The sequence below is a fragment of the Rhineura floridana genome, chromosome 3 (genome assembly GCF_030035675.1).
Source record: "Rhineura floridana isolate rRhiFlo1 chromosome 3, rRhiFlo1.hap2, whole genome shotgun sequence".
NCBI lineage: Eukaryota > Metazoa > Chordata > Lepidosauria > Squamata > Rhineuridae > Rhineura > Rhineura floridana.
The window spans coordinates 212,275,945-212,418,160 of NC_084482.1; the positions used below are offsets into that span (position 1 = coordinate 212,275,945).

The window sequence follows — 142,216 nt, forward strand, 5'->3', positions numbered from 1 at the left end:
TTTATATTCTAAGCACGTATGTGGTTTCTTCCCAGGGTGAATCTTTGGATGGTGAAAAATTTCTTTTGTATTTTTGAAATCATGTTTTCCCAGTATACCTGGTTTGCACAAGAGAGTGGTAAAAAATAAATATGTGGGTTGCATCCCACCTTATGCTTACAGTAGATAAAAATTAATACACATGAAAAACATAGGCCCATTAATTGTAATGGTTCACAGATCTTTCTGGCACCACCTAAACTGAACAGAATGCAAACAGCAGCCGCCAGCCAGGGAGCCTACTGGATCAGGCCAAGCAGAGCTCGCAAGCAGGATCTGAGTGCAAGAGAACTCTCCCCTCCCTAGGTTTCTGGCAGCTGGTGTTCAAAGCAATACTGTGTCAAGAAATGGAACCACCATTGATCAAATCGGCCTGATCCGTCACATGGAGGACAGGTTTTCTAGACTCCTCTCTCTCTTACATTTCTATGGTTTCTCCCCAGTATGAATTCTTTGATGGGAACTGAGAAAGGAATTTCTACTGAAGCTCTTTCCACATGCTAAGCATTTATACGGTTTCTCCCCAGCATGAATTCTTTGATGGTAAGCGAGTCCTTCCTTGCAGCTAAATCTCTTTCCACATTTCAAACATTGATATCGTTTCTCCCCAGTGTGAATTCTTTGATGGAGGTTAAGAAAGTTCTTGTACCCGAAGCTTTCTCCACATTCTAAGCACTTATATGGATTCTCCCCGGTGTGAATTCCTTGATGGGCAGTGAGAGTTTCCTTGTAACTAAAACTTTTCCCGCATCCTAAGCACTTGTATGGTTTCTCCCCAGTATGAACTCTTTGATGGGAAGTGAAAGAAAAATTTCTACTGAAGTGCTTTCCGCATTCCAAACATTGATATGGTTTCTCCCCGGTGTGAATTCTTTGATGATCAATGAGATATATCTTCTGACTGAAGCTCTTTCCACGTTCTAAGCACTGATATGGTTTCTCCCCAGTATGAACTCTTTGATGGGAAGTGAGAGAAAAATTTCTACTGAAGTGCTTTCTGCATTCCAAACATTGATATGGTTTCTCCCCTTTGTGTTTTTTGCAGTGGGGTTTGCATCTGCTTTTAGAATTGAGACTTTTCCAATAGGTAAAACAGCTACTTGACCTGGAAACTGCCATTAGTGCAGAATGCAGCAAGCAGACTGCTGACGCGGACGAGACCTTGTCAGCATCTAACAACTCTGCTCAGAGATCTGCACTGGCTGCCAACTTGTTACCAGGTTAAGTTCAAGGCATTGCTACTAGTATACAAAGGCTTCGGCAGCTTGAGACCAGTTTCCTTGCAAGACCGCCTTGCCCCCTATGTGCCCAGTGAAGCACTTCGCTCCGCAGAAGAGGCACTGTGGCAGGTGCCATATAATACTAGTTCCGCACTCGCAAGGAATCGTTCTTCTAGTGTGGCAGCACCTACTCTTTGGAACTCCCTGCCTATTGACATCAGGCAGGTGCCTTTGCTGTATTCCTTTCGGCAACTGCCTTAAGACTTTTCTGTTTAGGAAGGTTGTTTCCAGACACATAGATGTTGATCTGTTTTAAACTTTTTTAGTTAGTAGGTATTTTTAATTGTATTAAATGTATTTTTAATTATTTCTTTTCTTCCTTTTTTACGATAATTTTTTTTTTTGTAAACAGGTTAGATTTTTAACATTGCAGCGGTATATAAATATTGTCAAATAAATAAATAAATATTTTATTGGGGGGGAAGAGAAAAATGAAAAGCAGAGTCAGAGGATCTTTGAAATCCTGTTCAGATGTTTCCAGGAAGGCGAAAGCCTCACATATTTGTGGGAATTTGAGCCCAATAAAAGCCAGCCTCTTTTTTGAGATGGATTGTTGATTGGCCCAATGAAAAAGTTCCCTCCATCTCCAATTTCTGTTGACCAAGAAAATGACTAAGAAGTTTGTTCAAACAATCTGGCCAGCTTAAACCAGCTGGGCCATTATCTAGAAGGGCATATCTGGAGGATGTGTGTTCAGAGAGAATAAAAGTAGATTGCTGTCCATTCAAGGCTAACCGCAGAGGGATAATAATCACAGATGAAGTAGGTGGAACTACCTCAGAAGACTCAGGGTCATCACATGATAGGAATTTGAGTTTCAAAACAGATATTAGGATCCAATAGTGGGCCTTACCAAGACAGGACTGAGTCCCACAAATCTCCTCCATGACTTCCTTATGCAGAGCTCTCTGGTCAGGATCCAGCAGATCCCGCTCCTCTTCCGTGAAATACACAGCCATGTCCTCCAAGGACACGGGAGCCTGAAAGGCAAGAAAACATTTGCTCCTCATAGAGAACATGAAGATGATCTACTACGTGCATTCACAAGTTACTTAAGGTGAGGTGCCTGGTCATTATTCCCAGGACTGAAACCTTCTTGAATGGCATTCACAGCTTTTGTTGAGGGCAGCTTTGACAGAAGAGAAGGAGGGAAATCCATTAAGACCCATTGAGGTGAGCAGAGGACAGAGAGGCACCCAGGCTGGCCCCAGCCTATCCCCCTTCTGAGTCTTCCTCCTACCTGATCCAGGGTGACGGCAGCAGCTTCTCCACCAGAAAGGGGAGATGGCTTAGTAGGTCTTGCCAACATCATTCCATCACCTGTGAGAAACAAAATGGGCCCAGAAGCCATTAGTATATGTTATTCTCAGAGGCTAAAACAACATAGGTCTAACTACACGTGTTGAGTGAGTTTCAGGCATTTATTCACAGTTTATATTTCCGTTGTGTAATAAAACATCTCTCCTCCTTTGAGTTCTTAGCCACAAAACAAAGTGCTTGTTCCCAGGTACAAAAGTGTGATCATAGGAGCAATCCTGAGCCTTAGAAAAGACTGGAGACAAGATTAAAGGAGTCAAAGTCAACAGTCAGGAACCAAATGGAGATACGCCCCATTCATCCTTACCCAGCAGCCTCTGCCTGGGGTCTGATCGAGTCCTCTTTGCCTCAGAGAAATCAGTTCTTATTTCTGCACAGACACCCTTTTCCTGAAACGGCACAAGAACTCAAGTCATATTACGGGGAGCAGGATTAGAAAAGGACTGACAGAGGCAAAACCCAGATGGGAATTGGATATCAAGGTGGTGCCCTCCAGAGGTTGCTGGACTCCAGCTAATATGAGGAATGGTCAGGGATGATGGGAGTTTTACTTCAGCAATATCTGGAGGGCACCACGTTGGCAGTCCCTGGTATAAATTAAACCCTCTCACCTGCTGCTTTTCCTGCTTCTTGTCTTCTGTCCGACTCAGGAAGAAACTTTCTGCCAGGGCCACCGCCTGGCAACTGGTCTCCGCTCCACACTCCCTCACCCAGCTGTCCACCTCTGATGGAAGGACAGCCAGGAACTGCTCCAGGACCACCTTGTCCAGGATCTGGTTCTTTGTGTGTCACTCCGGCTTCAGCCACTCACGGCAATGAAGGTGGAGTCGGCTGCAAGCCTCTTGGGGCCCCTCAGCCTCCTGGTAGCAGAAACGCCTGAACTGCTGGCGCTGCACATGTGAGCTGAGGGGGTTCTCCCCCAAGATCTTCTGCACATTTCCCCTGCAGAATTCTGCCACACAGGTCCAAGTCTTGATGGCATCAGGGCCAAGTCCTGCTTCAGAGCTAGCCGGGTCTTGCTGTTCCATATTTGATCTCTTGGCCTTTCACAGGGTCCTCATCCCTTCTCTGCTTCTGGGAATGGTTTTCAGCATTCTGAGGCCACGTTCAGAAGGAACAGGTCCACTTATTCTATGAGCGAAGCCAAACAGGGATCACTATACCTAGCCGAAAGGCTTGCAGAGGCAGCTGAGTCTTGCTGTTCCATCTTTGATCTGTGGATAAGAAGATGCAGCATCTGTCCTGCAGATCTGTCCTTTGCAACTCTTTCCCCTCTGTGCACACTCCCTCCCTTGGCCTTTCATTGTGCCTTTGTCCCTTCTGTTAGCTATGTCCTTTTTGGAATTATTTTTCTAGGTTCTGAGGCCCTGTACAGAAGGAGATGAGCCACTTATTGTATGAGCCAAGCCAAATGGGGATCATTATCACTAGGCCAAAGGCTGGCAGAGCCGGAAAAGTGCTGGCTAAGCATCCCTGAATACGAGGGTTATTCTTCCTGCCACATAACCTTTGGCACAAACCCAGTGAGGGGGCCCATGTCTCCCTTTGCAGATGGGTGTCTGGATGGCTGACAGATCTCTGACAGCAGCTCCAAAGGTCCCAGGGACCAGCGTCATCCCCATTACCCCCATATTCTTATTTAAAAAGAAGCTAAAGCTTTTCGGGGACGGGCCGTAGTTCAGTGGTAGAGCAGCTGCTTTGTACACAGAAGGTCCCCCTTTCAATCCCCAGCATCTCCAGGTAGGGCTGGGAAAGACTCCATGCCTGGAATCCTGGACTCTGCCAGTCAGTGTGGACAATACTGAGCGAGATGGATCAATGGTCTGACTCATTACAAGGCTGCTTTCTCTATTCCCTAACTTATGTCGGTGAACCTAAATTCGGCTTGAACACAATTTTTTTTGTTTAATTCTGAATGCAATATCTTTTTACTTTGCTCCATTGATGTTTTCTTATTTCACCTGCCTCTGATTTCAGAGTTAAGAAGTATCAATATTTTTAAGAAATTAAACTGGAACACCACAGTTCCTGCCATTTAGGACCTGGTTGTGATCAGGAAGCTGAAGGATCCTCGGGTATAATGTGGAGGAAGAGAGCAAAGAATCCAAACTCTTGGGATTGTCATCATCAATTAATGAAGGACTAACTGTCCCTTCACCCCAGCCGGCATGAGTGACGGGGCTACAGACATGGGTGGTGGCTGAGACGCCCTGTAAGCATTTGGATGGCTCCCTTTACCTATTAACCCTTTCAATATAACAGGGGTGTTCATTTTCAGCCAGGGCCTTCCGATTCCTTTCATGAAAAGATTGCCAGTTTTCAGTAGCACTTTCTATTCAATCTTAAAAGGTCCCTTCTGTGTTCCAATGAGAGCCAGTGTGGTGCAGTGGTTGAGGTGCTAGACTATGACCTGGGAGACCAGGGTTCGAATCCCCACACAGCCATGAAGCTCACTGGGTGACCCTGGGCCAGTCACTGCCTCTCAGCCTCAGAGGAAGGCAACGGTAAACCCCCTCTAAATACCGCTTACCATGAAAACCCTATTCGTAGGGTCACCATAAGTCGGGATCAACTTCAAGGCAGTCCATTTCCATTTTTTCTGTGGCCCAAGGGTTGCCTTCCTGGATGGGCACACACATGCTAGCCAGGAGGTCTGATGATGCCAGAGGTGAATAATGATGGCATTTATAGACCTACTTTCAATCCCTCCTCCCTCAATTCAAAACAGTGTCCTGGCCTTGTGGGAGGAGGAGAAGTTCTGCTTCCTGAGTTGGATTGATCAACTGAACAGATCTCCCACGCGCCCTCGCCTGTGGCCCTGGGAAAACCCTTCAAGCACATGGGCTCCTGCTGAGAGGAAGGGTGGGATATAAATCAAATAAATAAATAATGTGCAAAGCCGAAGGAGGCTCACCAGATTTCAGAGGGGGCAGCCCATGCCGTGCCTGGCGAGGAAATAGCAGCTACTTTCCGCCAAGTGAGAAGCCTGGCAGGAAGGCACTCAGGACAGAGGTGCTTTTGCCCTGGGGGACACAGCCCCCTCCTTCCCCCAAAATTCCCTTCCCCTATAGGTATCACGGTCAGGTCATTTAACCCACTGAGGTCTGGTACGCCACTTCTGCACATGAAAACTCCACTCCCCACCCAAAACTACTCCTGTCCAGAAGGAATCTGCTTTAACCTTACTAAAAATGCCCATGTTTCACTTGGGATACTAAAGACCTTCGTAATGCACTGTGTTGCTTGCATAGTTGGCACTCAAATCTGATTTTCAATGTGATCCCTGCCCCCAATATTTCACTCATTTTATAAGAAGGCCTTCTCTGTCTTCTTTCTTCCGTTTTATGTGCTTTTCCCGTCTATTATTAAGCAGACTTCACTAACTAGGATTGGGTTTTAAGAGAGGGGGGGAAGGAGGCTCTGCTCCCTCGTGGTGGATGTTGTGATGGGGGATCCTGACACGGTCAGCTGAAAAGAGGCCACCTCCTTACAGGCTGAGGGTCTCCCTTGCTATGGCTCCAGCCTTTTCTCTCCCTTCAGTGGCTGGGGCTGCAATATAGGGCTGCAATCTGGGGCATCTCCCTACCCACACAAAGGGGTCTCCTAATCCCCCTCCTCACTCCAATGCCTTGCAGTCCCTCTCCTGCATGCTCCCCAGCCATCCTGGGACTCCACCCCAATGCACAACGGGGAAAGGGGGCTCACCACACCCCAGAAGGAGCCACCAATGCTGTTTTACATAAAAGCCTACTATAGCCCGGAATGGGTATTGGAACGTGGTTTGCACAGAGGTTTTGTGTCTTATTGCATGCATCCCATGTAGTCATGTGGGACTGGTGAATTTGGGAGGTCTGGCTCGCTGGGAAGTCGCTGTTCCGGGCTGTTTCATTCCGTTCTGGAGAACATTTTGGTTGTTAAAGTGTTAATAAAATCCTATTGGAATGGTTTTTGTTCCTAAATGTTGTTCTCAAGTGTCTCTAACACATCCCAGTATTTTTGGCATCAATTTCTTTTATAAAGGGCCCGTTCTGGCCTGTTCCATTCCGGCTTTTACACCGTCCCCAAGGCAGATTCCCATGGAGCAAAGTTCTGTATTTAATGTCCATATTTCATTAATCACATCCTTTTTGCAGGCTACACCACCAGACAGAACAGCCTGCAAGCCTGAAAGAGAGTCTGATAAAAGCAGAACATTTTCTGGTCTAACATCCTTAATCCACTCAAGAGCCAAAAGAATGGCCATCAACTCTGCCGTCAATATTGAGATCCAATTGGATAGCCGAAAAGCCTTTTTAATCCCAAAATAAGGGATACAATAAGGGGGAATCCATAACCAACCATGGCAATTAGAAATAATTTTCCTAGGAATAAAACTATTAACTATGCTATATTTCTTTACCAAACATCTAACTCAAACCACATAGGGAATATGACCAGGGAGCCACTCATCTGCAAGAAAAGAGCCAGGCAGGAAGTGATGTCAGAGGGAGATGAGCAGCATTTTCCTTGAAGGCTCCCCCACCTCCTCTCTTTCCTCTCTAGGAATCTGGTTTTGTATATTTTAACCCTCAAGAAGCCAAACAGCCCAATGATCTCTCAGAGCGGAAGCCAAGGAGTAAAGAGGCATTGCGCAGAACAGAGGAATACATGGAGCTCCTCTGTATACTGAGTCAGAGCACTGGGCTCCACATACCTCAGTGCTGTCTACACTGGCTGGCAGCACCTCTCTAGGGTTTCCAGCAGGGAGTCTCTGCCAGCCCTCCCTGGAGATGCCATTGGGGACTGAACCTGGGACCTCCTGCATGCAAAGCAGGTGCTCTACCCACTGAGCCACCTGCAGCCCCTCCCTGGGGGTTCAGCCTCTCAGGGGGCTCAAGACTCCCAACCCCTAAAAAGTATGAAGGAGCTGGCAGAGAAGGCTCTAAAGCTGGATTTGCTTGCGTGAGGAGGGAAGACGTGATGGTATCTCTGAATACGCCTGGAAGATGAATGGAATCTGAAGGCCAAGTCAGTTCAGCTACTTTTATCAGTTAGAGGTTAAACTCAGTTAAAACAGAAAGAAAGAAAAAAGGCCTCCACAGGAGTGCAAGACTCATGCCCAGCATACGGCTTTGCTATGAAAGCTATATCAGAAGCTCAACTGGAGTGCATACCGCAGATCAGAAAAGGTACCGCCAGGGCCAAGAAAATGCCAGCATGGTTAACGAGCAAAGTCAAGGAAGCTCTTAGAGGCAAAAACCCTTCCTTCAGAAAATGGAAGTCTTGTCTGAATGAAGAAAATAAAAAGGAACACAAACTCTGGCAAAAGAAGTCAAAGGTGTACTAAAGAACGATAAGGAGATTGCAGAGAAGCTAAATGAATTCTTTGCATCTGTCTTCACAGTGGAAGATATAGGGCAGATCCCTGAACCTGAACTAACATTTGCAGTAAGGGATTCTGAGGAACTGAGACAAATAGTGGTAACGAGAGAGGAAGTTCTAGGCTTAATGGACAATATAAAAACTGACAAATCACCGGGCCCAGATGGCATCCACCCGAGAGTTCTCAAAGAACTCAGATGTGAAATTGCTGATCTGCTAACTAAAATATGAGTGTTGTTCTCTCCCCTTCATTAGTACTTCTTCCCTGACCACCATAAGGTCTTGAAACTTGAGGTCCATTGTGGGCATAAATTTATTTTTTTTAAAAATACAAGTTTTTCCAATGTATCAGAGTTGCACAAAAGGGTAGTAAAAATAATATGTGGGTTGCACCCAATTTTCAGCTCAGAGTAGATCCAGTGAAATTAATGGACATGACAAACTCAGCCCCCTTCATATTAATAGTTCACAGCTCTTTCTGGTTCCACCTCAGCTAAAGAGAATGCAACCAGCAGCACCAATCAGAGAGCAGTGGATTGAATTTGTATTTTTATTTTAGGATTTTCCCAAGATTGGGAAAATCAGAATTCACTCTACAAAGAAAGGGGGGATCGGTTCTGGGTGAGGGCAGTGTTGTGTGAAAAGAGAAGGGAGGCCAGGATCACACAGGGGAAGGTCAGGATCTCTTCTCTAACATCCCACAGTGCAGGGGCATTGGGGACGCTACTGAACGTCTTCACAGGCCTCCAAAACACTCACAGGCAACAGGTCGGCAACCTCCTGTTCAACACTGATAAACAAAAAGGACTTATGCTATTTCTGAAGCTCTTTCCACATTCCAAGCAGTTCTATGGTTTCTCCCTTGTGTGAATTGTTTGATGGGAAGTCAGATGTGCCTTCCGACGGAAGCTCTTTCCACATTCTAAGCACTTATATGGTTTCTCTCCTGAGTGAATACTCTGATGCAAATTGAGAGAGGAATTTGTAGTGAAGCCCTTTCCACATTCCAGACATTTATATGGCTTCTCCCCATTGTGAATTGTTTGATGGGAAGTCAGATGTGCCTTCCAACGGAAGCTCTTTCCACATTCTAAGCACTTATAAGGTTTCTCCCCAGTGTGAATTCTTTGATGGGCAGTGAGTTTGTTTTTCCAGCTGAAGCTCTTTCCACATTCCAAGCACTTATATGGTTTCTCTCCCATGTGAATACTTTGATGGGAAGTCAGATATGTCTTCTGATGGAAGGTCTTTCCACATTCTAAGCACTTATAAGGTTTCTCCCCGGTGTGAATTCTTTGATGAGCAGTGACTTGGTGTTTCCAGCTGAAGCTCTTTCCACATTCTAAGCACTTATAAGGTTTCTCCCCGGTGTGAATTCTTTGATGGGCAGTGAGATTTTTCTTGTAGCTGAAGCCCTTTCCGCATTCCAGGCATTTATAAGGTTTCCCTCCCGTGTGAATACTTTGATGGGAAGTCAGATGTGACTTCTGACGGAAGCTCTTTCCACATTCTAAGCACTTATAAGGTTTCTCCCCGGTGTGAATTCTTTGATGGGCAGTGAGTTTGTTTTTCCAGCTGAAGCTCTTTCCACATTCCAAGCACTTATAAGGTTTCTCTCCCGTGTGAATACTTTGATGGGAAGTCAGATGTATCATCTGATGGAAGCTCTTTCCACATTCTAAGCACTTATAAGATTTCTCCCTGGTGTGAATTCTTTGATGGACAGTGAGTTGCTGTTTCCAGGTGAAGCTCTTTCCACATTCTAAGCACTTATAAGGTTTCTCCCTGGTGTGAATTCTTTGATGGACAGTGAGTTGCTGTTTCCAGGTGACGCTCTTTCCACATTCTAAGCACTTATAAGGTTTCTCCCCAGTGTGAATTCTTTGATGGGCAGTGAGTTTGTTTTTCCAGCTGAAGCTCTTTCCACATTCCAAGCACTTATATGGTTTCTCTCCCATGTGAATGCTTTGATGGGAAGTCAGATATGTCTTCTGATGGAAGCTCTTTCCACATTCTAAGCACTTATAAGGTTTCTCCCCGGTGTGAATTCTTTGATGGGCAGAGAGTCTGTGTTTCCAGCTGAAGCTCTTTCCACATTCCAAGCACTTATAAGGTTTCTCCGCAGTGTGAATTATTTGATGGGCAGTGAGTTTGTTTTTCCAGCTGAAGCTCTTTCCACATTCCAAGCACTTATATGGTTTCTCTCCCATGTGAATACTTTGATGGGAAGTCAGATATGTCTTCTGATGGAAGCTCTTTCCACATTCTAAGCACTTATAAGGTTTCTCCCCAGTGTGAATTCTTTGATGGGCAGTGAGTCGGTGTTTCCAGCTGAAGCTCTTTCCACATTCCAAGCACTTATAAGGTTTCTCCCCAGTGTGAATTCTTTGGTGGGCAGTGAGATTTTTCTTGTAGCTGAAGCTCTTTCCACATTCCAAGCACTTATAAGGTTTCTCCCTTTTCTGGTTTTTGTTGTGGGCTTTACATTTTCTTTTAGAAATGAGACTTTTCCAACAATGAAAATATTTCTTTCTTTTCCTTCTTTGATCTGTTTTTTCTCGGATCACAGTTTTATGGTAGCCACTGCCCTGAGAAGCGCAAGATTTATTCCTCCTTTTCTCTTCTGCTTCAGGATTCCTTCTCTGCTCTTCCCTCTTTTCAGATCTGTCTCTTTCCCGTCTCTCTTGCCCACATAGTTCTCCCTTCCTCTTGGCTTTCCATTCATCACCTTCTGCAAGGAAGAGAGCAACTGATAAGACCATGAGGGAAGAAATGGATCCTCAAATCACTGAACAATCCCAAATAACTTTGTAATAAAGGAAGAACTGACAGGAATTAGATGGGAGATGGATCTTACTCCAGGTTGAACAGTCTCTGTTGTCTGGTATTCAATGACAATTGGAGTGATACAGATTGTTGGATTTGGACCACAGTGATCTGGGTTCAGCTCCCAGTCAGAGGTTAATCCCAATGGGTGGTCCTGGGCCAATCACTCTCATTCGGCCTAGCCTACACAGTTGTACAGGTAAATAAAACAGCCGCAGCTATTCTCTTCGAAACTCTTTGGAGCAACTGAAGAGAGAAAATGAAAAGGGAAGGCTCCATCCTTCAGTGGCAGAGCAAGTTGACAGCAAGTAGAAGATCGCAAGGCGAATCCCCCACTTCAGCAGTTAAAGGACCTCAAAAGAGCCCTCAGATGTGCTGCCAGTCAGAGCAAATACTCCTGGACTGGTTGGGCAATGACTATGGCAGGGCTGCTGTGTCAGTCAACCACTCAAAGATGGCTCTCATCTGTATTTGTATTTCTTGCAACTCTTAAAAGTTTCCTCGTGCTGATTAGTATACTGTTGTTTTGATTATGTTGTGATTTTAACATCTTGTACTGATCTCTAACACAAAAATTTTACTCCTTGTGAATTTTTGTTTACAATAAAATGGAGATGTACATGTTTTAAATCAATAAAAATAGACAAATTGTCTTATTCGAAAAGAACAGAAGGCATAAAAAAGGAGGTGGAGTCGCGCTATATGTTAAAAATATATATCCCTGCACAGGAATACAGGGAGATGAGCTTGGTAGCTCCACCGAGAGTATCTGCATTAAAATTAATGGGGCAAGTAATAAAAGGAACGTGGTACTTGGAGTCTACTACCGACCACCCAATCAAGGAGAAGACGAGAATGTAACTTTTGAAAAGCAAATTGCCAATCGTCTGACTTGTGTTGGAGATAAAAAAGGAAATTCTAATAGCTCAATGGCAAGCAATTCTAACAAGGAAAAAAGGGGGGAAACAGAAGAAGCCAATGTGGTGGCACAGCTACTCAATGAGGATAGCAAAATGATAACAGATGACAAAGAAAAGGCAGAAGTGCTCAATTCCTACACTGGCTCAGTCTTCTCCCAAAAAAGGGTCTATGACCCTCCTGGGAAACATGAAGTGGAAGGGGCGGATTGGAGCTTGAGATTGATAAATGGTCAAGGAATACCTAATCATGTTGAACGACTTTAAATCTCCAGGGCCTGATAAACTGCATAATAATAATAAAATTTTATTTTTGAGTCGCCTATCTGGCCGAATGAACGGCCACTCTAGGCGACGTACAAATAGCATAAAATACAATATGAAAACAAGGACCGTAATCAATAATTAATGAAAACACAATGAATAACAACAATTAAAAGACTAACCCACCCCAGAAGTCCCATAGGCCTGCCTGAACAGCCAGGTCTTCAAACTGCGGCGGAAACTTGTCAGGGAGGGGGCATGGCGAAGATCAAACGGGAGGGAGTTCCAGAGGGTGGGGGCCACGATCGAAAATGCCCCCTCTCTAGTCCGCACCAGCCTAGCTAGTTTAACTGGTGGGACCGAGAGAAGGTCTTGCGTGGCTGATCTTGTCAGGCGGCATAATTGGTGATGTTGGAGGCGCTCCTTCAGATAAACTGGGCCGAAACCGTTTAGGGCTTTAAAGGTCAATACCAACACCTTGAATTGGGCCCGGTAAACAACTGGTAGCTAGTGCAGATCTATTAGCACTGGAGTGATATGATCACGGTGACAGCTGTTCTTACTCAGACGTGCCGCCGCGTTCTGTACCAGTTGTAATTTCCGGACCGTTTTCAAGGGTAACCCCACGTAGAGCACATTACAGTAGTCTAAGCGGGAGGAGACCAGGGCATGTATTACCCGTGGGAGCAGATGGACAGGAAGGTAGGGTTGCAGCCATCGTATCAGATGCAATTGATACCAAGCTGCCCGGCTCACTGCCGAAACCTGAGCCTCCATGGACAGCTGGGAGTCAAGAATGACCCCAAGGCTGCAGACCTGGTCTTTCAGGGGTAATTTTACACCATTGAATACCAGGTCTATATCTCCCAACCTTCCCTTGTCTCCCACGAGCAACACCTCGGTCTTGTCAGGGTTTAGTTTCAGCCTATTCCTTCCCATCCATTCACTTACTGATTTCAGGCACTTGGACATGGTCTCCACAGCCAACTCTGGTGAGGACTTAAACGAGAGATAGAGCTGAGTGTCATCCGCATATTGGTGACACTGCAACCCAAATCTCCTGATGATGGCACCCAGCGGCTTTACATAGATGTTGAATAGCATGGGGGAGAGGATAGAACCCTGTGACACTCCACAATTGAGAGGCCAAGGGTCTGAAACCTCATCCCCCAATGTCACCCGTTGACACCTGTCTGAGAGATAGGAACAGAGCCACTGTAAAACAGTGCCCCCTATTCCTATTCCTCTCAGGCGATCTAAAAGGATACCGTGGTCAACGGTATCAAAAGCCGCTGAGAGATCCAGGAGGACAAGGAAGGTATATTCTCCCCTATCCAATGCCCTCCTCATATCATCTACCAGAGCGACCAAGGCCGTTTCAGTTCCATGTCCAGTCCTGAAGCCCGATTGGAATGGATCCAAATAATCTGCTTCATCCAAGTGTGTCTGTAACTGTTTGGCCACCACTCGCTCAATCACCTTGCCCAAGAATGGTAAATTAGAGACTGGACGAAAGTTGTTCAATTCTTGAGGATCCAAGGAGGGCTTTTTCAAGATGGGCTTTATTATTGCCTCCTTAAGGGCTAATGGCATTGCACCCTCTTCCAAGGATGCATTTACCAATGCCTGGATCCATTTGTTCAGCTTCTCTTTGCAGCTCATAATGAGCCATGAAGGGCAAGGATCCAGCAGACAGGTGGTTGGCTTCACAGTAGAGAGCACCTTGTCCACTTCCTCAGAAGGAAGAGGCTGAAATCGATCCCACCGGACCGGAATGCCATTGATCGCCTCCAGCTCACTTCCTGTGTCCACGGCGTATGGGATCGTGCTCTGCAGACGTTCGATTTTATCAGCAAAGTGTTTAGCTTTGCATCCTAGAGTATTGAAGGAACTGGCTGAAGAACTCTCAGAACCACTGTCTATTATCTTTGTGAAATCGTGGAGGACTGGTGAAGTGCCGGATGACTGGAGGAGAGCTAATGTAGTCCCTATCTTCAAAAAGGGCAAAAAGGAAGAACTGGGGAACTACAGACCAGTCAGCCTAACATCAATCCTTGGAAAAACTCTGGAGCAGATTATAAAGCAGTCAATCCGTAAGCACCTTGAAAACAGAGAACAAATCCTGCCAAACTAATCTTATCTCATTTTTTGATCGGGTAACCTCCCTTATAGACTGTGGGAATGCTGTGGACATAATATATCTCGAATTCAGCAAAGCTTTTGACAAAGTGCCCCATGATATTCTGATTAACAAGCTAGTTAAATATGGGCTGGATGGAACAACTATCAGGTGGATCCAGAGTTGGCTCCAGAATCATACTCAAAGAGTGCTTATCAATGGTTCCTTCTCAAACTGGGCAGAAGTAACAAGTGGGAGCTCGGTCCAGCGCCCAGTGCTCTTCAACATTTTTATTAACGACTTGGATGAGGAGGTACAGAGCATGCTTATCAAATTTGCAGATGATACAAAATTGGAGGGCACAGCTAATACCACGGAAGACAGAAACAAAATTCAAAGGGACCTTGATAGGCTGGAGCATTGGGCTGAAAACAACAGAATGAAATTCAACAGGGATAAATGCAAAGTTCTACACTTAGGAAAAAGAAACCAAATGCACAGTTATAAGATGGGGGATACTTGGCTCAGCAATACGACATGTGAGAATGATCTTGGAATTGTCATTGATCACAAACTGAATATGAGCCAACAGTGCTATGTGGCTGCAAAAAAGGCAAATGCTGTATTAGGCTGCATTAACAGAAGTATAGTTTCCAAATCGCGTGAAGTATTAGTTCCCCTCTATTCAGCATTGTGTTAGGCCTCATCTTGAGTACTGTGTCCAATTCGTGTCTCTGCACTTCAAGAAGGATGGAGTCAAACTGGAATAGGTTCAGAGGAGGGCAACAAGAACAATCAGGGGACTGGAAACCAAGCCCTATGAGGAGAGACTGAAAGAATTGGGCATGTGTAGCCTGGAGAAGAGAAGACTGAGGGGAGATATGATAGCACTCTTCAAGTACATGAAAGGTTGCCACACAGAGAAGGGCTCAAGTTGCAGGAAGCCAGCTTTCAACTGGACATCAGGAAAAACTTCCTAATGGTTAGAGCAGTATGACAATGGAACCCATGACCTAGAGAGGTAGTGGGCTCTCTGACACTGGAGGCATTCAAGAGGCAGCTGGGAGGGGTGGCTCTGGTCTGGCCAAGTCCCTTTTCCTACAAGGGTTCCTCCTCCCCCTCAAAAAAAAAAGAAAAAAGAGAGAGCAAATCTTGTACTAGCCTGGAAGAAATGGACTTCACGTGTTGAAATATAGGAAATGTGCAGATATAGGGAAGGCTTTTCTTACCTAACTGTTAGAGCCGTATGCCATCTCTGTTGGGAATGCTTTGATTTGGATTCCTGCATTGAGCAGGCGGTTGGGCTTGATGGCCTTATTCTATAATTCTATGATAGGGAAGGCTTTTCTTACCGTCTGAGTCCCATTCCCTATAACAACGTGGTGCTCTCCAGAGCTTGTGGGAATCCCATTCCCATCAGCCCCAGTTAGCGTGGACAATGGTCACCGCTTATGGGAATGAGACTCCAGCAATCTGCAGAGCACACCATGATGGCTACCCCAGTCTTAAAACGGTCTTCCTCTCCCCCAAATACACTGCCAACACTCTGCTCCAGATCTAGGAAAAAGGATAAACTAAGAGGGAAGCTTTGGACGTGTCTTCCCAAAGCCCGGAATGCCAAATGTTGCACCCAGTGGGCTTTATTAGAAATTTAAATGGAGCTCAGCTATGCTGTGTTAGCACTTGGAGAAACATTTTAGTGAAAAATTCAGATGAATTGGACCATTGTTTAGAATGGCACGACTAGAGCTCTGTGTTCAGAGAATAGATGGCTGTCCATACAAGGTTATCTGCAGAAGATTAAGAATCAAAGCTGAAATAGGTGGCAGTACATCAGAACATTCGGGTTCATTAAATATAGAAATATGGAATTTGAAAACAGATATTTATGACTGATACCATGGACCATGAAAAAGACAAATAATTGGGTGTTAGAACAAATTAAACCAGAACTATCACTAAAAGCTAAAATGGTGAAGCTGAGGTTATCATACTTTGGACACATCATGAGAAGACATGATTCACTAGAAAAGACAATAATGCTGGGGAAAACAGAAGGGAGTAGAAAAAGAGGAAGACCAAGCAAGAGATGGATTGATTCCATAAAGGAAGCCACAGATCTGAACTTACAAGATCTGAACAGGGTGGTTCATGACGGATGCTGTTGGAGGTCACTGATTCATCGGGTCACCATAAGTTGTGATCGACTTGATGGAACATAACAAATTATGACTAAACAGGGGGCCTTACCAAGACAGGACAGAGTCCTACAAATCTCCTCCATGACTTCGTTATGCAGAGCTCTCTGGTCAGGATTCAGCAAAGCCCACTCCTCTTCCGTGAAAACCACAGCCACATCCTCCAAAGACACTGGATCCTAAAAGAGAAACAATACATTTTGTCATCATAGAATGCATAAAGATTATCTACTACCTACGTGCAAAATGTAGTTTAAGGTGAGGTGACTGGTCATTGTTCTAAGGACAGAAACCTTCTTAAATGGCATTCACAGCTTTTGTTGAGGTGGCTTTGGGAGACGCAAAGAGGAGGGGGAAAATTCATTCAGACCCATGGACAGAGAGGCACCCAGGCTGCCCCCAGCCTCTCCCACTTCTGAGTCTTTCCCCTACCTGATCTGGGGAGACAGCAACAGTTTCTCCTCCACCAGAAAGGGGAGATGACTTATTAGGTCTCGCTGACATCATTCCATCACCTGTGAAAAAGAAAATAGGCCCAAAAGCCTATAGTACGTAGTACGCTATTCTCAGAGATTAAACCATAGAGGTGTAACTGCACAAGGGTTCTTATTAGCTAAGTGAGTTTCAGGTGTTGATTCACAGTTTACGTTTCGTGTGTGTGATAAAACATCTCTCCTCATTTGAGCTCTAGGCCAGAAACCAAAGTGATGGTTCCCACGTACAAAATCATAATGTAAGTAGGAGCATTTCTGAGCCGTGGAAAAGGCTGGAGACATGAGTGGAAAATGGAAATAGACTGCCTTCAAGTCATTAACGACTTATGGCAACCCTATGAATAGGGTTTTTATGGTAAGCGGTATTCAGAGGAGGTTTACGATTGCCTTCCTCTGGGGCTGAGAGGGAGTGACTGGCCCAAGGTCACCCAGTGAGCTTCATGGTGGTGTGGGGATTTGAACCCTGGTCTCCCAGGTTATAGTCCAACACCTTAAGCACTGCACCACACTGGTTCTTGGAGACAAGACCAAAGGAGTCAAAATCAAGAGAGAAAGACCAAATGGATATACGACCCATTAATCCTTACCCAGAAGCCTCTGCCTGCGGTCTGATGGAGTCCTCTCTGCCTCAGGGAAATCAGTTCCTATTTCTGCATAGAGACCCTTTTCCTGAAACAGCATAATAAGAACTCAAGTCACATAATGGGGATGAGGATTAAAAGAGGACTGAGAGAGGGAAAACTCAGAGAAGTATTTGATATAGAAAAGGAAGGATAGATGCAAACCCCTTAGAGATACTTGATATCGGGGTAGCCAACACTGTGCCCTTCAGATGGAAATGGACTCCAATTCAAATCAGCCCCAGCAAATACAATGAACGGCCAGCCATTATAGGACTTTTACTTGAACATCTGGAAGGCACAACGATGGCTGACCCTGGTCTGGATGAAGCCATCTCACCTGCTGCTCTGCCTGCTTCTCGTCCTCTGCCAGGCTCAGGAGGAAACCTTCGCACAGGGCCACCGCCTGGGAACTGGTCTCCGCTCCACACTCCCTCACCCAGCTCTCCATCTCTGGGGGCAGGACAGCCAGGAACTGCTCCAGGATCACCAGGTCCAGGATCTGGTTCTTTGAGTGTGGCTTCAGCCACTCATGGCAAAGAAGGTGGAGTCGGCTGCAAACCTCTCGGGGCCCCTCAGCCTCCTGGTAGCGGAAACGCCGGAACTGCTGGCGCTGCACATCTGAGCTGAGGGGGTTCTCCCCCAAGATCTTCTGCACGTTTCCCCCCAAGAATTCCTCCCCATGGGTCTCAGGCTTGATGGCATCAGGGCCAAGTCCTGCTTCAGAGGTAGGTGAGTCTTGCTGTTCCATATTTGATCTCTTGGTCTTTCACGGGGTCCTCATCCCTTCTCTGCTTCAGGGAATAGTTTTCTGCCTTCTGAGGCCACGTTCAGAAGGAGCAGGTCCACTTATTCTGTGAGCAAAGCCAAATAGGGATCACTATGCCCAGGCCGAAGGCTTGCAGAGCAGGAAAGGTGCTGGGTAAGAATAGTCAGATGTGAAGATTATTCTTTCTACCATATAACCTTTGATAAAAACTCAGTGATGGAGCCTACATCTTACTTTGAAGATGGGTGTCTGGATGGTTGACAGATCTCTGATAGCAGCTCCAAAGGGCCCCAGGGACCAGCATCATCCTCATTACCATCTTATTCTTAATTAAAAACTAGCTAAACAAGCTTTTAGGGGACGGGCTGTAGCTCAAGTGGTGGAGCAGCTGCTTTGTACACAGAACGTCCCACTTTGAATCTCCAGGCAGGGCTGGGAAAGACTCCCTGCCTGTAATCCTGGAGAGACGCTGCCAGTCAGTGCAGACAATACTGAGCCAGATGGAACAATTGTCTAATTTAGTATAAGATCCTATACTCCCTAACTTATCTCTGAACTTTTCCAAGCCTCTCCTGGAATACAGAATTTTGGTTTAATTGTGAATGAAATATGTTATTCTTTTCATCTCTTGATAGATTTGCTTATCTTTTGAACTGTCCTCTTTCAGAGTTAAACGTGAGCTCTGTTGTTGCATATTAAATTAAATTGGAACGCTGCGGTTCCTGGAGTTTATGACCTGGTTGTGATAAGGAAATGGAAGGATGTTTGAGTGTAATGTGGTGGAAGAAGAAAGCAAAGAATCTACATTTTGGGGATTGACATCATAAATTAAGGAAGGACTGACTTTACCCTCACCTCAGCCAGCATTGAGTGATGGGATATGGATGCGGGTGGGGGCTGCCCTGCCCTGTAGGCATTTAGATTGCTCTCTTCACCTATTTACCCTTTTAATAAAACACGGTTGCTCACTTTCAGTCAGGGTCCGCCAAGTTTGATTCCTTTGATGCCAATTTTCAGTAGCACTTTCTATTCACTCTTAAAAGGTCCCTTCTGTATCCCAGGGGTTACCTGTCTGGATGGGCACATGTGTGATAACACCAGTCAGTGTGTGAATAATGGGGGCATTAATAGGCACACTTTCAATCACCCCTTAATTCAAAGTGGTGTCCTGGCCTTGGTGGGGAGGGAGAGGTAGCTCTCCTCTCTGATTTGGATGGATCAGCTGAACAGGCCTCCTGTGCGCCCTGCCCTGTGGCCCTGGGAAAACCCTTCCACCAAATGTGCAAAGGTGGAGGGGGCTCACAAGATATCCGAGGGGGCGACCCATGCAGTGCTTCGGGGGAAACCACAGGTACTTACTGCCAAGTGAGAATTAAAGGGACTTTGAACGGAGCCCCCCCAGATTCCCTTCCTGTCTAGCCATCAAATTGAAGTCATTTAACACATTATGACTGGTATACTGCTTCTGCATAAGGAAGCTCCACTTTCCACTCATTGTACCAAGGCTCTGCCTATCTTTTTTCTTCCATTTTATTTGCTTTGTACATCTGTTATTATGCAGACTTGGTGGATGTTCTGATGGGGGATCGTGAAGGGACAACTTAACAGAGGCCACCTCCTTATGGGGTGAGGGTCCCCTTGGTATTGCTCCAGCCTTCACCGGCTGACGCTGCAATCTGCTCTTCCCCCCCACACTCACTCAGGGGTCTCCCAGCTTCCTCCTCGCTCCCCTGCTTTGCACAGTCTCCTCTCCGCCCTCCCCAGCGGCCCTGGGACTCCCCTTCGCCCAACGGGGGACAAGGGGCTTACCAGACCCCAAGAGGGCCAAAGACACTGCAGCGCCGCTGCTGCTTCTGCTGCAGTTTAAAGGCGAACGAAACTGCCGCACTTCTCCAGGGAGCCGCTTATCTCCAAGAGGAGCCAGGCAGGAAGTGACGTCAGAGGGGGAGGAGCCGCATTTTCTTTGATGGCTCCAGTACCTCCTCTTCCTCTTTCCCCTCTAGCAATCTCGTTTCGTATATTTTAACCCTCGCTCAAAACGGGAGCTAAGGAGGAAAGAGGCATTGCTCAGAACACAGGAAGACTCCTGCCCTATACTGAGTTGAATCATTGGGACCCATCTAGCTCAGTGCTGTCTGTTCTGGCTGGCAGCAGCTCTCAACTGTTTCAGACAAGGAGATGCTTGGGGGCTCAAGGTGGGACCTTCTGCATGCACAGCAGCCGCTCTACCCGCTGAGCTGTGGCCGCTCCCTGGGGGTTTGGCCTGGAGGGGCTCAAGACTCCCAAGCCTGAAAAGTATGAGGGAGCTGGCAGAGAAGGCTCTACAGGTGGGGTTGCTTGCGTGAGGAGGGAAGACGTGATGGTGTCTGTGACTCTGCCTGGAAGGTGAATGGCGTCTGAAGGCCAAGTCAGTTCAGCTACTTTTGGCAGTTACAGAAAATTAAGTTCAGACAGAACGGGGGGAAAACCAGCCCTCCCTGGGAGAACATGGAACTCATGCCCAGCATATGGCTTTGCTACAAAGCCTGAAAAACTGTATACTTTGTAGATATGACCTGCCAACAGATCTCCATTTGAGGCAACGGTCATCCTGTGAACAGGAATTAAGGAAAAGGGAGCAAACACACATTTCATTTGGTCCTTTTTGTTTTCTCCACCTCCCTGAGCCACGGAATGTCAAACAACTAACAATCAAAATAGAATCAATGACAAGTACCAAGAAAAGGAGCTACATTCTCTCTCCCTCCCTCCATACACACAAACGAAGTATATATCTTCCTAGGAAACAAACAGTAATAATCAGTCCAACGTAAGGAACAATCCATTCTGATGACTTCTTATCTTTTTCTGTCTTGTGTGTTAATTTCCTCAGCCGTCAAGGGAGGAAAGATAACAATTCTGTCTGGAAGAAATAAATCGTTGTTGCTCTTCTCAAGAATGAACAGAATTCTTTTACATGCTGGCAGAGAAGGCTTCAAACTGGTTTGGCTTGCGTGAGAAGGGGAAATATGTTGCTGTATCTGGCAGATGAATGGAACCGGAAAGCCAAGCCAGTAACCCTCCGGAGACCCTCCCCACCTGGCTTCCCACGTGAATGGGAGGAGCCTCCGTCTTTCCCAGGCGCTGCGTCCTTCGGTGAGTCCCCCCCTCCCTCTTGGGGCATTTGGGTTTCGGGGCGTCCGGAGGCCGCAGGGGAGGAGGGTGCAGAGACTGACAAAAGTCTGCTTGGCTTTCGGATCCCGCCCGTCTCCCGGATGTGGTGACACAGATACCAGCACCTCTTCCCTTCTCAGGGCAGCAGAACCAGCGCGGAGCCTTCTCTGCCCGATTTCCGTATTTGGTGGGGGGTGGGAGGAGTCTTGAGCCCCCAGGAGAGGCCAAACCCCCAGGGAGGGGCTGCAGGTGGCTCAGTGGGTAGAACAGCTGCTTTGCCTGCAGAAGGTCCCAGGTTCAGTCTCAAAGGCATCTCTAGGTTAGGCTGTGGGAGACTCCCTGCTGGAAACCCTGGAGAGCAGCTGCTGCCAGTCAGTGCAAACAGCACTGAGGTAGATGGACCCCCATGCTCTGACTCGGTATAGGGAAGGAGCTCCGTGTCTTCCTCTGCTCTGTGCAATGCCTCTTTCCTCCTTGGCTCCCGCTTTGAGAGATCATCCTGGTGCTTGACTTTCTAAGGGTTAGAATGAACAGAATAAAATTCCTAGAGAGGAAAGAGATAGGAGGGGGGGCTTCCAAGGAAATGTGTCTCCTCCCGCTCCGTCCCTCCCTGCCTGGAGTTTCCCTTGCAGAAAAGCAGCTTCTCTCCCCCAAGTGCTGCTGCGTGGGTGGTCCCTTCTGGGGTCTGGTAAGCCCCCTCCTCTGTTGTGCATTTGGGCCCCTGGGGAGGCTGCAGAGGAGGAATGGCAAGGCAGGGGACCGAGGAGGGGGCTAGGAGACCCATGTGGGGGGGAAGCTGCCCCAGATTGCAGCCTCAGCTGGTGAAGGGAGAGAAAACACTGGAGGGCCCACGACAGAAAGGGAGATCCTCACCCTTTAAGGAGGTGGCCTGTCTTCAACTGACCCTTTCAGGATCCCCCATCATAACATCCACCACCAGGGAGCAGAGCTTCCTTTTCCCCTCCTCTTAAAAGCTAGTCCTAGTTAGTGAGACGTGCAAACAATGGGGGTAGACTGCTGGTGGAGGGAGAGGTGGTGTGTTTTTCTCAGGCTGACAAGTCTGCATAATAACATGTGGAAAAGCAAGAAAAGAGAAGAAAAACTACTGGAGATGCAACTACTGTGATGCAGGAATCTTTTGAGATTGAATAGAAAGTGCTACTGAAACTGGCAGTCAGAGGAACCAAACTCAGGAGACCCTGACTGAAAGAAAACAAACTTCTTGTATTAAAAGGTAAATTGGTGAAGAAATCAATTAAAAGGCCAATCAGTCAGTGGCACCGTTGTGTCCGTAGTCCCATCACTCAGGCCGGCTGGGGTGAAGGGAAAATTAGTCCTTCATTAACTGACGATAACAATACCAGAACTTTGGATTTTTTGTTCTCTTTCTCCACGTCATACTCTAAGATCCTTCATTTCCTTATCTCTACCAGGTTCTAATTTAATACGCCACAACATAGCTCGCTCTGAACTCTGAAAGGGGCCAGTACAAAACCAAAAGATTACCAAATATGTCAACAGATCACATTAATAAGATATTTCATTCACAGTTAAACAAAAAGTCTGTGTTGTAGCAAACTCATTGAAAAAGTCACAGAAATAAGTTAGGGAATATAGGAAGTTGCCTTATTCTGCTTCAGACTATTGCTCCACCTAGCTCAGTATTGCCTACACTGACTGGCAGAGTCTGTCCAGGATATCTTCTTACCCACAGATCAAAGATGGAACAGAAAGACTCAGCTGCCCCTGAAGCAGGACTTGGCCCTGATGCCATCAAGACTGGTACCTGTGTGGAGGAATTCTGTGGGGGAAATGTGCAGAAGATCTTGAGGGAGAACCCCCTCAGCTCAGATGTGCAGCGCCAGCAGTTCCGGCGTTTCCGCTACCAGGAGGCTGAGGGGCCCCGAGAGGCTTGCAGCCGACTCCACCTTCTTTGCCGTGAGTGGCTGAAGCCGGAGCGACACTCAAAGAACCAGATCCTGGACCTGGTGATCCTGGAGCAGTTCCTGGCTATCCTGCCCCCAGAGATGGAGAGCTGGGTGAGGGAGTGTGGAGCGGAGACCAGTTCCCAGGCGGTGGCCCTGGCAGAAGGTTTCCTCCTGAGCCGGGCAGAGGACGAGAAGCAGGAAGAGCAGCAGGTGAGAGGGTTTCATGTAGATCAGGGACAGCCAACGTGGTGCCCTCCAGATGTTATTGAAGTAAAACTCCCATCATCACTGACCATTCATCACACTGGCTGGGGCTGATGCAGGCTGGAGTCCAGCAACCTGTGGAGGGCATCACCTTGGCTACCCTTGATATCCAATACTCCTCTGGGGTTTGCCTCTGTTAGTCCTTTTATTTATTTATCTACACACCCACATGTATATATATATAGGGAGTGGTACTGAAGGGACTAAAGAGGTAATAATTAATCTAATTAAATTTCTAATTAATTAAATTTCTAATCCTGCTCCTTGTTATATGACTTGAGCTCTTATTATGCTCTTTCAGGAAAAGGATCTCTTTGCGGAAATAGGAACTGATTTCCCTGAGGCAGAGAAGACTCCATTGGACCCCAGGCAGAGGCTGCTGGGTAAGGATGAATGTGGAGTATCTCCATTTGGTCTCTCTCTGTTGACTTTGACTCCTTTAATCTTGTCTCCAGCCTTTTCTAAGGCTCAGAAATGCTCCTACTTACATCACATCACGATTTTGTACATGGGAATCACCACTTTGATTTTTGGCCAAGAGTCCAAATGGGAAGAGATGTTTTATCACGCAACTGAAACATAAGCTGTGAATAAACACCTGAAACTCACTCAGCTGCTAAGACCGCTCTGCAGTTAGACCTCTGAGAATAGCCTATACTAATGGCTTCTGCGCCCATTTTGTTTCTCACAGGTGATGGAACGATGTCAGCAAGACCTATTAAGCCATCTCTTGTTTGTGTTGGAGGAGAAGCTGTTGCTGTCGCTCTGGATCAGGTAGGAGGAAGACTCAGAAGGGGGAGAGTCTGGGGGCAGCCTGGGTGCCTCTCTGTCCTCTGCTCACCTCCGTGGGTCTTAATGGATTTCTTTGCTTCTCTCAAAGCTGCCCTCAACAAAAGCTGTGAATACCATTCAAGAAGGTTTCAGTCCTGGGAATAATGACCAGCCACCTCACCTTAACTAACTTTTGCATGTAGGTAGCAGATCATATTCATGTTCTCTATGCTTTCTTGCCTTTCAGGGTCCCGTGTCCTTGGAGGATGTGGCTGTTTATTTCACGGAAGAGGAGTGGGCTCTGCTGGATCCTGACCAGAGATCTTTGCATAAGGCTCTCATGGAGGAGATTTGTGGGACTCTGTTATGTCTTGGTAAGGCCCACTGTTGGATCCTAATATCTGTTTTGAAACTCAATATTCCTTCATGGAGCGAACCTAAATGTTCTGACGTAGTGCCACCTACTTCATCTGGTATTCTCACCCCTCTGCAATTAACCTGGCAACAAGGGAGAGGACCTTCTCAGTGGTGGCCCCCTAATTTTTGAATTATCTCCCTGACGAGGTGCACCTGGCGCCAACACTGTTATCTTTTTGGCGCCTGGTCAAGACTTTCCTCCTCTTCCAGGCATTTTCATGTATTTTAAATTGTTTTTATATTGTTTTAAATTTTTAAATTGTTTTAAATTGTTTTTAAAATATGTGTTTTAAATTGTATATTTGTTTTAATGTTTTTGATTGCTGTAAACCGCCAAGAGAGCTTCAGCTATAGGGCGGTATACAAGGACAATAAATAAATAAACCTTCAATACACAGCTATCTATTTTATTCTCTCTGAACAGCATCCTCTAATGGCCTTCAAGACATTCTTCATTCCTGGTGAGGTTTAGATTTACTGCCCCAATCCTCCCCCGAGGGGTGGTGGACAAATTAAGATGGTCTGACCGCGGAGGCTAATGGAACCCACTGGATTCCTGAATGCCCTGGGAGAGTTTCTAGTAGATAGGGCAGGTGACCTTGTTGAACTCCTTGTCATGCTGTGGAACAATGAGATATGTCGGGCTCTTGACACGGTTGCCCCTGAGCACCCTCTCCGGCATTGTGGAGCCTGGCTTTTACCGTGGTACACCTGTGAACTCAGGGCAATGAGACAGGCTGAACGATGGCTAGAGTGCAAGTGCTGTCCCAGGAGACTGTTCCAAGTGGTCCGGAGCCTGGTCGGTCCAGTTGCTCCGGAACCAATGGAACATGCTAAGGCCTCCTGTGACGAGTTTGCTAAACACTTTGCGGAGAAAATCGATCGTATTAAGAGTGCTATTCCGTGCGCTGTGGACACAGTGAGCGAGCCAGAGGTGACCAGTGGTGCTCTGGTGGTGTGGGATCAGTTCCAGCTTCTTCCATCTGATGAAGTGGACAAAGTGCTTTCAACCTTAAAGCCAACCACTTGCTTACTCGATCCTTGCCCATCGTGGCTCATTATGAGCTGCAAAGATAGACTGGGTGAGGGGATCAAGATGGTGGTAAATACATCTCTCGAAGAGGGAGTAATGCCATCAGCGCTCAAGGAGGCAGTAATAAAACCAATCTTAAAGAAGCCCTCCTTGGATCCCCAAGATCTGAACAACTTTCGCCCAGTCTCAAATTTGCCATTCTTAGGCAAGGCGGTTGAGTGGGTGGTGGCGAAGCATTTGCAAGCGCACTTGGAGGAAGCGGATTATCTGGATCCATTTCAATTGGGCTTCAGGCCTGGACATGGGACTGAAACAGTCTTGGTCGCCTTGGTAGATGATATGAGGAGGGTGTGGGATAGGGGCGAATGCACCTTCCTTGTCCTCCTTGATCTCTCATCGGCTTTTGATACCGTTGACCACGTTATCCTCCTGGACCGCCTGAAGAGGTTAGGCATGGGGGGCACTGTATTGCAGTGGTTCCATTCCTTCCCCTCTGGTAGGTACCAAAGAGTGGCATTGGAGGATGAGGTTTCGGATCCTTGGCCTCTCACTTGTGGGGTGCCACAGGGTTCCATCCTCTCCCCAATGCTGTTCAACATCTATATAAAGCTGCTGGGGGCAATCATCAGGAGATTTGGGCTGCAATGTCATCAGTATGCGGATGACACGCAGCTCTATCTCTCATCTAAATCTTCACCGAGGTTGGCTGTAGAAACCCTGTCCAAGTGCCTGGAGTCGGTGAGTGGCTGGATGGGAAGGAATAAGCTGAAGCTGAACCCTGACAAAACCGAAGTACTGTTTGTGGGAGACAAGGGAAGGCTGGGGGATGTGGACCTGGTGCTCAATGGGGTACGATTGCCCCTGAAAGACCAGGTCCACAGTCTGGAGGTCATTCTTGACTTCCAGCTGTCCATGGAGGCTCAAGTCTCGGCTGTGAGCCGGGCGGCGCTGTATCAACTCCATCTGATACGGAGGCTGCGCCCCTACCTTCCCAACCATCTGCTCCCACCAGTAGTACATGCCCTGGTCACCTCTCGCCTAGACTACTGTAATGCGCTCTACGTGGGGTTACTCTTGAAAATGGTCCGGAAGCTGCAACTGGTACAGAATGCGGCGGCTCGTCTGATTAAAGGCAGCCGCCGGCAAGATCACATCACTCCAGTGCTGAAGGAGTTGCACTGACTACCGGTTGTTTACTGGGCCCAATTCAAGGTGTTGGTTTTGACCTTTAAAACCCTATACGGTTTTCACTTCCCAGGAGGATCCCTACGCCTGTGCAGCCTCCGAGACAAGCTCCGTCTTGGATGAAACTTATCCAGGTTAAATTCAGTCAGAAGGCTCTTTTCTGACTGGGAATAATTTCTTCCGGTTAAAGAAGAAACGTGAGATTTCCCACATAGCTTTGTTTTGATTGTTGGAGTCTGGAATTCGTCAGAATTGTCTGTCTTCCAGCAGCTCAGCCAGAGCGAGGATTTTTATGCTAGCTCAGCTGGATAAGTGACCCGTTTTTTTATACGGATTAACAGGCAAACATCCTCCTGTCTACATTCATCATTTTCTTATCTATACAGCTAAAGAGATTTGTCAAAGTAACAGCAATTGAGATAACCTAGGTGAGGTAAGACTTTCCTTTTTTTTATTCACGGAACTAAGGGGGAAGAAAATATAAATAGCTTATCTTTTTTTTTATTGCAAAAAGCTGACATGGAAAATAGCTTTTTAAAGATTACAACAGACGAGAGATTTTTGATTGGGAGAGATAAGAAATCTTTTTGATCTACGGCTGGGACTATTTTTCCTGGTCTACTTTTTTTTTTTTTTTTGACGAATCTGCTCATTCTCTCTGCTATTAGCTATTTCGACGCTGTGAACTAAAGCTGTTCTTACACTTCCGGGCAGATAAGAGATAAGGGCTGTCTAGCGTGTGACGTTAGTTTGTTGGAAAGATTAACTCCTTTGTAACTGGTTAAAGAAATAAGCTGCTCTTTGTTTGGGACATTGAAAATTGAAGGAGTTTTGTTCCTTTGGCTTTAAGAATGACAATTAAGAAGATCATGGACATACAAGAAGGGACTTTATCTCTAGACATGTTTCAGAAAATAATGAATGGGATTAAGTCAATAAAACAAGAACTGAGAAATAATAGACAAGCGTGGAGAATTGAATTTCACGAAATGAGACAGGAGCTGAAAGAAACTCAGGATTCTATGAGAAAGGAGAATAAAGATAGATCTGGAAAACAAAAAAAGGATGAAAGAGAAATTAAAGGCAAGGTTCAAACTATGGAGATTGGTTTAATTATGGACATGAAAAAAGATTTGGATTTCCTGGCTGTGATGGATCCTGGAGACAAATATTACAATTTGGAATTCAGCGCTGTCTCTGAAGGAATTGAAGAGATTGGAGATAAAGATATTATCGGTTCAAAAAAATTCTTGGACTGGAAGGATTTGATGGAACTTGAAATGGAGAAAGTTAACAGAATTAATCCCTGTTTTGTGTCAATGGAAAAACCTTCAAGAGATGTACTAGTGTATCATGTGGAAAAGAGGAACAGAGATGCGGCTTTGCAACAATACTTCAGTGATACGTTTGGATTTGGTGGCAAGAAAATATCTGTGATGGAGGAAATTCCTATCAGACTTTTATTATATGACTATGACAGCAAGATTTTTGGGTGCGTAAAGATGGAAGATGCAAGATGGACCCAATATGGATAATGACAGAAGAGCGATTTAAAATTACTGGACTTAGTAGATTTGATCAGTTGGATTAATTGGCATGTATATTCAGAAAAAAAAATGGATTGACATATATCTCAAGGATTGGAAACTTCTCTTTGACTTTTTGTGGAAGATTAAAATGATATGATATTAATGAGATTTGAAACCAACTAAGATAACCGTTGGAGGAAGGTGATTTTATAATCTATTAAGAGATGGGTTTGTTATATATTATAGATTTATAGCTGAACTATGACAAATCGGAAGTCAATATTCTTTCTTTTTTATATATATATATATATATATTTGTTTTTGTATTGTACTAGTTATTGATTTGTGTTGTTTTCTTTTTGTATTGTTTTGGTTTTGAAAATTGGAATAAAAATTAATTGAAAAAAAATAAAAATAAAACCCTATAAGGTTTTAGCCCAGTCTATCTGAAGGAGCGCCTCCAGCATCATCAGGGATGCCACTCAACAAGATCAGCCTCAGAAGACCTTCTCTCGATCCCACCGGTTAAAACAGCTAGACTGGTGAGGACTAGAGAGAGGGCTTTTTCAATAGTGGCCCCCACCCTGTGGAACTCCCAAATGCTGTCCGCCATGCCCTTTCCATGATGAGTTTCCGCCAGGCCTTGAAGACCTGGCTCTTCAGGCAGGCTTTTGGGGTTGGCTAGATTTTATCTTCATTGTTTTTAGATTTTTAATTCCTACGTATTGTATGTCTATTTTGTACGTCGCCCAGAGTGGCTGGACAGCCAGCCAGATGGGTGACTAATAAATTCAATAATATTAATAATCATGAGAAGACATGATTCACTAGAGAAGACAATAATGCTGGGGAAAACTGGCTCTTCAGGCAGGCTTTTGGGGTGGGTTAGGTTTTTTACTGTTATGGTTTTAAACTTTAACGTTTTAATGTATTGTTTTTTATCTTGTACGTCGCCCAGAGTGGCTGGACAACCAGCCAGATGGGCGACTAATAAATTTAATAATAAATAAATAAATAAATAAGTGGTGAAAGGCGTGCGGTGAGCTTGATCAAGCACAAAACACATAACTGTGTCTACTGTGTGGTGGTGAGAGCGGTGAAGGAAGCCCACTTCTCTGCCCCCATTGCATCCTCAAGTAGTGGTTCATGGAGCTTTTTCGTATTGTCAGGGGTCTGTTGACGTCAACACCAGGAAATGTAGTTTTAGATCCTTTGGAGGGCCACTGTGAATCGTTTGGAAGGCACTTTGAGGGTAAAGTAGCTTGCCTGCGTAGCGACTGCTCACTAGGGCAGGGTATCGCCAAGAAGTCACTCTGATGCTGAAAGAATTGCACTGGCTGCCTATTAGCTACTGAGCTGAATTCAAGGTTCTGGTTTTGGTGTACAAAGCCCTATGCAGGTTGGAACCATGATACCTGAAAGATCACCTTCGCCCTTATACACCCAGTTGATCACTGAGCTGTGCAGATGAGGGCCTCCTGCAGATACCAACTTACCAGGAGGTCCCTTTTACATAACATAGGATGCGGACCTTTAGTGTTGTGACACTTATCTTTTGGAATTCCCTCCCCTAAAACATTAGACAGGCACTATCTCTGTTATCTTTTTGGTGCCTAGTGAAGACCTTCCTCTTTAAACAAGCCTTTTAAGTAGAGACCATATCTCTGTCTGTGTTGGAATTCCTTTTAAGAAGTCTTAAAGCTCTTTTTTTGTTTTTGAAGATGTTTTTAAGAATGTTTTGTTTTAATGTTTTTGAAGATGTTTAGTTTTTAAAGGTATTTTAAAATCTTTCATTTTTAACATGTTTTAAGAGTGTTTTTAGTGTTTTTGTTTGCCACCCTGGGCTTATTCTGGAATGAAGGGCGGGATATAAATTTAATAATAAAATCAATAAAAATAGACAATGGCTGGACTGGTTTAAACTGCCCTGGGATGATTGAGAACGGAACACAGAACATGAAATAATGGGCTCCATTTACAGGAAGCCAGATTTCAGCTGACCCTCTAACTAGCAGAGCAGTACAACAGTGGAACCAATGACCTAGGGAGGTGATAGGCTCTCCAACACTGGAAGCATTCAAGGGATGGGGTCTCCCCTCTTTATTTTCTCACATTTCTGTACTTCCCTTGCTCCAAAGAGTTCAGCAAACAATATCTTTGGTTGTTCTATTTATCTGTACAACCTTGTAGGCTAGACTGAAAGAGAGTAATTGGCCCAGGACCACCCAATGAAATTAACCTCCGAGTGGGAGCTGAACCCAGAACACCATGGTCCAAATCCAACAGTCTACAGCACTTCAGTTGTCAGTGAATGCCAGACAACAGAAGCTGTTCAACCTAGGGTAGATCTCTCACCCGCCCAAGTCATTTCAGTTTTCTTTTATCACAACTGTTACCTGAGGTTGTTCAATTATTTGAGGGTCCATTTCTTCCCTCATGCTCTATCCGTTTCTCTCTTTATTGCAGAAGGTGAGAGGTCGGAAGTGAAGAAGAAGGAAGAATCACGTGGGAAAGAGACACAGGAGAGATCTAAGAAGAGGGAACAGCAGAGAAGGAGAACTGAAGCAGAAGAAAAGAGGAGGAATGAATCTTCTGCTTGTCAGGGCAGTGGCCATACAACTGCAGTCTAAGGAAAAACACATAGCAGAAACAAAAGTAGTAAATATGTTGGTTATTGGAAATGTCTCAATTCTAAGAGCAAATGCAAAGCCCACTGCAAGATCCACAAAGGGGAAAAACCATATGAATGTGTGGAATGTAGAAAGAGCTCTAGCAAAAAATCCTCTCTTACTTTGCATCAGCGAATTTACACTGAGGACAAAGCATATAAATGCTTAGAATGTGAAAAGAGCTTCTACTATAAGAAAAATTTCAATGCCCATAAAAGTATTCACACTGGAGAGAAACCACATAAATGCTTGGAATGTGGAAAGACCTTTAAATACAAGTGTAAACTCACTGCCCATCAAAGAATTCACACTGGGGAGAAACCATATAAATGCTTGGAATGTGGAAAGGGCTTCTGCTATAAGAAAATTCTCACTGCCCATCAAAGAATTCACACTGGTGAGAAAACATATAAGTGCTTGCAATGTGGAAAGGGCTTTAACCAAAAGTGTCAGCTCACTGCCCATCAAAGAATTCATACTGGAGAGAAACCATATAAATGCTTGGAATGCGGAAAGAGCTTTAGCCACAAGCATAGTCTCACTGCCCATCAAAGAATTCATACTGGGGAGAAACCACATAAATGCTTGGAATGTGGAAAGGGCTTTACACAAAAATGTCAGCTGACTACCCATCAAAGAATTCACACCGGAGAGAAAACATATAAATGCTTGGAATGTGGAAAAGGCTTTAACCAAAAGTGTCAACTAACGGCCCATCAAAGAATTCACACTGGAGAGAAACCATATAAATGCTTGGAATGTGGAAAGGGCTTTAGACAAAAGTATAGTCTCACTGTTCATCAAAGAATTCACACTGGGGAGAAACCATATAAATGCTTGGAATGTGGAAACGGCTTTAATCAAAAGTGTCAACTAACGGCCCATCAAAGAATTCACACCAGAGAGAAACCATATGAATGCTTCGAATGTGGAAAGAATTTTCCTTCCAGTTATAAACTTACTATACATCAAAGAATTCACACCGACGAAAACCATATAACTGCTTGAAATGTGAGAAGAGATTTAGCTGCAAGAGAATTCTCACTGCCCATCAAAGAATTCACACCAGAGAGAAAATATATAAATGCTTGGAATGTGGAAAGGGCTTTAAACAAAAGTGTCAGCTCACTGCCCATCAAAGAATTCACACTGGGGAGGAACCATATACATGCTGGGAACGTTGAAAGAGCTTTCCTTCCAGTTCTAATCTTATTATTCATCAAAGAATTCACACTGGGGAGAAACCCTATAAATGCTTGGAATATGGAATGAGCTTCAGAAGTAGGACAACCCTCTGCTGTTGTGAAAAAAATCACAAATGGAGAAACCATATTAATATTTCAGTGTATAACAGGTAGGGTTGCCAGGTTAGAAGCATCCCAAACCCTGAGATTTCAGGAGCGGGCCCTAGTAATGTCACGGGGTAGGGCCCTAATGATGTCATTCAGCATGATCTGTTAAGCCTCAACCACAGTTGTTTGGAGCATACCACTCAAACAAAAAAATCTCCAATTGGAAATTAAGATAGAAATCTTGGCTAAATGTGGGTGTTCCCAGGTCCAGCTGAAGTGACGGGATCATTCCCATATGTTTAGAGAACCTGGGTAGGGAACATCTAATCTAGCCTACTTGCTTCTGGCAAGAAGGGTTTAAGTATACCAGCCAGCCCAGTCACCAGAAGGCCATTGTAGGAAGAAAGGAGCCTAGTGTTGTGTAGATGTTAGATGGGAGCACTCAGGAGTAAAGCTGGATGCCTTTGAATGCTTCAATTATAAGCACATTTCCTAAGGAAAGCCCCATAGAACTCAACAGGTCTTACTTCTGAGTAGATATGGAGAAATTAAGATGAGATGGGGGTGCTTTAATAGTGAGAAATGATGTAACAAAAGCAATTAGGAGCTACAACTCAAGGTCTGAGTGAGTGATATCAATGAGATTAAATGGGAAACCTATCAACATAACCATCACCCAAGTCTATGCTCCAACGCCAAACACAGAAGAAGAGGAATTAGAGAGATTTTACACAGAAGTACAGGAAGAAATTGATCACGCACCAAAACAAGATATGATGATAATCATAGGGGATTGGAATGCAGAAGCAGTGAACAAAGAAGAACTAGAAATTGTGGGGAAATGGGGCTTAGGAGATAGAAACGAAACAGGAGAAAGAGGTATTGAATTCTGTGAAGCCAATACTTTGTTTATTGCAAAAAAACCTAGCAGCCAGTCAGGCAAGGTCACAGAAATCCCCATGCAGTAACAACCTCCCCTGGTGGCTGCAGTTAGTACAGAATGCTGCAGCACAATTGCTGACATGAGTGAGACCCTGTCAGCACATAATATGTCTGCTCTGAAATCTGCACTGATTGTTGATTTGCTCCCAGGCCAAGTTCAAGGTGTGCTTTCCATGTTATGGATGCCACATAGTACTTGTTCTGCTCTCTTATAAGTCCATTCTATGCTTCGGAAGTCCCTGCTTATTGACATTAGGCAGGCGCCTTCATTGTACACTTCGACACCTGCTGAAAACATTTTTTTGTTTAGGCAAGTCTATCCAGGCACATAGAAGCTGTTATGCTTTTTATCTGTTCTTAACTCATTGTTGGTTTTATTATTTTGAATGTTTTTAATTATCTTTCTTTAACTCTTTTTGCAAATAATTTTATTGTTTTAATTCCGTCTTTAAACAGCTTTGAGGTTTTTTACAATAAAGTGGTATATAAATGTTGTAAATAAAAATACATAAATAAATTTCGGAGTCACTGTGGCCCTTGGGTCTCTTTCCTCTTTTAGGAACAAAGGAATCTGCCTTATACTGACTCAGGCCATTTCGTACCATCTAGCTCAGTACTGATGACATGGACTAGCATTGGCTCTCCAGGATTCCAGGCGATAGTCTTTTCCAGAGATTGGATTTTGGACCTTTGCATGCAAAGCATGTGCCCTACCACTGAGCTACAGCCCTTCCCCTGTTTAAAAATTATATTTTAAATTTCCTCTTTTCAATTCACTAATGAATGCATAATATACCTAAGGCACACCATGTATTTAAAGCACATTCAACATACATTTGAAGCACATGAATCCCACCACAGAATCCTCGGAACTGTTGTTTGTTAAGGGTGGTGGGAACCATAACTGTGAGGGGGAAACTACACTTCCCAGGATTCTTTGGGGGAGGTCATGCACTTTTAATCCTTACTATGTCTACTCAAAAGTAAGCCCTACTGAATTCATTGGGGTTTACTCCTATGCATGTGGGATTAGCATTGTAGCTTTACTGCCAGAGAGGGTAATGGATTAAAATTTCATATTGGGAAGGTTTTCAAAACAGGCTATGAATTAGACAAAAAACTGCCCTCTTCAACAGCCCAGTAAAATTTAACCTTGTTTGATTCCTTATAATTTGAAAAGTATAATATACAGTCACTCAACTGCTGTTGTGCAGACAAACAGGAAAATGAAACTTTTCAAGATTTGCAGTGAGTTCTAGCTATTGCCTGCAGGTCACCATATCTCTTGTCAATCACAATCCTGACTTCACTTATTGGCTAAAAACCTGAAAGGGCAAGGATTAGAGCAGTGAACCTCTAACAGAAGTTGTGGGAAGGGGGGGGCTGACATTTTGGTGTTTATCTCTTGACCCAGACCACCTAGAATAGAAACTTTAAAAAAATGAAAGCTAAGAGTCCAGAGATTAAGGTAACTCACCCAGAGACTTTTTTGGCCAAGAGCTCACATGTGGAGAGATATTTTATCACACAATGGAAATAAAAACTGAATAAACACCTGAAACTCGCTCACCTGATACTTGTGCAGTTAGACCTATATGGTTTAACCTCTGAGAATAGCATATACTAATGGTGTTTGGGCCCATTTTCTTTCTCACAGGTGGCTGAACGATGTCAGCAAGCTCTACTAAACCATCTCCTGTTTGTGGTGGAGCAGAAGCTGATCAGGTAGAGGGAGAGGCTGGGCCCAGGATGCGTGCCCCTCTGGCCCCTGCTCACCTCCCCCAGCCTGACCAAATTTCCTTCTCTTTGCTTCTCTCAAAGCTGCCCTCAACAAAAGCTGTGAATGCCACTCAAGAAGGTTTCAGTCCTGAAAATAATGACCAGCCACCTCACCTTAACTAACTTTTGCATGTAGGTAGCAGATCATCTTCATGTTTTTCTATGAGGAGGAAATATTTTCTTGCCTTTCAAGATCCAGTGTCCTTGGAGGACAAGGTTTGGCTTTGCTGGATCCTGACCAGAGAGCTCTACACAGTGAAATCATGGAGGAGAATTGTGGGACTCTGTCCTATCTTGGTAAAGCCCACTGTTGGATCCTAATCTGTTTTGAAACTCAGTATTCTTTCATGTAGTGAACCTAAATGTTCTGACGTAGTGCCACCTAACTCATCTGGGATTTTTACCCCTCTGCAATTAACCTTGAATTCACAGCAATCTATTCTCTCTGAACAGCGTCATCCAGTTATGCCCTAATTTGCCACAGTAGGAAGAGGGTGGTGGGCAAACAGGACTCTTGAGGCTACAATCAAATTGGAATACAACTTATTAAATGCATCATCAAAAGGCCAATGAATTCACTTTAGTTTTTGAAAGGTGTAAGCATAACAAAATCAAAGAGAAGTCAATTGCAAGTTGTGCAACAGGTGTGAGGAACCTTTGGCCCTCCAGGTGTTGCTGAACTACAATTCCCATCAGCTCCAGCAAGCACAGCTAGTGGTCAAATATGATGGGAGGCACAGTTCAGCAATATCTGGGCAACCAAAGGTTCCCCAGGTCTGTTATACAGAAATGAATCTTGGGAAATGTATGAATATAAAGAACAAGATATTAGCTGTTAGCTGCAAGGCAGGAGGCTGCACATCACTGGAAAGACTGGGCAGGTTTGTCCAAGAAACTGATGAGAATTGCTTTGCTGGAAAAATCAATGGTGTGTACTGTCTCTTCATGATCATTAGAGCCCCTCCCCTTCCCTCTCTTTTTGCCGCTGGGTTGAGAATGAGATCCTTGTTAATGCCTTCTCCCACAACAACAGACATCCCTAGGAGCCAGTAAGCATGAAAGAGAAGAGTGTTTCCTACTGAAAAGAGTCTTCTCAGTGGCCAATTCACCTCCTTTCACTCTGGCTCTAGTCAGCAGGAAAGGACAAGGAAGCATGTTAGAAGACTCTTGTCAGTGGCTAACACATTCCCCTTTTGTTCTGATTGGCTTGTAGGGTGCTGGAGACACTGGGACCCTGTTCCCAAAAAAGTAAGGGGTCAAAGACCTGAGACCCCACACAACTACACCCCAGGGTAAAAAACCAACACAAAAATTGAAACTAGCATCTGGTAAAAAGAAGATACTTTTACAGAGACTTGGATGATGTTTGTTTCATTTCTGTTTGGAGAGACAGCAGCTGTGGACTGATCCCAAAGCCCTTTACCAAATTTTGGACAACTTAACCATCATGGAACTGGTATCTATAAGTTTCCCAGAAGCTCTTCTTAAGGGTATCATCTTTAGTAGATTTGGATGTGGGATGTCCCTCGCATGAGGAGGGGGGGCGTTGGGGTTACAGTTGTGGCTGATTGTTTTGTTGTCATTATGAGAAAAATTCAATAAGTTAATATATTTTAATCATGAAATAAGAAAGCGGAACACGAAACAGTTTATCACAATTGTTTATGAGCCAAAGCTTCAGTCTCAGAGGTGTAGTTTAGAGGGAAATGGGCACAGCTTTAAAAGTGAAGAAGGCCGCACAGGTTCAACGCAAGGAATCCTTCCTTCTCTCAAACGGAAGGCAAAGGCCTCAGAACAAACAAAACTCCATTAGAAAAATTAGGAGCTAAGCAGAAAAGAAAACAATAAAGAAGAAACGAGTGCCAACGATGAGTGCTAGCTTCCAGGTTCTTCCAAACTGGATTCCATTGGCGATCACTCGTGGCCGAGTAAGATTGTCTTCCACAATAAGGGCTTTAACAGTGGGTCCATAAGTGACTGTGGAGGCCAATTCTGGATCCACACAGCCTCCCACAGTGAGGACATAGGTTTCCAGATGGAAGATGGTTGCAATGAGGATTTGTTTGACGTGCCTTCTGCTTAGGTCATTTGTCCCTTTTGCCCTGTATTTGTGCTTCTTCAAAGTCCACAGCACCTTTGATAATAGCCAACCTCCATTTGGGACATTCATGGGCCAAGACTCCCCAGTTCTCGATGCTCATGTTACTTTTTTTTTAGGTTATTTTTAAGAACATCTTTAAACCTCTTTTGCTGTCCACGGATGTTCCGTTTTCCATCCTTAAGTTGGGAGTAAAGTAGCTGCTTTGGAAGACAGTGATTAGGCATTCAAACAACATGCCCGGTCCAGCGAAGTTGATGTTGAAGGATCATTGTTTCAACACTGGTAGTCTTTGCTTCCAAACTGGATTACGAAGACTCAACCTTTGTTTCCTTGGCTGATCCTCCCTGTGCTGCTCAAAGGTTTCACTCAGTCTTTCATATCCTCCATTGTCCCATGGGGGCAAACGACTTCTTGGTGGCCAGTCCTAATCTCTGTTCCTCTTTCGTGAGGATCTCTTTCGTGAGGATCTCTGTCGTCCTCCAAGCTGGAACAGGCAGAGTAGCTTACAGGTGCCAGAGCTTAAGCTTTTTCAATGATTCCTGTCTTCCCATTCTCCACTTGAACACACCCTGCTCTGACCTCCATGCAGGCAAGCAAGAGGCATGATCAGAGTTCAAGGACACATTCTGACCAGGCGAAAACACTCAAGGAGGGGGCCAAGCTGGTATGGAGGGCAGGTGTGATCTGGAGGGAGTCCTGAGGGCCAGGTAAAGAAGCCTGGAGGGCTTAGCCCCCACTCCTGAGTTTCCCCCACAGCTGTTCCAATTCTGCAGGGGGGGGTAGGGTTAAGCATGCGTCTCCTTGCTGCTTCTCAGCTCCAAATCGCCCTCTCCCAAGCTGCTTTTCCAAACAGCAGCCATCCGGATTTTATTTCTTTCCTCATATTTATATCACACTCTTTCTCCCGATGGGATAACATTACAGGACACGTTTGATCCAGCTAAGGGCTTGTCCACGCTGCACATTTCTGTGCGTTTCGGGCTTTTTAAATCCAACATTTCTGGGCATCCTCGACCAGAACCCATCTCCCTCCTTGTTTTGCAGAGTGAATTTTGATTTTCCCAATCCTAGGAAAATCCAAAAATAAAAATAGAGACACAGTGTGCGGTTTCCTGGCTGGCTGCTGCTGTTTGCGTTCTCTTCAGCTGAGGCAGCGGTCAGCAAGAACTGTGAACCATTAAAATTAATGGGCCTCAGTTTCTCATGTCCATTAATTTCAATGGGACTGTTCCGAGCATGCCTAGTAAGACTGAAATGAAATGAAATGAAATTTATTGTTACAGTCATTTGACCATTTCAGACAGACAAGATACAAAGACATATGTCAATAGAATAAAATGGGTACAAATAATTTCAATATTTAGTTTGACAATAAAATAGTTAATAATTGATTCACATTAGGAACTAGTATGCAGCTATATGTTTCACCATTGCTTTCCTACGTTGAATAGCAGCAGCACTAAATTTGGCGACTGCAAATGTCACCTCAGGTGAGTAGTCTCCTAGTAAATAATCAAGATAAAATGATTCAGGTCTGCCTGGGTAAGGCAATAAAATAGGTAAAATCAATTGCTGTCTTAAATCACAATAATAAGTACATCTAAAAAAGACATGTTCATTGGACTCAATTTCTTCACCGGCACGTAGTAAGACTGAAGGCAATCCACATTTTTTTATATACTGTTCTCAACCCGCATAAATATTTGCAAGCGCTTATCGCTTTCCTTTCACGGCCTCCAGGGCGAAATCCGCCCAGCAGCTCCGGCAAGGAATCCGCACGCCGTTTTTCTATTGGCAGAGTATTTTCTCTCTCGGCCAATCCCGGCTCTTGCGGGGTTGTTTATTTCTCCACTTGGGAAGACTTTGCAGGCGACGTGATCGGAGTGAGGAATCCGGGTTGTTGGAGTCCAATGGGACTGCCCCAGTGGTCCGTCCTGCTCCTGGCGGAGGTTGCTGTCTTCCTGCTGGGGGGCTGTTCTGGTGAGTATTTCTGGGGGCTAAACTGCCCCAGCTATTGCGGAGTCTTCATTGCAGCGGGAGAGGCGGACTAATCCGAATTCAGTCCCCTTTTTCACCCCGACCGCTCCGTATTGTTCTGGAGTCCTGCCTCCCCCTCCCCCCCAGCCAAAGTCTGTCTGGAATTGCGGGGTGGCTAAACAAAAGAGGGGGTGTCCCTTTTCCTGAATTATCTTGGGCCGCTGGGTAAAGTGGGCAGCCGTTTCCCACTTCCAGATGCGAGTCAAGTCTATCTGCTTGCCTTCAGATGCAATGGGTTATTATACCCGACTACGGCTGCAATCCAATGTACACTTACCCGGGAGTAAGTCCTCCTGAAGCCAATGGCACCTTTTCTGAGTAGACGCGTATTGGATTGCAGCCTGAGTTTTGATCAGAGCAATGTATAAAATTATGCATGGCATTGAGCAATTGGATAGAGAAAAGTTCTTTTCCCTCTCTCGTAATACTAGAACTCGTGGACATTCAAAGAAGCTGAATGTTGGAAGATTCAGGACAGACAAAAGGAAGTACTTCTTTACTCAGTGCATAGTCAAACTATGGAATTTGCTCCCACAAGATGCAGTAATGGCCACCAGCTTGGATGGCTTTAAAAGAAGATTAGACAAATTCATGGAGGACAGGGCTATCAATGGCTACTAGCCGTGATGGCTGTGCTGTGCCACCCTAGTCAGAGGCCGCATGCTTCTGAAAACCAGTTGCCGGAAGCCTCAGGAGGGGAGAGTGTTCTTGCACTCGGGTCCTGCTTGCGGGCTTCCCCCAGGCACCTGGTTGGCCACTGTGAGAACAGGATGCTGGACTAGATAGGCCACTGGCCTGATCCAGCAGGCTCTTATGTTCTTATGTTCTTAAACGCTACTGATGAACCTCAGTTAACCGTATATTCGTTAATTTCAGCGGGCCTACTCTGAGCAGGACTTCTCTGAGTTTGATACAGCCCAAATAAACCCCACCCCCAGAGCTTTGATGCTTCCTAGAAAAGTAGGTTTGTGAAGAGGAGGGAGATCTCCGCTGGGTGTGTTTATTTATTTTTGCCCAGCGCCTGACACACCCCGAGAGGCATCTTGAATGGTGGTAGAAATAAGGATTGAAGGAAGCCAGAAAATTCCTGGAAAACAAGGCATGCCCCAGGCTTCCTCCTTTGCAGACCTCTTCAGCAGGAGTGTTGTCGTCTAGGGAGTGGCATCTTTGACCCCTTAATTTTTTGGGAGCAGGGTTCCAGCAGGGTCCCAATGTCTCCAACATTCTGTGAGCCAATCGGCATGAAAGGGGAGTGTGTCAGCCACCAAGAAGAGTCTTCTAAATGCTTCCTTGCCCTTTCCTGCTGATTGGAGCCAATTGGAATGAAAGGAGATGAGTCAGCAATGGAGACGACTCTTCTCAGTAGCTAACACTCTACGCTTCCATGCTTATTGGCTCCTAGGGATATCTGCTGTTGTCACCCCCCCCATCCATGAGAATATAAGGAAGTAAAGTGGTTGGTTGCGAGGAGAGTGTGAGTGTCGAATGATTGTGTATGGGGGACGTATGTGTTGAGATTAGCTTTGGGTAGTGTGAGTGGTTTTGGTGACTTTGTTGTGCAGTTTTTTTCATACTGTAATTTGATTTTATGATGATATGCGCTGTAACCATGTTACAATTTGTTGTTGTGTCTTGATCTGTTTTGATGCTTTTCATACGATGTACTTGTGGGGGTTCTTATTTGTTTTGCTTGTGCACATATTTCAGAGATATTTAATGTTTAATTATGTTGTTTAAAATGTGGAATTGATGGTAACAGAAATAGCTGGTTTTGAAAGTAGATTTGCATTGTATTTCTTGTACTGACTCCTTTTGCTGGGGTACGTAAGCTGCTTGGAGATTTCTGGTGAAATGTAAGCGGTATATATCTCAAATTAATCATCATCATCAGTAGATTGGACTGTGGGGCTGGGCATTGTTTGGCCTTTCAAGGAACAGCTGCCCCCCTCCTCAATTCCCAAGATCTGGTGACTTACAGTGATGAACAGCATGAGATTCAGGAGCAAAAAAAAGCTACCTTATCCTGAGTCATACCACTGGTCTATCTACTTCATGTTGACATTGACTAGCAGAGGCTCTCCAGGGTTTTATGGGAGGGAGACTTTCCCATCCCTACTCGGAGCTGCTGGGGTTTGAACCTTGGACCTTTTCCGCGTGAAGTAGATGCTCTGTTCCAGGGGTTCCCAAACTGTGGTCTGCGGCATGTCTGTAAAAGTGCAATTAAAAATCTTGTGGCATCTAAGAGAGCAGCACATGACAGTTGCTACGACAGGCGGAAAAGGTTGAATTTATGTACTGATTTATATTAGTTTGTGGGTTTTTTATGTCTGGAAGATAGTTTGTTCAGTTGTTTACTGCATTTACTAGGAATGTTTCCTGTATTTTTATCGCTGTTTTTTGTGTCCAGTGTTCATTTTGATACTAAAGAGGATGGTCTGTTTCGTTGTTAATTGTTTTCTTGACTATGGAAATTCTTGGCACTTCTTGGATTTGCTGTTTAAGATGTTTTAACTTATGTTGTAAACTGCTTGGAGTTTTGTTTAAATATAAGCGGTACACAAATTGTCCAAATAAATAAGTAAATAAATGTCATAAAGTGGCCCTCCAAGACCCTAAGAAATTTTCAAATGTTCCATCGGGGGGGGGTCCTCTTTCTTTCTCCCTATAACTATGGCCCTGTTATTTCTAGAACCCCCTCACACACACGCACGACTGATCTGGCTGGGCTCTGCAGGCAATGATGAAGGAATTCAAGGTTTTAAATTATGCAGAAGCTCAGGCCACACAACTTTTAAATGATATACTAGGACAACACAGGGCCAGCGCCAGGAGGTGGCCAGGTTGAGTCCTGGCTGAGAGCCCCTGTGGCCTAGAGGGGCCCCTTAGGGTTCCTCCTTAGGGTGGGAAGGTAGCACTCCTGTCTGCGATCTGCAATGGAGTTGGCTTCCGACCCTGCTGTGGATTGCAGAGAGGGAGCTCCCAGGCTCCCCCCCCCAATATAGTCATTGTGGGCCATACATGCCCACCTCCCTCTATCGCTCCTGTAAATAATGTGTGTGCTCCATCAACTAAGATGGAGGCAGAGGCTTCCTTAAGGGGCTGATACCCCCACCACCATCTTGGTTGATGGCAGGCATGTGCCCACAGCACGCACGTCATTTACAGGAGCGATACAGGCGGGCGGGTTTATTAGCCCTGTTCTGGCCTGTATGGAGGGATTGCACTCCGGTGCCACAGTCCTGGGACAGGCTGGTGCCCAGGGGCCCAGTCATGCCTGGCATTGGACCCCTGTAGAGGGGCGGTCCAATATTGTCTTTCCTTCCCTTCACCATCCCTCATACACAATCTGGACCTCCTAATTGGGTGCTGCTCTATGGCAACAGGATTGTGGAAAGCCCTCAGCTGCAGGATCCCTAAGAATGATCCCCCGTCCCTCTTTTCCTTTCCAGGCACCTCCTTGCACTCCCTGCACTATTTCTACACGGCGTTTTCAGAGCCCGGCCAGGAGCTGCCCCTGTTTGTTCAGGCGGGCTACGTGGACGGCCAGCCTATTACGCGCTATGACAGCATCACGAGGGTGAAGACGCCTGTGGTGCCCTGGATGAAGAAGGTGCAGAGCTACGAAGCCACGTACTGGGACAGGGGGACGCGGAACTTGCGGAATTATGACCCGGTGTTGAGAGACAACCTGGTCGTCACAAGAAATCGGTACAACCTGACCGGAGGTGAGTGGAGGGTGGGTGAGGCACAGATTTCCCCACCCCCTCAAAAGATATCCATCTATTCCAGAAGTGGACGATTGGGAGAGGTGGCTGCTGGGAGGAAAGGAAATGGAGGGTGGCGGCAGGGGGGCTCCATATAGGATAGAAGCTTCTTCATCTCCCCTTTTACTTGTCTTTATTGCATTTATATCCCACCTTTTTCTCCAAGGAAGGTGGCCTATGTGGTTTCCCCCTCTCCTCATTTAATCCCCACAACAACCCTATGAGGTAGGTTAGGCTAAGAGGCAGTGACTGGCCCAAATACTCCCTTCTTAGGGAAGGGGGTGGAGAGAGTCATGGTCGGGCAGCTGCAGGCATTCTTGGATGACGTGGATTATTTAGATCCTTTCCAATCTGGGTTCAGACCCGGCCATGAGACTGAGTCAGCCTTGGTTGCCCTGATGGATGACCTTGACAGAGAGTGGGACAAGGGGAGTGTGGCCTCGGCTCTGCTTCTCGATCCCTCTGTGGCTTTTGATACAGCTGACCATGGTATCTTCCTGGACCGACTCCGTGGAATGGGAATTGGGGGCACCATGGAATGGTGGTTCCAGCCCCACCTACAGGCCCAAGTCCAGAGAGTAGCTTTGGGTGATTATTTTTCACACACACCCCGGAGGTTGTGCTATGGAGTGCCGCAGGATACCATCTTATCCCTGATGCTGTTTAATATCTATATGAAGCCACTGGGTGTGGTCATTAGGACTTCTGGGGCGAGGTGTCATCTGTATGCTGATGACACGCAGCTCTACTTCTCCATAACATCTGAATCAGGAGAGGCTGTGTCGACCCTGGACTGGTGCCTGGACCCAGTGGTGGGATGGATGAAGGAAAATAAGCTGAGCCTGAATACTGGCAAAACAGAGGCACTGTGGGTGAGTGGTTCCCATGTCTGAGAAATTGGTCGATTGCCTGTCCTGGGTGGGGCTGCACTCCCCCTGAAAGAGAGGTGCACCGCCTGGGGGTGCTTCTGGATCCAGCTCTGTCATTACAGGCCCAGGTAGTCTCTGTGGCCAGAAAGGCCTTTCCTCTGCTGCACCTGGTAGGATAGCTACAACCATTCCGGAGAGCTTGGCCACAGTAGTTCATGCACTGGAGACTTCAAGACTGGATTACTGCAGTGCACTCTCTGTGGGGCTTCCCTTGCAGTTGACCTGGCAACTGCATTTAGTGCAGAATGCTGCAGCCAGATTGCTAGCACCCCTGCTCAGAGATCTGCACTGGTTGCCAATTTGCTAGCAGGCTAAATTGCTAAGTGTTGCTGTTGGGATATAAAGCCCTTAATAGCTTGAGACCAGTTTACTTGCAAGACTGCTTTCCTTCATATGTGCCCACGGGAGCACTTCGCTCTGTGGAACAGGCACTGCCACAGGTGCCACATAACACTCGTTCCGCACTCGCAAGAAATCATTATTTTAGTGTGGCAGCACCTACTCTTTGGAACTCCCTGCCTGTTGACATCAGGCAGGTGCCTTTGTTGTATTCTTTTTGGCACCTGCTTAAATTTTTTTTTTGTCTAGGCAAGCCTATCCAGACACACAGCTGTTGATCTCTTTTAATTCTTTTAAATATGTTTAAATTCCCAGAGCTCCCTGAGGGGAGAGATTGAGCATTAAGCTAATGTGAGAATTGCAGCTCTGTGATGGGGAACAGGGTCCCCTAAGAAATATGGAAAACTAAACAATGGCCCACAGACTGGAAGCGTTCCATATTCATCCCAATTCCAAAGAAAGGGGATACCAGGGAATGCAGTAATTATCGAACTATTGCCTTAATATCCCATGCAAGTAAAGTAATGCTCAAGATTCTACAACAAAGGCTCTTACCATATTTGGAGCGAGAAATGCCAGACGTCCAAGCTGGATTTAGAAAGGGAAGAGGCGCCAGAGATCATATGTCAAACATACGTTGGATAATGGAACGGAGCAAGGAATTTCAGAAGAAAATCACCATGTGCTTTATAGATTACAGCGAAGCCCTTGACTGTGTAGATCAGCGTTACCCAACCTTTTACAACCCAACGCCCCTTTGCAAAAAAATTTTGTGCCCAACGCCCCCCTCAGATTAAGTATATGCCAATGCTTCCTATTCTTCCCTTAAAATATGAGTAATGCATAAAAGGTATTTTCAATTATTATTACCAGGGCTGTGGAGTCGGTATGCCAAACCTTCGACTCCGACTCCTCTATTTTTCTACTGTCTTGACTCCTTCATAAATGGCAAATGTATATTAACTAGTATAGTAGGGCCCCACTCATACAGCGGGTTATGTTCCAGACCCGCAGTAAAGCGAAAACCGCTGTAAAGCGGAACGCATTGACTAACATTGACCAAAATGGTGCCCGACGGCCAAAAAATGCCGTAAAAGCAGAACAAGCGCTGTAGGAGTGGGGCCTTCCTGCAATTGACAACGGCTGTATTAGCGGAACGCTGTAAAGCAAAGCGCTGTAAAGCGGGGCCCTACTGTAATAACAAATTTACTGTAGTAAAACGGTAGCACAAGGTATTTCATCGCCATCACGTGAATCCAGAGCTTGGAAAAGTTACTTTTTTAAACTACAACTCCCATCAGCCCCAGGGATTGGGCTCATGGGAGTTGTAGTTCAAAAAAGACTACAATGCCTGCAGGACCCAGTGCCTGCAGGAAGAGGAGAACATCGCCGCCCAGGGAAGGAGAGCCTGCTGCTGCTGTTGGATCACCACCTCCACCACCCTTCCCTGTGGGACTTCTGCCTGGCAGACGTGCATCTTGCAGGACCAGGCCCCAGGTACCCAGCCAGCTGTGACTGATTTCCACCACCTGTCCCTCTTTGGAGGGATACATAAGCCGGCTGGCTGAGATGGCCTGGGAGACCCAGTGCCTGCAGGAAGAGGAGAACATCACCGCCCAGGGAAGGAGAGCCTGCTCCTCCTGCTCCTGCTGGATCACCACCTCCACCACCCTTCCCTGTGGGACTTCTGCCTGGCAGACGTGCATCTTGCAGGACCAGGCCCCAGGTACCCAGCCAGCTGTGACTGATTTCCACCTCCTGTCCCTCTTTGGAGGGATACATAAGCCGGCTGGCTGAGGTGGCCTGGGAGACCCAGTGCCTGCAGGAAGAGGAGAACATCACCGCCCAGGGAAGGAGAGGCGGCTGCTGCTGCTGCTGCTGCTGCTGCTGCTGCTGCTGCTGCTGCTGCTGCTGCTGCTGCTGGATCACCACCTCCACCACCCTTCCCTGTGGGACTTCTGCCTGGCAGATGTGCATCTTGCAGGACCAGGCCCCAGGTACCCAGCCAGCTGTGACTGATTTCCATCACCTGTCCCTCTTTGGAGGGATACATAAGCCGGCTGGCTGAGGTGGCCTGGGAGACCCAGTGCCTGCAGGAAGAGGAGAACATCACCGCCCAGGGAAGGAGAGCCTGCTCCTCCTGCTCCTGCTCCTCCTGCTCCTGCTGGATCACCACCTCCACCACCCTTCCCTGTGGGACTTCTGCCTGGCAGACGTGCATCTTGCAGGACCAGGCCCCAGGTACCCAGCCAGCTGTGACTGATTTCCACCTCCTGTCCCTCTTTGGAGGGATACATAAGCCGGCTGGCTGAGGTGGCCTGGGAGACCCAGTGCCTGCAGGAAGAGGAGAACATCACCGCCCAGGGAAGGAGAGCCTGCTCCTCCTGCTCCTCCTGCTCCTCCTGCTCCTCCTGCTCCTCCTGCTCCTCCTGCTCCTGCTGGATCACCACCTCCACCACCCTTCCCTGTGGGACTTCTGCCTGGCAGACGTGCATCTTGCAGGACCAGGCCCCAGGTACCCAGCCAGCTGTGACTGATTTCCACCACCTGTCCCTCTTTGGAGGGATACATAAGCTGAGGCTGAGGTGGCCTGGGGTTTTTTTTGTGTGCTGGTTGTGGGTCATCCTTTTTTTTTTTTTTTTTTAATTTAACATTTTAATGTATTGTTTTTATCTTGTACGTCGCCCAGAGTGGCTGGACAACCAGCCAGATGGGCAACTAATAAATTTAATTAATCAATCAATAAATAAAATTGTGCTACCATTTTACTACAGTAAATTTGTTATTACTAGTTAATATACATTTGCCATTTATGAGGGAGTTGGAGTCGAAGTCAGAGTCGGTACATTTCTACTGACTCCGACTCCACCCAAAATTGCTCCCGACTCCAACTCTGACTCCACGACTCCGACTCCACAGCCCTGATTATTACTGATCATTTTTAGCATGCCTTTTTATTGCACTTAGATTACACATTGAATTCTTAGTATGATTTATTAATATACATAGATGTTACAGAAAAGTAAATAAAATGAGATTTTAATCAGAACTGTCACTAGAAGCTAAAATGATGAAACCGAGGTTATCATACTTTGGACACATCATGAGAAGACATGATTCACTAGAAAAAACAATAATGCTGGGAAAAACAGCAGGGAGTAGAAAAAGAGGAAGGCCAAACAAGAGATGGATTGATTCCATAAAGGAAGCCACAGACCTGAACTTACAAGATCTGAACAGGGTGGTTCACGACAGATGCTCTTGGAGGTTGCTGATTCATAGGGTCGCCATAAGTCGTAATCAACCTGAAGGCACATAACAACAACAACAATGACTGTTTAAAGTGGTATAATGCTGCTTTTAATGTATGGTGTGGATGGGGCCTTTGTCTGAGCCTCTTTTGTGGAGCTTGACGTACGTGTGTGTCTGTCTGTCTGGAATTCTCCACCCCCGCCCCCTTCTTGTGGATCTGCTTTTCAGGGTTTCACACCTGGCAGAAAATGTACGGCTGTGAGCTGAGCCCAGAGGGGCGCAAAAGCGGGTGTCGACAGCACGCCTACGACGGGAAGGACTTCCTTAGCTTTGACCTGGAGACCCTCACCTGGACGGCGGTCGATACAGCGGCCCAAGCGACCAAGAGGAAGTGGGATGCTGACTCATCCCATAAAATATCCTTGAAGGCCTACCTGGAAGAAATTTGCATTGAATGGCTGCAGAGATACCTGGATTATGGGAAAGAAGTTTTGCTGAAGACAGGTGAGGGCCGGTGGGGAAGAACTCAGGTGGGATGCATCTGAGCACCAGCAAGACTGCTCCACCTGAGAGTATCACCTTTTCCTCTTGTAAAAAATGGATTCTGTGTAAAGGAACAGGGACCTTTTACCTGTCTTTTCTTTTCAAATGGCTTCACATCCCCCTGAAGTTCTTTCTGGGCCTGTTGGCAAAACTTAAGTTGTCTCCGCTCCATGTTGTAGTATGCTGTCATAATTTGAGCATTATCAGTGCTTATCGAAATGCCAAGGGAGGCTGAGAAATCCCATTGACTGGAGCTTTTTTTTGCAATTTATTTACTATTTATTGGTTTGATTTATATACCGCTTATATTTCAACAGAAATCTCTAAGCAGTTTACATACACCAGTAGATCAATATAAGAATACAAATATACATCTAAAACCAAGCAACACTCCTATTTCTATTACTTTTAGTTTCCACATTTAAATAACATAATTAAACATAAATCTCAGACAATATACATCAGTAAGCAACTAAGGATCACAAGGCAAATACTGTAAAAATCATCAAAATACATTGATGCAACAAATAACATAACTACAATATGGAAATGGAAATGGACTGCCTTCAAATCGATCCCGACTCATGGCGACCCTATCAGTAGGGTTTTCATGTTAAGCGGCATTCGGAGGGGGTTGACCATTTCCTCCCTCTGAGGCTGAGAGGCAGTGACTGGCCCAAGGTCACCCAGTGAGCTTTGTATCATCATAAAAATTACGCAAAAATTACTCACATTACGCAATCACACTATCCAAACTTATCTAAAGATACACCTCAGCTCCCCCATACAGTCATTCAACAGTCACACTCTCCTTACAGCCAGCCACCTTACTTCATCCACTCAATGCTCATGTCACAAAACAAATCAAATATTCAACTGATCACTGATCAATTACAAAAAACAACAAGCCCAAATCCATGGAATAAAACAATTCAAGAGTAACAGAGGAGAATGAAACGGCATTCATTTCACCATGTCACTCACCCGGGACCTTGCAACCATCCTCTCCCCATCTCTCCCCAAGGGAGATTAAGCCCCTCCAACCAAACGGCTCTCACTGGGTAGGGAGTTGGGCCACCAGCACACCTGACACTCATAACCTCACAAGGAGCATCCCAGGTGGTCAAACAAAGATCACAAAAAACCTCCGTTATAAAAATACACATAGTAGTACGAAGGTACATAACTCTAGTGTCATGGGGGGGGGAAAGGACAGAAATGGGACAAAAAGACATTGCAGCCCAGAGGCTACAATAGGGAGATTGATGGACACACACACTCTCTCTCTCCCCTCTCTTGAGCTCTGGCCTGCAGTATTAGTTGCAGCTTCATCCTGTGACCGCAGCCTCCTTACTACAAATCGCAGTCATCTTAACTTTGTGAGATGTATAAAAAGAACTTTATATACGCCCTTTGGCCAGTGCCTTGAGCTTCTGCTGCTAAATATCCTCCTTTTGCTGTGCCACACCTCTGAGAGCTGCAGGTGGAAACCATTCAGCCTGCAAGCAGACTGGCAGGCAGGCAGGTGCTCACAGGGTGCAGCAGATGGTTTCCAGGGTCCCTGGAATTAAATCTCTTTCGGACGCTGCAGGTGTGGGATGCTGAATCTCTGGGGAAGGACTACATGGCCACTTGGGGTATCTTTCCTGCTCTTAAAATACAGCTGCCTACCTCTGGGGATGTCTTTGTGGTTAACTCCAGAGTTGCTTTTTTGTGGCAGAGCCTCCAGTGGTGAAGGTGATGAGGAAAGCGGACTACGGCATGGAGACCCTCGTCTGCTGGGCCCACGGCTTCCACCACAGGGAGATCGACGCCAACTGGAAGAAGGACGGGGAAGTCTGGGAGGAGGGCACCTTCCGCAGGGACGTCGCTCCCAACTCAGACGGGACCTACCACGCCTGGCTCAGCATCAAGATCGATCCCAAGGACAGAGACCGCTACCGCTGCCATGTGGAGCATGACAGCCTGCCAGAGACCCTAGATCTGGCCTGGGAGGAACCTGGTGAGAAACTGCGGGGAGGGGAATGAGCAAAAACAGGGGCTTCTCCTGGGCAGGGTTTGGGTGGGAGATTCTGGGAGGTGCTTTTTTACCCAGGAAATGTGGATCCTGTGTGTACATGTAGAGTGCAAAGCAATTTATCCGGGTTGTGCCATTTTTAACAGTGATGTAGCCTTTTAATTTTTTTGCAAGTACTTATTGTCTTGCTGGCCATAAACTCACGTCATAGGCAAAAGCTGGGTGCCATCCTTTTTGCCTGTAAGCTTGTGTGGTTGCGTTGCCACGGAATGTTCATATATATTTTACTTGCTCAAGGTGAATGTGTCAGCACAATATGATGAGCAAACATTTTTTACAGGGCATTCCCCTGTGGGAGGAGATTCTACACTCGCTCCCTCTCCCTCTCTCTCCTTCTCCCAGGACTCTTGTAAATCTGGAGAGGAGATGATGAGGGTGGGTGGGGACTTCTTGGATAAACCCCTCTGAATGTTGTGAGCTCCAAAGACCTTTGTGCGCCCCTCACCCCCGCATAACAGAAACATATTGTGCTGGATTTTCCTGAAATTATTTTTCCCTGTTTAACCACAGAATCCAACATGGGAGTGATTGTCGGGTGCATTGTGGGGGCCTTCCTCTTCCTGGTGATGGTGGCTGGGATCGCTGGGGCCGTGATGTACATCAGTAAGTAAACTATGAATGCATGTGTTGGGGGGGGTTGGAGGCTCCATTCTGTTGTAGGAGGGACTATCCCATTTTGGGGAGGGATCCACCGGGGCCACCATAAAAAAAGCCCCCCTCCCTGTTACCGTGAGCCCATAATCAGCAGGCCCTGGCAAAACTAACCGGAAAAGCGACGTCCTGGTAGTTCTTGGTATAGTCTTCTCTCTCTCTCTCTCTCTCTCTCACACTCGCACGCACACTCGCACGCACACTCGCACGCACACTCGCACGCACACTCGCACGCACACTCGCACTCTCTCTCGCACTCTCTCTCGCACTCTCTCTCGCACACACTCTCGCACTCTCTCTCGCACACACTCTCGCACTCTCTCTCGCACACACTCTCGCACTCTCTCTCGCACACACTCTCGCACACACTCTCACTCTCTCTCGCACACACTCTCACTCTCTCTCGCACACACTCTCACTCTCTCTCGCACACACTCTCACTCTCTCTCGCGCACACTCTCACTCTCTCTCGCGCACACTCTCTCTCTCTCTCGCGCACACTCTCTCTCTCTCTCGCGCACTACTCTCTCTCTCTCTCGCGCACACACTCTCTCTCTCTCTCGCGCACACTCTCTCTCTCGCGCGTGCGCACACACTCTCTCTCTCTCGCGCGCGCGCACACACTCTCTCTCTCTCTCGCGCGCACACACTCTCTCTCTCGCGCGCGCACACACTCTCTCTCTCGCGCGCGCACACACTCTCTCTCTCGCGCGCGCACACACTCTCTCTCGCGCGCGCGCGCACTCTCTCTCTCGCGCGCGCGCGCACTCTCTCTCTCGCGCTGCAGCGCGCACACTCTCTCTCTCTCGCGCGCGCCGCACACTCTCTCTCGCGCGCGCGCGCACACTCTCTCTCGCGCTGCGCAGCGCACACTCTCTCCTCTCGCGCGCGCGCACACTCTCTCTCTCGCGCGCGCGCACACTCTCTCTCGCGCGCGCGCGCACACTCTCGCGCGCGCGCGCACACTCTCTCTCGCGCGCGCAGCGCACACTCTCTCTCGCTGGCGCCGCGCACACTCTCGCGCGCGCGCGCACACTCTCTCTCGCGCGCGCGCGCACACTCTCTCTCGCGCGCTGCGCGCACACTCTCTCTCGCGCGCGCGCGCACACTCTCTCTCGCGCTGCGCGCGCACACTCTCTCTCGCGCGCGCGCGCACACTCTCTCTCGCGCGCGCGCAGCGCACACTCTCTCTCGCGCGCGCGCGCACTCTCTCTCTCGCGCGCGCGCGCACTCTCTCTCTCTCGCGCGCGCGCACTCTCTCTCTCGCGCGCGCGCACACTCTCTCTCGCGCGCGCGCTCTCTCTCTCTCGCGCGCGCGGCCTCTCTCTCTCTCGCGCGCTCTCTCTCGCGCGCGCGCTCTCTCTCGCGCGCGCGCTCTCTCTCGCGCGCAGCGCTCTCTCTCTCGCGCGCGCGCTCTCTCTCTCGCGCGCGCGCTCTCTCTCTCGCGCGCGCGCTCTCTCTCTCGCGCGCGCGCTCTCTCTCTCGCGCGCGCGCTCTCTCTCTCTCTCGCGCGCGCGCTCTCTCTCTCTCGCGCGCGCGCTCTCTCTCTCGCGCGCGCGCGCTCTCTCTCTCGCGCGCGCGCGCTCTCTCTCTCGCGCGCGCGCGCTCTCTCTCTCGCGCAGGCGCGCTCTCTCTCTCGCGCGCGCGCGCTCTCTCTCTCGCGCGCGCGCGCTCTCTCTCTCGCGCGCAGCGCGCTCTCTCTCTCGCGGCGCGCTCTCTCTCTCTCGCGCGCTCTCTCTCTCTCGCGCGCTCTCTCTCTCTCGCGCGCGCGCTCTCTCTCTCTCGCGCGCGCGCCTCTCTCTCTCTCGCGCGCGCGCTCTCTCTCTCTCGCGCGCGCGCTCTCTCTCTCTCGCGCGCGCGCTCTCTCTCTCTCGCGCGCGCGCTCTCTCTCTCTCGCGCGCGCGCTCTCTCTCTCTCTCGCGCGCGCACACTCTCTCTCTCGCGCGCGCACACTCTCTCTCTCACGTGCACACTCTCTCTCTCTCTCTCTCTCTTTCTCTCACACACACACACACACACACACACACACACCTACCTACCTACCTACCTACCTACCTACCTACCTTCTGGCTGTGATACATTCTTTTTTTCTGATAGCGCCATTTCCCACACCTTATCCAGCCATCATGCGACGGGAAGGTTTGCTGATTTCTGCTGGGCAGAGACCTCCCTACGTGTCGCTGTTCACAACAGCCAAATCTGTTTGTATCACTGACATCTTTAAGTGCTCTGGCTAATTCACTTCTTAATGAACGTGAGCTTTCTCGGTGAATCACATGGCCTCCTCGTGCAACCTCTCTCTCTCTCTCTCTCTCTCTCTCTCTCTCTCTCTCTCTCTCTCTCTCTCTCTCTCTCTCTCACACTCACACACTCACACACTCACACACACACACACACACACACACACCTCTGCAGCTGCCGAAAGATGCGCCTGAGATGGGCAAAGGTTACACTGCCTCCATCTGAGGCATTCGGCTGTGGGGAGAAGTTGCCCATCCATTGGTGGTGGAGGAGGCCGCTGAGAGACAGAGTGGGTTAAGCCAGTCCAAGTGCTACTCACAGTAGGCCCATTGAAGTCAATGGATGTGGCTGACTTAGGCTTGTTCATTGTTAGCAGGAGAACAAAACGCCAACAGTAGCTGAGCGGTGTATGTGAATCCTGGTTTGAAGGAGCACATTCTACCTTAGATATAATCATTCTGAGACTCTGGGCTTCAGAAAACAAGAAAGCATCCATTTATTGTGGGAAATACATGTTGTTGTTATGTGCCTTCAAGTCAATTATGACTTATGGCGACCTTATGACTCGGTGACCTCCAAGAGCATCTCTCATGAACCACCCTGTTCAGATCTTGTAAGTTCAGGTCTGTGGCTTCCTTGATGGAATCGATCCATCTCTTGTTTGGCCTTCCTCTTTTTCTACTCCCTTCTGTTTTTTTCCAGCATTATTGACTTTTCTAGTGAATCAGGTCTTCTCATTGTGGGTCCAAAGTATGATAACCTCAGCTTCATCATTTTAGCTTCTAGTGATAGTTCTGGTTTAATTTGTTCTAACACCCAACTATTGGTCTTTTTTGCGGTCCATGGTATCCACAGAACTCTCTTCCAACATCACATCTCAAAGGAGTTGATTTTTCTCTTATCCGCCTTTTTGTCTAACTTTCACATCCATACATAGAGATCGGACTACCATGGTCTGAATGATCCTGACTTTAGTGTTCAGTGATACATCTTTGCATTTGAGGACCTTTTCTAGTTCTCTCACAGCTGCCCTCCCACTCCTACCCTTCTTCTGGTTTCTTGACTATTGTCTCCATCTTGGTCAATGACTGTATTTTATTTTTGCAGTTTGGATGAAATGCCACATAATCCAATTAATTGCAAGATAAGGAATAAAAAGAAGGAATTAAAATGCAATTAAAAGGCATAGGGCATCAAGCACATTACAATTGCTACAATAGGCAGAAGAAATCATGAAGTGGTCCGCCAAGGCCATCTGCAATTTGTCAGTAGTCTGCAGGGAGGAAACACGTTTGGGAACCCCTGGTTCTAGCATCCCTGAAGGAAGGGTCAGCGCAAGTCAGTCCAGAAAGACAGGCCAGGGCGTGTGGAGTTTCCCCTCTCTCTATCCACTTTATCCCTGTGCAACAACCCTCAGCCAGCTGAGTTGCATCCCAGCACCTCCAACATTCATTTCAGGGGCTCTGCTCTGAGTAAGACTTCATTGGGTACACAACCCAATGTCTGCACCCGAGTGCCTGAGATGGAGCCACACATCTCAAGGATCCTTCCCCCAGGTGCTTGACGTACCCCAACAGGAAGGAGAGGTGGAAGCTGCCATGGATGGGTGGCCTTTACCAGCCTTCATTTCCTTTGTGACCGACAGCCACATGGTGTGGATGAGGAACAGAGCTCAAGGATGTTCACAGAAGAAGTAGGATCCCAAGATCTCTCTCGAGACCTGGAGGTGCTTGCAGGGGCTTCCTTGTATTGGCTCCGCTCCAACCTCACCTTTTTTCCCCCTCTCTGCAGCACCGGCTGAAGCTGAGCAAACGCCTCTGAGCTGGCAAGCCTCCCCCAGTGTAAAAAGTGGGTCCTGGTCCTTCTGCCCCACCATGGAGATGTCTTCATGCGCTGCGCACTGCTGGGACTGCCCTAAGCTTGGGATCTCTTTGGACTGCAGGAGCTGAGATGGACTTTCGGCTGCCTTTTTTCTTCCTCTAATTCCTGGGTCGCCCTGTGAGTTGCGTGGGAAGGAGTTGGACTCTCTGTCCTGTATCAGGCCTCCTTTACGGTGAGGCCAGGGCTACGACAGGGTGGTGTAATGAGAGAGTGCCAGACTAGGATGACACAGGTTCAGATCCTCACTTGGCCCTGCAGCTCACTGGGTGACCCCTGGTCTATTGTTGTCTCTCAGCCTAACCTACCTCACAGGGCTGTTGTGAGGATGGAATGCTTGCCTCTGGGTCAGGACAGGGATGTCCTGCTGGAATAATGGTGGGCAGGGCAGCCCAGATGAGCAGGAGAGGGAGGCAAGTGAAGCCACCAGGCGCCTGCTTCTCTTCCAGGTGGCCTGTCCCCTCTCCTGCCATGGGGCCCTCTTAACACCAATTGTCCCCCGGCCGAAAGAGCTTCATACCCAAGCATGTGCTCTAGAAACCCTGGTTGCTTTTGTGTGATGGGTGTGCTGCTTGGGGTGTCTTTTGTGTGTTAACATGCCCTGTGAGCTATTTTGTGGAAGTGGAATATAGATCTGCTTGATAACTAAAGAGGGACAGTGTGGCATAGTGGTTAGAGTGTCAGACTCAGACCTGGGAGACCAGGGTTCAAATCCCCACCTGCCCATGAAGCTCACTGGGTGACCTTGGGCCAGTGACACACTCTCAGCCTAACCTACCTCACAGGGTTGTTGTGAGGATAGAATCGGGAGGAAGGGAACTGTGTTCATATGCCACCTTGAGCTCTTTGGAGTAAAAATGGGATATAAATGTAATCGGTGCAGTCGTCTGGGGTCTCGGGGTCTTAGACCCTTTACTTTTTTGGGAGCCAGGTCCCAGTAGGGTCCCTCTGTCTCCTCCAGCATCCGAGCCAAGCGTGAAAGGGGAGTGTGTTAGCCACTGAGAAGAGTCATCTTGTCATGAACTTGTATATTTCTACGAATTGTTAAATCTAATTTCTAATACCATGGCTCAGTACAAAGGATTCTGGGAGTTACATCTTGTCAGAAGACAGGCCTCTGGAAAGGCAAAAATGTTAAGTTTCGTTTCCAGCTGAAGGCAGTTAGGGAGGCCTGAATAGAAACACCTGGTTATCTGTGCTAATCAGTGAGAGCCTGGTACTCAAGGACATGCAGGCCTGTGAAGGTTGAGAACACCGTTGGGAGGGGGGGCCTGCAAGGTGTGAAAAAGTGAAGAAGCATGGAGAAGGGATTACATCAGAAAGCCCCTGATTGGTTAATTAATTCTGGACCGTTGGGTTCCTTTTCCCTTAAGTATAGGGCTTGAGACCCATAGCCTTTGTTCCCCTGGAGAGGTTTCCCTTGAGAGGTTCCTTTTGAGAGGTTCCCTCTGGAAGGTCGCCCTGGATGATGCCTATAGGTGTCCATCTTGCTGGTGGTCGCCTAAATGGGGTTCCATTGTTTCTTACCTGATGCTATTCTCTCTGAGGAGAGATGAGATTGCAACCAACTACCTCCTAAGTAAGTAGACAGGCTAGACAGGTTGTTATTTTCTTGTTGTGTGTGTGAATGCTCTTATGTATACCTAAACCCCTGATTGGGTGTGTGGTTTTGAGGAATTGTTTTGCTGCTATATCTTGATGTGCACTTACATTTTGAATAAAGCTACTTCTGTTTAACCTGGTGTGTTCATTGAGGGTAGGGGTGGTTCTGAATCCAGCACCTTGACCATTCGACTACAAAACTACTGAGGATAAGGAAGTTAACCCTAAATCTATTTTGGGGGTTTTACCAGAGGTTTCTTGACAAGGAGTGTAAGTTTGGCTCTTTTCTTATTGAACCTTGGTTTACCTGTTTTCTGGGCTCTGAGTTCCCCTAGCTCTGAGTTGAACCAGTGAAGGGGTGGTGGCAGCCTATCTTCTACCTTGCAGGGATGGTGTTGGTTTGCACAATCTTGGCAAGGGGAATTTGGTGATTGGGTTCCAGAACAATTGCCCTAAGGGTGGGAATTGGGTCTGAAGCTTGGTCTCCGTGCCCTGAGGGGGCGGTGGACCATGACACTTCTAACATGCTTCCTTGTCCTTTCCTGCTGATTGGAGTCAATTGGAGTTAAAAGAGGTAAGTCGGCCACTGAGCAGACTCTCTCCAGTAGCTAACATACTCCCCTTTCATGCTTATTTGCTCTTAGGGATGTCTATTGTTGCAGGAGAAGGCATTAACAAGGATCTCATTCTCAACCCACAGCAACAAAAAGGGGGGGACCTGGCTATGACTGTTATGGAGAGACCCTGCAGTTCTGAATTTGCCGCTACACTACTGAATGAAATAAATAAAGCTAATCATCAAAAAGGCCAAAGAACAGAGGAAGCTACATTATACCAGATCAGGGAATTTGTCCATCTAGCCCAGCTTTGTCTACTAGAACTAGCAATGGATCTCCAGGATCTCAGGCAGGGCAAGACCTTTCCCAGCACCTCCTACTTGATCATTTCACCCCTCTCGGAGCTGCCAGGGATTGAACCTAGGACCTTCTACATGCGAAGCACGTGTTCTCCCTCTAAGCTGCAGTCCCTCCCCAAATATCCAGGGCCCAGGCACCCATTTCCATAATAGCATCCCTGCAGTGGAAGGTTAAATAGCACAGCTGCTAAATTCATACCTTCAACATTTATCAGTCAAGGGGGGAGAATATATTTACCCAGAGAGGCCACCGTCTCATAATTCTCCATGACTTCCCTGTGCAGAGCTCTTTGGCCAGGATCCAGCAGGGCCCATTCCTCCTCCGTGAAATACACAGCCACCTCCTCAAAGGTCACCAGATCCTGGAAGGGCAACAGATGCTGGAAAAGGAAGAAGAGGCAGTTTCTCCAACATGCACCATTCACCCAGCCTAAAACTTGAATAGGTTTCAAAGAGGATTGGACAAATCCATGAAGGATAAGGACATCAGTGGCTACTAGGCACAATGGCAATGCGTTGCCTCCACTGCCAGAGGCAGTACGCTGGGAATTGTAACATAGCAGGACACTTGGCAGCTTCACTGGCAAGGATTTAGTCAACTGCTGGGTTAGAGCACAGTAGCTCTGAGTTATTGACCATTTATTTATTATTTGATTTATATCCCGCGGTTCCTACCAGCAGGAGCCCAGATGGGCAGAACGGACCTCCTGATAAGATGGTATCTGCAGGAGGCCCTCACCTGCAGAGCACAGTGATCGACTGGGTATATAAGGGATAAGATGGTATTTCAGATATCCTGGTCCCGAGCTGTGTAGGGCTTTGTACATCAAAACTAGAACCTTGAACTTGGCCCGGTAGCAAATGGGCACCCTGATAATAAAAAAGATCCAGTCCAGCCCATGAAGAAACCAGAAGATTTATGTAACTTTAAAGCTGACAATGAGGACATGGAACTTGTCAAGAATTATCGATACTTTGCACAGTCATTAACCAAAATGGGAGACAATAGTCAAGAAATCAGAAGAAGGCTAGGACTGGGGACGGCAGCTGTGAGAGAACTAGAAAAGGTCCTCAAATGCAAAGATGTATCACTGAACACTGAAGTCAGGATCATTTCTGATCCATGGTATTCCCGATCTCTATGTATGGATGTGAGAGTTGGACGGTGAAAAAAGCGGGTTAGAGAAGAATCAACTCCTTTGAAATGTGCTGTTGGAGGAGAGCGTTACATATACCATGGACCGTGAAAAAGACAAACAATTAAAATAAGGCCAATGCAGCTACAGAGACAGCAGCAACTGTTCATTTTTCCTTAGCATCCTGGTTTGAATGGTTTGCTCAGCGGCCAGTGGCTGCAAATTGAAGCAAGCACCAGTACAGCAGTAATTGTCCATAAATGGTTTGCAGGTCTCTTTTACCACAGTGAGAACTTCAAGAGGCGCAAGAAGAAATGCTGTTAATGACATTTTTGGAAGTAACAGCAATGCTGGGAAACGGAACAGTCACTAGTAAACAGACATTTACTGTGAGGATGTTGTACACTTAAAGATTGTTCTCGATTATAAACCGAGCAATAGCAGCTCTAACAGCATTCCCCCTGCATGTATTCATGTTGCCATTTCTGCGGAACTGCTCCTCGTACGCAGGAAGGTCCAATTGGTCCGACACGTCAAATCGCTCCTGGAGAATATGTCCTCTGCTCTCACAAATGTTGTGTAATACAACACGAGAAGTAACAACACTAACAAGATTTTCCTCCGCAACAGGGAGGCGAGCAGTGAGATGTCTCCAGCTTGAATTTAAACGCCCAAAACTTCTTTCCACCACATTTCTGCAGCGGTTAAACACTCGGTTAAAACCCATCTGGAAGTTGTCAAGATGTCCGTGTGACGCCCTTCCCTGGCTCTCCCTGTCAGGTTCCTACCTGCTCATGGTTACTGCCTGTCACTAGGCACCACCAGGGACTCCACCAGTCCAGACTGTCCTTTTTTATGGTTTCTCTGCCCGCTCTAGCACAGATCTCAACAGATCCCCCTGCTAGGCAGCACCACCAGTCACGTCCTATAACCAGTAGTCCCAGAGACTCGGCCTGAGTCTCCCTCAATTAGGTTACCTCTGTGACTGCGTGCTTAAGCTGTCCCAATCCCTTTGATTTACTCAGTCTGCTTGTGGTGTTATTCTTCCCTTCCCCGCTGCCACCATTTGTTACCCTTCAGCCTTGGTATTTACCTTACCCTCCCTTCTGGTCTGTGAAACCCCAGCCAAGGATCAGGCCTTTGGTAAACCAAAAGTATTTATTGAATAACAAAGATAACAAGATTTCTTTAAAAGGCACATAAGCATAGGGTTACATCTATTCCTGAGGTACTGGTCTTAGTATTAATCCAAACTCCACCCTCTCCTCACATCCACCAACTCTCCACACAATCTCCTCTCAAAACCCACCAAAACAACCCTCTCAAGTCCACCAACGTCCACCCAGATTTACCTGTCATTCTTCCTTTTATACTGTCAGCCATTTTAAACATTCAGCCAATCATCCAGCATTCTACTGCCCATTCACTCCCCCTTCCTCTTTCATTCTACTTACCATGTATCTCCTATACAAACAGCACTTACCCTATTTACACTAATACAGGAACATCACAGTCCGCCATAGGGCTTCATCAGCCAACGGTGCATTGGGTAGGCGGCAATGGCAAGGATGAGTGGAGGCACCTGAACCCCCCTGATAGTTATGGTGGGGTTACCGGGAATGAAATCCCCGGCATCCATTGCCTGAAAGATTGTGGAATTGCGAAAAACGACGGGATCGTGATTTCGCCCACTCCAACCAACCTCAGTGTTAATGAAAAGACCAGTATGGTCACAAGTCCCTTGCAGTAAAATTGAATAAAACCCCTTGCGGTTGATGTATTCCTTGCCCTGTCCTGCCGGAGCCATTATGGGGATGTGGCATCCATGAACAACCCCCATCACCGGAGGGAATCCCATTCTCAGGAAGCCATCCATTATCCGAAAAAAAGAAATGCACACTTTATTGCAGTGGTGCTTTTTCGCTCTTGCGCTAAGAAGACATAATCATAACAGTAACCATTATAATACCGATAATGTTAATACTAACAATAAATTTTTTAACGTTACTTCCTGAGGATTGCCAATATTAACAGTTCTTGATAGAAGAACATACTCCATGGCCAGGCATACCTCCACAACAATGTCTCCCACGGTTGACTTTCTGAGTCCGAAGTTCACCGCTACCTCCCGGTAACACTCCATTGTTGTCAGCCACCAAACAGTAACAGCGAGCCTCTTCTCTGCAGGAATGGCATCTCGCATATTGGTTCCTTGTCTTTCGAGATGGGGTCGAAGAAGATCTGCTGTTTCATATAACGTTGCCCAAGTCATACGAAAGTTGGCCAGCCATAGATCATCATCCCAGTGTTGCAGGACTTCAGTCTCCCACCAGGATCTTGCATGATCTCGAACCAAAACACTGCAAGGGATGTTTCTTGGCAAAGTGCTATGGGCCATGACAGCCAACTTCATGAAAGGTGAGGACCTACGTTTTTTGCAGTTCTGCAGTTGCTTGCGGCTTTTCTTCCATATCAAAGTAACCTGGTCATCCTCCTCCTCCCTTTCTTGTTCTGCCAACATGAACTGAAGGGAAACATCCCTCAGCTGCACAAGGCAGAAATTAAGCAGCTCTAAGTGGAGGCGAACAAGAGCCAAAAACTCCAATAACTCCATTGAAGCCGCTACTACAGAAGTATCAGGAAATTCAAACTTTCGCGCTCTTACGTTCAAGCGCATGAGCGTTGCTGATCGTGGGTGAAAGGGGGAGAGGAGCACACATCATATTTTGCACACCAATTGGCTGATAGTGGGTTGTGTCAGAGGCGGAGCTGGGAAAAGGCGAAAAGAATGTGGGGGTCTTCCCACTGCGCATGCAGGCGCAAAAAAGGCGTGTTTTTAACATCGGGAAAGAACAAAACAACGGGCAAGTGAGGACTGTCAGATGACACAGTGGATATGGAAAACCTGGTTTATCCAGGTAAGTTTGGACGAGCCCTACATTTACCTGGGAGGAAGCCCTTTTTCATTGCCTTCCTCTTCTCAGAAAGACAGGTTAAAAACACTTCATAGCCGCTTAGGAGACAAAATGGAGATACACTGCTCTGAAACAGGATTTTTTTCATTTGCTAACCCCCCCCGAATGACCCAAATTGAGTGTATGTCACTTGTGTTCTTCCAGTGCCTCTGTGTTCTTTATCCTTTTAGGTAATAACAATACTGAACAAATTAAAAGAAATGATACTTTTTTTGTTGAAAGCAATCAAATTTTCTGAACAAAAGGTGGTAATTTGCACTGCGAGGACATAAGCAAGACACGTGTGATATGCTAATTGCATGCCCCCAAGAGATAATGTGACATATTTTTCCCTGGATGTGCAGCATAGACTTTCCAGCTGTTCCCACCCTACATGCAGTTGTCTGAGAGGCAACTTCCTGTTTCCCCCCCATGCTATTTCTACTCATAGGAAGCAATGGAGGCATCCAGCATTTTAGCGTACCATTGATTATGCAGTAGCCTGTCCACTCAGGCAAAAAAAGGGTAGTGCCACAAGAGTTCAAGTTCTTTATAACTCAAGTCTTGCTGCAGGTGAAAACGATAACGCATATACAGGCATCAAAAGGTTTTTTTAAAATCCCTACTAATACCAATGCCCATCCCCATAGACTGATTCAGTGTATATGTGGCAGAGCGAAATAGTGGCTTACAACAGCCCTGCAATGTTGTCCACTGTGTTGACATTGCAGGTTAGAGGCGGGGCTGAGGCTGCTTTGGATTTGCAGCCCAAAATTCCCCATTTTGGGTTGCACCAAATGTCGTTAAATTGCCCCTCGAGCCTTCCAGCCCAGAACCAGTTCTCGGTTGCATACAGCAGCGACGCTCCAGTGGCTTGCATGCCGAAGTGCTGAGGCTTTAAACTGATTTCAGTTCTCTGCCCCAAAATGACCTGAGTTAAAACAGAAGGCACACACACGTCGTCGGGAGGAAATGAAACCTGAAACATTTTCCTTGCCAATTGCGCCCTCCCATGGTCTCCAGCCTTAGTGTGCAATCAGAGAAAGGAAACAGCAATACTAACCTTTCAAGAGGAACGCCATGTGAACTGAAAGTTAAAAAAAACATATTGGAAGCTGGGGAGTGTGAACCTAGCAAATCTGTCGCAATGGCAAAAGGTACGTATTTACTTTAAGTTAAGCTCCCCTGTGAACAGGCCCTTGGTTTGCAAAAAGCAACTCAGAGAAGACAGAGCAGTAAGAAAGTCTCTTTTAAAACTAGTGTCTGATACAGAGCAAAGGGGGAAACAAACAAACATACTAAAAAAAATAAAACCCTGAAAAATCTGCTTTATTTATTTATTATTTATTTGTTACATTTGTATACCGCCCCACAGCTGAAGCTCTCTGGGTGGTTTACAACAATTAAAAACATTAAAAACAAATATACAAATTTAAAAACACATTGTTAAACACAATTTAAAAAACACATGCTAAAATGCCAGGCAGAAGAAAGGTTTAATTCTCAGTTTACTCTGGGCCACAGAACCTGTTTGGTTTAAATGAAAAGAGGAACAATATGTAGTCCTATTTCTTAGTAAAGTATGTATGCAACAGTGGAATTAAAATAAACCAGTCCCACACCTTCCTCCCACGCACACTAGTTAATCAAAGAAGTCACAGAGACAATCTTCTTAGGTAAAAAGAATAAAGAGTATTTACTCACGACTGTCATATGTTTAAGACAACATAGGCTCTAGTTTAGATAGAAAATAATCTGTAGTCTCAGTCCATTTTCAGTCATTGGTGAGGATGCCCCTGGAAGGAACGTCTGCCTGTTCCCTCTGCTAGAGGTTAATGCAGAATATGCAAAAAGGATCAATATCCCCTAACAAAGGAGGAGGAAGAAAAAAAAACACCACCCTTTGAGGAAGTTACGTCATGGTAAACAAACATATAGAGATATCCCCAATACTGGTTAGAGGGAACATCTCCCTATCAAAGGGGGGGCATGCAAGCTTGCTTAAATCCAACAAGAATTGCTTCCATCTATAATGTGAGTAACTGTTGGATATGCTCTCTACTCCCTGTCCACGGGGAGGGAGGCGTTCCCCTTGTACCAATCCCTTTGACTGGAGAGGACATCACTGACACTGCCCCCATTTTTATTTATTTATTTGATTTATATCCCGCCATTCCTCCCAGAACGAGCCCAGGGCAGCAAACAAAAGCACCAAAAACTCTAAAACATCATAAAACAGACTTAAAATACATTATAACAAAACATCTTTAGAAACGTTTCAGCTGTGAGTCTGGCTTTTAGAACACTGACAGCTGGTTCTTACTGAGCATGCCCGACATTATCATTCAGTTCAATGTAAAATTTCTTAAATTAATTAAAAATCAGCCAGGCATTTTATTTTTAAAACTGCAGAAGATGAAGTTCAGAGAATGGGGCAAGGTCAATAATAGGATTACAGATACTCTGTGAACATGGCTGATTTTTAATTAATGTCATCAAATTATGAGATTTCTGACAGAAAAAAGTCCAGGTCTGTTATTTCCCTCATTTTACATTTTGAACTCTCGATTCTCTGACTGTTTTGTGTATTGCCATGAAAACTTAAAGGGTTGTTAAGCAAGCATTTCTGAGTTCAGGACTATAAGTTATGTAAGGTTTTGTTTTGAAATGAACTTATGGAAAGCATCAGAATGACATGGGGGGTATTTTAAATTTATGATTGCGGAACGCGAAAAATCCATGCTGGCTATAGTATACAGCCACTCTCATGGCTATATAATAATGTGGCAGGCGGATTAATACCTGCCTTTTTATAGTATAGAATTATGGGGAAAGCTTCACCTGTTGATATTCTTCCTGTTGGATATCTTATTATTAGTGTTGAAATGGAAATGGACTGCCTTCAAGTTGATCCCAACTTATGGCGACCCCATGAATAGGGTTTTCATGATAAGCGGTATTTAGAGAGGGTTTACCATTGCCTCCCTCTGAGGATAGTCCTCCCCACTGCACAAGCCAGCCCCTTCCTTGTCCACAACTGCCAGCTGGAGGGCAACTGGGCTCCGTGGGACTATGCAGCTTGCCCACGGCTACACAGGTGGCAGGGCACATAACCCCTGAGCCACACAATGTGGGGTGATCTTTAGCTGTCCCTTGACACCCAGGAGACACAAACGGGGATTTGAACTCACAGACTCTGGACTCCCAGCCAGGCTCTCCTCCCCGCTATGCTATACCAGCTGTTATTTGAGTGTTCCCACTGGATTATTTGTGTCTTTGAGGAGTGCAGCAGAGGGCCCAATCTGCATAGAGTACTGAGAGTACAGAGCCCAGAAAATCCTGTTGGTAGCCTTGCTTCCCTGTGTGGATTCTTTGATGCACAGAAAGAGCTGAACTCTGCTTAAGCTCCTTCCACACTCCAAGCATTTTAAGGTTTGTCTCCTGTGTGAGTTTTGTGATGCGAAGTAAGGGTGTCACTCCGACTGAACCTCTTTCCACACTCCAAGCATATATAAGGTTTGTCCCCTGTGTGAGTTCTTTCATGTACCGTAAGGGCGCTACTCCACTTGAAGCTCTTTCCACACTCGAAACATTTATAAGGTTTGTCCCCTGTGTGAGTTCTTTGATGCGAAGTAAGGTAGCCACTCTGACTGAAGCTCTTTCCACACTCCAAGCATGTATAAGGTTTGTCCCCTGTGTGAGTTCTTTGATGCACCGTAAGGGTGCCACTCTTACTGAAGCTCTTTCCACACTCGAAACATTTATAAGGTTTGTCCCCTGTGTGAGTTCTTTGATGCGAAGTAAGGTGGCCACTCTGACTGAAGCTCTTTCCACACTCCAAGCATGTATAAGATTTGTCCCCTGTGTGAGTTCTTTGATGCGAAGTAAGGTTGCCACTGTGACTGAAGCTCTTTCCACACTCCAAGCATGTATAAGGTTTGTCCCCTGTGTGAGTTCTTTGATGCGAAGTAAGGTGGCCACTCTGACTGAAGCTCTTTCCACACTCCAAGCATGTATAAGGTTTGTCCCCTGTGTGAGTTCTGTGGTGCAAAGTAAGGTGGCTACTCCGACTGAAGGTCTTTCCACACTTCAAGCATTTATAAGCTTTGTCCCCTGTATGAGTTCTTTCATGTGTACTAAGGGTGCTACTCCAACTGAAGCTCTTTCCACACTCCAAGCATGTATAAGGTTTGTCCCCTGTGTGAGTTCTTTGGTGCAAAGTAAGGTGGCTATTCTGATTGAAGGTCTTTCCACACTCCAAGCATTTATAAGGTTTGTCCCCTGTGTGAGTTCTTTGATGCACCCTAAGGGCACTACTCCAGCTGAAGCTCTTTCCACACTCCAAGCATTTATAAGGTTTGTCCCCTGTGTGAGTCCTTTGATGCGAAGTAAGGGTGCCACTCTGACTGAAGCTCTTTCCACACTCCAAGCATTTATGGGGTTTGTCCCCTGTGTGAGTTTGTCTCTCCTCTTGTCTCTTTGCTCTATCTTGCCTCCTCAGTTTCTGCTCCTGCACCTGCTCCTCAGCTTTTTCCAGTGATACTTCAGATGGTTCTCCCTCAGCCTTGACCCCCCAGATGTATCCTGATGGAATGAAAAGGAAAGGTGATAAAATGCTGTGGAGAAATCCTGTGAATATATTATGATTTGTACTTTGAAAACATATTTCTGGGAGCTCTGTTGATACCAAACTGTCAAAGCTCCAAGCCTTGTACAGAGTTATTTTAGCAGTAGGTACTTGGTCAGAGGTTGTGAAAAGAGATGCAGAGAGAGAGAATTGTAACAAAAAACTGCTCTCTTGTTCCTCAATTTAAGGTGAACAGCCAAGTACTTATGCACAGCTGGAATCTACAAACCTAGGATGGATCCTGTCTGACAGGAACATGGTCCTTTCCACTGCCCAGAGGGCACCTCGCATCCCCTCCCTCCCTCCCAAAATGTTACCTGAAACATGAGATAGTGCTGGAAGATGAGACCCCCAGGACAGATGGCACTCGGCAAGCTACTGGGGAAGAACAAAGGACAAGTACGAGTAGCGCTGTGACTAATCACGCAGCTGGGTCAAAGCCAAAAGGAAGCCCAGAGGCTGATGTGCACAGATGCAAAAGGAGAGTCCGGAGTTGTACGACGCACACAATAGGAGCATGGAATGTGAGAAGCATGAACCAGGGAAAGTTAGAAATTGTCAAACAAGAAATGGAACCTATCAACATTACAATACGGCGTGAGTGAATTCAAATGGATGGGAATGGGACATTTTCAGGCAACTACAAAATACTTTATGCAGGAAATGACAAATTAAGAAGAAACGGGGTTGCTCTAATAGTGAGAAGTGACGTAGCAAAAGCAATTAGGAGCTATAATGCAAAGTCTGAGTGAGTGATAGCAATGAGATTAAATGGGAAACCTGTGTGTGTGTGTGTGTGTGTGTGTGTGTGAGTGTGTGTGTGTGTGAGAAAGAGAGAGAGAGAGAGAGAGAGAGAGAGAGACTGTGTTTTGGAAGCCGCCTTCTGGTCCTCACTGTCTAGCTGCACATGAGTGACTCACATGATGAGTCCAGAGAGGACACACATGACTGTTAAAATACACTCTTGGAGAGGTGGGATCTTTTTCGAAAGTCAGTCACGTAACACTTCAGTGGAGAATATATATCTATTGTGACAGTGGGGTTAAGTCAGCAACAATATACATAATATTTCTTTGGGTTGAGGGCATTAGCTAAATAATTATAACCACAACCAAGCTAATCAGCAGTGTGCAAGACTGAGCACGCACAGAAGGCACAAGGTGAGATGGAGGGGGGTTGAGTACAGCTAACCTGTTGTTCCTCTCTGGACTGACACACATACACACACACATTTAGCACAGGGAGAGAGAGAGAGAGAGAAAGCCCTTGGTTAGGACAGCAGCAACAAAAGAGGAGCTGGGGTGGGATGGGGCGAGGCGGGAAACGTGGGTCAGTCTCATCATCGCAATGTTTCCCACGCAAAAGATTCAGAATGCTCTGAGATATCTTGTTTGAAACACGTGACATTGCAGGATTTCACAATTAACATGGAAGACATATATAGCCCAATTTCATCAAGTGCCCCCCTCTATAGATAATTTAATCGATTTCCCCATTAGACAATCCAAAGATCTAGGCATAACCCATGCAGGTTTCTGCCTTATAAATATGATTATTAGATTGAATCTAATTCTACTTAATGGGAGAACCAATGGCAATACAGAAGGAGAATTTACCTTCCTTTCAACTAGAGGTGCATCAGTGATTGATCTTGGGATTGTTTCCCAAGAATTATACCATTCAATCAGCTCTTTTAAATGCACCGAAAGACCAGAAAGTGATCATTCGCCTATTGCATTGGACATTGTCTGGGACTCTTCTTTACATATTACTCCCCAGACTTTTGATAATACAGCTTATGAATTTCATCCTAAAAGGGTAAAGTGGATACCTATCCTTGAGAGGGAGCTTAATGCCAGACTTTCTGCCCCGGATATCCTTGAATTAAAACACCAGATAATTACATCTTCTAATCCCTTAACTTCTTACCAATATTTTCAACAGCTACTAATTATGCTACGTTCATTATTATTAACCACTTCGAAAACTAAGAGACACGGAAACACTCTTAACTCTAAGTCATGGTTCGACAAGGAATGCGTAGAAGGGAAAAAGTCATTAATAATTAAATTTAAGACCTATAAGGTGACTTGCAACCCAGATACGCTCCAAGCATATTGTAAGGAGAAGAAATTCTATAAACATTTGTTAAAACAAAAAAAGATAACAAGCCTTCACGAAATTTGGCACCGCCTCTCAAACGCGTCACGATTGAAGAATTCTAAACTGTTCTGGGAAATAATTGCAAATAATTGGCCAAAACCTTATTTTAGTATGGGCTGCTATGTGCAACCCAGAGCCTGGGAGGAACACTTCCTTAAGCTATTTGGTCAGGAGGTAAATTCTGTAGCCCCTAAAGATCTGCCAACGGATATTCCTGAATGGGATCCGGTTGGCCCCAATGAAATCATTGAACTTATAGCCAAACTGAAATCTAATAAGGCCCCAGGCTCTGACAGTATCCCAGCCGAAGTGTTCAAATCGAATGTTCAATGGTGGGCCCCTTTATTGGCGACATTATTCTCACACATTGACCATTCAATGCTAATACCTAGAGATTGGGGAACAGCTATAATTATCCCAATTCATAAAAAGGGCCCGCTCCATGATCCTGCCAATTTTAGACCCATCAGTTTACTGAATATTGTCAGTAAACTTTACTCTGCACACCTTTATCAGAAATTGAGTGCTTGGGTCGAATCAAATGATATCTTAGCCCCTGAACAAGCAGGCTTCCATGCGGGTCGTTCAACCCTGGACCACGCATTAATCCTCCAACATTTCGTGAATAAATACAAGGGTAGAAATGGAAAATCTTTGTATACTGCATTCATTGACTTAAAAACAGCTTTCGATACCATCTCAAGGGAAAGACTCTGGCATAAATTTGCTAGCCTTAATATTGACATCCGTTTATTGACGCTAATTCGGGGCCTTTACGACAATACTTACTTTCGTGTTCATTGCAACCATATGGGTCAGTTGAGTAATCCCATTCCTACCTACAAGGGGGTAAAACAGGGTTGCATCTTGGCCCCTTTATTGTTTAATATCTACATTAATTCTGTTGTCCATCAGATGTATCCGATTGTTTCACACTCCCCTAAATTGGCAGAAATTTCAAGACCTATTCTGTTATATGCCGATGACATTCTGCTTATGTCTAGAACTTCGGTAGGATTGAGACAATTGTTGGCTGGGGTGGCTACTTTTTGTTCTGCTGAATCTTTAACGATCAACCATGGGAAAACTAAGATAATGATATTTACTAACAAAAGAGTTAACCATGCTTGGAGAATCAATGGTTATTCCATTGACCAGGTTAAAGCATTCAAATATTTAGGAATGACTTTTCAATCCAGCGGCTCATGGTCTCTACACAAAGTCCGCCATTCTAAATGCAAAAAGAACCACGAAAGCATTACTATCTATTTACTATACTAAAGGGGGACAGCTCCCTATACCAGCTATCAATATTTTGAGAGTTAAAATAATTCCTCAATTACTGTATGGTTCTCAAGTCACAACCTCTACGAACTTTGAACAATTGGAAGCTGTTCAAAATTCTTTTCTCAGATCAATATTTGCAGTTCCTACCTGTGTCCCTAGCTTCATTCTGCGAATGGAAGTGGGACTATCGTCACTAGAAGCCCGAATCTGGTGTTTGAGAATTAGTACTTGGCTTAAACTGATATTTAACACCATAGGACTTACATCCTCTATCCTGCAGGACCATTTTCCCTCATCATGGCAATCAATGATTATGAATAAAATAACAGCCTTGGGATACTCTGTTCCTGCTATTTTAGCCATGGGCTTTGTAAAAGCCAAAGAACAAATTCTCCAGAGAGTCAAAGATGTGGATCTCCAACAGCATTTTGCTTTGATTAGAAAACAAATATTTAACACCAATCCCCAACAACCAATATCGTATCTTTCTAATTTATCCATACCTAAATATCGGAAGGCTTTTGTGTGGGCAAGGTTAAATTGCCTACCAAATGCGGTATTGATAGGCAGATATAATAAAACACCCTATAGTGAACGAACATGCCCTTGCAATGCTGGAGAGGTTGAATCACTAATCCATGTCTTCTTGTACTGTCCTTTTTATCATGACTGTAGACACCGTCTGATTAAGCCTCTGATTACTTCCTTCTCAGGAAGAAGTGAGGACTTTTATGTAAAATATCTCCTTGCTGACCATTCTGTCCATATTACTCAATCTGTAGCAAAATTCTGTGCTACAAGTATTTCCATTAGGAGAAATTTAACCATGTCCATTTAAGTGGAAAGAAATCTGAATGTCCTCTTTCCGTACCTAACGTTATTTAATACTCCAAAATTAAATACCTCTGACCATCGTCTAAATGGCTAATGCATAAGGTTACTAAATTTGTGATGTATTATTTTTATATCAAGTCTTACTCTTCCATTTTATTGACACATATATTTTAACTATTCTATGTATGTATGTATCATAACTGTTTTATTGGTCTATGACCGTAATAAATATATCCATCCTTGCTAATGGCGTTCTTGCAGCTATTTGCATGTCAGGCTGTTTAAAGCTTTAAATGCCAAAGTAAGCATCTTGAATTGGGCTCAGAAAACAACTGGCTGAGGCAAGCACAGTGGTGCGCACCTTGATTCTCCAAACTGCCACTGCTGTTCCTCCTGCTTCAAAGACAAAACCCGACATTTGGGCAGAGAAAGGAAGAGGGAGGAGGCAGTGGGTGCTCCCAGGCTCCTGGGAGCATCTTTTCCCACTGGGGGTTTACAGTACAAGTCACAGCGTGTCAATTATCTGCTGAGGATGCAGGAAATGATGCTCTGCTGGGGTTTGGGAGCTCCTGCCCTCTCCTTCACCGGATGCAAGGTAAGATTTTTCATCCTGGGGCATCGGAAGGTGGCAGGGAGGGGCACTTTTCACATTCAATCATCCAAAAGGCCAAAGAACAGAGGAAGCTACATTATACCAGATCAGGGAATTTGTCCATCTAGCCCAGCATCGCCTACTAGAACTAGCAATGGATCTCCAGGATCTCAGGCAGGGCAAGACCTTTCCCAGCACCTCCTACTTGATCATTTCACCCCTCTCGGAGCTGCCACGGATTGAACCTAGGACCTTCTACATGCGAAGCAGGTGTTCTCCCTCTAAGCTGCAGTCCCTCCCCAAATATCCAGGGCCCAGGCACCCATTTCCATAATAGCATCCCTGCAGTGGAAGGTTAAATAGCACAGCTGCTAAATTCATACCTTCAACATTTATCAGTCAAGGGGGCAGAATATATTTACCCAGAGAGGCCACCGTCTCATAATTCTCCTCCATGACTTCCCTGTGCAGAGCTCTTTGGCCAGGATCCAGCAGGGCCCATTCCTCCTCTGTGAAATACACGGCCACCTCCTCAAAGGTCACCAGATCCTGGAAGGGCAACAGATGCTGGAAAAAGAAGAAGAGGCAGTTTCTCCAACATGCACCATTCGCCCAGCCTAAAGCTTGAACAGCTTTCAAAGAGGACTGGACAAATTATAGAATCCTAGAATAGTAGAGTTGGAAGCGGCCTACAAAGCCATCGAGTCCAACCCCCTGCTCAATGCAGGAATCAAATCACAGCATTCCCGACAGATGGCTGTCCAGCTGCCTCTTGAATGCCTCCAGTGTCGGAGAGCCCACTACCTCTCTAGGTCATTGGTTCCATGGTCGTATGGCTCTAACAGTTAGGAAGTTTTTCTGATGTCCAGTCGAAATCTGGCTTCCTGCAACTTGAGCCCATTATTTCGTGTCCTGCACTCTGGACGATGGAGAAGAGATCTCGGCCCTCCTCTATTTATTTATTTATTTAAAACATTTATATAACCCGCTCTATCTCCGGAGACTCAGAGTGGCGAACAAAAAACAAAGAGCAGAGAACAATCACATATAAAAATTAAAATTAGCATGATAAAAACAATATTAACTAAGCATATCAGCAGCAAGAGCCTGTCAAGCAATAAAAATATCCTATATATCGCTCAAATTAAATGCTTGACGAAAAAGAAACGTCTTGACCTGGCGACGAAATATAACAAGAGAAGGAGATGACTGCACCTCTATCGGTAAAGAATTCCAAAGTCTGGGGGCAATAACCTTTAAAGTACCTTTAAAGTACTTGAAGAGTGCTATCATATCTCCCCTCCATCTTCTCTTCTCCAGGAAGGATGACATCAGTGGCTACTAGGCACAATGACAATGCATTGCCTCCACTGCCAGAGGCAGTATGCTGGGAATTGTAACATAGCAGGACACTTGGCAGCTTCACTTTGGTCCATATTGGACTAATAGCCTGACCAGTGGGGCACGCTGGGATGACTCCCTTCTTGACCCCCTCTCGTTGCACGACAGGAGTTCAATCCCAGAAACGGCTTGACTTTGGTTTCACACCACGGAACCAGCTCCACCCTCTTTCTCTTTGCATTTCCTTAGTACAGTTACTCTTTTTTTAGCTTTTGTGGGGTGTGTGTGTGAGCATTTCTGGGTTTTAGACTGCTCAGACACAATTGCAGGGCAGAGCTTGACTGATGACCATAAAAGATCCCACCTCTCCAAGAGTGTATTGTAACAGCCACGTGTGTTCAAGCGAGTTCTGCCAGATATGTGTCACCGAATCACAAGTGGGGAGAGTGCGCTTGTATTCAGGTTCTGCTAGCGGCTTCCCACAGGCCTCTGGTCGGCCACTGCAAGAACCGGGTGCTGGAACAGACGGGCTATTGGCCTGATCCGGCAGGCTCTCCTTATGCAGCCTCAGAACTAGTGTTCTCCCAGAGCCCTCCCCACCACGCTCAGGGAGACGCAGCCGCGCTGTCCCCTCTGTCTTCCCCCAATGATCCTTCCCTTACCTCATGGGGCTGCCCAGCTGCTCTTTCCACTCTATCCCAGAGAAGAGACAATCCGGACGGTGCCTCTGAGGCCATGGTGCAGCCCCTGAGGGAAGAGGAGTAAACCAGGCCAGCTCTGGGACTCCCACAGCTTTTGCCACGAGGCACGTCTCGTAGGGAGCAGCTCTCAAGGGCCTGCAGGGGAGAGACGGGGATGGGAGGAATTTCATCCTTTATACCAATATGGATTTCAGATGTTTGTATATTATAAGCAGCCTCAATCTAAATAAATAAATGGCACGTCCTTTTCCTGGGTTGTTTTCCCTCACAATGCTTGATCTGCAAAAGGCCTTAAAGGCCCCAAATGTCTTTCAGACCAACCCCCCGTTTCTTCCAGACTCTTCTCCATGCTTGGGCACCTCTTGTGTCTTTAGCCACCCCCAGGAGTTTCACCCATCTCCGACCCCTCCCCTCTCATCTCTGCTTCTGCTTCCGCAAAGCCTTTAATTCCTGCTCACCACAGAGTTTCTTCTCCAAGTTGTGAACCATTTCAGGCTTCATTATAGGGCCCTTTTCACCATGCATATAATTAAAAACTTAATCTGCACAGAGATTAATTTCATGTCATGTCCCTGACAGTTGGCAAACAAAATAGGTTTTGCACACATTGCAAAGAAATGGGGAGGCTGAATTTGGTCTAATGACTCCATCTTGGAGCTCCCTGGGGATGCAAAACTCCTCCACTCTTTCCATCAGAAATACGGGCAGAGGACCACTGACCTGCATTCAGTCTGGTCCAGCTCACTGGGCAATGAAAAGCATATGAGGAACTACTTGTAATACATCCATGTCAAAATCAGCAGGACACATTGTTGGTACCATCCACTCGTATAATCCAAGTTGACCTTCAGATGTTTTTGAACCACAACTCCCATCAGCCCCAGCAAGTATGATCAAAGGACAAGGATGATGGGAGTTGTAGTTCAACAACATCTGGAAGACCAAAAGTTCCTCACCACACAGGGTCGAGCGACTGAGGCAATAAGTTGATTTACTTATTATTATTTGTATCCATACATTTTATTCTTATGTTTATATTTCTACACAGGCCTGCCTCTAATGAGCTCACAGTCGGAAACATATTTTGTCCCCCTCTACTTTGGTCTTCAGAACAACCCTGTCTCTGGGCCCAGGACACTACCTGAATCTAGACCGCTTAGTTTTTTGGGAGCAGGATCTCAGCATGGTCTCCAACATCCTGTGAGCCAATCAGGATGAAAGGAGAGTGTGTTAGCCACTGAGAAGAGTCTTCTAACATACTTCCTTGTTCTTTCCTGCTAATTAGGGTGAATCAGAGTGAAAGGAGGTGAGTCAGCCACTGAGAAGACGCAGTAGGCAACACTCTGCCCTTTCATGCTTATTGGCTCCTAGCTGTGGGAGAAGGCATTAACAAGGATCTAATTCTCAACCCAGCAGGAAAAAAAGAGGATGGAAGGGGGCATGGCTATCATGAAGGGACCCTGCACTTCTCAATTTGCCACTAAACTACTGTAGAGATGTGAAGGCCTATAACAAAAGTGGACAATGTTGGGGGGAAAGCAGTTTTTTTCTTGTCCCCCCCCCAGCACTCTGACCCCGCAGGGGGGAGGGTGGCCGCGCCAGGAGAGAAAGACCCTCAGCAACCCCTCAGATGGACCAATCCTGCAAGAGCAGCTGGGATCCACCGCAAGCGGGCTTTGATCTCCCCCCCCACAAACTCCCCTTCCCCTCGAGTCCAGCTGAGGAGGAGGAGGCATTTATTCACCCATTCCCTCCATCCGCTGCCTTGAAAGCTTTGAGAAGCGCATTCAGAGCCTGGTCAGTTTCAGATTCCTCTCTCCATTTTCCTTGCCTGGCAGGAGGGAAACTGACCAGACCCTCTTCCAGTGGAGGAAATCCAACAGGGGCGCTCCCTCCAGCTCTGGGGCAGAAGAGCAGCACAGCAAACCCCTCCCCTCCAATGTGCCCCCCAACAAGGCTGTTTCTTTCCCCTGCATCAAGAGGGGCCTCCCTTTCCCCCCTGCCTTGGCTGCATCTCATCCCTGGGGAGTCTGGGGTGACCTGTAAGGGGGGGGGCAGCTTCAGCGCAGTTTTGTCCACGCTTTGCAGATGGACTGCGTGGTCCACCCTCTCCCCACACCCCCTTTGTATGGATCCCCGAAAGAAAACCCTCCTCCTCTTCCCCCCAGCCCCCAAACACGTCGCACCTCTTTGCTCTCTCTTCCTCCTCTTCCCGGATGATGAAACCCCTCCCCCCCTTTCCCCATATATTATTCTGTCCTCCCACTTCCTTCCTCTCTAGGAACCAGAACTCGGTTCCTTTACCCACTGGAGGACCGAGTCTCCCTTCTTCGCCACTCTCCTCTTCCTCTACCCGCCCCCCTGCTGTTGCGTTGGGGCTGCAGTTGCTCCAAGGGATGGGAGGCACTTTCCACGGGAGGCACAGCCTGAAGGGCCTTTGCTCACAGCTTCAAGAGCTTGGAAAAGTTACTTTGTTTGAACTACAGCTCCCATCAGCCCAATCCAATCGCCATGCTGGCTGGGGCTGATGGGAGTTGTAGTTCAAAAAAAGTAGCTTTTCAAAGCTCCTTCGTTTCTCAGCGTTCTGACGTCACCCTGTTTCGACACAAATGGGAACTAAGTTCCTGCTCCCTGTGATGTAAGACAACAGCGCTGTCATTTTTGTTGGATTTTGTTGAATTCAGCAAAGTTTTAAGTTCTTTTGGCTTCAGTGAAAAATCTCATCCTGGGTGTAAACGTTTGCTTCAACATCTTTTTAATTTTTTATTATTATTAAAGAACAAAATTAAGAAAAACTTGGCATTGCATCTGGTATGATACAAAGTGTAATTGGAGCATGAATGATGACATGGAGTCATGCTCCCCATATGACCATTTCCCCACCAGCACCACCTGGGAGACCACAGGACTGGACAATATTACGATCCAAGTATGCAGAAAGGAACAAACATTTAATTCAACCATATCTATGTTTTGCTGCTGCTGACAGTTGTCCATGCAAGTCATGTTCCAAAGGATATATGATAAATCCTCATTTTTCCATCCCTTGAGTAAGGAGATTTTCCAAACATTTCTCAGCCAAGTCAAGATGTTCAAGTCGTTTAGTTCTTTGCACCATGTTGAACCATGTTGTAAACTGCCCAGAGAGCTTCGGCTATGGGGCGGTATACAAACCCAATAAAAGATAAACCACGGTCTGGCACCAAAAGCAGGAATGATACAAAGTCTTTAAATTTAACGTCCTCATTCTGACCTTTGTATGCTGAGAGCAAAAATAGTTCAGTGGCACAAGCAAATACTAATAACCCATGAAATCTGGAGGAGTTGTCTGTGTACCTCCCCCCCCCGGCAAAAAAAACCCTGAATTCGGGGACAGGTCCACCAGAGAGGAAAATATTGGATCCCCCCATTGAGCACCTGACTGCAAGCCATTTCTTAAAAGTCATTTTGTATTTTCTATGCTTATTTGTAGTGTTCTGAGTTTATCTATTCTTACATTTTTTTAAAATGATATTTGCATCACGTTTTTAAGAGGACGGCTTGCTGCTCCAGTCATGCTAACAGTTATTTCCAATTTATTTATTTATTTACTAAATTCATATCCCACCTTCCTCCCAGTAGGAGCCCAGGGTGGCAAACAAAAACACTAAAAACACTCTAAAACTTCATAAAAACAGACTTTAAAATATATTAAAACAAAACATCTTTAAAAACATATTAAAACAAAACACCTTTAAAATATCTTTTTTTAAAAAAGCTTTGAAATGAGCTTCTATGCATATATTGTTGTTGTTGTTGTTGTTATTATTGTTATTTGTTGCATTTGTATACTGCCCCATAGCCAAAGCTCTCTGGGTGGTTTACAACAATTTATTTATTTATTATTTGATTTATATCCCGCCCTTCCTCCCAGCAGGAGCCCAGGGCAGCAAACATTTAAAAAATAAAATAAATAAAAACATTAAAAACAAATATACAAAAACACATTTTTAAAAAGCAATTTAAAAACACATGCTGAAATTCCTGGGAGAAGAGGAAAGTCTTGACCTGGCACTGAAAAGATAACAGTGTTGGCACCAGACACACCTCATCAGGGAGATCATTCCATAATTTGGGGGCCACCACTGAGAAGGCCCTCTCCCTTGTTGCCACACTCCCAGCTTCCCTTGGAGTACGCACCTGGAGGAGGGCCTTGGATGTTGAGCGTATTGTTCGGGTGGGGTCGTGTTGGGAGAGGCGTTCCATCAGGTATTGTGGTCCCAAGCCGTGTAAGGCTTTATAGGTTAAAACCAGCACCTTGAATCGGGCTCTGAAACATACAGGCAGCCAATGCAAGCGGGCCAGAATTGGTTTTATGTGTTCAAAGTGGCTAGTCCCTGTTACCAATCTGGCCGCTGCATTTTGCACAAGCTGCAGTTTCCAAACCGTTTTCAAAGGCAGCCCCACGTAGAGCGCATTGCAGTAATCTAACTTGGAGGTTACCAGAGCATGGACAACTGAAGCCAGGTTATCCCTGTCCAGATAGGGGCGTAGCTGAGCCACCAGTAGAAATTGGCATAAGACATTCCGTGCCACCGAGGCTACCTGAGCCTTAAGTGACAGAGATGGTTTCTAGGAGAACCCCCAAGCTATGAACCTGCTCCTTCAACGGGAGTGCAAACCCATCCAGGACAGATTGGGCATCCACCATCCGGTCAGAAGAACCACCCACTAACAGCATCTTCATCTTGTCTGGGTTGAGCCTCAGTTTATTAGCCCTCATCCAGTCCATTGTCACAGCCAGGCACTGGTTCATTGACAGCCTCACCTGAAGAAGATGAAAAGGAGAAATAGAGCTGTGTGTCATCAGCATACTAAGAACATAAGAACATAAGAAGAGCCTGCTGGATCAGGCCAGTGGCCTGTTCTCACAGTGGCCAACCAGGTGCCTGGGGGAAGCCCGCAAGCAGGACCCGAGTGCAAGAACACTCTCCCCTCCTGAGGCTTCCGGCAATTGGTTTTCAGAAGCATGCTGCCTCTGACTAGGGTGGCAGAGCACAGCCATCATGGCTAGTAGCCATTGATAGCCCTGTCCTCCATGAATTTGTCTAATCTTCTTTTAAAGCCATCCAAGCTGGTGGCCATTACTGCATCTTGTAGGAGCAAATTCCATAGTTTGACTATGCACCGAGTAAAGAAGTACTTCCTTTTGTCTGTCCTGAATCTTCCAACATTCAGCTTCTTTGAATGTCCACGAGTTCTAGTACTATGAGAGAGGGAGAAGAACATTTCTCTATCCGCTTGCTCAATGCCATGCATAATTTTATACACTTCTATCATGTCTCCTCTGACCCGCCTTTTTTCTAAACTAAAAAGCCCCAAATGCTGCAACCTTTCCTCGTAAGGGAGTCGCTCCATCCCCTTGATCATTCTGGTTGCCCTCCTCTGAACCTTTTCCAACTCTATAATATCCATTTTGAGCTGAGGCGACCAGAACTGTACACAGTATTCCAAATGCGGCCGCACCATAGATTTACACAACGGCATTATGATATCGACTGTTTTATTTTCAATACCTTTCCTAATTATCGCTAGCATGGAATTTGCCTTTTTCACAGCTGCCACACACTGGGTCGACATTTTCATTGTGCTGTCCACTACAACCCCGCGGTCTCTTTCCTGGTCAGTCACCGCCAGTTCAGACCCCATGAGCATATATGTGAAATTCAGATTTTTTCCTCCAATATGCATAATTTTACACTTGTTTATATTGAATTGCATTTGCCATTTTTCTGTCCATTCACTCACTGATGGCAACGCACTCCAAAGCTCCGGATGACGGCACCCAACAGTTTCATATAGATGTTGAACAGCATGGGGGACAGAACTGACCCCTGCGGAACCCCATACTGGAGAGTCCAGGGTGCCAAGCAATGTTCCCCAAGCACCACCTTCTGGAGCCGACCTGCCAAGTAGGAGCGGAACCACCGCCATGCAGTCCCTCCCACTCCCAACTCAGCCAGTCTCCCCAGAAGGATACCATGGTCGATGGTATCGAAAGCCTGTGAGACGTCAAGGAGAATCAACAGAGTCACACTCCCCCTGTCTCTCTCCCGACAAAGGTCATAATACAGGGCAACCAAGGCTGTTTCCATGCCAAAACCAGGCCTGAAACCCGACTGAAATGGATCCAGATAATCGGTCTCATCCAAGAGTGTCTGGAGCTGGCCTGCCACCACTCATTCAAGGACCTTGCCCAGGAATGGAACATTTGCCACCAGCCAATAGTTATTAAATTTTTCTGGGTCCAGGGAGGGTCTCTTCAGGAGTGGTCTCACTACTGCCTCTTTCAAGCAGCCAGGGACTAGCCCCTCTCTCAGGCATTAATCACTTCCCTGGCCCAGCCGGCTGTTCCATCCCTGCTAGCTTTTATTAGCCAAGAAGGGCAAGGATATAAATTAGTATTCACAATGTTTATGCAAATATCTGTTATCTTTTATACACTTTTTTGCTGATACATAACTTGGCACTTGGGAGCAAGTATGGTGTAGTGGTTAAGGTGCTGGACCAGGATTCGAATCCCCACACAGCCATGAGCTCCCTGGGGGACCTTGGGCCAGTCACTGCCTCTCAGCCTCAGAGGAAGGCAATGGTCAACCCTCTCTGAATGCCGCTTACCATGAAAACCCTGTTCATAGGGTCGCCATGAGTCAGGATCGATTTGAAGGCAGTCCATTTCCATTTCAACTGGGCACTGTCATTTCTCAGGAGGGAGGAGGGGGAGGGTTGTCAGGTTCGGCCTGAATGGAGCTGGACTCATGCCTGACTGAATGAACTGGACTGACGCGTCAGTTAAGCAGCAGAACATATTCTGCACATTTTGTTGTGAAACTGGATATTGTTGACTTTCGCCCCCAACTGTGCATATTCACTGTCAAAGGGTACCCCGTCCATCCTCCTCATCTAAACCCAAGGATCCCCTGCTGTTGTGTGTTCCCTCCCCACTACCCTTACTGCAACAATCCTATTTACAGGCTGAAGACCTTTGTGGCCAAGAAGGCCAACACTGCAGGGATAGTTTTTCCCAAGTCAGAAGAGACGGCGACTGAGAAGATGACGCTGAAGGCTGTTGGTTGCAGAAGGCGGGTCACTTCCCTTGGCCATCCGATGAAGAGGAAGGAGGACCAAAAGGGAAGCAGGCGGGAGTGTTCTGCTGGTGAGCGTGGGTGTATAGATGTGTTTGAATGGCTCTGACTGGTATGAAGCCCCCAGAAGGTGATCCACGAGGGAATCCGGCGGCCCTCCGGCTGCAAAATGTCCCCCACCCCCGCCTTCGGCTCTGGACCTTCTGGCCATTGCCCCATGCGTGGCAAACCACCTCAAGCCCACCTACCTTCAAGGCCACTGTCTGAGGAAGAGCTGTGTGGCAGGAGGACACAGGAGCACTTCCAGTCAGGGGGGAAATGGATGGGTGGGTGGGAGCGAGTGGAAGGCGGTGCCACTTCTCATCAGGGTCTCTCCATCACGCTGACACAGGAGGATAAAGAGACAAATCAACACAGTGGCAAACTGGGAATAAGGTGGAAGTGGGCCGATGGGATCCTGAGAGAACTGGAAAAGGTCCTCAAATGCAAAAGATCTCTCTGAACACTCAAGTCAGGATCATTCAGACCATGGTATTCCCCAGCTCTGCGTATGGATGTGAACGTTGGACAGTGAAAAAGCAGATAAGAGAAAAATCAACTCCTTTGAAATGTGGTGCTGGAGGAGAGCTTTGCAGATACCATGGACTGTGAAAAAGACCAATAATCAGGTGTTAAACCAGAACTATCATTACAAGCTAAAATGATGAAACTGAGGTGATCATACTTTGGACACATCATGAGAAGACATGATTCACCATAAAAGACAATAATGCTGGGAAAAAGAGAAGGGAGTAGAAAAAGAGGAAGGCCAAACAAGAGATGGATTGATTCCATAAAGGAAGCCACAGACCAGAACCTACAAGATCTGAGCAGGGTGGGTTACAACAGATGCAACTGGAGGTCGGTGATTCATAGGTTCGCCATAAGTCATAGTTAACTTGAAGGCACATAACAACAAAGCGTGACTAATGCTCTCCGTGCACCTCTGAGCTGGTAGGCCTCTTCCCCAGCGTAAGAAGTGGGTCTTTCTGCATCATAAATTCTACTGTCCCCTGCGGGGATGTCTTCAATCCCTTTGCATTGCCCGGTATACTCGGGATCACTTTGGACTGTAGAGAGCCAAATTCCTGGGTTATCCAGTGAGTTGCGTGGGAAGGGGTAGGACTCTCTCTCCTGCATCTGGTTTCCTTGATGGTGAGGCCAGGCCTACGACAGGGTGGTGTAGTCATTTGGAAAGTGTCAACTAGGACTAGGGAGACCCTGGTTCAAATCTCTACTCGCCCATGAAGCTCATTGGATGACCCCGGGTATATCACTGTCCCTTAGCCTAACCTACCTCACAGGGCTGTTGTGAGGAGAGAATACTTGTTTCCAGGGGTGACAGAAATATCTTGCTGGAGAAGTGGTGGGCAGGGCAGTCCTGGAGCGCGAGAGAAAGGGGAACCTGTGTCTCTTGAGGCTGAACTGTCTCCCTCTACCTCCAAGAGCTTCAGATGTGATTTCCTTCAGCTCTAGGCGGCCTTCTTGCTTTCGGGTGAAGCGTGTGCTGCGTGGCGCATCTGTTGTGTGTTTATATGTGCTGCGAGCCACTTTGAGGACCGTAGTTGAAAAGCAGGGCCTAAATCTGCTCCAGAAAGAAAGTGCAGGAAGAGACGTCTCATGTTGGGAAAGAGCAACGGGAGGGGAAACTGGTGGGAGATGGAGGAGGAGGAGGGAGGGAAGCAGAAAAATAAGACGTCAGGAAGAAGAAAATGAGGAGGAAGAAGAAACACGTTTCTCAGCAGAAGCTGAGTGTGCGCTTGAGTGCCACCATAAAGAGAAAATCCTGATGTTTCTTCTAGAAAATGACACTTTCAAACTTGTATTTATTATTTTCAACAGTGTCATTGATAGACCAGCATTCTAGAGAAAACAACAATATAATATAGACTCCATATATATATAAATGTAATGGTACAAACCATTTTACTTTAAATGTTAGTAATAGGCCTTACAAAAAAACCTTTTGGTATCAAAGTGGAGGACTCACAGGAGCAGTAAATTATTTTTTAAAAATAGGGCAATGGTGGAGGCAAAAGACCCTTTGTGGGCTGGATGCAGGAGGGCCCCGCTCATACAGCGGGTTACGTTCCGGACCCCCGCTGTAAAGCGGATCCCATTGACTTACATTGACCAAAATGGGGCCCGGTGGCAAAAAACCGCCATAAAAGCGGAACAAGCGCTGTACAGCGGGGCCTTTCTACAATTCACAACTGCTGTATTAGCGGAACGCTGTAAAGCGAAGCGCTGTAAAGCGGGGCCCTACTGTACAGGCTCTTGGTTAGCCATCCTTCCTTAAAGGATGAGACCAGCCCTTTGAATTGGTCCTGGGAAGGAATATGCTGGCAACACCACAATTAAGTGAGACTCAATTCAGCATTAACATTTTGATTTGCTGAGGAGATCTCACCTGAGGGTAAATGGCTGGAGAATTTAGTTTCTGGTGAGCCCAGGAGAGAAGAAGCAAGAATGAGCCACAAGTTGGATATACATGCAGGATATTCTGCAACAGGATATTTTAAAATGCTGTCTATCCCCCCCTATACCACCCCCAGGGTGTATAACTATCCTCACATGGTGGGTTGGTGGCCACGAGTCACCTATTCTATCCCACTGTCTGCAGGCCAAAGGTGGACCCTCTGTTAAGGGTTAATTTCTTTAGCAGTATAGCACCTCCATGAGGGCTATCTACTTTAATATTTAGCATCTCCATTTACAATGGATGTCCTGAATCTGCCATCTCAGCAATGTAAGCTGATCATGCTCTCAGGAAGTGACCAGGCCAAGGCCGGGGACTGACCAGAAGCATGACTCAGGGAATGATCTGGGAGAAACCGGATGTGTGCCATGCCTGCAAAACTGTAGTATTACCTTATTTGGAGTTCCTACTGTAAGCTTCCTGTAAGTTGTTTACCAATGGGTATAAAAGCCAGTGAACAAAGGCAGAGGTTTGGTCGACCCACAGATCCAGCATAGTGCTGAGGTGTTGAGTGCACTATTTCTTTTTGTAATAAAACTATTTTTTAGTTTTCCTTCTAAACTGCTGTCCAGTGTTTTTCATTGACCAGAGCGAGAGACGGACAAGTGTCCCTTAACACCTCCATGCCCCAAATGTCCAAAGAGATGCAAAGGGAGGCCCGGTTGAGTCTCACTCATGCATACGCGCACCAACGAGCCCATTGGCAGGTGAGGCAAGGAGGCCCCAAAGGGTTTCTCCCTCCCCCCACTGCACCCCTTTCTTTCTTGAACCAAGAAACAGATTATCTTCTCGATCATCCCAGAGTGCAGGACACGGAATCATGGGCTCAAGTTGCAGGAAGCCAGATTTCGGCTGAACATCAGGAAAAACTTCCTCACTGTTAGAGCTGTACGACAATGGAGCCAATGACTGAGGGAGGTGGTGGAGTCTCTGACACTGGAGGCCTTCAAGAGGCAGCTGGACAAGTACCTGTCGGGAATGCAGGGGGTTGGACTCGATAGCCTTATAGGCCCCTTCCAACTCTACTATTCTATGATTCTATCACTAAAAGGAGAGAGACAGTTGCAGAGCAGACCTCTTAAGAAACAGGATGGGAGGGACGGGTGTGTGCTGGGACAAGCAATGGCAAGAATCTACCCGGGAAATGCACAGAGAAGGAAAGTCACGTGTGCTAAAGAAGGATGACAAAAAGATGGCTTTTTCAGCACAACTGCTCTGTTTATCAATTCCTATACAGTCAAACAAGCAGCCTGATGGTTTGAAATACCTTTGTTAGTTTGAAATCCAAGTGAAATGTAAGATTATTGTAGTTAAGTAAAGATTGTTTGCAGCACCATTTTTCTGATATGCAAAAATGAGGACAAAAGATTGTAAAGAAAGCAGAGCAAGGTTGGGCCCCATTGTGGGAACACAAGGAAAAAGGAAGCCGCCTTATGAGTCAGACTATTGGGCCTCTCCAATGGGGATTAAACCTGATAACTTCTGCGTGCAAGTCGGATGCTCTGCCACTGAGCTGCGGTACCTTGAGACTTCCTCACCGCTTCACACAGAGGTTGACTGGGGCAGAGGCTAATGGGGAAACTGTCTATGGTGGGACCAAGAACCACAGCAAGGATGGCTATTATGCCATAATGAATTTTAGTCTTTCAGGGGCCACAAAACTCTTTTGTGTTTCTACATGATATCAGTATCAAAAGACGAATTGCTGGAGGGCCTGGATTCACTGGGAGATGGCGACACTTACCGGGAGCCGATGTGGTGGGATAAAGGCCAGATTCACATTGTACATTTATTCCACTATTAGTCTACTTTAAACAGTCATGGTTCCTGTGACTAATATTAAGGGACTCTGCACTTCTGAATTTGCCACTGCACTACTGGTCTCAAGGCAAGGAACAAAAGGCAGTAAAAGCAGCTGAAAAGCAGTTAAAAACAGCACAGAAAATAACAGCGGATTCATTTAAAAACAATAAGCAGGGCAGAGACTTGCTCATCAAGCTGGAAGACCTTGTTGGTGTGGTTGCCATAGCGGTGAATTCCAGCGTTCCCTGCCTACCTGGCTGTACCCAGGTGTTAATGCCAGCCAGTAGGAAGAGAGAGACACTCAGACACAGGCCGAGACAGGTTTACAGACATGAACTTCTCTCTTAGCTTCTCCAATACAACCCCCACACTCTTGCTTTCGCTTTCAAGGTTTATGTACATGTTCACTGCCCTTGCCAGCCACATCTCCTGTGCGCTGACCTTGACAGTCCTGGACACAGTTTAACCTCTTAAGTGTCAGTTCTTACTGTCTTTCTGGAAAAGTCCACACTTAGTCTCCTGAGCAGCCTACAGTTCCCACCTTTTCCATAAAGACATCACTTACATTTCAATTTCACTTTTCAACAATGTTTCATACATTACATTGTTTCACCACATGTACATTTCTTGTTACATTGCATTTCATGTCATTGCCTCATGTCAGCATGGGGAACAAGATGGTACCCTGTAGCACCCCACAGCACAACTGCCAGGGGACCGAAAGACAATCATCCAATTCCATTCTCTGAGAGTGACCCTGGAGATAGAATCGGAACCACTGTAAAACAGTGCCTCCAATACCCACCTCACCAAGTCATCCCAGAAGGATACCATGGTCAATGGTATCAAAAGCTGCTGAGAGATCAAGCAAGAGTAACAGGGTCGCACTCCTCCTGTCCTTCTCCCGATAAAAGTCATTCATCAGGGCAACCAAGGCCGATTCAGTCCCATAACCAGGCCTGAACCCAGACTGGAATGGGTCAAGATAATCTGTTTCATCCAAGAGTACTTGCAATTGCTGCGCCACAACCCTCTCAATCACCTTCCCTAAAAAGGGGGTATTTGCAACCGGTCGGTAGTTGTCATAAACCAATGGGTCCAGGGTGGGCTTTTTCAGGAGTGGTCAAATCAATGCCTCTTTTAAGGTGGCTTGAACTACTCCCTCCTGCAATGATGCGTTGACCACACCCTGGATCCACTCGGTCAAACCCCCTCAGCAAGCTTTCATAAGCCAAGAAGGGCAAGGGTCAAGAGGAAGTTGCTGGCTGCATCATCACAAGCACCTTGACTATGTCATCAGGCCGCATCAACTGAAACCGTTCCCAAGAAGTTGTAGCAGATGTTGCACTGGACACCTCATTGGGGACTACAGTAGATGTGGAGGGGGCATCAAGACTGCTATGGAGACGAGCAACTTTACCCTTAAAGTGCCTTGCAAACAATGCGCAGTGGGCCTCCAAAGGGTCTAAAACTCCATTTCCTGGAGTTGATGTCAACAGACCCCTGACAATACGGAAAAGCTCCACCAGACAGCTCCTTGAGGATGCGATGGAGGCAGAGAAGTGGGCCTTCTTTGCTGCCCTCACCGCCACACAGTAGGCACAGTTATGATGTTTTCCTCATGCCCGATCAGCCTCACGGCACGTCTTTCGCCACTTGGGCTCTAGCCGTCGTCCAGCCTGTTACATTGTCCTTAGCTCACTGGTGTACCAAGGTGCAAGCTGGGCTCCACAATGCCGGAGAGGGCACTCAGGGGCAACCGTGTCAAGAGCCCAACGTGCCTTGCTGTTCCAAAGTGTGACAAGGGTTTCAAGAGGGTCACCTGCTTTATCTACTGGGAACTCCCCCAGGGCATTCAGGAATCCAATGGATTCCATTAGGCTCCGAGGGCGGACCATCTTAATCTGTCCACCACCCCTGCAGGGAAGGATCGGAGCTACAAGTCTGAACTTCACCAGGAAGTGGTCTGACCATGACAATGGAGTGACATGCACCCCCCAATCTTCTACTTTAATGCTTTCACAGACTGAAAAGGATGGGGGGGGTTAAACCATCCTTTCCTGTCATTTGCAAAGATCTTTGAAAAAAAGCACTTCAAATGAAGACTTCAATTCTCCACCAGGATTTTCTACTCACATATCATTGGTACACCAACCCCAGTAATGTCTACACTGACTGGCAGCAGATGTCCAGAGCTTCAGGCAGGAGTCTCTCCCAGAAGGTCTCTCAGGTTCACTCCCTGGTGGCATCTCTCCTACCTGGAGATGCCATTCAGGACTGAACCTGGGGGACCTTCCACATGCAAGGCAGATGCTGCCATGGCCCTTTCCCTGCACTCACAACTTACTCAACTGTGCTGAGATATTAGGAGGCATTTCAGAATTAACCTTGAAACTTTTTATTGCCACATAGCACTGTTATATCAGAGCACCAGGGCAAGCCAAGGACAGAACAGTAGATTAAAGACTGGGGAAAAGGGTCTTTCCAGGGACAAACTATTCATTTCTAAACATGCCATGTTACCAAATTAAAGAGACACATGATAAGTAGGACCTCCTGCCAGACTTGGTGTCAAATCCCTGCTCAGCCATGAAGCTTGCTGGGTAGCCTTGGGCAAGTACCTGTATCTCAGTCTAGCCTACCTCACAGGGGTGTTGAGAGCATACAACGGGGAGGGGAAGAACCATCTTTGAGCTCCTTTTAGAAAAAGCAAGGTATCAATGAGAATAATACTAGGAGGTTCCCAGCTACAACTGTGGTGGTGGCGGGGAGAGAGGGAATTCATATACAAAAGCTCCAGGACAGACCTGAACAATGGAAATTTGAATGTAAGAGGAGAGGGAAGCTCTGAACACTCTCTCTTCTCACTCTGACTGGTGGGGCAAAGGGAATGAAGGGGTGGGGAGGCAACAGTTGTTGTGTAATTAAGGCTGCAATCCCATGAATTTACCGAGGAGTAAGTCCAATAGAACCCAATGGAGTTTACTTCTGAGTAGAAGTTATTAGGCTGCAGCCTAAACAATTCAGGACAGCCATCTCACCTTTCTTCCTAGCCCCACAGCCCATTAGGCTCCAATTCTAACTAAATTTAGCTGGGAGGAAGCCCTTTTTCATTGCCTTCCTCTTCTCAGAAAGACAGGTTGAAAGCACTTCATAGCTGCGTAGGAGACATAATGGAGACACACTGCTCTGCAACATGATTTTTTTCTTTTGGTAACCCCCCGCCCCAACCACCCAAATTGAGTGTATGTCACTTGTGTTCTTCCAGTGCCTCTGTGTTCTTTATCCTTTTAGGTAATAATGATACTGAACAAATTAATGTGCATGCATGCAATAAGACACAAAACTTCCACATAAGCCACGTTCCATGCAATAATACATCTTTCTGAACAGAGCCCAGAACAACATCTGAGCCAGCCAAGTCAATCAAATGCACCAGTCATGCATCACTGTATGAGTCAATGCTCTGGGCCACAAGCTTTCACAGCAACCACTTTCACTTGCATACACACAAGCAAAGATTGGTGCTATGCGCTCCAATTGTTTTCAATGGTATATAGCCAAATATAACTTCAATTAATTTAACAAGAGACACATTTAATTTGATGTTGTTGTATTGAATTTATTACTTCTGTGATATAAGGTGATATCGGTTTATTTCCCCATGACCTGACCTCTCACCCTCCAGTGGCTCTCTTAATAAAAGCCTGATCAAACTGGAAATTGCAGTCTTTCCCCCACTTGTATTCACATATCCATGTCAAGTATCCTGCTTGTTTCTACTACAAAGGGCTGCATATGTGGCTATAGGCCTTGACATGTAGACTCTAACAAATGTAAAAGATGCAACTTAAGTGTTATTCTTTCTTCTAAAGATTCCCCCTGTACCCAGTCTCTCTGGCTCCTCTCTGTCCTTTGTTCTGTTTAGCCTGGGGCGCTTATCTCAAGGTTGTGCTAGCTATGCAAGCCTCGGTCTGAAAGGAAGATGGAACTAGCCTTTTATTATCTTGACTACCCTTTACTGCCCGTAAAGTGTTGATGTATCTTTCTTTTTGTTTTATGAAGTCTGTTTCCCCATATTCTGTAACCGCTGATGAACCTATATAATCTACTGTCTTTCAATAAACGGGGTTCCCACTTCTGAACAGCGTCTGGCTGGTAGGTTTTGGGACCCCTTTGCAAAGGTAATTTGTGTGTTATTTCTTAGCCTCTGGTAATAGATATTTGCTCTCAACTCCGCACCTTCCCGGGTGGATGACAGTGACAGCTTGTGTTGTTGGGTTTGGACCTAACAATGTCAAATTTAAATTGGTACTGCTGAAAGTTAAGGGCACACTTCTGTATTTTTGTGAATACTTTAATTCTCTTATGTTACTGTAATATATATTAAATATGACCTTTCATTCCAACGAGTGGTAGTGTTTATTTATAAATTATACAGTCATCTACACAAAACATCTTGAATGAAATTTATTTATTTATTTATTTAAAAACATTTATAACCCGCTCTATTTTCAAAGAACTCACAGCGGCGAAAAGTTGATAGTATGCAAATTTAACTGCAAAACAAATTGCTCCAATTAATATTATTACTTAGTTGGCAGCTCTAGTAATGATTAATGAGGTATGTGTGTGAAAACAATATAGTACATTGTTGTTTTTCTTTCCTAGCAAGGTTTTTGTAATAAGCTATACTAGTATTGAATAGGTAGCTTTTGGTGCTAGAGAATAGCTGCAGTTTACTCTTCTTCCCACTAGGGGCACTATAAGATCTGCTGGTCTCTGCAGAGACAGGATGATCCCTTCTTTTTTCAGACCAAAAAGGCAGCAGCCCAGGTATGCTATATTTACACTGGGGGGGGTGGCTCAGTGGCAGCAAGCAGTATCTTCTCCCATTACCGACAGCAGAAAGGCCATGAGTAAAAGGCAGCCGACTTGCCCCTCCAATCTCTCTCTCTCTCTCTCCCTCCAATTCACCAGCCATTTGCAACCTGGTAGCAACACCAATAGTGCTGCTTAGTGGACCTACAAACAGCAAGAAAGGGTATTGCTGATCCCCCCAGAGGTTCCTGGGTCATCCTGTGTTATCTCCCATTTCCCAACAAAAGGAGAGGCAGCAACATGTGTGGTTGGTGAATTTGGTGGGTCTGGCTCGCTGGGAAGTCGCCATTCCAGGCTGTTTTACGTAAAAGCGTATTATAGCCCGGAACGGGTATCGGAACATGGTTTGCATGGAGGTTTTGTGTCTTATTGCATGCATCCCATGTAGTCATGTGGGACTGGTGAATTTGGTGGGTCTGGCTCGCTGGGAAGTTGCCATTCCAGGCTGTTTTATCTCCAATACTGGTTTGAGGGAGCATCTCCCTATGAAAGGGGGGGGGCATGCAAGCTTGCTTAAATCCAACAAGAATTGCTTCCATCTATAATGTGAGTAACTGTTGGATATGCTCCCTACTCCCTGTCCATGGGGAGGGAGACGTTCCCCTTGTACCAATCCCTTTGACTGTAGAGAACATCACTGACACTGCCCCCATTTTTATTTATTTGATTTATATCCTGCCATTCCTCCCAGAACGAGCCCAGGGCAGCAAACAAAAGCACCAAAAACTCTAAAACTGTCAACCACAGTTTTACATCGCCTGGAGGGATTGGGAATTGGAGGTACTATACTGCAGTGGTTCCGTTCCTTTCTCTCCGATAGGTACCAACAGGTAGGATTGGGGGAGGAGGTTTCAGACCCTTGGCCTCTCAATTCTGGTGTGCCACAGGGCTCTATCCTCTCTCCCATGCTATTTAACATTTATATAAAGCCGCTGGGGACAATCATTAGGAGATTTGGGCTGCAGTGTCACCAATATGCAGATGACACTCAGCTCTATCTCTCATTTAAATCTTCAGCAGAGTCGGCTGTGGAGACCGTGTCCAAGTGCCTGGAATCCGTGAGTGGATGGATGGGAAGGAACAGGCTGAAGTTGAACCCCAGTAAGACCGAGGTGCTGCTCGTGGGGGATAAGAGAAGGTTGGGAGATGTTGACCTGAAGTTCAACGGGGTGAGTCTACCCCTGAAGGACCAGGTCCGTAGCCTTGGGGTTGTACTTGATTCCAGGCTGTCCATGGAGGCTCAGATTTTGGCAGTGAGCCGGGCAGCCTGGTATCAACTACACCTCATACGAAGGCTGCAACCCTACCTTCCTGATCATCAACTCCCACTAGTAGTACATGCCCTAGTCACCTCTCGACTGGATTACTGTAATGCGCTCTATGTGGGGTTACCCTTGAAAACGGTCCGGAAACTACAACTTATACAAAACACGGCGGCTCGATTACTTAAGAATAGTCGCCGCCGGGATCAGATCACCCCCGTGTTGTTCGATCTACACTGGCTTCCTGTTGTTTTCCGGGCCCAATTCAAGGTGTTGGTATTAACCTTTAAATCCCTATACGGTTTCGGCCCAGTTTATCTAAAGGAGCGCCTGCAACGCCACCAATTATGCCTCCCGACACGATCAGCCACACAGGGCCTTCTCTCAATCCCGCCGACAAAAACAGCTAAATTGGCGGGAACTAGAGAGAGGGCGTTCTCAGTGGCGGCCCCCACTCTTTGGAACTCCCTCCCACAAGATCTATGGCACGCCTCTTCCCTAAATACATTTTGTAAAGCCTTAAAGACCTGGCTCTTTCAACAGGCCTTTGGGACTTCCGGGGAGGGTTAACTGTTATGATCAAATGCCTCGTACCCTGCATTATTATTATTGCTGCTGTATTGTTTTATTTTTATTATTGTATTGTATTGTATTTTAATTTTTTCATGTACGTCGCCTAGAGTGGCCATTGGCCAGATAGGTGACATATAAATTAAATTTATTATTATTATAATTATTATTAAAACATCATAAAACAGACTTAAAATACATTATAACAAAACATCTTTAAAAACGTTTCAGCTGTGAGTCTGGCTTTTAGAACACTGACAGCTGGTTCTTACTGAGCATGCCCAACATTATCATTCAGTTCAATGTAAAATTTCTTAAATTAATTAAAAATCAGCCAGGCATTTTATTTTTAAAACTGCAGAAGATGAAGTTCAGAGAATGGGGCAAGGTCAGTAAGAGGATTACAGGTACTCTGTGAACATGGCTGATTTTTAATTAATTTCATGAAATTATGAGATCTCTGACAGAAAAAAGTCCAGGTCTGTTTTTTTCCTCATTTTATATTTTGAACTCTTGATTCTCTGACTGTTTTGTGTATTGCCATGAAAACCTAAAGGGTTGTTAAGCAAGCGTTTCTGAGTTCAGGACTATAAGTTATGTAAGGTTTTGTTTTGAAATGAACTTATGGGAAGCATCAGAATGACGTGGGGGGTATTTTCAATTTATCATTGCGGAATGCGAAAAATCCATGCTGGCTATAGTATACAGCCACTCTCATGGCTATATAATAATGTGGCAGGCAGATTAATACCTGCCTTTTTATAGTATAGAATTATGGGGAAAGCTTCACCTGTTGATATTCTTTCTGTTGGATATCTTATTATTTGAATGTTGAAATGGACATGGACTGCCTTCTAGTCGATCCCAACTTATGGCGACCCCATGAATAGGGTTTTCATGATAAGCGGTATTCAGAGGGGGTTTACCATTGCCTCCCTCTGAGGATAGTCCTCCCCACTGCACAAGCCAGCCCCTTCCTTGTCCACAACTGCCAGCTGGGGGGCAACTAGGCTCCGTGGGACTATGCAGCTTGCCCACGGCTGCACAGGTGGCAGGGCACATAACCCCCGAGCCACTCCCTGTGGGGTGATCTTTAGCTGGTCCTTGACACCCAGGAGACACAAGTGGGGATTTGAACTCACAGACTCTGGACTCCCAGCCAGGCTCTCCTCCCCACTATGCTATACCAGCTGTTATTTGAGTGTTCCCACTGGATTATTTTTGGTCCTCCACTCACATCTGCAAAAGAGGCTAGGAATGTGCATTTGACATGAAGCGTATGCACATTTTATGCAAATTTGTGTCTTTGAGGAGAGCAGCAGAGGGCCCAATCTGCATAGAGTACTGAGCCCAGAAAATCCTGTTGGTAGCCTTGCTTCCCTGTGTGGATCCTTTGATGCACAGAAAGAGTTGAACTCTGCTTAAGCTCCTTCCACACTCCAAGCATTTTAAGGTTTGTCTCCTGTGTGAGATTTGTGATGCAAAGTAAGGGTGTTACTCCGACTGAAGCTCTTTCCACACTCCAAGCATGTATAAGGTTTGTCCCCTGTGTGAGTTCTTTGATGTACCATAAGGGCGCTACTCCACTTGAAGCTCTTTCCACACTCAAAGCATTTATAAGGTTTGTCTCCTGTGTGAGTTTTGTGATGCGAAGTAAGGTCACCACTCTGACTGAAGCTCTTTCCACACTCCAAGCATGTATAAGGTTTGTCCCCTGTGTGAGTTCTTTGATGCACCGTAAGGGTGCCACTCTTACTGAAGTTCTTTCCACACTCGAAACATTTATAAGGTTTTTTTTATAAATAATAATTGCTTTTACTCGTAAAAAGATAAACTATCATTGGCAGATACAAGTTCATAAAATAGAGCAAGTAAATTCATTCAAATATCTGGGATACGTATTCCAAGCGTCAGGTAGCTGTCAGTTCCACAATAAACTTGCGGTCTTAAATGCACGAAGAACGATGAAAACTTTGTTGGCATTCTTTTTCTGCAAAGGTGGATAAGCTTTCTTACCAGCTACAAAAATTTTTAACACCAAAATAATACCTCAGCTGACCTTTGGTTCCCAAACGAATAAAAATCTGAAATTCAATGAATTTGAATCAATCCAAACTATTTTCTTGAGGTCAATCACGGCAATTCCTTCATGTATCCCAAACAACATATTGAGACTAATATTACTAATTGAAACTAAGATCTGGCTTTCAAGAATCAACGCCTGGTTAAAACTTACCTTTGACCTATAGGACTTGCTCCTGATATCCTAAGTGATAACCTCCAGTCGCCATGGGCGGATCTTGTAATTGAAAAATTATCAAAAATAGGTTTCTCCACCCAATATGTTCTTTCCCTGGGACATGATGCTGCCTTAGTAAATATTCGCCAGCGCTTGAAAGACTTAGACTTTCAACAACAGCTAGTCCTAGTAAAAAATCAAAGGCATAATGCCAAGTTCTTTATCCCAATGTCTTATTTAATGAATTTAGAAGTGCCAAAATATCGCAAAGCTTTTGCTTGGATTAGAATGAATACTCTCCCTTCAGCTGTTATGGACGGCAGATTCTCTAAAATCCCATATAAAGATAGGTTATGTCCCTGTGGGGAAAATGCCGTGGAAAATAACACACATGTCCTTTTTCATTGTACTATATATAGGAATCTAAGGCACCAATTAATTATTCCTTTGCTGTCCGGTCTCCAGCACAAAAATGAACAATTTTGGTTAGAATATCTACTAAATGACACATCACCAAAGATAACCGTACAACTAGCAAAGTTCAGCTTTATTGCACAAAAATTAAGAAATAATTTTATAAAAATTTCCTAGAGCAAGCTTAGTGCGATTTTAACTTTGAAGACATAATGAATGATAAATTGTAATTTCCAGTAAATTTTTTTTAAAAAATTGTTTTATACTTACATAACATTTTATCTATTTTACCTTTATTTTATAACATATGTATATGTATAATCGACTAAACTTTGTATCCAATATCATTGGACTATGTTGTTGTCAAAATATGTTGTTTATAATGTTTCCTTGCTGACCATATGGTCGTAATAAAAACTATCTATCTATCTTTATAAGGTTTGTCTCCTGTGTGAGTTCTTTGATGCAAAGTAAGGTTGCCACTCTTACTGAAGCTCTTTCCACACTCGAAACATTTATAAGGTTTGTCTCCTGTGTGAGTTCTTTGATGCAAAGTAAGGTGGCCACTCTGACTGAATCTCTTTCCACACTCCAAGCATGTATAAGGTTTGTCCCCTGTGTGAGTTCTTTGATGCAAAGTAAGGTGGCCACTCTGACTGAATCTCTTTCCACACTCCAAGCATGTATAAGGTTTGTCCCCTGTGTGAGTTCTTTGATGCAAAGTAAGGTGGCCACTCCGACTGAAGCTCTTTCCACACTCCAAGCATTTATAAGGTTTGTCCCCTGTGTGAGTTCTTTGATGCGAAGTAAGGTCGCCACTGTGACTGAAGCTCTTTCCACACTCCAAGCATGTATAAGGTTTGTCCCCTGTGTGAGTTCTTTGATGCAAAGTAAGGTGGCCACTGTGACTGAAGCTCTTTCCACACTCGAAACAGTTATAAGGTTTGTCTCCTGTGTGAGTTCTTTGATGCGAAGTAAGGTGGCCACTCTGACTGAAGCTCTTTCCACACTCCAAGCATGTATAAGGTTTGTCCCCTGTGTGAGTTCTTTGATGCAGGGTAAGGTTGCCACTCTGACTGAAGCTCTTTCCACACTCCAAGCATGTATAAAGTTTGTCCCCTGTGTGAGTTCTTTGATGCAAAGTAAGGTCGCCACTCTGACTGAAGCTCTTTCCACACAACAAGCATGTATAAGGTTTGTCCCCTGTGTGAGTTCTTTGATGCACCATAAGGGTGCCACTCTTACTGAAGCTCTTTCCACACTCGAAACATTTATAAGGTTTGTCTCCTGTGTGAGTTCTTTGATGCAAAGTAAGGTGGCCACTCTGACTGAATCTCTTTCCACACTCCAAGCATGTATAAGGTTTGTCCCCTGTGTGAGTTCTTTGATGCAAAGTAAGGTGGCCACTCTGACTGAATCTCTTTCCACACTCCAAGCATGTATAAGGTTTGTCCCCTGTGTGAGTTCTTTGATGCAAAGTAAGGTGGCCACTCCGACTGAAGCTCTTTCCACACTCCAAGCATTTATAAGGTTTGTCCCCTGTGTGAGTTCTTTGATGCGAAGTAAGGTCGCCACTGTGACTGAAGCTCTTTCCACACTCCAAGCATGTATAAGGTTTGTCCCCTGTGTGAGTTCTTTGATGCAAAGTAAGGTGGCCACTGTGACTGAAGCTCTTTCCACACTCGAAACAGTTATAAGGTTTGTCTCCTGTGTGAGTTCTTTGATGCGAAGTAAGGTGGCCACTCTGACTGAAGCTCTTTCCACACTCCAAGCATGTATAAGGTTTGTCCCCTGTGTGAGTTCTTTGATGCAGGGTAAGGTTGCCACTCTGACTGAAGCTCTTTCCACACTCCAAGCATGTATAAGGTTTGTCCCCTGTGTGAGTTCTTTGATGCAAAGTAAGGCGGCCACTCTGACTGAAGCTCTTTCCACACTCCAAGCATGTATAACGTTTGTCCCCTGTGTGAGTACTCTGATGTACCGTAAGGGCACTACTCCACTTAAAGCTCTTTCCACACTCCAAGCATTTATAAGGTTTGTCCCCTGTGTGAGTTCTTTGATGCGAAGTAAGGGTGCCACTCTGACTGAAGCTCTTTCCACACTCCAAGCATTTATGGGGTTTGTCCCCTGTGTGAGTTTGTCTCTCCTCTTGTCTCTTTGCTCCATCTTGCCTCCTCAGTTTATGCTCCTGCACCTGCTCCTCAGCTTTTTCCAGTGATACTTCAGATGGTTCTCCCTCAGCCTTGACCCCCCAGATGTATCCTGATGGTATGAAAAGGAAAGGTGATAAAATGCTGTCGAGAAATCCTGTGAATATATTATGATTTGTACTTTGAAAACATATTTCTGGGAGCTCTGTACAGAGTTATTTTAGCAGTAGGTACTTGGTCAGAGGTTGTGAAAAGAGACGCAGAGAGAGAGAATTGTAACACAAAACTGCTCTCTTGTTCCTCCATTTAAGGTGAACAGCCAAGTACTTATGCACAGCTGGAATCTACAAACCTAGGATGGATCCTGTCTGACAGGAACATGGTCCTTTCCACTGCCCAGAGGGCACCTCGCATCCCCTCCCTCCCTCCCAAAATGTTACCTGAAACATGAGATAGTGCTGGAAGATGAGACCCCCAGGACAGATGGCACTCGGAAGCTACTGGGGAAGAACAAAGGACAAGTACGAGTAGCGCTGTGACTAATCACGCAGCTGGGTCAAAGCCAAAAGGAAGACCTGAGGCTGATGTGCACAGATGCAAAAGGACACTCCGGAGTTGTACGACGCACACAATAGGAACATGGAATGTGAGAAGCATGAACCAGGGAAAGTTAGAAATTGTCAAACAAGAAATGGAACCTATCAACAGTACAATACGGCGTGAGTGAATTCAAATGGATGGGAATGGGACATTTTCAGGCAACTACAAAATACTTTATGCAGGAAATGACAAATTAAGAAGAAACGGGGTTGCTCTAATAGTGAGAAGTGACGTAGGAAAAGCAATTAGGAGCTATAATGCAAAGTCTGAGTGAGTGATATCAATGAGATTAAATGGGAAACCTGTGTGTGTGAGAGAGGGGAGAGAGAGAGAGAGAGAGAGAGAGAGAGAGAGAGAGAGAGAGAGAGAGAGAGAGAGAGACTGTGTTTTGGAAGCCGCCTTCTGGTCCTCACTGTCTAGCTGCACATGAGTGACTCACATGAGGAGTCCAGAGAGGACACACATGACTGTTAAAATACACTCTTGGAGAGGTGGGATCTTTTTCGAAAGTCAGTCATGTAACACTTCAGTGGAGAATATATATCTATTGTGACAGTGGGGTTAAGTCAGCAACAATATACATAATATTTCTTTGGGTTGAGGGCATTAGCTAAATAATTATAACCACAACCAAGTTAATCAGCAGTGTGCAAGACTGAGCACGCACAGAAGGCACAGGTGAGATGGAGGGGGGTTGAGTACAGCTCAACCTGTTGTTCCTCTCTGGACTCACACACACACACATACACACACACATTTAGCACAGGGAGAGAGAGAGAGAGAGAAAGCCCTTGGTTAGGACAGCAGCAACAAAAGAGGAGCAGGGCTGGGATGGGGCGAGGTGGGAAACGTGGGTCAGTCTCATCATCGCAATGTTTCCCACGCAAGAGATTCAGAATGCTCCGAGAAATCTTGTTTGAAAAATGTGACATTGCAGGATTTCACAATTAACATGGAAGACATATATAGCCAATTTTTATTGCATTATATTGCGATGATCATGATTTTTTTGGTAATATATAATGGACAAATGGAAATCCTGTGCTTGACACAGTATCTTAATTATGAAAAGATTACGTAAAGTAGGGGGAGGATTTTAACAAAAATGTTGCCAATTGCAGTCATGGCTGCAGAATCCATGCCGATTACAGCAATGGCCCATCGCATGAGATCGGTGCCTCTCCGAAGGGATAGCGAATTAGTGAATTCAGTCGGGATCCAATGCCAGGTTTGATTTTGTCGGATATTCTCCCCCATCCCGAGTGTGCACAGGTTTGCGGAGGAGGCTTGCTAATGGCGTTCTTGCAGCTATTTGCATGTCAGGCTGTTTAAAGCTTTAAATGCCAAAGTAAGCATCTTGAAATGGGCTCAGAAAACAACTGGCTGAGGCAAGCACAGTGGTGCGCACCTTGATTCTCCCAACTGCCACTGCTGTTCCTCCTGCTTCAAAGACAAAACCCGACATTTGGGCAGAGAAAGGAAGAGGGAGGAGGCAGTGGGTGCTCCCAGGCTCCTGGGAGCATCTTTTCCCACTGGGGGTTTACAATACAAGTCACAGCGTGTCAATTATCTGCTGAGGATGCAGGAAATGATGCTCTGCTGGGGTTTGGGAGCTCCTGCCCTCTCCTTCTCCGGATGCAAGGTAAGATTTTTCATCCTGGGGCATCGGAAGGTGGCACGGAGGGGCACTTTTCACATTCAATCATCCAAAAGGCCAAAGAACAGAGGAAGCTACATTATACCACATCAGGGAATTTGTCCGTCTAGCCCAGCTTTGTCTACTAAAACTAGCAATGGATCTCCAGGATCTCAGGCAGGGCAAGACCTTTCCCAGCACCTCCTACCTGATCATTTCACCCCTCTCGGAGCTGCCAGGGATTGAACCTAGGACCTTCTACATGCGAAGCAGGTGTTCTCCCTCTAAGCTGCAGTCCCTCCCCAAATATCCAGGGCCCAGGCACCCATTTCCATAATAGCATCCCTGCAGTGGAAGGTTAAATAGCACAGCTGCTAAATTCATACCTTCAACATTTATCAGTCAAGGGGGGAGAATATATTTACCCAGAGAGGCCACCGTCTCATAATTCTCCTCCATGACTTCCCTGTGCAGAGCTCTTTGGCCAGGATCCAGCAGGGCCCATTCCTCCTCCGTGAAATACACGGCCACCTCCTCAAAGGTCACCAGATTCTGGAAGGGCAACAGATGCTGGAAAAAGAAGAAGAGGCAGTTTATTCAACATGCACCATTCGCCCAGCCTAAAGCTTAAACAGCTTTCAAAGAGGATTGGACAAATCATAGAATGTTGGTCAGTGAAGCATTCTGTGAGACTCACAGACAGGGTGTTTAGTGGAGAGAGTGAAACCTGAAGCAGAAGGGTTAAGCTGGAAGAACTGAGCGCCAGGTCTGCCAAGGTCAGCAGCTGGCTGGCAAGCTGATAAGGAGGGACTCTTGCAAAAGCTCAGTGTGGGGGAATAGTCGTCTGTGGAGAGAACTGTGTCTAATGTCTTATGCTAAGTAAAGACTTACAAGAAACTTGCCTGGCCTGGCTTATTCCTGTTCTATGCGACACTTGGATTTCTTCCTTGTATGATCACTATACGCACACGCCGACAGGGGTTATGGGCCCAGCTTATCATACAAGGTAACGGGTTCGAGAGTCGTTGACGTGACGTTGTTGCAGAGAGAAATGAAAGTGCAAGAAAGAGGCAAGTAAGAGTGGACAACATGGCTGTAAACCTGTCATCCGGGATGCCGATGGAGAGACTGAATGCTGTAAACTACTCCAGCTGGAAATGGAGAATGAGAGCAGTTCTGATTAAAGAAGATTTGAATGATGTCGTAGAAAACCCCCCTCCGGCAGCTCCTTCAGCAGCGTGGACGAAGAAAGATGAGAAAGTGAAGGCTTTTATTACTCTGGGGCTGTCTGATTCTCAACTGTTGCTGGTGAGTAATGAGCCGACAGCTAATCAGATGTGGGAGAAGCTAAGAGCCGCTCATGTGCAGCAAACTGCAGGGAGCAGGCTGTGTTTAGCACGGAAACTTTATCAGATGCGTTTTACAGATGAAGTGACTATGACAGAGCATCTGGCTGAATTTCGTAGATTAAATGCTGAGCTGCAAGATAGAGGAGTGCATCATAGTGACATTCAGATGGTCTATATACTGTTATCTTCATTTGATCTAAAATGGGACGTCATGGTCTCTAGCCTGGAAAGTTTACCAGACGGAAATCTAACTTTGGACTTTGTAGAACAGAAACTTCAACAAGAGTGGAATAGAAGACAAGAGAATAAGAAAACAGAGTTAAAAGAGACTGTGGCTGTACAACAACAACAATATCAAAGAAGCAGGCAAGAGAATAAAATATGTTATTTTTGTGGGTCCCGTGGACATATACAGAGACATTGTTTAAATAAGAAGAGAAATAACAGGGACTTTGGAAGTCAGAGAACAAGCATGAACTTTGTTACTAAAGAGGACAATAAACTAATTAACTCTAAGTGGCTTCTCGACAGCGGAGCGTCTAATTGCCTAATCACAGACTCTAGGTTATTTTACACTTCAAAGCCAGTGCAGGAGAAGATTTATCTGGCTGACGGATCGACTCAGGACGCTATTGCAAGCGGCACGCTCAGGTTATGTAATTTGGGAACTATATTAACAGATGTGTTATTGGTTTCTGGTTTAAAATATAACATTCTATCAATTAGAAAATTGGCTCAAATAGGTTGTAAAATTACATTTGAAGGGGATAGATGTTTTGTGAGAAAGGATGGTGAAATATGTATGCAAGGGAAATTACAGAACCAAATGTTTATGGTTGAGTGCACTCTTGATAAACCCACGTGTGCCTGGATAGGAGTTAATAAAAATAAACATGAAAATTGTTTACATGAATGGCACAGAAAATTGGCACACGCACATTTTGAAAAGGTAAAAAACACCCCAAAGCATAGTCAAGATTTGAAATTAACACATTGTGAGCATGTGGATGAATGGGAGGTATGCTATAAAACAAAATGACTGTGACTCCTGTCAATAAGAGCTGTGAAAGCACGACCACTAAACCCTATCAGCTCATACATGTGGATTTGGCTGGACCTTTCCAGTGCTCAAAAGGTGGAGCAAGGTTTTATTTAGTGATTGTGGATGATTTCTCCAGATTTACACATGTATTCTTATTGAAAAAGAAAAGTGAAGCAGAAGAGAAATTAAAGGCATTTATACAGAGGACAGAGACACAATATGGGGTTGTTATCAAAAATATCAAATCAGATCAAGGTGGGGAATTTACCAGTAATTCATTTAAAACATATTTGGAAAAGAAGGAAATAATACAGAGTCTCACTGCTCCCTTCAGCCCATCCTCCAACGGAACTGCAGAGAGGAGGAACCGGTCATTGCAGGATTCAATGAGAGCCATGCTAGCAGATGCAGATATGAATAACACTTATTGGGGTGAATGTATTCTGTACACTGTTTACATTCAGAACCATCTTATGCACAGAGTAATAGGCATGTCTCCCTATGAGAAGTTGACTGGAAGAAAGCCCAGGGTGAAACACATAGAACGTTTTGGGGCAAAATGCTGGGTACATATTGCAAAACAGAAAAGGCATGGTAAATTAGGCTCAAGAGCTCAGGCAGGACGCGTTTTGGGATTTCAGAATTCATATTATAGAGTTTGGTTGCCTGAGAAACAACAATTAGTATTAAGTAGAAGCATAAAGGTGATAGATAAACCTTGGAGAGACAGTCAAACAGTGATACTTGAGGGTGCAAGCAAGCAGGAAGCAGCAGATGTTCCTTTTGGGCAGCAAATTCCATTAAGAACTGCATTGACTGATCTAATACACGGTGGCAAACGTACTGTAAAAAGGCTGAGAAGTGAAGACATGGCAATGCAAGATACAGAAGTGCCAAGTACAAGTGCAGACACAGGTGCAGGTCCAAGTAAAATAGAGAGTGAGGAAGAAATGGAAATAGATAATGTTAGGAGATCAGAAAGAAAAACAAAAGGACAACCACCTCAAAGATTCACATTTAATGTTACACATAAGAATGATGAGACAAATGAATATCCTGTAGAATGGGAAAAAGAAGGGCCAATAGATAAAGAAACAATGGATCTCATGTGGAAGTTTTGTGTAGAGGAATGAAATATAAATGTGTTATCAAATAAAAGTGAACAAAAATGACTCTGTGAAACTTGTGTGAATAAAGGAATAAAGAAACAAAAACTGAATTGAAAATGTAAATAGAAACTGTAAGGAAACAAACTGATATGTATTGTAATGAAAAGTTAAGAGTGTATAAATAATTGTAACATGAAGGTTTGTAATCTGTGAGTCTCAGGTGGGGGCTGTTGGTCAGTGAAGCATTCTGTGAGACTCACAGACAGGGTGTTTAGTGGAGAGAGTGAAACCTGAAGCAGAAGGGTTAAGCTGGAAGAACTGAGCGCCAGGTCTGCCAAGGTCAGCAGCTGGCTGGCAAGCTGATAAGGAGGGACTCTTGCAAAAGCTCAGTGTGGGGGAATAGTCGTCTGTGGAGAGAACTGTGTCTAATGTCTTATGCTAAGTAAAGACTCTTACAAGAAACTTGCCTGGCCTGGCTTATTCCTGTTCTATGCGACACTTGGATTTCTTCCTTGTATGATCACTATACGCACACGCCGACATAGAATCCTAGAACAGTAGAGTTGGAAGGGGCCTACAAAGCCATCGAGTCCAACCCCCTGCTCAATGCAGGAATCAAATCACAGCATTTCTGACAGATGGCTGTCCAGCTGCCTCTTGAATGCCTCCAGTGTCGGAGAGCCCACTACCTCTCTAGGTCATTGGTTCCATGGTCGTATGGCTCTAACAGTTAGGAAGTTTTTCTGATGTCCAGTCGAAATCTGGCTTCCTGCAACTTGAGCCCATTATTCTGTGTCCTGCACTCTGGACGATGGAGAAGAGATCCCGGCCCTCCTCTATGTGACAACCTTTAAAGTACTTGAAGAGTGCTATCATATCTCCCCTCAGTCTTCTCTTCTCCAGGCTAAACATGCCCAGTTCTTTCAGTCTCTCCTCATAGGGCTTTGTTTCCAGTCCCCTGATCATCTTTGTTGCCCTCCTCTGAATCCAGTCCAGGAAGGATGACATCAGTGGCTACTAGGCACAATGACAATGCATTGCCTCCACTGCCAGAGGCAGTATGCTGGGAATTGTAACATAGCAGGACACTTGGCAGCTTCACTTTGGTCCATATTGGACTAATAGCCTGACCAGTGGGGCACGCTGGGATGACTCCCTTCTTGACCCCCTCTCGTTGCATGACAGGAGTTCAATCCCAGAAACGGCTTGACTTTGGTTTCACACCATGGAACCAGCTCCACCCTCTTTCTCTTTGCATTTCCTTAGTACAGTTACTCTTTTTTTAGCTTTTGTGGGGTGTGTGTGTGAGCATTTCTGGGTTTTAGACTGCTCAGACACAATTGCAGGGCAGAGCTTGACTGATGACCATAAAAGATCCCACCTCTCCAAGAGTGTATTGTAACAGCCACGTGTGTTCAAGCGAGTTCTGCCAGATATGTGTCACCGAATCACAAGTGGGGAGAGTGCGCTTGTATTCAGGTTCTGCCAGCGGCTTCCCACAGGCCTCTGGTCGGCCACTGCAAGAACCAGGTGCTGGAACAGACGGGCTATTGGCCTGATCCGGCAAGCTCTCCTTATGCAGCCTCAGAACTAGTGTTCTCCCAGAGCCCTCCCCATCACGCTCAGGGAGACGCAGCCGCGCTGTCCCCTATGTCTTCCCCCAATGATCCTTCCCTTACCTGATGGGGCTGCCCAGCTGCTCTTTCCACTCTATCCCAGAGAAGAGACAATCCGGACGGTGCCTCTGAGGCCATGGTGCAGCCCCTGAGGGAAGAGGAGTAAACCAGGCCAGCTCTGGGACTCCCACAGCTTTCGCCACAAGGCACGTTTCGTAGGGAGCAGCTCTCAAGGGCCTGCAGGGGAGAGACGGGGATGGGAGGAATTTCATCCTTTATACCAATATGGATTTCAGATGTTTGAATATTATAAGCAGCCTCAATCTAAATAAATAAATGGCACGTCCTTTTCCTGGGTTGTTTTCCCTCACAATGCTTGATCTGCAAAAGGCCTTAAAGGCCCCAAATGTCTTTCAGACCAACCCCCCGTTTCTTCCAGACTCTTCTCCATGCTTGGGCACCTCTTGTGTCTTTAGCCACCCCCAGGAGTTTCACCCATCTCCGACCCCTCCCCTCTCATCTCTGCTTCTGCTTCCGCAAAGCCTTTAATTCCTGCTCACCACAGAGTTTCTTCTCCAAGTTGTGAACCATTTCAGGCTTCATTATAGGGCCCTTTTCACCATGCATATAATTAAAAACTTAATCTGCACAGAGATTAATTTCATGTCATGTCCCTGACAGTTGGCAAACAAAATAGGTTTTGCACACATTGCAAAGAAATGGGGAGGGTGAATTTGGTCTAATGACTCCATCTTGGAGCTCCCTGGGGATGCAAAACTCCTCCACTCTTTCCATCAGAAATACGGGCAGAGGAACGCTGACCTGAACTCAGTCTGGTCCAGCTCACTGGGCAATGAAAAGCGTATGAGGAACTACTTGCAATACATCCATGTCAAAATCAGCAGGACACATTGTTGGTACCATCCACTCGTATAATCCAAGTTAACCTTCAGATGTTTTTGAACCACAACTCCCATCAGCCCCAGCAAGTATGATCAAAGGACAAGGATGATGGGAGTTGTAGTTCAACAACATCTGGAAGACCAAAAGTTCCTCATCACACAGGGTCGAGCGACTGAGGCAATAAGTTAATTTACTTATTATTATTTTTCTCCATACATTTTATTCTTATTATGTTTATATTTCTACACAGGCCTGCCTCTAATGAGCTCTCAGTGGGAAACATATTTTGTCCCCCTCTACTTTGGTCTTCAGAACAACCCTGTCTCTGGGCCCAGGACACTACCTGAATTTAGACCGCTTAGTTTTTTGGGAGCAGGATCTCAGCATGGTCTCCAACATCCTGTGAGCCAATCAGGATGAAAGGAGAGTGTGTTAGCCACTGAGAAGAGTCTTCTAACATACTTCCTTGTTCTTTCCTGCTAATTAGGGTGAATCAGAGTGAAAGGAGGTGAGTCAGCCACTGAGAAGACGCAGCAGGCAACACTCTGCCCTTTCATGCTTATTGGCTCCTAGCTGTGGGAGAAGGCATTAACAAAGATCTAATTCTCAACCCAGCAGGGAAAAAAAAGAGGATGGAAGGGGGCATGGCTATCATGAAGGGACCCTGCACTTCTCAATTTGCCACTAAACTACTGTAGAGATGTGAAGGCCTATAACAAAAGTGGACAATGTTGGGGGGAAAGCAGTTTGTTTCTTGTCCCCCCCCCCCAGCACTCTGACACCGCAGGGGGGAGGGTGGCCGCGCCAGGAGAGAAAGACCCTCAGCAACCCCTCAGATGGACCAATCCTGCAAGAGCAGCTGGGATCCACCGCAAGCGGGCTTTGATCTCCCCCCCCACAAACTCCCCTTCCCCTCGAGTCCAGCTGAGGAGGAGGAGGAGGAGGCATTTATTCACCCATTCCCTACATCCTCTGCCTTGAAAGCTTTGAGAAGCGCATTCAGAGCCTGGTCAGTTTCAGATTCCTCTCTCCATTTTCCTTGCCTGGCAGGAGGGAAACTGACCAGACCCTCTTCCAGTGGAGGAAATCCAACAGGGGCGCTCCCTCCAGCTCTGGGGCAGAAGAGCAGCACAGCAAACCCCTCCCCTCCAATGTGCCCCCCAACAAGGCTGTTTCTTTCCCCTGCATCAAGAGGGGCCCCCCTTTCCCCCCTGCCTGGGCTGCATCTCATCCCTGGGGAGTCTGGGGTGACCTGTAAGGGCGGGCAGCTTCAGCGCAGTTTTGTCCACGCTTTGCAGATGGACTGCGTGGTCCACCCTCTCCCCACACCCCCTTTGTATGGATCCCCGAAAGAAAACCCTCCTCCTCTTCCCCCCAGCCCCCAAACACGTCGCACCTCTTTGCTCTCTCTTCCTCCTCTTCCCGGATGATGAGACCCCTCCTCCCCTTTCCCCATATATTATTATTCCGTCCTCCCACTTCCTTCCTCTCTAGGAACCAGAACTCGGTTCCTTTACCCACTGGAGGACCGAGTCTCCCTTCTTCGCCACTCTCCTCTTCCTCTACCCGCCCCCCTGCTGTTGCGTTGGGGCTGCAGTTGCTCCAAGGGATGGGGGGCACTTTCCACGGGAGGCACAGCCTGAAGGGCCTTTGCTCACAGCTTCAAGAGCTTGGAAAAGTTACTTTGTTTGAACTACAGCTCCCATCAGCCCAATCCAATCGCCATGCTGGCTGGGGCTGATGGGAGTTGTAGTTCAAAAAAAGTAGCTTTTCAAAGCTCCTTCGTTTCTCAGCGCTCTGACGTCACCCTGTTTCGACACAAATGGGAATGTAAGATGTAATGTGATGTAAGACAACAGCGCTGTCATTTTTGTTGGATTTTGTTGAATTCAGCAAAGTTTTAAGTTCTTTTGGCTTCAGTGAAAAATCTCATCCTGGGTGTAAACGTTTGCTTCAACATCTTTTTAATTTTTTATTATTATTAAAGAACAAAATTAAGAAAAACTTGGCATTGCATCTGGTATGATACAAAGTGTAATTGGAGCATGAATGATGACATGGAGTCATGCTCCCCATATGACCATTTCCCCACCAGCACCACCTGGGAGACCACAGGACTGGACAATATTATGATCCAAGTATGCAGAAAGGAACAAACATTTAATTCAACCATATCTATGTTTTGCTGCTGCTGACAGTTGTCCATGCAAGTCATGTTCCAAAGGAGATATGATAAATCCTCATTTTTCCATCCCTTGAGTAAGGAGATTTTCCAAACATTTCTCAGCCAAGTCAAGATGTTCAAGTCGTTTAGTTCTTTGCACCATGTTGAACCATGTTGTAAACTGCCCAGAGAGCTTCGGCTATGGGGCGGTATACAAACCCAATAAAAGATAAACCACGGTCTGGCACCAAAAGCAGGAATGATACAAAGTCTTTAAATTTAACGTCCTCATTCTGACCTTCGTATGCTGAGAGCAAAAATAGTTCAGTGGCACAAGCAAATACTAATAACCCATGAAATCTGGAGGAGTTGTCTGTGTACCTCCCCCCCCCCCGGCAAAAAAACCCCTGAATTCGGGGACAGGTCCACCAGAGAGGAAAATATTGGATCCCACCATTGAGCACCTGACTGCAAGCCATTTCTTAAAAGTCATTTTGTATTTTCTATGCTTATTTGTAGTGTTCTGAGTTTATCTATTCTTACATTTTTTTAAAATGATATTTGCATCACGTTTTTAAGAGGATGGCTTGCTGCTCCAGTCATGCTAACAGTTATTTCCAATTTATTTATTTATTTACTAAATTCATATCCCACCTTCCTCCCAGTAGGAGCCCAGGGTGGCAAACAAAAACACTAAAAACACTCTAAAACTTCATAAAAACAGACTTTAAAATATATTAAAACAAAACACCTTTAAAAACATATTAAAACAAAACACCTTTAAAATATCTTTTTAAAAAAAAGCTTTGAAATGAGCTTCTATGCATATATTGTTGTTGTTGTTGTTGTTGTTATTATTGTTATTTGTTGCATTTGTATACTGCCCCATAGCCAAAGCTCTCTGGGTGGTTTACAACAATTTATTTATTTATTATTTGATTTATATCCCGCCCTTCCTCCCAGCAGGAGCCCAGGGCAGCAAACATTTAAAAAATAAAATAAATAAAAACATTAAAAACAAATATACAAAAACACATTTTTTAAAAAGCAATTTAAAAACACATGCTGAAATTCCTGGGAGAAGAGGAAAGTCTTGACCTGGCACTGAAAAGATAACCGTGTTGGCACCAGACACACCTCGTCAGGGAGATCATTCCATAATTTGGGGGCCACCACTGAGAAGGCCCTCTCCCTTGTTGCCACACTCCCAGCTTCCCTTGGAGTACGCACCTGGAGGAGGGCCTTGGATGTTGAGCGTATTGTTCGGGTGGGGTCGTGTCGGGAGAGGCGTTCCATCAGGTATTGTGGTCCCAAGCCATGTAAGGCTTTATAGGTTAAAACCAGCACCTTGAATCGGGCTCTGAAACATACAGGCAGCCAATGCAAGCGGGCCAGAATTGGTTTTATGTGTTCGAAGTGGCTAGTCCCTGTTACCAATCTGGCCGCTGCATTTTGCACAAGCTGCAGTTTCCAAACCGTCTTCAAAGGCAGCCCCACGTAGAGCACATTGCAGTAATCTAACTTGGAGGTTACCAGAGCATGGACAACTGAAGCCAGGTTATCCCTGTCCAGATAGGGGCGTAGCTGAGCCACCAGTAGAAATTGGCATAAGACATTCCGTGCCACTGAGGCTACCTGAGCCTTAAGTGACAGAGATGGTTTCTAGGAGAACCCCCAAGCTACGAACCTGCTCCTTCAACGGGAGTGCAAACCCATCCAGGACAGACTGGGCATCCACCATCCGGTCAGAGGAACCACCCACTAACAGCATCTTCATCTTGTCTGGGTTGAGCCTCAGTTTATTAGCCCTCATCCAGTCCATTGTCACAGCCAGGCACTGGTTCATTGACAGCCTCACCTGAAGAAGATGAAAAGGAGAAATAGAGCTGTGTGTCATCAGCATACTAAGAACATAAGAAGAGCCTGCTGGATCAGGCCAGTGGCCTGTTCTCACAGTGGCCAACCAGGTGCCTGGGGGAAGCCCGCAAGCAGGACCCGAGTGCAAGAACACTCTCCCCTCCTGAGGCTTCTGGCAATTGGTTTTCAGAAGCATGCTGCCTCTGACTAGGGTGGCAGAGCACAGCCATCATGGCTAGTAGCCATTGATAGCCCTGTCCTCCATGAATTTGTCTAATCTTCTTTTAAAGCCATCCAAGCTGGTGGCCATTACTGCATCTTGCAGGAGCAAATTCCATAGTTTGACTATGCACTGAGTAAAGAAGTACTTCCTTTTGTCTGTCCTGAATCTTCCAACATTCAGCTTCTTTGAATGTCCACGAGTTCTAGTATTATGAGAGAGGGAGAAGAACATTTCTCTATCCGCTTGCTCAATGCCATGCATAATTTTATACACTTCTATCATGTCTCCTCTGACCCGCCTTTTTTCTAAACTAAAAAGCCCCAAATGCTGCAACCTTTCCTCGTAAGGGAGTCGCTCCATCCCCTTGATCATTCTGGTTGCCCTCCTCTGAACCTTTTCCAACTCTATAATATCCATTTTGAGTTGAGGCGACCAGAACTGTACACAGTATTCCAAATGCGGCCTTACCATAGATTTACACAACGGCATTATGATATCGACTGTTTTATTTTCAATACCTTTCCTAATTATCGCTAGCATGGAATTTGCCTTTTTCACAGCTGCCACACACTGGGTTGACATTTTCATTGTGCTGTCCACTACAACCCCGAGGTCTCTTTCCTGGTCAGTCACCGCCAGTTCAGACCCCATGAGCGTATATGTGAAATTCAGATTTTTTGCTCCAATATGCATAATTTTACACTTGTTTATATTGAATTGCATTTGCCATTTTTCTGTCCATTCACTCACTGATGGCAACGCACTCCAAAGCTCCGGATGACGGCACCCAACAGTTTCATATAGATGTTGAACAGCATGGGGGACAGAACTGACCCCTGCGGAACCCCATACTGGAGAGTCCAGGGTGCCAAGCAATGTTCCCCAAGCACCACCTTCTGGAGCCGACCTGCCAAGTAGGAGCGGAACCACCGCCATGCAGTCCCTCCCACTCCCAACTCAGCCAGTCTCCCCAGAAGGATACCATGGTCGATGGTATCGAAAGCCTGTGAGACGTCAAGGAGAATCAACAGAGTCACACTCCCCCTGTCTCTCTCCCGACAAAGGTCATCATACAGGGCAACCAAGGCTGTTTCCATGCCAAAACCAGGCCTGAAACCCGACTGAAATGGATCCAGATAATCGGTCTCATCCAAGAGTGTCTGGAGCTGGCCTGCCACCACTCATTCAAGGACCTTGCCCAGGAATGGAACATTTGCCACCAGCCAATAGTTATTAAATTTTTCTGGGTCCAGGGAGGGTCTCTTCAGGAGTGGTCTCACTACTGCCTCTTTCAAGCAGCCAGGGACTAGCCCCTCTCTCAGGCATTAATCACTTCCCTGGCCCAGCCGGCTGTTCCATCCCTGCTAGCTTTTATTAGCCAAGAAGGGCAAGGATATAAATTAGTATTCACAATGTTTACGCAAATATCTGTTATCTTTTATACACTTTTTTGCTGATACATAAGTTGGCACTTGGGAGCAAGTATGGTGTAGTGGTTAAGGTGCTGGACCAGGATTCGAATCCCCACACAGCCATGAGCTCCCTGGGGGACCTTGGGCCAGTCACTGCCTCTCAGCCTCAGAGGAAGGCAATGGTCAACCCTCTCTGAATGCCGCTTACCATGAAAACCCTCTTCATAGGGTCGCCATGAGTCGGGATCGATTTGAAGGCAGTCCATTTCCATTTCAAATGGGCACTGTCATTTCTCAGGAGGGAGGAGGGGGAGGGTTGTCAGGTTCGGCCTGAATGGAGCTGGACTCATGCCTGACTGAATGAACTGGACTGACGCGTCAGTTAAGCAGCAGAACATATTCTGCACATTTTGTTGTGAAACTGGATATTGTTGACTTTCGCCCCCAACTGTGCATATTCACTGTCAAAGGGTACCCCGTCCATCCTCCTCATCTAAACCCAAGGATCCCCTGCTGTTGTGTGTTCCCTCCCCACTACCCTTACTGCAACAATCCTATTTACAGGCTGAAGACCTTTGTGGCCAAGAAGGCCAACACTGCAGGGATAGTTTTTCCCAAGTCAGAAGAGACGGCGACTGAGAAGATGACGCTGAAGGCTGTTGGTTGCAGAAGGCGGGTCACTTCCCTTGGCCATCCGATGAAGAGGAAGGAGGACCAAAAGGGAAGCAGGCGGGAGTGTTCTGCTGGTGAGCGTGGGTGTATAGATGTGTGTGGATGGCTCTGACTGGTATGAAGCCCCCAGAAGGTGATCCACGAGGGAATCCGGCGGCCCTCCGGCTGCAAAATGTCCCCCACCCCCGCCTTCGGCTCTGGACCTTCTGGCCATTGCCCCATGCGTGGCAAACCACCTCAAGCCCACCTGCCTTCAAGGCCACTGTCTGAGGAAGAGCTGTGTGGCAGGAGGACACAGGAGCACTTCCAGTCAGGGGGGAAATGGATGGGTGGGTGGGAGCGAGTGGAAGGCGGTGCCACTTCTCATCAGGGTCTCTCCATCACGCTGACGCAGGAGGATAAAGAGACAAATCAACACAGTGGCAAACTGGGAATAAGGTGGAAGTGGGGCGATGGGATCCTGAGAGAACTGGAAAAGGTCCTCAAATGCAAAAGGTCTCTCTGAACACTCAAGTCAGGATCATTCAGACCATGGTATTCCCCAGCTCTGCGTATGGATGTGAACGTTGGACAGTGAAAAAGCAGATAAGAGAAAAATCAACTCCTTTGAAATGTGGTGCTGGAGGAGAGCTTTGCAGATACCATGGACTGTGAAAAAGACCAATAATCAGGTGTTAAACCAGAACTATCATTAGAAGCTAAAATGATGAAACTGAGGTGATCATACTTTGGACACATCAGGAGAAGACATGATTCACCAGAAAAGACAATAATGCTGGGAAAAAGAGAAGGGAGTAGAAAAAGAGGAAGGCCAAACAAGAGATGGATTGATTCCATAAAGGAAGCCACAGACCAGAACCTACAAGATCTGAGCAGGGTGGGTTACAACAGATGCAACTGGAGGTCGGTGATTCATAGGTTCGCCATAAGTCGTAGTTAACTTGAAGGCACATAACAACAAAGCGTGACTGATGCTCTCCGTGCACCTCTGAGCTGGTAGGCCTCTTCCCCAGCGTAAGAAGTGGGTCTTTCTGCATCATAAATTCTACTGTCCCCTGCGGGGATGTCTTCAATCCCTTTGCATTGCCCGGTATACTCGGGATCGCTTTGGACTGTAGAGAGCCAAATTCCTGGGTCATCCAGTGAGTTGCGTGGGAAGGGGTAGGACTCTCTCTCCTGCATCTGGTTTCCTTGATGGTGAGGCCAGGCCTACGACAGGGTGGTGTAGTCATTTGGAAAGTGTCAACTAGGACTAGGGAGACCCTGGTTCAAATCTCTACTCGCCCATGAAGCTCATTGGATGACCCCGGGTATATCACTGTCCCTTAGCCTAACCTACCCCACAGGGCTGTTGTGAGGAGAGAATACTTGTTTCCAGGGGTGACAGAAATATCTTGCTGGAGAAGTGGTGGGCAGGGCAGTCCTGGAGCGCGAGAGAAAGGGGAACCTGTGTCTCTTGAGGCTGAACTGTCTCCCTCTACCTCCAAGAGCTTCAGATGTGATTTCCTTCTGCTGTAGGCGGCCTGCTTGCTTTCGGGTGAAGCGTGTGCTGCGTGGCGCATCTGTTGTGCGAGCCACGTTGAGGACCGTAGTTGAAAAGCAGGGCCTAAATCTGCTCCAGAAAGGAAGTGCAGGAAGAGACGTCTCATGTTGGGAAAGAGCAATGGGAGGAAAAACTGGTGGGAGATGGAGGAGGAGGAGGGAGGAAAGCAGAAAAATAAGATGTCAGGAAGAAGAAAATGAGGAGGAAGAAGAAACACGTTTCTCAGCAGAAGCTGAGTGTGCGCTTGAGTGCCACAATAAAGAGACAATCCTGATGTTTCTTCTAGAAAATGACACTTTCAAACTTGTATTTATTATTTTCAACAGTGTCATTGATAGACCAGCATTCTAGAGAAAACAACAATATAATATAGACTTCATATATATATAAATGTAATGGTACAAACCATTTTACTTTAAATGTTAGTAATAGGCCTTACAAAAAAACCTTTTGGTATCAAAGTGGAGGACTCACAGGAGCAGTAAATTATTTTTTAAAAATAGGGCAATGGTGGAGGCAAAAGACCCTTTGTGGGCTGGATACAGGAGGGCCCCGCTCATACAGCGGGTTACGTTCCGGACCCCCGCTGTAAAGCGAAAACTGCTGTAAAGTGGATCCCATTGACTTACATTGACCAAAATGGCGCCCGGTGGCAAAGAAACGCCATAAAAGCGGAACAAGCGCTGTACAGCGGGGCCTGTCTACAATTCACAACTGCTGTATTAGCGGAACGCTGTAAAGCGAAGCGCTGTAAAGCAGGGCCCTACTGTACAGGCTCTTGGTTAGCCATCCTTCCTTAAAGGATGAGACCAGCCCTTTGAATTGGTCCTGGGAAGGAATATGCTGGCAACACCACAATTAAGTGAGACTCAATTCAGCATTAACATTTTGATTTGCTGAGGAGATCTCACCTGAGGGTAAATGGCTGGAGAATTTAGTTTCTGGTGAGCCCAGGAGAGAAGAAGCAAGAATGGGCCACAAGTTGGATATACATGCAGGATATTCTGCAACAGGATATTTTAAAATGCTGTCTATCCCCCCCTATACCACCCCCAGGGTGTATAACTATCCTCCCATGGTGGGTTGGTGGCCACGAGTCACCTATTCTATCCCACTGTCTGCAGGCCAAAGGTGGACCCTCTGTTAAGGGTTAATTTCTTTAGCAGTATAGCACCTCCATGAGGGCTATCTACTTTAATATTTAGCATCTCCATTTACAATGGATGTCCTGAATCTGCCATCTCAGCAATGTAAGCTGATCATGCTCTCAGGAAGTGACCAGGCCAAGGCCGGGGACTGACCAGAAGCGTGACTCAGGGAATGATCTGGGAGAAACCGGATGTGTGCCATGCCAGCAAAACTGTAGTATTACCTTATTTGGAGTTCCTACTGTAAGCTTCCTGTAAGTTGTTTACCAATGGGTATAAAAGCCAGTGAACAAAGGCAGAGGTTTGGTCGACCCACCGATCCAGCATAGTGCTGAGGTGTTGAGTGCACTATTTCTTTTTGTAATAAAACTATTTCTTAGTTTTCCTTCTAAACTGCTCTCCAGTGTTTTTCATTGACCAGAGCGAGAGACGGACAAGTGTCCCTTAACACCTCCATGCCCCAAATGTCCAAAGAGATGCAAAGGGAGGCCCGGTTGAGTCTCACTCATGCATACGCGCACCAACGAGCCCATTGGCAGGTGAGGCAAGGAGGCCCCAAAGGGTTTCTCCCTCCCCCCACTGCACCCCTTTCTTTCTTGAACCAAGAAACAGATTATCTTCTCGATCATCCCAGAGTGCAGGACACGGAATCATGGGCTCAAGTTGCAGGAAGCCAGATTTCGGCTGAACATCAGGAAAAACTTCCTCGCTGTTAGAGCTGTACGACAATGGAGCCAATGACTGAGGGAGGTGGTGGAGTCTCTGACACTGGAGGCATTCAAGAGGCAGCTGGACAAGTACCTGTCGGGAATGCAGGGGGTTGGACTCGATAGCCTTATAGGCCCCTTCCAACTCTACTATTCTATGATTCTATCACTAAAAGGAGAGAGACAGTTGCAGAGCAGACGTCTTAAGAAACAGGATGGGAGGGACGGGTGTGTGCTGGGACAAGCAATGGCAAGAATCTACCCGGGAAATGCACAGAGAAGGAAAGTCACGTGTGCTAAAGAAGGATGACAAAAAGATGGCTTTTTCAGCACAACTGCTCTGTTTATCAATTCCTATACAGTCAAACAAGCAGCCTGATGGTTTGAAATACCTTTGTTAGTTTGAAATCCAAGTGAAATGTAAGATTATTGCAGTTAAGTAAAGATTGTTTGCAGCACCATTTTTCTGATATGCAAAAATGAGGACAAAAGATTGTAAAGAAAGCAGAGCAAGGTTGGGCCCCATTGTGGGAACACAAGGAAAAAGGAAGCCGCCTTATGAGTCAGACTATTGGGCCTCTCCAATGGGGATTAAACCTGATAACTTCTGCGTGCAAGTCGGATGCTCTGCCACTGAGCTGCGGTACCTTGAGACTTCCTCACCGCTTCACACAGATGTTGACTGGGGCAGAGGCTAAGGGGGAAACTGTCTATGGTGGGACCAAGAACCACACCAAGGATGGCTATTATGCCAGAATGAATTTTAGTCTTTCAGGGGCCACAAAACTCTTTTGTGTTTCTACATGATATCAGTATCAAAAGACAAATTGCTGGAGGGCCTAGATTCACTGGGAGATGGCGACACTTACTGGGAGCCGATGTGGTGGGATAAAGGCCACATTCACATTGTACATTTATTCCACTATTAGTCTACTTTAAGCAGTCATGGTTCCTGTGACTAATATTAAGGGACTCTGCACTTCTGAATTTGCCACTGCACTACTGGTCTCAAGGCAAGGAACAAAAGGCAGGAAAAGCAGCTGAAAAGCAGTTAAAAACAGCACAGAAAATAACAGCGGATCCATTTAAAAACAATAAGCAGGGCAGAGACTTGCTCATCAAGCTGGAAGACCTTGTTGGTGTGGTCGCCGTAGCGGTGAATTCCAGCGTTCCCTGCCTACCTGGCTGTACCCAGGTGTTAATGCCAGCCAGTAGGAAGAGAGAGACACTCAGACACAGGCCGAGACAGGTTTACAGACATGAACTTCTCTCTTAGCTTCTCCAATACAACCCCCACACTCTTGCTTTCGCTTTCAAGGTTTATGTACATGTTCACTGCCCTTGCCAGCCACATCTCCTGTGCGCTGACCTTGACAGTCCTGGACACAGTTTAACCTCTTAAGTGTCAGTTCTTCCTGTCTTTCTGGAAAAGTCCACACTTAGTCTCCTGAGCAGCCTACAGTTCCCACCTTTTCCATAAAGACATCACTTACATTTCAATTTCACTTTTCAACAATGTTTCATACATTACATTGTTTCACCACATGTACATTTCTTGTTACATTGCATTTCATGTCATTGCCTCATGTCAGCATGGGGAACAAGATGGCACCCTGTAGCACCCCACAGCACAACTGCCAGGGGACCGAAAGACAATCATCCAATTCCATTCTCTGAGAGTGACCCTGGAGATAGAATCGGAACCACTGTAAAACAGTGCCTCCAATACCCACCTCACCAAGTCATCCCAGAAGGATACCATGGTCAATGGTATCAAAAGCTGCTGAGAGATCAAGCAAGAGTAACAGGGTCGCACTCCTCCTGTCCTTCTCCCGATAAAAGTCATTCATCAGGGCAACCAAGGCCGATTCAGTCCCATAACCAGGCCTGAACCCAGACTGGGATGGGTCAAGATAATCTGTTTCATCCAAGAGTACTTGCAATTGCTGCGCCACAACCCTCTCAATCACCTTCCCTAAAAAGGGGGTATTTGCAACCAGTCGGTAGTTGTCATAAACCAATGGGTCCAGGGTGGGCTTTTTCAGGAGTGGTCGAATCAATGCCTCTTTTAAGGTGGCTTGAACTACTCCCTCCTGCAATGATGCGTTGACCACACCCTGGATCCACTCGGTCAAACCCCCTCAGCAAGCTTTCATAAGCCAAGAAGGGCAAGGGTCAAGAGGAAGTTGCTGGCTGCATCATCACAAGCACCTTGACTATGTCATCAGGCCGCATCAACTGAAACCGTTCCCAAGAAGTTGTAGCAGATGTTGCACTGGACACCTCATTGGGGACTACAGTAGATGTGGAGGGGGCATCAAGACTGCTATGGAGACGAGCAACTTTACCCTTAAAGTGCCTTGCAAACAATGCGCAGTGGGCCTCCAAAGGGTCTAAAACTCCATTTCCTGGAGTTGATGTCAACAGACCCCTGACAATACGGAAAAGCTCCACCAGACAGCTCCTTGAGGATGCGATGGAGGCAGAGAAGTGGGCCTTCTTTGCTGCCCTCACCGCCACACAGTAGGCACAGTTATGATGTTTTCCTCATGCCTGATCAGCCTCACAGCACGTCTTTCGCCACTTGGGCTCTAGCCGTCGTCCAGCCTGTTACATTGTCCTTAGCTCACTGGTGTACCAAGGTGCAAGCTGGGCTCCACAATGCCGGAGAGGGCACTCAGGGGCAACCGTGTCAAGAGCCCAACGTGCCTTGCTGTTCCAAAGTGGGACAAGGGCTTCAAGAGGGTCACCTGCTTTATCTACTGGGAACTCCCCCAGGGCATTCAGGAATCCAATGGATTCCATTAGGCTCCGAGGGCGGACCATCTTAATCTGTCCACCACCCCTGCAGGGAAGGATCGGAGCTACAAGTCTGAACTTCACCAGGAAGTGGTCTGACCATGACAATGGAGTGACATGCACCCCCCAATCTTCTACTTTAATGCTTTCACAGACTGAAAAGGATGAGGGGGGGTTAAACCATCCTTTCCTGTCATTTGCAAAGATCTTTGAAAAAAAGCACTTCAATTCTCCACCAGGATTTTCTACTCACATATCATTGGTACACCAACCCCAGTAATGTCTACACTGACTGGCAGCAGATGTCCAGAGTTTCAGGCAGGAGTCTCTCCCAGAAGGTCTCTCAGGTTCACTCCCTGGTGGCATCTCTCCTACCTGGAGATGCCATTCAGGACTGAACCTGGGGGACCTTCCACATGCAAGGCAGATGCTGCCATGGCCCTTTCCCTGCACTCACAACTTACTCAACTGTGCTGAGATATTAGGAGGCATTTCAGAATTAACCTTGAAACTTTTTACTGCCACATAGCACTGTTATATCAGAGCACCAGGGCAAGCCAAGGACAGAACAGTAGATTAAAGACTGGGGAAAAGGGTCTTTCCAGGGACAAACTATTCATTTCTAAACATGCCATGTTACCAAATTAAAGAGACACATGATAAGTAGGACCTCCTGCCAGACTTGGTGTCAAATCCCTGCTCAGCCATGAAGCTTGCTGGGTAGCCTTGGGCAAGTACCTGTATCTCAGTCTAGCCTACCTCACAGGGGTGTTGAGAGCATACAACGGGGAGGGGAAGAACCATCTTTGAGCTCCTTTTAGAAAAAGCAAGGTATCAATGAGAATAATACTAGGAGGTTCCCAGCTACAACTGTGGTGGTGGCGGGGAGAGAGGGAATTCATATACAAAAGCTCCAGGACAGACCTGAACAATGGAAATTTGAATGTAAGAGGAGAGGGAAGCTCTGAACACTCTCTCTTCTCACTCTGACTGGTGGGGCAAAGGGAATGAAGGGGTGGGGAGGCAACAATTGTTGTGTAATTAAGGCTGCAATCCCATGAATTTACCGAGGAGTAAGTCCAATAGAACCCAATGGAGTTTACTTCTGAGTAGAAGTTATTAGGCTGCAGCCTAAACAATTCAGGACAGCCGTCTCACCTTTCTTCCTAGCCCCACAGCCCATTAGGCTCCAATTCTAACTAAATTTAGCTGGGAGGAAGCCAGATGTGACCTGACCTCTCACCCTCCAGTGGCTCTCTTAATAAAAGCCTGATCAAACTGGAAATTGCAGTCTTTCTCCCACTTGTATTCACATATCCATGTCAAGTATCCTGCTTATTGTTTCTACTACAAAGGGCTGCATATGTGGCTATAGGCCTTGACATGTAGACTCTAACAAATGTAAAAGATGCAACTTAAGTTTTATTCTTTCTTCTAAAGATTCCCCCTGTACCCAGTCTCTCTGGCTCCTCTCTGTCCTTTGTTCTGTTTAGCCTGGGGCGCTTATCTCAAGGTTGTGCTAGCTATGCAAGCCTCGGTCTGAAAGGAAGATGGAACTAGCCTTTTATTATCTTGACTACCCTTTACTGCCCGTAAAGTGTTGATGTATCTTTCTTTTTGTTTTATGAAGTCTGTTTCCCCATATTCTGTAACCGCTGATGAACCTATATAATCTACTGTCTTTCAATAAACGGGGTTCCCACTTCTGAACAGCGTCTGGCTGGTAGGTTTTGGGACCCCTTTGCAAAGGTAATTTGTGTGTTATTTCTTAGCCTCTGGTAATAGATATTTGCTCTCAACTCCGCACCTTCCCGGGTGGATGACAGTGACAGCTTGTGTTGTTGGGTTTGGACCTAACAATGTCAAATTTAAATTGGTACTGCTGAAAGTTAAGGGCACACTTCTGTATTTTTGTGAATACTTTAATTTTCTTATGTTACTGTAATATATATTAAAGATGACCTTTCATTCCAACGAGCGGTAGTGTTTATTTATAAATTATACAGTCATCTACACAAAACATCTTGAATGAAATTTATTTATTTATTTATTTAAAAACATTTATAACCCGCTCTATTTTCAAAGAACTCACAGCGGCGAAAAGTTGATAGTATGCAAATTTAACTGCAAAACAAATTGCTCCAATTAATATTATTACTTAGTTGGCAGCTCTAGTAATGATTAATGAGGTATGTGTGTGAAAACAATATAGTACATTGTTGTTTTTCTTTCCTAGCAAGGTTTTTGTAGTAAGCTATACTAGTGTTGAATGCAACTACAGGTAGCTTTTGGTGCTAGAGAATAGCTGCAGTTTACTCTTCTTCCCACTAGGGGCACTATAAGATCTGCTGGTCTCTGCAGAGACAGGATGATCCCTTCTTTTTTCAGACCAAAAAGGCAGCAGCCCAGGTATGCTATATTTACACTGGGGGGGGTGGCTCAGTGGCAGCAAGCAGTATCTTCTCCCATTACCGACAGCAGAAAGGCCATGAGTAAAAGGCAGCCGACTTGCCCCTCCAATCTCTCTCTCTCTCTCTCTCCCCAATTCACCAGCCCTTCGCAACCTGGTAGCAGCACCAATAGTGCTGCTTAGTGGACCTACAAACAGCAAGAAAGGGTATTGCTGATCACCCCAGAGGTTCCTGGGTCATCCTGTGTTATCTCCCATTTCCCAACACAAGGAGAGGCAGCAACATGTGTGGTTGGTGAATTTGGTGGGTCTGGCTCGCTGGGAAGTCGCCATTCCAGGCTGTTTTACGTAAAAGCGTATTATAGCCCAGAACGGGTATCGGAACGTGGTTTGCATGGAGGTTTTGTGTCTTATTGCATGCATCCCATGTAGTCATGTGGGACTGGTGAATTTGGTGGGTCTGGCTCGCTGGGAAGTCGCCATTCCAGGCTGTTTTATCTCCAATACTGGTTTGAGGGAGCATCTCCCTATGAAAGGGGGGGGGGCATGCAAGCTTGTTTAAATCCAACAAGAATTGCTTCCATCTATAATGTGAGTAACTGTTGGATATGCTCCCTACTCCCTGTCCATGGGGAGGGAGGCGTTCCCCTTGTACCAATCCCTTTGACTGTAGAGAACATCACTGACACTGCCCCCATTTTTATTTATTTGATTTATATCCTGCCATTCCTCCCAGAACGAGCCCAGGGCAGCAAACAAAAGCACCAAAAACTCTAAAACTGTCGACCACAGTTTTACATCGCCTGGAGGGATTGGGAATTGGAGGTACTGTACTGCAGTGGTTCCGTTCCTTTCTCTCCGATAGGTACCAACAGGTAGGATTGGGGGAGGAGGTTTCAGACCCTTGGCCTCTCAATTGTGGTGTGCCACAGGGCTCTATCCTCTCTCCCATGCTATTTAACATTTATATAAAGCCGCTGGGGAGAATCATTAGGAGATTTGGGCTGCAGTGTCACCAATATGCGGACAACACTCAGCTTTATCTCTCATTTAAATCTTCAGCAGAGTCGGCTGTGGAGACTGTGTCCAAGTGCCTGGAATCTGTGAGTGGATGGATGGGAAGGAACAGGCTGAAGTTGAACCCCAGTAAGACCGAGGTGCTGCTCGTGGGGGATAAGAGAAGGTTGGGAGATGTTGACCTGAAGTTCAACGGGGTGAGTCTACCCCTGAAGGACCAGGTCCGTAGCCTTGGGGTTGTACTTGATTCCAGGCTGTCCATGGAGGCTCAGATTTTGGCAGTGAGCCGGGCAGCCTGGTATCAACTACACCTCATACGAAGGCTGAAACCCTACCTTCCTGATCATCAACTCCCACTAGTAGTACATGCCCTGGTCACCTCTCGACTGGATTACTGTAATGCGCTCTATGTGGGGTTATCCTTGAAAACGGTCTGGAAACTACAACTTATACAAAACACGGCGGCTCGATTACTTACGAATAGTCGCCGCCGGGATCAGATCACCCCCGTGTTATTCGATCTACACTGGCTTCCTGTTGTTTTCCGGGCCCAATTCAAGGTGTTGGTATTAACCTTTAAATCCCTATACGGTTTCGGCCCAGTTTATCTAAAGGAGCGCCTGCAACGCCACCAATTATGCCTCCCGACACGATCAGCCACACAGGGCCTTCTCTCAATCCCGCCGACATAAACAGCTAAATTGGCGGGAACTAGAGAGAGGGCGTTCTCAGTGGCGGTCCCCACTCTTTGGAACTCCCTCCCACAAGATCTATGGCACGCCTCTTCCCTAAATATATTTTGTAAAGCCTTAAAGACCTGGCTCTTTTAAGAGGCCTTTGGGACTTCCGGGGAGGGTTAACTGTTATGATCAAATGCCTCGTACCCTGCATTATTATTATTGCTGCTGTATTGTTTTATTTTTGTTATTGTATTGTATTGTATTGTATTGTATTTTAATTTTTTCATGTACGTCGCCTAGAGTGGCCATTGGCCAGATAGGCGACATATAAATTAAATTTATTATTATTATAATTATTATTAAAACATCATAAAACAGACTTAAAATACATTATAACAAAACATCTTTAAAAATGTTTCAGCTGCGAGTCTGGCTTTTAGAACACTGACAGCTGGTTCTTACTGAGCATGCCCGACATTATCATTCAGTTTAATGTAAAATTTCTTAAATTAATTAAAAATCAGCCAGGCATTTTATTTTTAAAACTGCAGAAGATGAAGTTCAGAGAATGGGGCAAGGTCAGTAAGAGGATTACAGGTACTCTGTGAACATGGCTGATTTTTAATTAAATTCATGAAATTATGAGATCTCTGACAGAAAAAAGTCCAGGTCTGTTTTTTTCCTCATTTTATATTTTGAACTCTTGATTCTCTGACTGTTTTGTGTATTGCCATGAAAACCTAAAGGGTTGTTAAGCAAGCGTTTCTGAGTTCAGGACTATAAGTTATGTAAGGTTTTGTTTTGAAATGAACTTATGGGAAGCATCAGAATGACGTGGGGGGTATTTTCAATTTATCATTGCGGAATGCGAAAAATCCATGCTGGCTATAGTATACAGCCACTCTCATGGCTATATAATAATGTGGCAGGCAGATTAATACCTGCCTTTTTATAGTATAGAATTATGGGGAAAGCTTCACCTGTTGATATTCTTTCTGTTGGATATCTTATTATTTGAATGTTGAAATGGACATGGACTGCCTTCTAGTCGATCCCAACTTATGGCGACCCCATGAATAGGGTTTTCATGATAAGCGGTATTCAGAGGGGGTTTACCATTGCCTCCCTCTGAGGATAGTCCTCCCCACTGCACAAGCCAGCCCCTTCCTTGTCCACAACTGCCAGCTGGGGGGCCACTGGGCTCCGTGGGACTATGCAGCTTGCCCACGGCTGCACAGGTGGCAGGGCACATAACCCCCGAGCCACTCCCTGTGGGGTGATCTTTAGCTGGCCCTTGACACCCAGGAGACACAAGAGGGGATTTGAACTCACAGACTCTGGACTCCCAGCCAGGCTCTCCTCCCCACTATGCTATACCAGCTGTTATTTGAGTGTTCCCACTGGATTATTTTTGGTCCTCCACTCACATCTGCAAAAGAGGCTAGGAATGTGCATTTGACATGAAGCGTATGCACATTTTATGCAAATTTGTGTCTTTGAGGAGAGCAGCAGAGGGCCCAATCTGCATAGAGTACTGAGCCCAGAAAATCCTGTTGGTAGCCTTGCTTCCCTGTGTGGATCCTTTGATGCACAGAAAGAGTTGAACTCTGCTTAAGCTACTTCCACACTCCAAGCATTTTAAGGTTTGTCTCCTGTGTGAGATTTGTGATGCAAAGTAAGGGTGTTACTCCGACTGAAGCTCTTTCCACACTCCAAGCATGTATAAGGTTTGTCCCCTGTGTGAGTTCTTTGATGTACCATAAGGGCGCTACTCCACTTGAAGCTCTTTCCACACTCAAAGCATTTATAAGGTTTGTCTCCTGTGTGAGTTTTGTGATGCGAAGTAAGGTCACCACTCTGACTGAAGCTCTTTCCACACTCCAAGCATGTATAAGATTTGTCCCCTGTGTGAGTTCTTTGATGCACCGTAAGGGTGCCAACTCTTACTGAAGTTCTTTCCACACTCGAAACATTTATAAGGTTTTTTTTATAAATAATAATTGCTTTTACTCGTAAAAAGATAAACTATCATTGGCAGATACAGGTTCATAAAATAGAGCAAGTAAATTCATTCAAATATCTGGGATACGTATTCCAAGCGTCAGGTAGCTGTCAGTTCCACAATAAACTTGCGGTCTTAAATGCACGAAGAACGATGAAAACTTTGTTGGCATTCTTTTTCTCCAAAGGTGGACAAGCTTTCTTACCAGCTACAAAAATTTTTAACACCAAAGTAATACCTCAGCTGACCTTTGGTTCCCAAACGAATAAAAATCTGAAATTCAATGAATTTGAATCAATCCAAACTATTTTCTTGAGGTCAATCACGGTAATTCCTTCATGTATCCCAAACAACATATTGAGACTGGAAGCGGGAGTATTACTAATTGAAACTAAGATCTGGCTTTCAAGAATCAACACCTGGTTAAAACTTACCTTTGACCCTATAGGACTTGCTCCTGATATCCTAAGTGATAACCTCCAGTCGCCATGGGCGGATCTTGTAATTGAAAAATTATCAAAAATAGGTTTCTCCACCCAATATGTTCTTTCCCTGGGACATGATGCTGCCTTAGTAAATATTCGCCAGCGCTTGAAAGACTTAGACTTTCAACAACAGCTAGTCCTAGTAAAAAATCAAAGGCATAATGCCAAGTTCTTTATCCCAATGTCTTATTTAATGAATTTAGAAGTGCCAAAATATCGCAAAGCTTTTGCTTGGATTAGAATGAATACTCTCCCTTCAGCTGTTATGGACGGCAGATTCTCTAAAATCCCATATAAAGATAGGTTATGTCCCTGTGGGGAAAATGCCGTGGAAAATAACACACATGTCCTTTTACATTGTACTATATATAGGAATCTAAGGCACCAATTAATTACTCCTTTGCTGTCCGGTCTCCAGCACAAAAATGAACAATTTTGGTTAGAATATCTACTAAATGACACATCACCAAAGATAACCGTACAACTAGCAAAGTTCAGCTTTATTGCACAAAAATTAAGAAATAATTTTATAAAAATTTCCTAGACCAAGCTTAGTGCGATTTTAACTTTGAAGACATAATGAATGATAAATTGTAATTTCCAGTAAATTTTTTAAAAAAATTTGTTTTATACTTACATAACATTTTATATATTTTACCTTTATTTTATAACATATGTATACGTATAATCGACTAAACTTTGTATCCAATATCATTGGACTATGTTGTTGTCAAAATATGTTGTTTATAATGTTTCCTTGCTGACCATATGGTCGTACTAAAAACTATCTATCTATCTTTATAAGGTTTGTCTCCTGTGTGAGTTCTTTGATGCGAAGTAAGGTCGCCACTCTGATTGAAGCTCTTTCCACACTCCAAGCATGTATAAGGTTTGTCCCCTGAGTGAGTTCTTTGATGCAAAGTAAGGTTGCCACTGTGACTGAAGCTCTTTCCATACTCCAAGCATGTATAAGGTTTGTCCCCTGTGTGAGTTCTTTGATGCACCATAAGGGTGCCACTCTTACTGAAGCTCTTTCCACACTCGAAACATTTATAAGGTTTGTCTCCTGTGTGAGTTCTTTGATGCAAAGTAAGGTGGCCACTCTGACTGAATCTCTTTCCACACTCCAAGCATGTATAAGGTTTGTCCCCTGTGTGAGTTCTTTGATGCAAAGTAAGGTGGCCACTCCGACTGAAGCTCTTTCCACACTCCAAGCATTTATAAGGTTTGTCCCCTGTGTGAGTTCTTTGATGCGAAGTAAGGTCGCCACTGTGACTGAAGCTCTTTCCACACTCCAAGCATGTATAAGGTTTGTCCCCTGTGTGAGTTCTTTGATGCAAAGTAAGGTGGCCACTGTGACTGAAGCTCTTTCCACACTCGAAACAGTTATAAGGTTTGTCTCCTGTGTGAGTTCTTTGATGCGAAGTAAGGTGGCCACTCTGACTGAAGCTCTTTCCACACTCCAAGCATGTATAAGGTTTGTCCCCTGTGTGAGTTCTTTGATGCAGGGTAAGGTTGCCACTCTGACTGAAGCTCTTTCCACACTCCAAGCATGTATAAGGTTTGTCCCCTGTGTGAGTTCTTTGATGCAAAGTAAGGTCGCCACTCTGACTGAAGCTCTTTCCACACTCCAAGCATGTATATGGTTTGTCCCCTGTGTGAGTTCTTTGATGCAAAGTAAGGCGGCCACTCTGACTGAAGCTCTTTCCACACTCCAAGCATGTATAAGGTTTGTCCCCTGTGTGAGTTCTTTGATGCGAAGTAAGGGTGCCACTCTGACTGAAGCTCTTTCCACATTCCAAGCATGTATAAGGTTTGTCCCCTGTGTGAGTACTCTGATGTACCGTAAGGGCACTACTCCACTTAAAGCTCTTTCCACACTCCAAGCATTTATAAGGTTTGTCCCCTGTGTGAGTTCTTTGATGCGAAGTAAGGGTGCCACTCTGACTGAAGCTCTTTCCACACTCCAAGCATTTATGGGGTTTGTCCCCTGTGTGAATTTGTCTCTCCTCTTGTCTCTTTGCTCCATCTTGCCTCAGTTTCTGCTCCTGCACCTGCTCCTCAGCTTTTTCCAGTGATGCTTCAGATGGTTCTCCCTCAGCCTTGACCCCCCAGATGTATCCTGATGGTATGAAAAGGAAAGGTGATAAAATGCTGTCGAGAAATCCTGTGAATATATTATGATTTGTACTTTGAAAACATATTTCTGGGAGCTCTGTACAGAGTTATTTTAACAGTAGGTACTTGGTCAGAGGTTGTGAAAAGAGACGCAGAGAGAGAGAATTGTAACACAAAACTGCTCTCTTGTTCCTCCATTTAAGGTGAACAGCCAAGTACTTATGCACAGCTGGAATCTACAAACCTAGGATGGATCCTGTCTGACAGGAACATTGTCCTTTCCACTGCCCAGAGGGCACCTCGCATCCCCTCCCTCCCTCCCAAAATGTTACCTGAAACATGAGATAGTGCTGGAAGATGAGACCCCCAGGACAGATGGCACTCGGCAAGCTACTGGGGAAGAACAAAGGACAAGTACGAGTAGCGCTGTGACTAATCACGCAGCTGGGTCAAAGCCAAAAAGAAGACCTGAGGCTGATGTGCACAGATGCAAAAGGAGAGTCCGGAGTTGTACGACGCACACAATAGGAACATGGAATGTGAGAAGCATGAACCAGGGAAAGTTAGAAATTGTGAAACAAGAAATGGAACCTATCAACATTACAATACGGCGTGAGTGAATTCAAATGGATGGGAATGGGACATTTTCAGGCAACTACAAAATACTTTATGCAGGAAATGACAAATTAAGAAGAAACGGGGTTGCTCTAATAGTGAGAAGTGTCGTAGCAAAAGCAATTAGGAGCTATAATGCAAAGTCTGAGTGAGTGATATCAATGAGATTAAATGGGAAACCTGTGTGTGTGTGAGGGAGGGGAGAGAGAGAGAGAGAGAGAGAGAAAGAGAGAGAGAGAGAGAGAGAGAGAGAGACTGTGTTTTGGAAGCCGCCTTCTGGTCCTCACTGTCTAGCTGCACATGAGTGACTCACATGAGGAGTCCAGAGAGGACACACATGACTGTTAAAATACAGTCTTGGAGAGGTGGGATCTTTTTCGAAAGTCAGTCATGTAACACTTCAGTGGAGAATATATATCTATTGTGACAGTAGGGTTAAGTCAGCAACAATATACATAATATTTCTTTGGGTTGAGGGCATTAGCTAAATAATTATAACCACAACCAAGTTAATCAGCAGTGTGCAAGACTGAGCACGCACAGAAGGCACAGGTGAGATGGAGGGGGGTTGAGTACAGCTAACCTGTTGTTCCTCTCTGGACTGACACACATACACACACACATTTAGCACAGGGAGAGAGAGAGAGAGAGAAAGCCCTTGGTTAGGACAGCAGCAACAAAAGAGGAGCAGGGGTGGGATGGGGCGAGGCGGGAAACGTGGGTCAGTCTCATCATCGCAATGTTTCCCACGCAAGAGAGTCAGAATGCTCTGAGATATTATTATTATTATTTATTTTATTATTTTATTCGATTCATATACTGCCCACAGCCCGAAGGCTCTCAGGGCGGTGCACAACATAGGATAAAATACAATAAAATCACAAAAACAGTAGAGCGTAAATATTAAAACAATAAACAACCAAATATACATTAAAAGCTTAGAAGATAGATTAAAATGCCTGGGAGAAAAGGTTTTCACCTGGCGCCGAAAAGATAAAAGTATAGGCGCCAGGCGAACCTCATCGGGGAGACTATTCCATAATTCGGGGGCTGTGACGTCCTTCCCTGGCTCTCCCTGTCAGGTTCCTACCTGCTCATGGCTACCACCTTTCCTTAGGCACCACCAGGGACTCCACCAGTCCGGACTGTCCTTTTTTATGGTTTCTCTCCCCGCTCTAGCACAGATCTCAATAGATCTCCCTGCTAGGCAGCACCACCAGTCATGTTCTACAACCAATGTTCCCAGAGACCTTGCCTGAGTCTCTCTATCCGGTTACATTCGTGACTGCGTGCCTATGCTGTTCCCAACCCCCTTGTATCAATGCAGATAACTCATAACTCGGGGTTGCTCTAGATACTTATAATGTTATCTTCTCCTCTTCACCGCTGCCACCATTTGTTACTGTTTCCCTTCAGCCTTGGTTATTACCTTACCCTCCCTTCTGGTCTGTGAAACCCCAGCCAAGGATCAGGCCTTCAGTAAACCAAAATAGTATTTATTAAATAACATTAATAACAAGATAACTTTGATAATGATCTACAAGCTTATGGTTTCATCTATTCCTGTGATATTTGACTTATTACTAATCCGAACTCCACCTCCCTCTTTCTCCACACTCTCCTGACATACACCAACTCACACCCACCTCCCAACTCCACCAAAACAACCCACTCACGTCCACCCAGATTCAACTGTCATCCTTCCATTTATACTCTCAGCCATCCAAACACCCAGCCAATCATCCAGCATTCTACTGCTCATTTACTACCCCTCCTCTTTCATTCCACTTACCACATATCTTCTATACAAACAGCACTTACCATATATACATTAATACAGGAACATCACAGGGGCAACCACTGAAAAGGCCCTAGATCCTGTTACAACCCTCCGAGCTTCTCTGTGAGTCGGAACTCGGAGGAGGGCCTTAGATGTTGAATGTAGTGAACGGGTAGGTTCATATCGGGTGAGGCGTTCCGCTAGGTATTGTGGTCCCGCGCCGTGTAAGGCTTTATAAGTCAAATCTAGCACTTTGAATTTAGCCCGGAAACGGATAGGTAGCCAGTGCAAACGAGCCAGAGCAGGTGTTATATGTGCAGACCACCTAGTCCCCGTCAGCAGTCTAGAAGCTGCGTTTTGCACCAGCTGTAGTTTCCGAACTGTCTTCAAAGGCAGTAATCCAATCTAGAGGTTACCAGAGCATGCACAATTGAGGCGAGGTCGTCGCTTTCCAGATAGGGACGTAGCTGGGCTACCAACCGAAGGTGGTAGAACGCATTCTGTGCCACCGAGGCCACCTGCGCCTCGAGAGACAGGAATGGATTGAAAAGAACCCCCAAGCTACGAACCTGTTCCTTCAGGGGGAGTGTAACCCCATCTAGAACAGGTTGAACATCCACCATCTGGTCAGAGAAGGCACTCACCAACAGTGTCCCAGTGTCTTGTTTGAAAAACGTAACATTGCAGGATTTCACAATTAACATGGAAGACACATATAGCCAATTTGTATTGCATTATATTGCGATGATCATGATTTTTTTGGTAATATATAATGGACAAAGGGAAATCCTGTGCTTGACACAGTATCTTAATTATGAAAAGATTACGTAAAATAGGGGGAGGATTTTAACAAAAATGTTGCCAATTGCAGTCATGGCTGCAGAATCCGATTACAGCAATGGCCCATCGCACGAGATCGGTGCCTCTCCAAAGGGATAGCGAATTAGTGAATTCAGTCGGGATCCAATGCCAGGTTTGATTTTGTCAGATATTCTCCCCCATCCCGAGTGTGCACAGGTTTACGGAGGAGGCTTGCTAATGGCGTTCTTGCAGCTATTTGCATGTCAGGCTGTTTAAAGCTTTCAACGCCAAAGCAAGCATCTTGAATTGGGCTCAGAAAACAACTGGCTGATGCAAGCACAGTGGTGCGCACCTTGATTCTCCAAACTGCCACTGCTGTTCCTCCTGCTTCAAAGACAAAACCCGACATTTGGGCAGAGAAAGGAAGAGGGAGGAGGCAGTGGGTGCTCCCAGGCTCCTGGGAGCATCTTTTCCCACTGGGTGTTTACAGTACAAGTCACAGCATGTCAGTTATCTGCTGAGGATGCAGGAAATGATGCTCTGCTGAGGTTTGGGAGCTCCTGCCCTCTCCTTCTCCGGATGCAAGGTAAGATTTTTCATCCTGGGGCATCGGAAGGTGGCAGGGAGGGGCACTTTTCGCATTCAATCATCCAAAAGGCCAAAGAACAGAGGAAGCTACATTATACCAGATCAGGGAATTTGTCCATCTAGCCCAGCTTTGTCTACTAGAACTAGCAATGGATCTCCAGGATCTCAGGCAGGGCAAGACCTTTCCCAGCACCTCCTACCTGATCATTTCACCCCTCTCGGAGCTGCCAGGGATTGAACCTAGGACCTTCTACATGCGAAGCAGGTGTTCTCCCTCTAAGCTGCAGTCCCTCCCCAAATATCCAGGGCCCAGGCACCCATTTCCATAATAGCATCCCTGCAGTGGAAGGTTAAATAGCACAGCTGCTAAATTCATACCTTCAACATTTATCAGTCAAGGGGGCAGAATATATTTACCCAGAGAGGCCACCGTCTCATAATTCTCCTCCATGACTTCCCTGTGCAGAGCTCTTTGGCCAGGATCCAGCAGGGCCCATTCCTCCTCCGTGAAATACACAGCCACCTCCTCAAAGGTCACCAGATCCTGGAAGGGCAACAGATGCTGGAAAAAGAAGAAGAGGTAGTTTATTCAACATGCACCATTCGCCCAGCCTAAAGCTTAAACAGCTTTCAAAGAGGATTGGACAAATCATAGAATCCTAGAATAGTAGAGTTGGAAGGGGCCTACAAAGCCATCGAGTCCAACCCCCTGCTCAATGCAGGAATCAAATCACAGCATTCCTGACAGATGGCTGTCCAGCTGCCTCTTGAATGCCTCCAGTCTCGGAGAGCCCACTACCTCTCTAGGTCATTGGTTCCATGGTCGTATGGCTCTAACAGTTAGGAAGTTTTTCTGATGTCCAGTCGAAATCTGGCTTCCTGCAACTTGAGCCCATTATTCCGTGTCCTGCACTCTGGACGATGGAGAAGAGATCCCGGCCCTCCTCTATGTGACAACCTTTAAAGTACTTGAAGAGTGTTATCATATCTCCCCTCCGTCTTCTGTTCTCCAGGCTAAACATGCCCAGTTCTTTCAGTCTCTCCTCATAGGGCTTTGTTTCTAGTCCCCTGATCATCTTTGTTGCCCTCCTCTGAATCCAATCCATGAAGGGTTTTAGACTGCTCAGACACAATTGCAGGGCAGAGCTTGACTGATGACCATAAAAGATCCCACCTCTCCAAGAGTGTATTGTAACAGCCACGTGTGTTCAAGCGAGTTCTGCCAGATATGTGTCACCGAATCACAAGTGGGGAGAGTGCGCTTGTATTCAGGTTCTGCTAGCGGCTTCCCACAGGCCTCTGGTCGGCCACTGCAAGAACCGGGTGCTGGAACAGACGGGCTATTGGCCTGATCCGGCAGGCTCTCCTTATGCAGCCTCAGAACTAGTGTTCTCCCAGAGCCCTCCCCACCACGCTCAGGGAGACGCAGCCGCGCTGTCCCCTCTGTCTTCCCCCAATGATCCTTCCCTTACCTCATGGGGCTGCCCAGCTGCTCTTTCCACTCTATCCCAGAGAAGAGACAATCCGGACGGTGCCTCTGAGGCCATGGTGCAGCCCCTGAGGGAAGAGGAGTAAACCAGGCCAGCTCTGGGACTCCCACAGCTTTCGCCACGAGGCACGTTTCGTAGGGAGCAGCTCTCAAGGGCCTGCAGGGGAGAGACGGGGATGGGAGGAATTTCATCCTTTATACCAATATGGATTTCAGATGTTTGAATATTATAAGCAGCCTCAATCTAAATAAATAAATGGCACGTCCTTTCCCTGGGTTGTTTTCCCTCACAATGCTTGATCTGCAAAAGGCCTTAAAGGCCCCAAATGTCTTTCAGACCAACCCCCCATTTCTTCCAGACTCTTCTCCATGCTTGGGCACCTCTTGTGTCTTTAGCCACCCCCAGGAGTTTCACCCATCTCCGACCCCTCCCCTCTCATCTCTGCTTCTGCTTCCGCAAAGCCTTTAATTCCTGCTCACCACAGAGTTTCTTCTCCCAGTTGTGAACCATTTCAGGCTTCATTATGGGGCCGTTTTCACCATGCATATAATTAAAAACTTAATCTGCACAGAGATTAATTTCATGTCAGGTCCCTCACAGTTGGCAAACAAAATAGGTTTTGCACACATTTTAAAGAAATGGGGAGGCTGAATTTGGTCTAATGACTCCATCTTGGAGCTCCCTGGGGATGCAAAACTCCTCCACTCTTTCCATCAGAAATACGGGCAGAGGAACGCTGACCTGAACTCAGTCTGGTCCAGCTCACTGGGCAATGAAAAGCGTATGAGGAACTACTTGCAATACATCCATGTCAAAATCAGCAGGACACATTGTTGGTACCATCCACTCGTATAATCCAAGTTGACCTTCAGATGTTTTTGAACCACAACTCCCATCAGCCCCAGCAAGTATGATCAAAGGACAAGGATGATGGGAGTTGTAGTTCAACAACATCTGGAAGACCAAAAGTTCTTCACCACACAGGGTCGGGCGACTGAGGCAATAAGTTGATTTACTTATTATTATTTTTCTCCATACATTTTATTCTTATGTTTATATTTCTACACAGGCCTGCCTCTAATGAGCTCTCAGTGGGAAACATATTTTGTCCCCCTCTACTTTGGTCTTCAGAACAACCCTGTCTCTGGGCCCAGGACACTACCTGAATTTAGACCGCTTAGTTTTTTGGGAGCAGGATCTCAGCATGGTCTCCAACATCCTGTGAGCCAATCAGGATGAAAGGAGAGTGTGTTAGCCACTGAAAAGAGTCTTCTAACATACTTCCTTGTTCTTTCCTGCTAATTAGGGTGAATCAGAGTGAAAGGAGGTGAGTCAGCCACTGAGAAGACGCAGTAGGCAACACTCTGCCCTTTCATGCTTATTGGCTCCTAGCTGTGGGAGAAGGCATTAACAAGGATCTAATTTTCAACGCAGCAGGAAAAAAAAAGAGGATGGAAGGGGGCATGGCTATCATGAAGGGACCCTGCACTTCTCAATTTGCCACTAAACTACTGTAGAGATGTGAAGGCCTATAACAAAAGTGGACAATGTTGGGGGGAAAGCAGTTTTTTTCTTGTCCCCCCCCCCAGCACTCTGACCCCGCAGGGGGGAGGGTGGCCGCGCCAGGAGAGAAAGACCCTCAGCAACCCCTCAGATGGACCAATCCTGCAAGAGCAGCTGGGATCCACCGCAAGCGGGCTTTGAGCTTCCCCTCCCACAAACTCCCCTTCCCCTCGAGTCCAGCTGAGGAGGAGGAGGCATTTATTCACCCATTCCCTCCATCCGCTGCCTTGAAAGCTTTGAGAAGCGCATTCAGAGCCTGGTCAGTTTCAGATTCCTCTCTCCATTTTCCTTGCCTGGCAGGAGGGAAACTGACCAGACCCTCTTCCAGTGGAGGAAATCCAACAGGGGCGCTCCCTCCAGCTCTGGGGCAGAAGAGCAGCACAGCAAACCCCTCCCCTCCAATGCGCCCCCCAACAAGGCTGTTTCTTTCCCCTGCATCAAGAGGGCCCCCCCTTTCCCCCCTGCCTGGGCTGCATCTCATCCCTGGGGAGTCTGGGGTGACCTGTAAGGGGGGGCAGCTTCAGCGCAGTTTTGTCCACGCTTTGCAGATGGACTGCGTGGTCCACCCCCTCCCCACACCCCCTTTGTATGGATCCCCGAAAGAAAACCCTCCTCCTCTTCCCCCCAGCCCCCAAACACGTCGCACCTCTTTGCTCTCTCTTCCTCCTCTTCCCGGATGATGAGACCCCTCCCCCCTTTCCCCATATATTATTCTGTCCTCCCACTTCCTTCCTCTCTAGGAACCAGAACTCGGTTCCTTTACCCACTGGAGGACCGAGTCTTCCTTCTTCGCCACTCTCCTCTTCCTCTACCCGCCCCCCTGCTGTTGCGTTGGGGCTGCAGTTGCTCCAAGGGATGGGGGGGGGGCACTTTCCACGGGAGGCACAGCCTGAAGGGCCTTTGCTCACAGCTTCAAGAGCTTGGAAAAGTTACTTTGTTTGAACTACAGCTCCCATCAGCCCAATCCAATCGCCATGCTGGCTGGGGCTGATGGGAGTTGTAGTTAAAAAAAAGTAGCTTGTCAAAGCTCCTTCGTTTCTCAGCGCTCTGACGTCACCCTGTTTCGACACAAATGGGAACTAAGTTCCTGCTCCCTGTGATGTAAGACATCAGCGCTGTCATTTTTGTTGAATTCAGCGAAGTTTTAAGTTCTTTTGGCTTCAGTGAAAAACCTCAGCCTGGGTGTAAACGTTTGCTTCATCATCTTTTTAAATTTTTATTATTATTAAAGAACAAAATTAACAAAAACTTGGCATTGCATCTGGTATGATACAAAGTGTAATTGGAACATGAATGATGACATGGAGTCATGCTCCCCATATGCCCATTTCCCCACCAGCACCACCTGGGAGACCACAGGACTGGACAATATTACGATCCAAGTATGCAGAAAGAGAAAAACATTTAATTCAACCATATCTGTGTTTTGCTACTGCTGACAGTTGTCCATGCAAGTCATGTTCCAAAGGATATATGATAAATCCTCATTTTTCCATCCCTCGAATAAGGAGATGTTCCAAACACTTCTCAGCCAAGTCAAGATGTTCAAGTCGTTGAGTTCTTTGCATTGTTGAACCATGTTGTAAACTGCCCAGAGAGCTTCGGCTATGGGTAGGGTTGCCATATTGCCCGGATAGCCGGGTTTTACCCGGATTCTATGCATGCCACCCAGCGCCCGGCTAGCCCCTTACGTGGCCCGGATTCTCAGCTTTAATTTTTTTTAAAAAAAGTTTCTAGGTGGTCCGGTTCTCGAGATATACATAAAAACGTCAGCCACCCCCCTCGACTGTTAAATCTTTCTTTAAACAGTACTGTACTATAGCACTTTGTCGCTTTAACCCTGCCCGTTCAGCATTGCAGCCAATCAGGGATTGTGTTTCAGTTTCATTGACCTCAGGCAGTGTCTAGAAAACAAAATGGTGGTTTCAACACCCCCCCCCCCGTTTATCTGAAAATCTCATAAATTGGGTAAGTATATACATTTCAGTTTTTTTTCCTCTTGTGTGCAGGAGTCAGAGCTTGGGCAGTGTTTTGAAAACCTTCCCAATACTTGCTTTTTGTAAAAGCAATGCTAATCCCATTAGGGTTGCCAGGTTGGAACCATTCAAAAACCTGAGAAAATGGGGGTGGGCCCTAGTGATGTCATGGGGCGGGCCCTAGTGATGTCATGGGGCGGGCCCTAGTGATGTCACGGGGCGGGCCCTAGTGATGTCATTAAGCATGATACATTGTATCAACCACAGTGGGTTGGAGCATGCCATTCAAAAAAAATTCTCTGGAGATTAAAATAGAAATCTTACCTAAAATAGGGTGTTCCTAGGTCCATCTGAAGTGACAAGGTCATTCTTTCTCAGAAGCTTAGGGTGATGCAAAATGGAAATGGACTGCCTTCAAGTTGGTCCCAGATAGGGTCTTCATGGTAAGCAGTATTCAGACAGAGGTGGTTTACTATTGCCTTCCTCTGAGTCTGACAGGCAGTGACTGGCCCAAGGTCACCCAGTGAGCTTCATGGCTGTGTGGGGATTCGAACCCTGGTCTGCCAGGTCACAGTTCAACGCCTTTAGGGAACATTTAATCTAGCTTACTTGCTTCTGGCAAGAAGCGTTTACGTGCCCTCAGGCCAGGCCATTATAGAAAGAAAGGAGCTTAGTGTTGCAGAGATGTTAGATGGGAGCACAGATGGATGCTCCTGAAGGCAGCAACTATAAACATGCTTATTAAGGAACTAAGCCCCATAGAACTCAACAGGACTTACTTCTGAGTAGATATAGTTTGGATTGTGCTGTTAGTAATGCTTGACTAGGGATCCTCTGCAAAGACATCCATATCCAAGCAGGGTTGACAACCCCCTGCATGGAATGCCCTGGCCTTATCTTTTAATGTGGCTGCTCCAAACTTCTTTACAGATTTGACCCTTCACTTCAGAAAGAGGTCTGAGAAATGTGTAAGAGAAAGAAGATTCTCTACCCTTTCTGTCTACTCTGTGGGGTGCTATAAACTCACTTGGACAGCCAATCCAATTCCAGTGAGTAATAATTGACAGAGAGAAAACACCCATGGTTTGGTCTACCTTCACAGGCAGCAGCTTGGGAACAACAACTGCAGCCACACTTTCAAATATGTGAATTCTCTTTTACCATTAGTGGGCAAAAAACAAACCATCATGCAACCAACAAGGCACATTTTCAATGGGTTTTAGGGGGTTGAGTTGACCACATGGAACCACTGTTGTTGCTTCTATGGATGTAAGGGAGGAGGGTCAAAGGTACATGAAATGGAAACAGAAAATGAAAAAACAAGACAGTGATGCTTTCCTAAATGCAATACCATACCAACCACAACAAGATTTCAGAGCAGAGGTATCATGTGCTGATAGGATCTCACTCATGTCAGAAACCGTGCTGCAGCATTCTACATTAACTGACAGGTTGCCAGGATTTTTTTAGTTTTGGTTTTAGGTTATGAATCCTGACTAGTTGTGGGATGCTGAGTTGTCTGCCTTACTCATAGGAATCTTGTTGTGGTTGGTATGGTATTGCATTGAAATCTGCATTGATTGCTGATTTGCTAACAGGCTAAGTTCAAAGTGTGCTTACCATGTTATGGGTGCCACAGCAGTACTACAGTGTAACATTTATTACCCAAATTCAACCACAGAGTAACACATACCAAAGGGCCAGCGTAACCCTTCAACTTCTGGGTAGAACTCTTACTAGGACATTAGGGACATTTCTTGGGAGGTGCAGTTCTGATGCCTTCAGAAAAGCAGTGTCTTAGTTTCTTCTGGCCCACGGAGGGTTCTTGCCATCTTGGGCACCGCAGAGGAAGAGGAAATGTTAAGAGAATGGTGAAAGTTGTTATCTGGAAGTAGGGACTAAATCAACCAACCTTTACTTATTTATTTATTAGATTTATATACCGCCCCATAGCCAAAGCTACCTGGGCGGTTCACAGCCAACTAAAACTTCAGTATACAATTAAAACACATAATTAAACAATTTAAAACATAACATAGAAAAATTTCAAGATTAATAAAACATTTTAAAACACATACTAAAATGCTGAAATGCAAAAATGCCTGGAAGAAGAGGAAGGTTTTAACCTGGCGCCAAAAAGATAGTAGTGTTGGCGCCAGGCGTACCTCATCAGGAAGATCGTTCCATAATTCAGGGCCCACCACTTAGAAGGCCCTTTTTCTCGTTGTCATCCTCCGAGCTTCCCTCTGAGTAGGCACCCGGAGGAGGGTCTTCGATGTGGAGCACAGTGTACGGGTAGGTTCATATCGGGAGAGGTGTTCCATCAGAACCTTGGCTTCCTCTGCGTCATTCAGCTTTCCTCCACTTGCTGAAACTCAGGCCACATTCACACCACACATTTAATTCACTATTAAACTGCTACATCACACAATAATTTGCATTAATTAACTTATTTTGTAGAACCCAAACTTTCTTGTAGACCTGTAGGAGTATGCCACAAAGCTGCTGGAGGAGCCCTGTTGGATCAGAGTAAAGGCCCTTCATATCACAAGCTATATGGCTCTGTGTACCATTTGCTGGGAATCACAAGTGGGAACAGCGCTGCTGCACTCGGGTCCTGCTTGTGGGCTTCCCACAGGCATCTAGGTGGTCACTGTGCAAACAAAACGCTGGACTAAATGGACCTTTGGCTGATCCAGCAGGGCTCTCCTTATGTTCTTCAAACCCAGCATCCAACCCTGGCCAGTCAAATGCACCCTGTAAGTTCACAACCAGAAAGCAAGGCGATAGACCAAGGATTTGCAAACTCACCACCACCACTACTTGAGCATTACTGAGGGTCTTGGCAGACCACTTAATGACTGCTTTGCCTGCTGAAGCAATTGAATGGTTTTAAATTGCATCAAGATGAAACATCTTATAAAAGATTATACGAAATAAGAATAATCTTTTATAATGCTTGGGAAAATAGCAGGGAGTAGAAAAAGAGGAAGGCCAAACAAGACATGGATTGATTCCATAAATGAAGCCATATGATTCCATAAAGGCATGCCTACCAAGATCCTGCTGTGTGTGCTTCCTGGATGTTCTGGTCCTCGTCCCGGCTATCTACATACAGCAAGATAAATGTGGAGGGACAGGCATATCAGCGCTGAGAATTGTTCAGCCCACAGCCGCCCCCCTTCTCTCTGAGGTTATGCAGCCCATCGCTCTCTCTGCCCCCCCCGAGGTTATGCAGCCCTCTCCCTAGGCGATTCACATAAGAAAAATTAGAAACATGCTGAAATAATGACTTAATTTGAATGTGTGGAAGCGGTAGGTTGTTCAGTAAATTTTCTGTAATGTACTTGGTGAGTGCTTAAGCTTCATTAAAAGCTTACTTAAATCAAGATGCAAAGTTTCAAATGAATTTGGAAGGCAGGAGGAGATGGGATGAGGTGCTTTCATTAAATTACTCTTTCATTATTTACACAGTAGCAATGCTGAATTAGACTGGCAAAATAAATCAATCAGACGCAAAAGAGCTATTATCTGGAGTACACATTAATCAGACTGACTAGTTGTCACACAGCATCTGTGTGGCAAGGAAAAAACACAAAACTAGGTATGTTGAAACAAGGGATACTTCATCCATTTTAATGGGTCCCACAGAAACTTTTATCAAGTTGTCTGGTGTAGTTCAGCTGCAAACCTCCAGGGACAAAAGAACATCAGAGCCACAAGTACATATGCTCTGTAAATTGGATTATTAGATAACTTCAAAGAGAATCAGGCTCTCCAAAGAGGATCACATTTCCTGATAGAAATAGTGGTTCAGGTTTTAGTTAGCACAAAGAAAACAGTCTCCACTAGGAAGTAGGGCACCTGGCAAAATAGATATTCAATTTTGAAAGAGGCAGCTTCTCAACAGCCAACATTTTATTTCATTAATAGTTTCCATGCATCCATTCACTTTCAAATGCTGCCAGGTTTCTCATATACATGTATCTCACACAGCAGAGAACAGTTGAGAACAATATACTTTTGAGAAGTCCACAAGAATGATGTGAAGGCAATAACACTCTCCCCGTGTTGTTCCATGGTGACTGGTGTTCAGAGGTAACAGCCAGCATTACAAGCAGTGAGTGACTTAACCTCCATTAGTTTCTCAATTCAAATTTTAAAGAGCTCTAAATTGGTGATCCTCACCACATCCTGCGCTAGCAAATTCCATAGATTAACTGTCTAAGGTTAATGGTTGCTAGGGCTGACAAAGTTGAAGTTCAGTAACTTATGGAGAGTCAAAGGTTCTCCAAACCTGGTCTAAGAAAACATAATGCTCTATGTAAGAACAGTGTGGCCTTTGCATCACTTCAGCTGGCATGGTTATAGTGAATTAGTGAGTTACAGGCCTCTACTTGTTTTACTTGCCTTACAAAATTGCTGGTAGATGAGGGCATAGTCCCGTTACTAAGTGGGTTAAGGGAGTGTAGCCTTCAACATAGATCCCTGACTTACATCATCACTTTAACACAAAAATGTGAACTAGTAATAATGATGCTGTTTAAGATTTGTGCTACTCCACTGGTCTAGTATGTGCATGAATGAGTCTTACTAAAATTATTCAGAGCCTGTTAATGAATCCCAATAAAAAAATGTAGTGATTTCTCACTTCGCTGAAAAAGGTAACATGCAGGAAATAAGTTTTATTTACTTATTTATAGTTATGAAAACAGCAATGACACACTTACCAGATGATGGAGGTGTAGACTTTCTGGAACTTGGTACTACGTCACCCAAACCCCGTCTCGGCAGCGGTTGCTAGGAGACGGGTCCGACGCGGCTTGTCAGCCTCAGCAGGAGCCGTGGAGGGCAGGCCGGGCCGGCTCCTTTTTAGCCCCAGAGCCGGTTCCCCTGCTCCGGAAAGGATGGCCGCCGGCTTCACCCCTCCTGCTGTGGGCGGCAGCGGCTGCGATGGGCCCCCCCAGCGGCGCCAACAGCAGGAGGGGTGAAGCCGGCGGCTGTCCTTTCCGGAGCCTCCTGCTGAGCCTGCAGGCCGTCGGCCCCGTCTCGGCAGCGGTTGCTAGGAGACGGGTCCGACGCAGCTTGTCAGCCTCAGCAGGAGCCGTGGAGGGCAGGCCGGGCGGCCGGGCCAGCTCCTTTTTAGCCCCAGAGCCGGTTCCCCTGCTCCGGAAAGGATGGCCGCTGGCTTCACCCCTCCTGCTGTGGGCGCTGCTGGGTGGCAGCAGCCGCGATGGGCCCCCCCAGCGGCGCCAACAGCAGGAGGGGTGAAGCGCCCGGCCGTCCTTTCCGGAGCAGGAGAACCGGCTGGACTAAGGAGGAGCCGGCCCGGCCTGCCCTCCACGGCTCCTGCTGAGGCTGCCAGGCAGGCCGCGTGGGCCCCGTCTTGAGACGCTGGGCGTGGCAGCGGCCGTAATGCCCCCCCCAACCAGAGACTGCAGCCTGAGCCCCAGGGGAACTGGCTCTGGTTCCGGACCGGGCCGGGGCTAAGAGGGAGCCGGCCCAGCCTTGGCTCCACTGCCACCACTCGCCTCCGCCCATGGCAGCGGCCGCGATGCCCCCCCCAACCAGAGACTGCAGCAGCCTGAGCCCCAGGGGAACTGGCTCCGGGCCGGGGCTAAGAGGGACTGAGGGAGCCAGGCTGGCCCAGCCTAGCCTCCGCTGCCACCGCTCGCCTCCACCCACCCATGGGCCATCAGATCACCCTCACGCGCCTCACCTGTATGTTCTGTGGGTGCCGGTGTGGCGGGAGCGGGCAGGGGCTGCTGCTGGAGGGATCCCTCACTATGGCGGCTGCTCAAGTCCTGCCTGCCTGCCTGAATGATAAAGAGCGGAAGTCGGCCAGCCACAGCCCAACGTATGTTTGGTCAATCACGCATGCGTGGCTGAGGGGGCCAATCAAAAGCCGGAGATCCGCTTGTTTAAATAAATTATAGCCGGAGGCCGGAGACGGCCCCCTTTTCCCTGAAACTCCGGCAGAAAACCGGAGACCTGGCAACCCTACCCCAGAGGTTCCTGGGTCATCCTGTGTTATCTCCCATTTCCCAACAAAAGGAGAGGCAGCAACATGTGTGGTTGGTGAATTTGGTGGGTCTGGCTCGCTGGGAAGTCGCCATTCCAGGCTGCTTTACGTAAAAGCGTATTATAGCCCGGAACGGGTATCGGAACGTGGTTTCGTGGATGTTTTGTGTCTTATTGCATGCATCCCATGTAGTCATGTGGGACTGGTGAATTTGGTGGGTCTGGCTCGCTGGGAAGTCGCCATTCCAGGCTGTTTTACGTAAAAGCGTATTATAGCCCGGAACGGGTATCGGAACGTGGTTTGCATGGAGGTTTTGTGTCTTATTGCATGCATCCCATGTAGTCATGTGGGACTGGTGAATTTGGTGGGTCTGGCTCGCTGGGAAGTCGCCATTCCAGGCTGTTTTACGTAAAAGCATATTATAGCCCGGAACCGGTATCGGAACGTGGTTTGCATGGAGGTTTTGTGTCTTATTGCATGCATCCCTTGTAGTCATGTGGGACTGGTGAATTTGGTGGGTCTGGCTTGCTGGGAAGTCGCTGTTCCGGACTGTTTTACGTAAAAATGTATTATAGCCCAGAACAGGTATCGGAACGTGGTTTGCATGGAGATTTGTGTCTTATTGCATGCATCCCATGTAGTCATGTGGGACTGGTGAATTTGGGAGGTCAGGCTCGCTGGGAAGTCGCTGTTCCGGGCTGTTTTACATAAAATGTATTATTTTTATTTATTTATTTAACAAATTTATATTCCGCTCTAGTTCAAAAATTTAGAATTCAGAGCGGAGGAACAATAAAACATAGTCCAATACAGGATCAAATAAAACTAAACAATTAATTATTAAACAATTAAACAATTAAAAGTACAAGTTAAAAATATTATTACTAAACAATTTTCTAAGGCATTTCCCTTCAAACGTTAAAAGCTTGGTAAAATAAAAATGTTTTAATCCGGCGGCAGAAATCGATGATAGAAGAAGAGAGTCGTATCTCGGGCGGAAGCTGATTCCATAAGGAGGGAGCAACAACCGAGAAAGTTGTATTTCTAATAGCCGTATGTCGAATGGTAAACGTCGATGGAACAGTAAGAGTAGATTCGGTGGTCGATCTGGTAGGGCGAGAAGACTGAAATTCATAAAGACGATTAGTCAAGTATGTCGGTGCCAGTCCATGTCGGGCTTTGAATGTTAAAACCAGTATTTTAAACTGGTGCCGAAATCCAATGGGGAGCCAGTGCAGATGATAGAGAAGGGGCGTAGTATGGACCCACGGGCTGGATCCGGTGATCATTCTTGCTGCTGCTCTTTGTACCAGCTTAAGCGGTCGAAGCGATTTGGTGGGGAGTCCGATGTATAGGGAATTGCAATAATCTAACCGCGAGGTCACTAGTGCTTGGGTAACTTTTCTTAGGTCAGACATTCCCAGAAACGGTCGAAGTTGACGGACAAGTTTTAATTTGGCAAATGCAATTCTGGAAACGGCCGTAATCTGGGGTTCTAAAGTCAGAGCTGAATCCAAAATTATGCCCAGACTACGGACTTGAGTATTTAGAGGAAGAAGAACTCCATCTAGTGACAGTAAGTTGCCTGTTTCTTGGGGAGGACTTTTTCCGATAAGAATGACCTCTGTTTTTTCTGGATTAAATTTTAGTTTATTTCTGTTCATCCAGTTCTGTACTGCCACAAGACAATGATTAAGGGGACGAACAGCTTCTTTTGCATTCGGTGGAAAAGAGCAATAGAGTTGGGTATCGTCCACATATTGATGATAATAGATTCCAAATTCTTGAATAATCTTA

At 46.1% G+C, this 142,216-nt stretch overlaps 6 protein-coding genes and 1 long non-coding RNA gene across 17 annotated transcripts; 3 read left to right on the forward strand and 4 right to left on the reverse strand.

The window, feature by feature from the left end:
- Positions 1-2,491: 2,491 nt before the first annotated feature.
- LOC133381518 (uncharacterized) lies at positions 2,492-3,850 on the reverse strand. Its single transcript, XR_009761683.1, has 3 exons — positions 3,248-3,850; positions 2,944-3,025; positions 2,492-2,639 (listed from the first exon to the last, which is right to left on the reverse strand). It is a non-coding gene; the product is annotated as an uncharacterized LOC133381518 (long non-coding RNA).
- A 4,683-nt stretch (positions 3,851-8,533) lies between these two features.
- Positions 8,534-20,154, reverse strand: LOC133381487 (zinc finger protein 345-like). The gene is made up of 6 exons (XM_061620641.1): positions 20,014-20,154; positions 17,776-18,353; positions 17,403-17,484; positions 16,754-16,836; positions 16,374-16,500; positions 8,534-10,728 (listed from the first exon to the last, which is right to left on the reverse strand). The coding sequence occupies exons 2-6, from the start codon at positions 18,184-18,186 to the stop codon at positions 8,846-8,848; spliced, it is 2,586 nt and encodes an 861-aa protein (XP_061476625.1). The 5' UTR covers positions 18,187-18,353; positions 20,014-20,154; the 3' UTR covers positions 8,534-8,845.
- A 30-nt stretch (positions 20,155-20,184) lies between these two features.
- LOC133381505 (zinc finger protein with KRAB and SCAN domains 3-like) lies at positions 20,185-31,215 on the forward strand. Of its 8 annotated transcripts, none has more exons than XM_061620674.1 (6): positions 20,185-20,589; positions 21,077-21,339; positions 23,053-23,495; positions 23,851-23,932; positions 24,241-24,323; positions 24,568-24,941. In XM_061620674.1, the coding sequence occupies exons 2-6, from the start codon at positions 21,213-21,215 to the stop codon at positions 24,865-24,867; spliced, it is 1,035 nt and encodes a 344-aa protein (XP_061476658.1). In that variant the 5' UTR covers positions 20,185-20,589; positions 21,077-21,212; the 3' UTR covers positions 24,868-24,941. The 8 variants fall into 8 exon arrangements, with proteins under 8 accessions (XP_061476658.1, XP_061476659.1, XP_061476657.1 ...); XM_061620675.1 differs by having other exon boundaries at positions 20,185-20,399; XM_061620676.1 differs by adding an exon at positions 30,951-31,215 and having other exon boundaries at positions 20,195-21,339; positions 24,568-24,694.
- On the forward strand, positions 31,130-33,864 carry LOC133378948 (zinc finger protein 239-like; the record flags this gene model as incomplete). The annotated part of the gene is made up of 1 exon (XM_061613560.1): positions 31,130-33,864. A coding segment is annotated over one exon (1,032 nt), but the record flags the coding sequence as incomplete, so codon positions are not given.
- A 5,274-nt stretch (positions 33,865-39,138) lies between these two features.
- On the forward strand, positions 39,139-58,994 carry LOC133381500 (major histocompatibility complex class I-related gene protein-like). 4 transcript variants are annotated; one of them, XM_061620662.1, is made up of 6 exons: positions 39,139-39,247; positions 42,754-43,029; positions 47,817-48,092; positions 49,852-50,133; positions 50,719-50,811; positions 58,904-58,994. In XM_061620662.1, exons 1-6 carry the CDS (start codon positions 39,178-39,180, stop codon positions 58,954-58,956), a joined length of 1,050 nt encoding a protein of 349 aa, XP_061476646.1. In that variant the 5' UTR covers positions 39,139-39,177; the 3' UTR covers positions 58,957-58,994. The 4 variants fall into 4 exon arrangements, with proteins under 4 accessions (XP_061476646.1, XP_061476645.1, XP_061476647.1 ...); XM_061620661.1 differs by lacking the exon at positions 58,904-58,994 and adding an exon at positions 54,892-56,715; XM_061620663.1 differs by lacking the exon at positions 58,904-58,994 and adding an exon at positions 54,208-54,675.
- Positions 58,995-62,915: 3,921 nt separating this feature from the next.
- Positions 62,916-75,355, reverse strand: LOC133381499 (zinc finger protein 501-like). The gene is made up of 4 exons (XM_061620659.1): positions 75,318-75,355; positions 73,093-73,266; positions 71,512-71,656; positions 62,916-66,170 (listed from the first exon to the last, which is right to left on the reverse strand). The coding sequence occupies exons 2-4, from the start codon at positions 73,165-73,167 to the stop codon at positions 65,014-65,016; spliced, it is 1,377 nt and encodes a 458-aa protein (XP_061476643.1). The 5' UTR covers positions 73,168-73,266; positions 75,318-75,355; the 3' UTR covers positions 62,916-65,013.
- Positions 75,356-94,083: 18,728 nt separating this feature from the next.
- LOC133381489 (zinc finger protein 420-like) lies at positions 94,084-129,902 on the reverse strand. The gene is made up of 5 exons (XM_061620646.1): positions 129,786-129,902; positions 108,199-108,369; positions 103,508-103,681; positions 98,754-98,898; positions 94,084-96,204 (listed from the first exon to the last, which is right to left on the reverse strand). The coding sequence occupies exons 1-5, from the start codon at positions 129,804-129,806 to the stop codon at positions 94,364-94,366; spliced, it is 2,352 nt and encodes a 783-aa protein (XP_061476630.1). The 5' UTR covers positions 129,807-129,902; the 3' UTR covers positions 94,084-94,363.
- Between the last annotated feature and the right edge of the window lie 12,314 nt (positions 129,903-142,216).

Coding starts and splice junctions, on each gene's coding strand:
- LOC133381489 (XM_061620646.1), bottom strand. CDS start 129,806: ATGAGACGGTGGCCTCTCTGG. Junction 108,370..129,785: donor TGAGACGGTGGCCTCTCTGG/GTAAATATATTC, acceptor CATCTTCTTCAG/GTGAGGCTGTCAATGAACCA. Junction 96,205..98,753: donor TGAGACGGTGGCCTCTCTGG/GTAAATATATTC, acceptor TCATACCATCAG/GATACATCTGGGGGGTCAAG.
- LOC133381499 (XM_061620659.1), bottom strand. CDS start 73,167: ATGGCCTCAGAGGCACCGTCCGGATTGTCTCTTCTCTGGGATAGAGTG. Junction 71,657..73,092: donor CAGCTGGGCAGCCCCATGAG/GTAAGGGAAGGA, acceptor TTCTTTTTCCAG/CATCTGTTGCCCTTCCAGGA. Junction 66,171..71,511: donor TGAGACGGTGGCCTCTCTGG/GTAAATATATTC, acceptor TCATTCCATCAG/GATACATCTGGGGGGTCAAG.
- LOC133381487 (XM_061620641.1), bottom strand. CDS start 18,186: ATGGAACAGCAAGACTCACCTACCTCTGAAGCAGGACTTGGCCCTGAT. Junction 16,837..17,402: donor CCGCAGGCAGAGGCTTCTGG/GTAAGGATTAAT, acceptor TCTTTTTCACAG/GTGATGGAATGATGTCAGCG. Junction 10,729..16,373: donor TAGGACTCTGTCCTGTCTTG/GTAAGGCCCCCT, acceptor TCTTCCTTGCAG/AAGGTGATGAATGGAAAGCC.
- LOC133381505 (XM_061620673.1), top strand. CDS start 21,213: ATGTTGCTGTATCTGGCAGATGAATGGAACCGGAAAGCCAAGCCAGTA. Junction 23,496..23,850: donor AGAAGCAGGAAGAGCAGCAG/GTGAGAGGGTTT, acceptor ATGCTCTTTCAG/GAAAAGGATCTCTTTGCGGA. Junction 23,933..24,240: donor CCCCAGGCAGAGGCTGCTGG/GTAAGGATGAAT, acceptor TGTTTCTCACAG/GTGATGGAACGATGTCAGCA.
- LOC133381500 (XM_061620661.1), top strand. CDS start 39,178: ATGGGACTGCCCCAGTGGTCCGTCCTGCTCCTGGCGGAGGTTGCTGTC. Junction 50,134..50,718: donor TCTGGCCTGGGAGGAACCTG/GTGAGAAACTGC, acceptor GTTTAACCACAG/AATCCAACATGGGAGTGATT. Junction 50,812..54,891: donor TGGGGCCGTGATGTACATCA/GTAAGTAAACTA, acceptor CCCTCTCTGCAG/CACCGGCTGAAGCTGAGCAA.